Below are 140,211 nucleotides of genomic sequence, written 5' to 3' on the forward strand. Positions count from 1 at the left end.
TTGTGAGATTTGAAGTCAAAGTGGCAAATCTGGGGGAGACTATGTTGTCGGAACTGTATATATTAAAGAGAAACCCAACATAGGCCGCATTATGTAAGTCTCCCAAACTGAGCAAGTCCGAAGTTGTAAGTCAGATGTCACTTCAAACATAACCTCCACAGATGTCTAGTCTCCAAAGAAATTCGAGTTGTTCCTGGATGGGGACAGAGGTCTTGTGACCAACAGGCTTGCATTCACTCAGGCCCTCGTAAGCCCCACCAGTGCCCCCAGCCCCCTGGGACCCGGGACCCCCCGTGAGGCCGGGGATACCGTAGGCTTTAGAGTCACTGATATCGAATACTTGCTACCAGAAGCATGATCAGTTTGTGAGAAGTATTTCTTAAGGCAGCAGATCGAAAGACTTTGATCTGTGATTTGAGATGCCAGCGAAAGGGGACAAGAGCGGAAGGCACAAGAACAGAGCAGCTCTCGAGTGACTCCCGTGTTAGGGCTGTTCGTGGGCTCTAAGTCACCAAAATGGTTTTCTGTTTGTTCTGAGAGCCGCCTCACAGCCCTTGAGAGAAGAGCCGAATGGATGATGCTGGCAATTCACAGGCCCCATTTATTAGCACGTGTTGGTGAGACGGGGACAGGACACTGCCCCCTTCTACGGACTGTCACAGCAGGCCTCTCCCGGGAAAGAAGACCGCAAGTCCGGAAGGGCCAGAAGCCCCAGGAGCAGAGCTTCTGAACCTCAGCTACACGCTGAGTCACCGAGGGAGCTTTCTAAAAATACCGGTGTCTTGATTCCTCCCGCAGACAGTCACAGTCTCCCAGCTGGGGCTGAGTCCTGCTCGGAGGGACTTTTTCAGACGATACCAGGTGAGTCTAATGTGCCGCTCGCATCGAGAACCTCCGATCCGGATGAAAAGCCTGTTATCCTAATTTATAGCCAAGATTTATTAAGCCGTCTTGGCTTCAGCACGATTTTCCGAATCCTCACTGCTGGTGAAGCTAATCTGAGGAGAAGAGAAAGGTCATTCATAGCTGTTCTCCAAAAGCAAGAGTGAATAATCAAGCCCAGACTGAAGATTCTGGTTTAGATCCGGGCGGGGGGTGGGGGGAGGAGTGACCCAAAATACAAATAAGCAAGATCCCAGTGGTTTAGATAGAGCAGGGTCGGGCACCTGGGTGGCTCAGTGGGTTAAAGCCTCTGCCTTCGGCTCAGGTCATGATCTCAGGGTCCTGGGATTGAGCCCCACATCGGGTTCTCTGCTCAGTGGGGAGCCTGCTTCCCCCCCCCCCGCCTGCCTCTCTGCCTACTTGTGACCTCTCTCTGTCAAATAAATAAATAAAATCTTAAAAAAAACAATTTTAGATACAGCAGGGTCTGAAACCTGAGGAGGGCCCTTCCCTCCCCAAAGTTCTGCTGGGAGACTCTACACACTAATTTGCTTTCAGCTGTACGGGATGAATCATGACAGGGCTGGCAGGGAGTTTTTTAGCCATTCGTACCCCCTAGCATTTTGGAAACTCAGACAAATGTACGTAAATGAAACCTCAAATGCTACCTCCAAACACTGGGATGTTCTATACGGCCTGGGTTTGTTTCAAGTTGTTAAGGAAGACTGCCAACCGCGAGCAGCCTGAGAACACAAAGAGATCTACTTGGTGAACGTCTTCTCATTGTCGCGTCACACGGGGCAGAAACTGTGCTGTGTGCCTCTCTCTGGCTCTAAGGTACGTGAGAAGAAATCCAGATGAACGCAGTCAGCCTCGGCCTGGCCCGGCCTCCACAGAGCCAAAAAACTCATTAAACTCCTAGCAACAGGAGAAGGATGGAGGCTGAACTGGAGGAGTGTTCTTTTTTGGGTGCCACTATGAAACTCTGGGCCTCTCTTTACCGAAACTTTCAAATACTTCATTAGGAAAAGTGTAACAAGGACAACAGTTTTATAGTACAAACATTTTTGATAATATGAACTATCTTCCCTCACTAAGTTCAGTTTCTAAGGGAAGAAGAGTTTTTTTTCCTGTGGCAACTCTGTGGTTTTCCTTTTTTGAGGAGAATCCACAGGTAAGGCACAAAGAGATTTAAAAAAAAAAAAGTAAAGAATACAGAGATTCCAAGTTGGAAGAGGAGCAAAGAGGGAGGAAAATAAGAAGCTACAGGGACTAGTTATTTGAGGGGACTTGAGAAGGTTGGAAAGTGACAGTGGGAGAGATTTTCAGAGATCTCTCACCAGCAGTGTAAAGTTTATTAGAGAACAGCAGTAGGGAGAAGGAATATTTAATATGTTGGTAGGCATTAAAAATGCATTTTCTTAAAAAAAAATGCATTTTCTCTTTGGTTTTTCCCAAGAGACCAAGTAAAGCTGTAAATTACTCATCGTGAATGTTGGCTGCTGACCTAGATTTCTTTGGCTAGATACCTTGCAATAAATGGATCACATGAAGTCCCGGCAAATTAAAATTATTAGACTTGGAATTAACTATTAATATCAGGAGAAAGATTAGAGAGGCTATCACATTCATAAAACAAGAATTGGCTGTTAAGAAATAAACCAATTAAAGACTGGAAAATAAAAATTTGAATATCAAAAAACACTGGCTGAAGAACAAGTTTTTCTGAGGGATTTTCTCAGAACACAGTGCAAAAGGGGAACAAAAGAGGTAAAAATGTGAAAGAAAAGAGAACAAGGACAAATTTAGAAGTATCCGCATTGATGTAATGAAAATTCCAGAGTAGCTAAAGGGAATAGAGGGGAGGACATAACAAAAGAAATGAGATGAAAATGCCCCAGATGTGAGAAAGAGACACTGGATTTCAGATTTTATTTTTTTTTTATTTTTTTTTTTTAAAGATTTTATTTATTTATTTGACAGACAGAGGTTACAAGTAGACAGACAGGCAGAGAGAGAGGAAGGGAAGCAAGCTCCCTGCTGAGCAGAGAGCCCGATATGGGGCTCGATCCCAGGACCATGGGATCATGACCTGAGCCGAAGGCAGAGGCTTTAACCCACTGAGCCACCCAGGCGCCCCTGGATTTCAGATTTTAAAAGTCAGTTAAATGCCAAGGAAGATGATTTTTAAAATATTTATCTGGATTTTTTATGATGAAATATCAGAACACTGAGAATAAAGGGGAAAAAAAGTCCTTTAAATTCCCAAACAGGAAAAACGTACTGCCTTCAAAAGAACTAGAATAACATTGTTGTCAGATTCTCATCACGGCCTCTAAATACCATAAGGAAGGAAATAATACAGCTTCAACTCTCAAGAGTGAGAACAGAATAGACATATTCAGACATGCAAGGGCTCCAGGTTTACCTTCCCAAACCCTTTTCAGGAATTTAGAGGATGTGTTCCAGCATGCGACTGTGTAAGTCTAGAAAGAGAAAGACAAAATATTAAAGAAACAGTAAATATGACCAGGAAAACAAATAGAAATAATTCAAGAATAGGAGCTGCACAAAAAGACCTAGAGAGAAACCACACCCAGTTAAAACAGGGGAAGGAGGATCCCGGGGGGGGGGGGGGGGAATTGTGAATAAACCCAACCATCCAAATGCAGAATTAAAATAAAGAGCCCAAAAATGGCACTGCTGTGGTAAAATGACGGGTGAGGGACATTAAATATAAATTTAGAATTAACACTAAACTAGAAATTATGTTTATAGAATAGAATGCAAATTTCAAACACCTTAATGAAGTAAAAAAAAAAGTAACCCATAAAAAATGGACAGTATATTTTCTATTTTGGGCAAGAGTAAATTAACTTATTGTATACAAGCTCTTTCACAAAGTACGGCCAGAAACACCAGGCAAGACATTTTTCAAAATCTGTTGGAGGGTATCAGGGCCAATGCAATGAGGACTTGAGAGCCAAGATAAAACAGAGATGAGAAACATACAAAGATGAGACCAACAAGCACTGCTGACTTCTTTTCCCTTTGAGGCATTTACTGATTCTAAAAAAGCAGCTGAAAATCTGAAAAGCTTAGCAAATGCAATGACTCATAAACTGTGGAACTGAGCGGTGCTTCCAATAGTCTCAAAGGGATAGGGGGGAAATTAAAGAGTTTAGGGTCCACTAAGGAAGAGGGACACTGATAAATACTTCATGTTTTCAGCTGAAATCTCTGATGGACCATACATTAGGGATATGAATGAATCAGAAATGAGTAAGCCCTCAAAAAGACTTACTCCTAGATTCAAATCAGTTTAATCCCTGATTATATTAAGGAGAATTGTGTCCCTTTCAGCTTCTAGCCTGAAGCTAAAAAACAAACAAACAAACAAAAAAGCTATTCCATAAGAATTCACTACAGTGAATCAAGTTGTCTCTATAATTTTTCATACACAATGTCAAACATTCCATCAAACATTATTAGAGGGATTCTGGCCAAGATGGAGTAAGAGGATTGAATTTACCTTCCCATCTGAAACAACCAAAAGACGGGGAGAAAAAAAAAAGGAAAAACTAGGTTACAAGACATGATCTTTAAGCAACAAATGACAGTGATGGGGAGAACTGAGAGATAAAAAAGGTGACCCCTAGGACTGCCCCACATCACTACCTTGAGTTTTGAGCTCCCAGGGCAGGAAAGAATTCAGGCATAGCCTGGCAACCTCTCCAAGTTGAAGAGAAGGCGCTGAAGATCTAAGGAGATCAAAATGGTGGAATCTGCTGGAATGAGTTCCAGAGAGGAAAAAAAAACTGCAAAGACACAGAGAGAACTCCAACTATCTACAGAGGGCCCCCTGAGTATTCAGTGGAGTGCTAATCAGCACAAGCATGTTAGCAAGCTGCCCAAGGCCAGGGAAAAAAGTAAATGAAGAGGGAACAGTACTCAGGCTTACACAAGGCCAACAACACTGCCTGTTCCCACTAACCAGACTGGACAACTTCAAAATTCACAGGGAATTTGGCAGAGTACTCAGAAGAATCTTGGGTCAGTTGTGGAGATAATTAACCCTAGACTAAACACTGTTCTGGTCCTGTCTAACAGATCTTAAAAGCAAGATCTGAAAGGATCAAATTGTTTCCAAGTGACTTAACTGTGTCACAGAATAAGACTCAAGAGTGTTTACAGGAACACAGAATTATCCAGCATTCAACAAGGTAAAATTCATAATGTCTGGCGTCCAATTAAAAAATTACTAGGCATGCAAAGAGGCAGGAAAATGCAACCTAAAATGAGGTGGTAGGTGGGAATAAATCAATGAAACCAACCTAAAATGACACAGATGTGAGAATTAGTAAACAAGAACATTAAAAGAGTTATAACAGTATGTCATACGTTCAGAAAGTTAAGACATGGACGTTATATTAAAAAAAAAAAACAAATCAAGCTTCAAGAGATGAAAACTATAATGTCTGAAATGAAACTACACTGGATATTAATAACAGATTAGTAATAGCCAAAAAATTCCAAAAATGAAGGAAACTATAAATTCACAGATTTAAGAAGGTCAGTGACATGCAGTCGCATGCATGAGCGTGCGCACACATACACACACACACACACACACTAAACCATGAAGAAAACCATTACAAGACACATCTTAATCATATTGCTCAAAACCAGGGATAAAGAGAAAAATCTTAAAAGCATCCAGATAATCAAAAAACATGTTACACAGCATATTTCTCTTTGGAACGATGCAAGCAAGAAGACAGTGAAGAAACAACTTTAGTGTTTAGTAAGAGAATAAATGTCCACCTAGAATTCTGTGCCAAGTGAAAATCTTTCATAATGAAGGGAAATAAAGACTTTTTCAAATTTACAAAAGCTGAAAGAAGTCATCACACGGTGGGGAAAGGATAGTCTCTTCATAAACGATGTTGGGAAAATGGGATCTCAAAGAGATACCTGCATTCCCATGTTCACTTCAGCATTAGTCACAATAGTCAAGATACAGAAACAACCTAAATGCCTGTAATGAATTAATGGCTAAAGAAAATGTAGCATAAGGGGCGCCTGGGTGGCTCAGTGGGTTGAAGCCTCTGGCTTCGGCTCAGATCATGATCCCAGGGTCCTGGGATTAAGCCCTGAGTTGGGTTCTCTGCTCAGCGGGGAGCCTGCTTCCTCCTCTCTCTGCCTGCCTCTCTGCTTACTTGTGATCTTTGTCAAATAAATAAATAAAATCTTTTTTTTAAATGTAGCATAAGTATACACATGCACACATATATACACACGTATACACATACACACACACGCCGTATACACGCAAGCACTACAACATTATTCAGCCTTTGAGGGGGAAAAAAAAAAGGAAATTCTGCCATTTGCAACAATGTGGATGAACCTGGAGGACATTATGCTAAGTGAAATAAGCCAGACATGGAAAAACAAACACTGCATGATCTCACTTGTATGTGTAATCTAAAAAAGTTGAACTCATAAAATCAGAGAGTAGAATGGTGGTTGTCAGGGACTAAGAGGTGGAGGAAATAGGAAAATTTTGGTCATAGGGTACAAAGTTTCAGTTATATAGGATGAATAAGTTCTGAAGATATAATGTACAACATAGTGACTATAGTTAATAATACTGTACTGAATATTTGAAATTTGCTAAAATAGTAAATCTTAAGTGTTTTTACCGCACACACACACAAAAGGTAACTATGTGGGGCAATAGATATGTTAACTAGCCTGAATGTGGTAATCACTTCAGAGTATACATGTAGATCAAAACATTACATTTTACACCTTAAACATTTGTCAGTCATACCTCAATAAAGCTGGGGGGTGGAAAACAAAGAGAACAAAGAATAGATAGGATGAACAGAAAGCTAGCAAAAAGTGACAGATGTAAACCTAATCACATCAATATTCATATTAAATGTAAGTGGTCTAAACACCCCATTAGAAAGGAAGAGATTGTCAATTTAGATTATCAATAAGGACAACTTAACTATATGTTGCCTATAAGAAAGGGACCTTAATTATAAAGAAACTTGGTTAAAAATAAAATGATGGAAAAGATATACCATTCTAAAACTAATAAGAAAGCTGGAGTGGCTATGTAAATTTCAGACAAAGCCTATTTCACAGCAAAGACTATTATAAGCAATAAAGAAGAGTATTTCATAATGATAAAGGGGTGAATTAATCAAAACAGCATGAAAATCCTAAACATTTATGCATCTACTAACAGAACTCCAAAATACACGAAACAAAAACTAAAGAACTGCACAGAGAAAGACAAATCCACAACTGTAGTCAGAGATTTCACTATCCCTCTAAATAATTTATAATAGAAGTAGGCAGAAAATCAGGAAGGATATAGAAAATTTGAACAAAACTACCAAACACCTGGACCTAACTAACTGACACTTAAAGAATACTCCCCCAACAAGAACAGAGTACACATTCTTTTCAAATATTTGGTTACTAAATAACACACTTCTCTATAACTCACAGGTCAAAAAGGAAATTAGAAAGTAAACTGAACTAAATGAAAAAGAAAATAGAGCATTTCAAAATTTGTAAGATGACACTAAAGTAGTACTGAGATGGGAAATGTTTAGGACTAAATAACTAAATTAGAAAAGAAGAAGGACTCAAATCAATGACTTCAGCTTCCATCTAAAGAAACTAGAGGAAGAAGAGAAAATTAAACCCAAATTAATCAGAAGGAAGATGATACAAAGATCAGAGCAGAAATCAATGCAAAAAACCCCACAAAACCCAAGAAAATAAATGAAACCAAATGCTGCCCCTTGGAGAATTTTAATAAATCTGATAAACCTCTAACCAGATGGATTAGGGAAAAGAAGAAGAAATCATCGCAAGATATGGAAACCACAAACCAGCATGCGTCATGAACATAGCTACAAAAATTCTCACCATCCCTCAAACCAGCTTCTCCTCCCCATAGCTCTGCCAATAGTTGTGCATCACCCTTCGAGTCATCCTCAAAACCCATTTTCTACTTCTCTTGAACTCTGCTTCCACATGCAATCAATCAACTTGTCTTTAATTTTCCTTCTCCACTCACTGGTTTCAACGCTGCCTCCCTGCTTTCCCTTCCTACCATCCCTGCTGTAGCTCAGGTTCTTCCTATCTCACAACTGGGCTCTTGCCTCAGCCCTTGAATGGCATCCTCTTCTGGGTCCAGTCCGTGCAGAACATCTGCACACTGGTACAAACCGGATCGACCTTCCAGCAGCACCATCTTTGCTAACACCTTGAACTAAATGCCTTGTGTCAACAAGCACTAACCACAGTGTGTTATACATAATCAGCACTCAAACATTATTTGCCGGATGAAAAGAACAGTGAGTTTCTCAGGGTGGGGATCATGTTGTTTACCAATGGACAGTTGTGATCCAACATGGTGTACAGGGTAGCACTCAATAAATGTTTGATTGACTAAATAAACAGAAGGATGCCACTTGTCTACTCAGAAGTTTTCAAGGGCTCCCTCTCCCTATTGACTATTGATTCAAACTGCTTAGGCTGGCATTCAATACACTTCATAAAATATTTCTGTATTAACCAGGGCTCTTTATGTTTTGAAAGATTAAAAGTCCAATTCGGAAGAATTTACACATAAAAAAGGACATTTATTGGCTTGTATAACTAGAAAGCCCAAATATCAAGAACAGGATCAATTGAGCCAATGGGTTCACCATCCCAAGGTGTCTGAGGCAAGATCTCAGGGGGAAGCATGCACAAAGTTAAGAGGAAGCTGAAGAATCAGAGGTAATGGGGAGCAGTGGGGGAGTAACTGATAGGTGTTTGAGGCAGATCCAGGAGTCTGCAATCCAGGGCCCTGTGTGTGAACAGAGCAGGTCCATTTAAAGCAGCCTCAATGGGGGGCGCCTGGGTGGCTCGGTGGGTTAAAGCCTCTGCCTTCGGCTCGGGTCATGATCCTAGGGTCCTGGGATCGAGCCCTGCGTCGGGCTCTGTGCTCCGCGGGGAGCCTGCTTCCTCCTGTCTCTCTCTCTGCCTGCCTCTCTGCCTACCTGTGATCTCTGTCTGTTAGATAAATAAATAAAATCTTAAAAAAAAAAAAAAAAAAAAAGAGTCGAGTCGTTGCCTTGGCGTGAGGCGGACGTGGCCCGCTGCGCCCGCTCTTCGAGCCCCGACGCTCCCGCCCGCAGGATGGCCCACAAGCAGATCTACTACTCCGACAAGTACTTCGACGAGCACTACGAGTACCGGCATGTCATGTTACCCAGAGAACTTTCCAAACAAGTCCCGAAAACCCATCTGATGTCGGAAGAGGAGTGGAGGAGACTTGGCGTCCAACAGAGTCTAGGCTGGGTTCACTACATGATTCATGAGCCAGAACCACATATTCTTCTCTTTAGACGACCTCTTCCAAAAGAGCAACAAAAATGAAGTCTACCTGGGGATTGTCAATTAAGTCTTTTTCAAATTTAATGTATATGTGTATATAAGGGTAGTATTCAGTGAATACTTGAAAAATGTACAAATTGTTGATCCATACCTGTGCATGAGCTGTATTCTTCACAGCAACAGAGCTCAGTTAAATGCAACGGCAAGTAGGTTACTATAAGGTGTTTAAGATAAAATTTCTAGTTGGTTTTTCTCTTTAATATAAGTGCCTGTTTGACTTTACCTGTTACTTTTGTTAAATAAAGTTTGTATGTTGCATTAAAAAAAAAAAAAAAAAAGCAACCTCAGTGGGTAATGCCCTGGTGAGTGTTAAGGACTAAAGGCCAGGACCACTCAGCCTGGGTTGTGGGTGGAGGGAGGAGCTCAGTAATGCCCCCCAGGAATTTCTACCCAGTGAGAAAGACATTTTCACCTGATAATACCTCCCTTCCCACCCAAGTGAAAATTATTTCCTTCCTGTCAAAGAACATCAGGGTTGCTGATGGCCCTGAATAACTTACACATTCATATGCTTAATATCATGGCCCCGCCCCAGAGGATGGCTTCCTGTGCCTTTCACTGCAATGATTTCCTATTTGTTTCCCTTTGTCAGTAACATGGCATTTCCCCAAATTTCAGAAAACAGGAGTGATCCAGGGTTGATGCAAACAAGTCGTATCTTTTGGAACTGTGTGTGTCCCCAGGACCCAAGCCTACACCCTGGGGTTACAAACCCAAGGCAATAGAAGCACTGATGTTAGCTGTAAATATTCCAGGAATTTCTTTACGCATATGAAGGGGTACTGTAGTTCAAAAGAAAATTCTAAACAAAAACTTGGTAATGTGAATTCAACAATATATAAAAAGGAAAGGACTTCTACAAAAAAATCCAGAGCTAAAATAATACTTATTACTGAAAGACTGAAGGCTTTACCCCAAAGAGCAGAAAAAGGCAAGGATTTCTAATAAGGCCAGGAAAAGAAATTTCGTAAGATGGGAATGTAACAAGTAAAAACATGTCACAGATGACATGATTGTCTATGTAGAAAATCCCAGTGAATCAACAACGAAAAGCTCCTAGACCTAATAAGCAAATATATGGAAGTAGCAAGTTTCAAGGTCAAGATACAAAAGTCAATTGTATTTCTATATGATAATAATGAACAATTACTGGGAGCAGAAATTAAAAACCCAATATCACCACAACAATTCCCAAATTAAGTACTTAGGTATAAATCTAACAAAACACGTACAGGATATGGGTGCTAAAAATAACAAAATGCTAATAAAAGAAGGAGAGACATGCCATGTTCTTGGATTGAAAGACTCAGTAGAACTAAGATGGCAATTCTCATCAAATCGCTCTACAAATCTAATGCAACTCCAATCAAAATCCAGGCGAAATTTTTGAAGATAGAGACAAGCTTTTTCTAAAACTTATATGGAAATGCAAAGGAACTAGAATAGTCAGAACAATTTTGAAAAAAGTTGCAGGACACAGACTACCCAATGGTAGGACATACTATGAAGCTACAGTAATCAAGACAATGTGGTATTAGAGAGGGATAGACACATGGATCAATGGGGCAGAACTGACAGTCCAGAAAGAGAAGTACAGAAATATGGCAAATTGATTTTTGACAAAGCTGCAAAGTCAATTCAATGAAGAAAAGATAGTGTTTTCAACCAATGATGCTGGAACAAATGGAAATCCATATGCCAAAAAAAAAAAAAAAGAAGCACCTCAACTTAAACATCAAACCTTGTATAAAAATTCACTCAAAAAGGATCATAAATCGGGGTGCCTGGGTGGCTCAGTGGGTTAAGCCTCTGCCTTCAGCTCAGGTCATGATCTCAGGGTCCTGGGATCGAGCCCACATCGGGCTCTCTGCTCAGCAGGGAGCCTGCTTCCCCCTCCCTCTCTCTGCCTGCCTCTCTGCCTACTTGTGATCTCTCTCTCTGTCAAATAAATACATAAAAATATTTTTAAAAAATGGATCGTAGATCTATATCTCAATTGTAAAACAAGATGTAAAATAGAAAAATCTTGATCTAGGGTTAGAGTTCTTAGGTATGATGTCAGAAGCATAATCCATAAAAAGAAAAAAAATGAAATATTGGACTTTGTAAAAAATTTAAAACTTCTAATCTGCAAAAGATGATGTTAATACATCAAATAAAAAGATAAGCTATAGACCAGAAGAAAATATTTGAAAGTCACAAGCCCAACAAAGGCCTTATATCCAGAATATATAAAGAAACTCAGAACCCAAGAGAAATAAAAAACAACTCCTTTAAAAATGGGCAAAATGCATTAACTGACACTAAAACAAAGAGATATATGGGTAGTAGACACAGTGTAAAATTCCATTTCTTTTAAATGACCAGAATAGCAAATTTACAGAGAATGAAAGGAGCTTAGGGGTTGCCAGAGGCTGGAAGGAGGGCGGGCATTATGGAGTGACTGCTAGTAAGTATGGGATTTCTTCTGAAGTGATGAAATAGTTAAAACTTAGATCTTGGTGATGGTTGGGAACTCTTTGATGATACAGAAAGTATTGAATTGTACACTTTAAATGGGTAGATCTTAGAGACGTGAATTCTATCTCAATAAAAATGTTTTTTTAAAAAGTCAGTCAAACAGGGGCGCCTGGGTGGCTCAGTGGGTTAAAGCCTCTGCCTTCGGCTCAGGTCATGATCTCAGGGTCCTGGAATCGAGCCCCTGCTGGAGGCCCTAATGGAGCTCTCTGCTCAGGGTGGGGCTTTCTCCTCTCTTTCTGCCTGCCTCTCTACCTACTTGTGATCTCTGTCTGTCAAATAAATAAATGTAATCTTAAAAAAAAAAAAGAAAGTATCTCAATTTTACTTATTTATTTTTTATTTTATTTTTTTTTTAAAGATTTTATTTATTTATTTATTTGACAGAGATCACAAGCAGGCAGAGAGAGGAGGAAGCAGGCTCCCCGCCGAGCAGAGAGCCAGATGCGATGCGGGGTTTGATCCCAGGACCCTGAGATCATGACTCGAGCCGAAGGCAGAGGCTTTAACCCACTGAGCCACCCAGGCGCCCCTATTTTTTATTTTAAAAAAAATGTGTAAGTAATCTCTACACCCAAAATGGGGCTCAAACCCAACCCCAAGAGTCACACACCCCACCGACTGAGCCAGCCAGGGACCCCTCAAGTTCACTACTTTAAAACGAAGAACTGTTCCTCAAGAAACACAATAGAAAGAGCCTTAAGGCAAGTCACAGATCCCAGAGAAAATATGTGCAGGGATTGTTAAATATCAAGGACTAATACCAAGAATATGTAAAGGATGTTTATGAATCAACAAGGAGAAGGCAAACAAGCTAACAGAAAATGGACCAAAAAAACCCTATACAGCCATGTCACAAAAGAGGAAACACAAAGCATCAACAAACATGTGAGAAGATACTCAATATTATACATTGTTGGGATATGCTAATTAAAGCCTCAATGAACTAGTTCTTGTTTTTTTTTTTTTTAACACGCATAAAAGTGCCAAAACTAAAAAGTCTGAAAGTACTACGCTTTGGTGAGCGTGCATAACACCGAGAATTCTCACACGAGGCTGCCCATCTTCACCAAAACTGTATTTTCAGATTTTGCTGGTGAGCTGTGTAAATTGGTCCGGTTTGAAACAGAGCTTGGCTTTGCATGCGCAATTTGAATAAGTCATTGGCCCCGGTTATTTTCTCTCTCATTCTCACCGGCTTAACAAGACGTACAGCATTCCAGCAGAGAAGGGTGTGGGAACTCCGAGCCAGCACTGCCTATATGCTAAGCATTAAGTTAAGACCGTTTCACATGCTTCTTTAAAGTTGAGGCAAGGGGCGCCTGGGTGGCTCAGAGGGTTAAAGCCTCTGCCTTCGGCTGAGGTCATGATCTCAGGATCCTGGGATCGAGCCCCTCATCGGGCTTTCTGCTCGGCAGGGAGCCTGCTTCCTCCTCTCTCTCTGCCTGCCTCTCTGCCTACCTGTGATCTCTGTCTGTCAAATAAATAAATAAAATATTTTTTAAAATAAAAATAAAAAAATAAAGTTGAGTCGAAAGGGGTGCCCAGAATGCTGTTATTCTTTGACGAGAAACTTTCGGCTAAAGTTGCTTCTACTAAAGAAAAATATCCCAGGAGCACTCTTCCTCCATCGCGAGAAGCTACACATGGACAAATATTACTGTTCTCTGGCTTCTTTCTTCAAGAGACACTGGGTTTCAAACATTTCAATTTTTTGGTACAAGAGCGATCACACACTGAGGTGTGGGAATAAAGGGATTTTTCCTGTCGGTGCCATTGTAGGATGACGAGACAAATCCAGGAGACCTTGGCTGTGAATTATAGGAATGCCCAGAGTAGCAAAACACCGATCAGAGAAGTAATAAATACAAGCATGAGAAAATTTCCTCCAGCTGAATGGGGATTTGACTCGTCAGGAAGAAAGGTCTCAGCAAATAAGACCCAGACATGATCAGGACATACACACACATACACACAGGAGAGATCCTGGCAAACTTTCTAAATTCCAAAGATAAAGAAAAATAAATCCCATAACCTTCAGGCAACAAAAGAACAGGGAACATATTTAAAAAAAACCAAAAAACCAAAACAAACCACCACACCAGCATCAGACTTCTCAGAACACCGACGCTGGAAAACAGTGAGATATCTATGAACTGTCAAAGAAAAGGGACTGTGACCTGAAGCTGTGACCTCCCCCACTAAGATACCATTTGTCAAAGCAAAGGAGATATTTTGGGGGTAGTCGAGGCCTCAAGAAGAATATACACCCACACAGCAGACACGAGAGAGCACACATGAGCTATGCATCAGTCACACAACAGTCTCCTCGGCGCGCAGATGGCAAATGGGGAGAGATAAAATGACTAAGAAGCAGCCATGACAATAAATCCTGCAGTGCACACTTACATCTCAATCGATTATGATAACACGACTGAGGTCTGTAATAGAAGAGATAAGAAAAGACTGTTGAAATAGAAAACGTACCAGACAAAGCAGAATTCGGGACCCAATATGTTAAAGAGGACGAAAATGATGCTCTGTAAAAGGCACAATCATGAAGAAGTCACACATCTATGCAACAAAAATCTATCCAGACACCAAATATATAAAGCAAAACTTGAAACACAAGGAAACTGCCTAAAACACGCTTATGGGGAAAGATTTTAATATTTTTTCAAAAATTAAAAAATTTAGGGGCGCCTGGGGTGGCTCAGTGGATTAAGCCCCTGCCTTCAGTTTAGGTCATGATCTCAAGGTCCTGGAATCGAGCCCCACGTCCGGCTCTCTGCTCAGTGGGGAGCCTGCTCCCAGCCCCCGACCCCGCCTGCCTACTTGTGATCTCTCTCAAATAAATAAATAAAATCTAAAAAAATATTAAGTAGTCAAAAACTAGCAAGGACATAAAGGATTTGAAAATATCATCAAGAAGCTAAATTTTATTTATAAGTTTATACCAGATGCGGAAAAGTAAACATTATACTAATGTGTCTGTGTTTTATTTCCGAAAAACCTTATTGTGCCTCTCCCAAAAAGAAAACTTTAAACATTTCCCCCAAATGTGGAGGTTATACATGCCATACTTTAAACCCAAACCAATAAAACTAGAGATCAACACTTCAGAAATTAATAAAAACTTTCACTATTTAGAAGTTAAACACTATTGTAAAGAGGAAATCAAAACTCACATGTAGAACTATCTAGAAAATTATGAAAAAGAACAATTAATATGCGATGGGGCATAGCTAAAGTCATATACCGAATAAAATGCATAGCTTTCAAGGAGTTCATTTAGTCGGAAACAAAAATAAATGAAATATGAAACATAACACATTTCAGCTAGATAACAAAATAAATCAAAAGAAAATAGGAAAAGAAAACCAATAATAGTGCAAGAGGAAATTAAATAGAAAACCGAAACATATAAGGAATAAACAAAATTAAGAGCCATTTCTTTGATAATATCTATAAATAGCCAAACCTCTGAAAGCCTGCTTAAAGAAAAACAGAAGGGGCACCTGGCAGGCTCAGTCAGCGGAGTGTGTGACTCTTGATCTAGGGGTTGTGGCTTCAAGCCCCACGTTGGGTGTAAAGATTAGTTAAAAATAAAATCTTTTAAAAAACAGACAAAGCAAAATATACAACGTTCAGGATGCAACAGGAAATAAAACCCTTAGTGCAAGAGAATTAATCATAAGAATACTGTGTATATCTTTAGGGCAATAAATTAAAAATCTGGAAGACTAGCTCTCAACCTTAGCGATGCCTTATAATCACCTGCGTTTGCAAAGCTACTGATGCCTGAGCCCGCCCCAGAGGTTCTAATTTAATTGGTCAGGGCACGAGGAAGATCAAGGCTGGGCCACGTGATTCTCGTGTTCCCCCCAAATCTAGAACCACTAAATCCTTACAGGGCTTGAGCCATGTGCTCCGTGAACCAGCAGCATCAGCCTCTCCAGGGAGCTTGTAAGAAATGCAGAATCTAAGAAAAAAAAAAAAGAGAAAAACAAAATCAAACAAAAAGAAATGCAGAATCTTGGGCCCCAGACGTGCAGAATCAGGATGAGCATTTTCATGGCATCTCACAGGTGATGCGGACACACATTAACATATGAAATGTAGGGGCGCCTGGGTGGCTCAGTTGGTTAAGCCACTGCCTTCATGACTCAGGTCATGATCCTGGAGTCCTGGGGTCCAGTCCCATATTGGGCTTCTCCTGCTCTGCAGGGAACCTACTTCCCTCTCCTTCTGCCTGCCACTCCCCATGCTTGTGCTCCCATTCTCTCTCTCTGTCAAATAAATGAATAAAATCTTAAAAAAAGAAAAAAAAAACCATATGAGATGTACTGATTGAGAACACGGACAATTTCCAAGGGAAATAGAGACACGGAAATTTATTTGAGAAGAAAACCTGATGGATTAATTAATTAATTTAGTAATTAATATAGAAGAGATCAGAAAAGTAAAGACCTACCATTTGTTTGTTTTTGGTTTTGCTTATGTATTTATTTTTTCTTATTAACGTATAATGTATTATTTGTCCAAGGGGTACAGGAGAGCTACCATTTATAGAGACATCAGACCCAGGGTGCCTGGGTGACCCAGTGGGCTCACTGGGCGTCCAACTCTTGATTCCCACGCAGGTCCCGATCCCAGGGTTGTGAGGCTGAGAGCCCCAAGTCGGGCTCTGTGCTCAGTGGGGAGTCCACTGAGAGTCCCTCTCCCTCTGCCTCTGCCCCTCCGCCTGCTCACTCTCTCTGCCTCAAATAAATAAATAAATAAATAAATTTTTAAAAAATGATGACGATTTAAAGATTTATTTATTTATTTGACACAGAAAGAGAGAGACAGCGGCAGCGGAAACACAAGCAAGGGGAGTGGGAGAGGGAGAAGCGAGAGAGGGAGAAGCAGGCTCTCCACAGAGCAGGGAGCCAGATGCGGTGCTCGATCCCAGAACCCTGTGATCATGATCTGAGCCAAAGGCAGAAGCTTAACGACTGCGCCACCCAGGCGCCCCCCAAAATGGTGAACATTAAGAAAAAAAATAAGTATCAGACCCAAATTCTTTCACAGTTGAGTTCTAGCTAATCCTTAAAAATCAGATAATGCCTCCGGTTTTTAAACCCTTCTTGACTATAGAAAAGTTTCCAAGTTTATCTTACGCAGCTAGTGTTATTACATGAACATTCAAACCTAATGACAATAGTTCTAAACAAGAAAATGCCACAATTATGAACACAGATACAAAAATTCTAAATAAAGTACTAGCCAGTTTAAGCAACAGTATAAAGAACAACAAAAATCACATAAGTAAGGTATTTTCACCCTAGAAATTCGAGTACAGTTTAACTTTAAAAAACCCATCAATGTAATTCGGTGTACTTCGTGACATTAACAAATAAAAAGAGAAAAATCAAGTACTTATTATCAATAGGAGGCTAAAAGGTATGTGATATTATTAGCCTTTCCTAACAAAATCTCTAAGTCAAATAATAATGGAAAGCAACTAACCTTGGTAAATGCTTTCCAAAACCAACAACCAACTGTGTTACCAAAGGGATAACACAGAAATGTCTGCTACAATCTGAATTCTTCAGCATCATTTTAGAATTTCTAGCTAAGATAAGACGCAAAAAGGAAATAACTGACACATTTTTGTGGCAACTACGCACACAGAAATTCAAGAGACGACCAAAGCACAATTGGAATTGGGACGATAATGCGGTAAACCAGTTGGGTACATAAGAATATATATAAAAACTGGGGCACCTGGGTGGCTCAGTGGGTTAAGCCTCTGCCTTGGCTCAGGTCATGATCTCAGGGTCCTGGGATCGAGCCCCACGTCAGGCTCTCTGCTTGACGGGGAGCCTGCTTCCCCACCCCCTCTCTGCCTGCCCCTCTGCCTACTTGTGATCTTTCTCTCTGTCAAATAAATAAATAAAGTCTTTTAAAAAAATGAAAAAGAAGAATATATATAAGAACCAATAGTTTTTCTCTATACTCTAGCAGCCTCTAGGTAGCCAAAAAATTATAATGTACTTATGACAAATATGACCTATATGAAGAAAGCAGTAATGACTTATGAAAGAATGTAAAACAAAACCAGAATAAATGGAGGAACATGGACGTGAAGACAATATGATACACATATCAGGCTCAATTTAATATTGAAAATTCAAGCAATTTGGAGTAATAAAAAATCCCAATGAGTCTTCTAAGGGAAACCAGGTGAAATGATCTTACTGTTCCTATGAAAGAATAAATGTGGAAGAGACAGTGAAAAAGAAAAGGCCTTCCCTTTTGATACTAAAGTTCAGCACAGAGTACTGTGACTAAAACAATATGGCTTTGGCTTAAGAACAGCAAATAGATCACTGAAACAGAATGCGCTTCATAAACGAATCCAAAGTTAAATTATGAACTTGGTACATTAAAGTGTAATTTCAGTTCCTCACGATCAAGGATGACTTACCATACTAAGTGGCTCTCTATCCAAGTGAAAAAGGGAAACTGTAGGCCCTTTACCCAATAACATATACCAAAATAACTCTAACTGTATACAAATCCAAACAAAATCAAAACATCACAAGAAAATGTACGTGTGTATTTGTAGAAACGTGGGGTAGAAAAGGTCTTTGTAAGTAGGACAAGAAACGTTAGGAATCATAAAGGGGGAAAATAAACCTATCTGATTACACAAATATTACAAATTTTTATGTATCTAAAGAGAATGTAAACAGTAACAAGATAAACCATAGACTGAAAAACTGTGCAGCAAGTGTAGGCCAGATGGTCAAAGGACTAAAGAGAAAACTCAAAGGGCTCTTGGCTGCGGGAAAGTATTATTTAACCCCACCAGCAGGCAGGTCAAGGCAGACTGGAACAATGATGGCATACAGAAATATATATAATTTTATCTGCGATATTGGCCCAATATCACAGCCACTGTTTGGAAGACTGAGGGGAGTAGCTACAACCCTGAAAACCTCAACATCCAACAAATATCTCTTTAGTATCCACTACACGCCATGCTGTTCTAGGTGAACTGCAATGAACAGAACAGACAGGAACCCTGTGCTCCTGGAACTGACATTCCAACGAAAAAATAACTTGCTAATATCGAGTGACATTTTCAAAATAGCACATATCCTCTCACTTAGCAATCACATCATAGGGGAATCCATCCTACAGAAGTCGAAGCCCAAGTATGTGAGGATTATAGGCACAAGGACAATTATTTCAGTATTCCTGTAGTAGCAGGAAACTGGAAACAACCTAGATGTCCATTAAAAGGGGAATGGTTGACCAAATTATGGTGGGTTCAGTATCTGGAAAGTTATTCAGCTATCAGAATGAAACAGAGCTCCTTCTCCTGTCCCAGAGAGATGCACACGATATATTAAACGACTTGCAAAGATACATAATCAGACTTTGGTCAAAAAAACATGAAATCTCTGCCTCCCCTGTTTTCCCAGCTTCCTCATACTCTCTTTCCGTTATCTATCTTTGTACACGTTTGTATGAGTAAGGAGGGAAAACACACAGTCTGTTAATGATGATGACCACGAGGAGATGGCTGGCAGGAAGGTGAGCTCACGCTTGTCTTTTTTTTTTTTTTTTAAGATTTTATTTATTTATTTACTTAACAGACAGAGATCACAAGTAGGCAGAGAAGCAGGCAGAGAGAGAGGAGGAAGCAGGCTCCCTGCCGAGCAGAAAGCCCGATACAGGGCTTGATCCCAAGACTCTGGGATCATGACCTGAGCCAAAGGCAGAGGCTTTAACCCACTGAGCCACCCAGGCGCCCCTCAAGTTTGTCTTTATACTTATTTTGTATTGTACCACACTTGTTCCAATAACATGTATTTTGCACTAAAAAACCTAATAAAATTAAAACTCAGTTAAGATAATCTCAAAAAGATAGTATGTTCGTCCAGATAGGTCTCCTAAGGGAAGGGAAATGAAGCAAAAATGAACTATTGGGACTTCATCAAAATAAAAAGCTTCTGCACAGCGAAGGAAACAATCAACAAAGCTAAAAGGGAGCCTACGGAATAGAAGATATTTGCAAATAACGTATCTGATATAAAGGGTTACTATCCAAAGTATATAAAGACTTAATCAAACTCACACAAAAACCAAATAATCCAATTAAAAAATGGGCAGAAGACATGAACATTTTTCCAAAGAAGACATCCAGATGGCCAACAGACACATGAAAAGATGCTCAACATCATTCATCATGAGGGAAATGCAAATCAAAACTACAATGAGATCTCACCTCACACCTGGCAGGATGGCTGAAATCAACAACACAGGAACCAACAGGTGTTGGCGAGGATGTGGAGAAAGGGGAACCCTCTTGTACTGTTGGTGGGAAAGCAAGCTGGTATAGCCACTGTGAAGAACAGCATAGAGGTTCCTCAAAAAGTTGAAAATAGAGCTACCCTACGATCCAGCAATTGCACTACTAGGTATTTAGTCAAAGAACACAAAAACACTAATGCAAAGGGATACCTGCGTCCCAATGTTTATAGCAGGATTATTTATACAATAGCCAATGTATGGAAGCAACCCAAGTGTCCATCAACTGACGGATGGATAAAGGTGTGTGTGTGTGTGTAAAATAGAATATTATTCAGCCATAAAACGATGAACCCTTGCCATTTGCAATGACAGCCATGGAGCTAGAGAGTACTATGCTGAGTGAAATGAGTCAGTCAGAGAAAGACAAATACCATATGACTTCACTCATGTGGAATTTAAGAAACAAGCAAATGAGCAAAGGGGGAGGGAAAGAGAGACAAACCAAGAAACAGTCTTAACTCTAGGGAACACACTGATGGCTACCAGAGGGGTGGGGGATGGGGGAAACAGGTGATGGGGATTAGGGAGGGCACGTGTCATGATGAGCACCAGGTGATGTATGGAAGTGTTGTACTCCTGAAAGTAGCATCACACTGTATGTTAACTGGAATTTAAATAAAGCTTTTTAAAAAAGAAAAAAGAAGATAGTTTGTTCTAGGTAATGGGATTGAAAAGAGAAGACAGTTTACTTTCTTCTCAGTACCATTCTGAATTTTCCATATTCTCTCCAAAAAGAATGTGCATTAAAAAATTTTTAAAGACAACCGGTAGATAGGGAAATAGTTGATGCTTGAAATGAAAATTCCTTAACTTAGAACGGATGCTATGGTAACAAGACAGATAAAAGATTTACATGTACGGATGAAGACTGGAAGATGAACAAAGATGAACTCCTTGAATAAAGCAAATAGCATTGTGGGTGATCATTTTTCTAAATTTTGTTACAAAAATATGTAATAAAAGTAACTTGCAAAGTTATCAGCTTTAAATGTAAGTAAATTATTCCTTGAAAAGTTGTTTTTCTGAAGAAAAACTAAAGCATACCGTACCAGAAGAAACAGGAACTAAACCTTTTAATTTTTAATTTTTTAATTTTTTTTTTAAAGATTTTATTTATTTATTTGACAGAGAGATCACAAGCAGGCAGAGAGGCAGGCAGAGAGAGAGGAGGAAGCAGGCTCCCCGCTGAGCAGAGAGCCCGATGCGGGGCTCGATTCCAGGACTCCGAGATCATGACCTGAGCCGAAGGCAGCGGCTTAACCCACTGAGCCACCCAGGCGCCCCCTAATTTTTATTTTTTTAAAAATATTTTATTTATTTATTTGACAGAGAGAGAGAGAACACAAGCAGGGGGAATAGGAGTGGGAGAAGCAGGCTCCCCGCTGAGCAGGGAGCCCGATTCGGGACTCGATCCCAGGATCCTGGGATCATGACCCGAGCCAAAGGCAGACGCTTAACTACTGAGCCACCCAGGTGCCCCTAAACTTTTTTTTAAAAGATTTATTTGAGAGAGAGACCAGGGGTCAGGGGGCGGGGGGGAAGGTGCAGAGGCAGAGTCTTGAGCAGAGCCCGAGGTGGAACTTGATCTGACCCCGAGATCACCTGAGCCAAAACCAAGAGTCGGACGCTCAACCAACTGCACCATGCCGGCACCCCAGGAACTAAACCTTTAAAAGTCTGTCACAAACACCACCTCAAGGGGGGACAAATAGAAGTGAATTGCGGAAAAACAGCAAATATTTAAGGCTACAGTAAAAACCTCACGTTTTGTCATTGGGCTAATGGCAGGGGGCGACCCGGAATTGGATTTACCCTTACTATTTTACGAAGATGGCAGGAGGGAAGTCTTCTCCGCCTTCCCTGAGTCCTGGCCTGGGAGGGCCGGCAAGGACACCGCAGTCATTCTCTCCCACTTGCTCCATTTCTCTGGTGGGAGACCGAGTGGTCTCAATGGCTCAGAGGGACTTCGAGTGACTGGCTGCATCAGTCTAAGCCTCAACTAGGGGGAGAGAGATTTGGCTTCTGGGTCTCCCAATTCAACTTTACTAGAAGTCTCACATTCAACTGGTGGTTCCTGTCTATTTCCAATGTGGTTAGAACCCAAAGAGGAGAACGGGTGGAATTAGAACCCGCAAAACCCCAACGGATGCCTGTGCCATACCTCTCTCATTTCAAAGCAGCTCAGACAAAAAAAAAAATGGCTTCTGAATTTAAAGCCAAGCATGACCATACAGGAAAAGCAGAAACCTGCCTCTCTTAGAAGGCAAAATAACGTAGGTCTTGTTAACTATTCTGTTTTCATCAATGCGTTCGGATATTTCTGTGATAATTCACATCATGAAAGAAGAAATGCCATCTAAAATTCCTTCGCAGGTTTTCTGTAGCAAAGTATCACCACAGTGGCTTTACTCTTAGCAGCAGGTCACAAGGCCAAATCCTTTGTGCTCACCAATACCAGCAAAACAAGTAACACGAGCCCAAAGGAACGGGAAAATCTAAATAAGGTAATTCTTGACGTTGACCTCAAACTTGGCAAACTAAGAATTTCCCTCAGAAGTCATGAAAATGATTTTAAAGTCAGAGTTAGGAGCAGATGCTAGTGATATTTCCACTGATGCTGGAAATGCTAGAAATGAAGGGATCACATCACCCAGTTTATACTTTGTTGGGGGTTTATTAACTTTGTGACTTCTTAAAGCGCTTCACTTCCATGTGTCTGTGGGCGTATGTGTTTATGTGTGTGTTTGCATGTGTATGCCTTGTCTATAGCCAACACTCCACTAGGGTAACTTAAAACAAAATAGGAATTTATTTACAATAGCAAAGATGTCAAAAGTAACAGACACGATATATAACAAATCCAAGACTTATTTTATCAAAAAGGCAAACAATATATACACGAAAGAAAACAGAATCCAAAAGGGCAAACTTAATTTTGACTTGATCTGAAGAGCTGCGGAATGTGGCAAAATGATTTTTTAGATATGGATTACATAAGTAACGACAGGCCGATCAAAGACACTTTTCAGCTTTTCTCCTTTACTTGCTGAATCTTCCTCTGAATCCTATTAACCTCTGGGGAATGTAACTTAGAGGAGGCCATTCAAGACTGATGAAATACAGGCCACTTAATGTATACTAGAAAGGATACGCTTATTGTCTGGAGGGCTCACACTTTTAAAAAAGGTAAACCAAAGGTGTTAACTAAGTCCCATTTCACCCTCACAGCTTATTTCTGGGGTTGTGTATGTGTGTGTGTGAGAGAGAGAGAGAGAGAGAGAGAGAGAAAGATTTTGTCTACCACACAAAATGCTGTACCAGTGATCTTTTCGGTTCCCCTGGTGCTCTGAAACGGTTTCCCAAAACTGTGCGTGCGTCAGAAGCCCACGGAGGACATGTTAAGACACAGATCACCTTGGTCTTGTGCCCAGCTGCCCGATTCGGTGGGTGAGGCGTGCGACCAAGAATTTTTTTCTTTAACCAAGTTCCAGGGGATGCTGTGGCTGCCACTGTTGCAGACCACACTGTGAAAACCACTGCTCTAAAATATCACCCTCTGAACGTTTGGACCGGTGCCACTTTTCCTTCACGGACCGTAGCATTTGTGGGCAACCAAACTGTTAATACCGAGATTCCCAGAGAACAGAACCGGACCTTACCTGCCTGCCTGGGATCTGAGCTGTAAGATGCTGTCTACCAGGCATTCGGTTACAACGAAGGGTTTCTCACACGCTCCGCTTTGGTGTGGTTTATGGCTCTGGGCAGTGACACTCACCGTGTTCTCTTGACTGCTGACCCCAAGTTTTGATTATTTACTGTTTCAACTATTAGGCAAACACACACTTGCTCCTACATAGCTGAAGATCTGAGGATCTCATCTTTAAAAATCAAAGATGGCTCAGATCAAGGTTATTCTCTTTTGACTCCTGGTCACTTTTACTTAACTTCCGATTTTTCTAACTGTGGCCACTCTCTAGCGTGTTAGCGTCTATGAATGAAAGCCCTCCAAATGTGGCCACAGAGGTGTCACTCTAGTGCGGGGCTTCTGCTGTGGAGGTGGGGACAACACCCCATGATTAAGTGTGCTATGCAGTGATAACGAAATGAACCTTAAGTGGTTCTCAGAAACCATTACACATGGCAAATTCGTCTCAGGGGAACTGGAGATGCTAATAAAACAAATCCCCTATGAAGATAAAAGGGAAAAAAGGAACTTCAAGGACATGCTCATCAAAGGACTCATCCATCATCTCTTAGGTTCTCTGACATATTACTTGTAAATTTGCAGGGCTGAACTATGAGGAGTATTTGCATCAAGTCACAAAATTCAAAGCAATCAAGCATTTTGCAATTCACTGCTGCATAAAAGGAATTAAGAAATGGGGAAATGAAAATAATCCACTGTTTTTGATGTTTATTAGGTTTTACAAAAACTGTACATTTTTTTCCTTAAGAAAAAGCATTAACTTAGTACTGGTATCAAATAGACTAAACATCCATTAACAGGAAAATATTCTGATTTTTATTTTTGCACGTTATTCTCAAGTACACAATTACAATAATGTCACACATCCCTATATGATTTTCTTTTTATGTATTTTACTTTTTTTTTTTTACAAAGTGTACAGAGGGAGGGACATACAATATTTAATAGGATATTTCTACAGAACAATAACTTATATTATGTCCTTGTAAAAATCTGTACCTCTTTAAAACATTTAACTGAAACATCCATTTTTTTTTTAGCTTTGCTAATCAAAATTGTTTTAAGAATTAAAACTAGGTTGTAACTAATGTCAGTACATAACAGTGACTACAATTTCATTTTCTCTTTATACAGACAAATACATTTCATCATATTCACTTGACCAAACCCTTAAATACCTTTTAAAGGTTTCAATATTGTGCTTTAAAAAGAAAGTACACTGTGTATGATTCCAGACTATGTAAGAGAAATATAAAGTGTGTAGAGTGTTGTTCTTTATCTTTCAGTTTATTTAAAAAAATATAGTTAAATGACCAATTATTTATATTTTCTGTACTAATTTTACAGCATGTTTTAAAGTTAATAAATTTCCACTTTCATTTAAGTGTCTTCTTTTACATGATTTCTGGGGAAAAAAAAGAAGGGAGATTTTAAAGGTTCTCACAAAAAAACAGACAGAGCTTTCAAGGATAGTACTGCAGGGCAATGAATCACACAATTGTTTAAGTTATTAAAAAAAAAAAGAAAGAAAGAAAAGAAAAGCAGGTATGAGAGCCAAGAGGGCACAGGAGCTCCCACCAGGATAGGCCCATGCCTTGGCTTTAACTGGCATTCAGGTTGGAGTTCATACCAGCCTAAAGCACTTGATTTACAACTGGACGAAATCAACCTAGCACTTCAGAGGCTTGCCAACCACCAAATATTTAGATTTCTAACCCTATAAGTATACTTCTTGAATACAAGTATCAATGGCAAAGAGAAAGACGAAAGGTCAAGACCTAACAGCACAGAGGGGATGGAGCACCATAATGAAGTAGCAAGGCAACTATCAAGTGGGAAGAAAATTCTTAAAATCTCCTACGATGTGCCAGATACTCATATGCTGACAGCCAATTTAAAGGACCCCAAAAAGTGTTTTTCATTTTCCAAGATCCATCTTAACATAATCTAGTTCTCATTAGCCAAGTTCATTTTATGCGTTTCTGACTCTTGATTCAGAACCGCTTGTTTAACAAATGTCGGCTCTCAAAGAAAAACAAAACTGTGAAAGACTTGGTGACGTTCCAAATAAGGCCTCCGCTTTTCCTCATGCACTTAGACACACCTTTATCTTCTAACCAAAGCCAATTTGAGCATTCAGTTTTTAAAAGTTTGCTAACTGTAACTAAGAAGTAACAGGGCAGGCTGAACCTGCCAAGTTTGAGTCATGATCAGCACCCGACCTCTGGGACACGGAGCTGTGGTTTCCTTAATCCCCCTCACTGGGTGACGCAGGGTTCCCTCACGGGCTCGAGAGAGAACTGAGGGAGTTACATCCAGATACTCATTAGCTTTTCAGAAAAATATAAAGGCATGGAGCTGAAGTTGTATGAAAACATTCTATCTAGAAACATCTTAACGTCTATTTTTTTCAATTACCAAAGATATTTAAAAGAAAATACCTTTACTCTTTAAAAATACTAGTGTCCTTATTTTCCTTCTAATTCTTCACCTGAGTAGTCTCTCTGAAGAGCATGATTCACAAAATGCTCTCGTGCATCCCTGCATCGTTCATGTTATTGTAAATTTAATACTTTTCATTATAGATCTTAACTACTACTGGGGTTGTGTGTATAAATATGTAAAATAAGCAATACACACAGATACATGTTCTCTATATATGTGCATATATATAATTCAGGGTACATTTACATATATAAAGTCGCAAAAGATCCTACGAGCCACGAATTACCTCTAGGAGATTCCAAAATGCAGTCCTCGATAATCTCATTTGTAGCACACAACCATTCCAAGACAAAGCAGCACAGACGGAATAATCAAAATACAACAGCATCAAGTAAAATTTGTCAAGGAAGTTTTTCTAAAAGTTTGCTATGCTGACAAAAGATGTCAATACACCAAAGAAAGCCCCCAAAGAAGTATAGTTTGTCTGCTAAACAAAACGGAAAGGAACACGAACCCAGCCCCTGTTCTCTCCTCAGCGATGCCAGGGACACAAAAGCTCAAATGGAAACTTTCATTGTCATGTGGTCTGAAAATAGTAAGTAAGACGAGTAAATGACTTCCATGTTAGGATAATTAGAGCTGACTGTAAAAACCTCCCATTTATGTTAGTAGAGGTCTCTGACAATTTTATTGTGAGAAATTTATGGGGGGGGGGGGGGAACTGAGTCAACATGAGTCCTTTCAGAGTTACCAATCTAAAGTTACCTTAACTTTAAGTTAAATGGTCTTAGAAGAGTACCATCAAGGTAAGCAAGGTAAATATTTAAATAAATATAAAACTTCTAAGATAGAAAAATTCAGTATAGAATCAGGGATTATTTTATTAAAAGCAACTTACTTGTTGCTGCTTTCCCCCATTTATTAAACAAACTGAATAGAATTCAGAACACACTATTAAACAAAATGTAAAAAAAAAAAAAAAAAAAAAACAAAAAACAAAAAACGAAAAACCAACTCAACTAGAAGCAATAATTCTATTTGTACACGGCATAATCAATATACAGTATTGTATGTGAACGAGACCAATTGGCTCTAAAATGAAATTTCTGCTTCAAGGCCAACATCTCCACAAATGTCCGTAGCGGGATCGTTAGGGCAGGCCCACTTCTTTATGATGTCGCATTATGTGCTGGTTCTTTTCGGAAGGTCTGCGGAAGCCTTTCTTGCAGTACTCACACCGGTGAGGATAGTCTTTCGTGTGGATGGAGATGACGTGCCGTTTAAAGCCCGAGGCATCTGTAGTGCTATACTCACAGTACTCACACTGGTACACCTTCCTGCCACTGTGTGTCTTCATATGCTTTTTAAGCTCATTCTGTTGCCGAAATCCCTTTCTACATCTCTTACACCTAAACGGAAGATCTTTCGTGTGAACCGAGAGAATATGACGACTTAGGACAAATGGATCTGCGATCTTAAAGTCACAATGTCTACACTGGTGCATTTTTTTACCCTTGTGGGCAGCCACGTGTTTCTTGAGTTCGGAAGGCCTGTGAAAGCCTTTATCACACATGTCACACTTATGGGGGTAGTCCTTCGTGTGAACCGAAATTATGTGTCGTTTCAAATCGCTTGAGTTCGAGCTCTTGTGGTCGCAGTGCAAACACTGGTGTGTTTTGCTTTCCTGGTGGATAAGAGCATGTTGCTGCACCTCTTTGGTATCTGAGAAAGTCAGAAGGCAGATGTCACACTTGAATGGCATCTCTTTACTATGCTTCGTTTTTACATGTGTTTTCAAGTTAGAAGAGTCTGCGGACCTATACTCGCAGTACTGGCACTGGTACGGCTTCTCCCCGGTATGGATGCGCATGTGCTTTTTGAGCTCTGACGGGTGACGGAAACCTTTGCCGCACTCCACACAAATATGAGGAAAGTTCTTGCTGTGGACCGCCAAAAGGTGGCGATTCAACAACCCTTGTTCAGCTGTCTCATATTCACAGAATTTACACTTGTGCATTTTGTTGGCTCCTTTCTCCTTATGCACCATTTTGTGAGTAAACAAAGCCCCAGCATGAGAGAAATGCTTCCCACACTCATCGCATTCGATGGCCTTCTCTGCCTTGCTGGTCAGCTTGTGGCTCTCCAGGTGGTTGTGTAAACTTATCTTCTTGTTGGTAGTGTAATCACAGTCAGTACAGCGGTACTTCTTCTTGGTAAGGTGTTCAGGATGGTTTTTCATGTGCCTTTTCAAAAAACCTCTCGACTTAAATTTTTTCCCACAAATCATGCAAGGATAGACAGTCAAGGGATGTCCATCAGGGCCAATAATTATTGCTAGGAAAGGAAAAGAAAGGAGCATGAGTGATCAAACCAGGTTCCATTTGGGTTTCTGCAAGCATTTCAAGTGTGTGTTCAGAACGTTATTAGGCAAGCATTCCTACATTAAGCTATCTGCTACGTAACATTCCTTCTACCGTTTTTTCAATGTAAGACGCAGAGCAACCCTGTCATAAAGAGAACCCTGGTCTGAAAACTTCATTCAGTCTGGTGGTAACCAACCTCAGTCCCTCCAGTTTAAAAAAAATCAATCAATAAATACGTAACTTCTGCCAGCTAGTGATCAAAGCTCTATCAATTTAGAAATCGGCAGAAAATTCTTCATAAAAATCAAGTTTTGTAATCACAATTCCTGCTTTGGTTATTCCGAAAAACCTAATTTTGTGTCACTTGACAATAAAGCTTAAATCTATGAAAATTTTAATATGCAAATCACCATCCGCGAATAGACAGGAATAGGGTCAGGTAAACTGAGGTACTTGTCCTACTGCTCTGTAAATTAAGCCTGCCTTAAGGCAACATGATCCAATTCTTTGTGTTAATTTAGGTTTTAAAACAGTTAATGCTTGTAACATGTCTGAGGGATTTCTTCTCATTTCCACATAAAAACCACCCAAGTTTTGAATTTTGTTCCCCCATCCACGTTTGATCCATTCCCTGTTTCTTTTTATCCCAGGCAATCATTCATGAATATCACTGAATTCTTAAAATTATATTTTCAAATTCCACACACAAAAGCTACATGTGGTCTAGCAGCTAAAATGCCATCACAACACCTCTGTGGATACATACTAGAGTTTCATCTGAGAGCTCGCCAAGCACGCTGCGCTGTGGGACTTGTGTGCCCTCACCTGTTTGGTACTGCCTGGAATCAGGTCTTCTCCTTTTCTTTGGTTTTTGTTTAGCCAGTCTACCGAGCCCAGCAGACTCATCTATGTGCAAGAGGGCACTTGCAGTGCCATTCCGGGTTTCAATTCCATCAGAATTATTACCTAACAATGCGCATTAAAAAACAAAATCATACAGTATTATAAACTATAAAAAATTAGGGATGCTTTATTAACTATAACAATGAAAAGTAAGCCATGATACTCATGAATGACAGAAAGTCCCCATTCTAGGTAATGGGTTTTAGGACCGCATTTATTATAGTGAGACAGCAGGAAAGGCCTTGCTTCCAAATCTAAAAAACACATGTCAGCATTTTGTCCCATGAACTCCCGTGTCGTCTCCCCAAACTGTAAAGTCATGGGCCAGATACGATCAAGATGAAAAGGTTCAGCTTGAAAGCCTGTGTACTTCTTGCAGTACTTCCTTCTATGTAATACACACACAGAGGAAATTCCTGTTATAAATAAACACAGAGAGTAGACTTTATCATCTTAACTGTCCTCTTGTTCAAATCAAGTAACCCTTACAGGGTAGTGGTGTTTCCTATTTTGGACACCTAAGGCCACAGACACTGTTTTCAATCATGAAGTCCCACTTGTGAGCCAAGTCCGTCTGAAGAGCCGCCAAGGGACTTACCGTAAGCCGCTGCCCAGGCTATTGGCATGAAGGTTTTGATTTCATTGTCGTCGATCTGCTGCTCGTGCGCTGCAGCGGCTGCCGCCGCCGCCGCTGCATCCTCCTCCCCTACGATCACCTCCATATACACTTCATCAGCGATTTCCGCGACATCTAAGTAGGAAATTATATCAACTTTTGTGACCACGTTTACAGAGATCACAGGAAAGGCATTTTTATTTGAATTCAGGTAACAGACAAGTAGAAAGAAAGTTCAAGTGTTACACACCTAGAACTTTTACAGAGTCCTAAGCAGGCAACAAGTATTTGTTGAACGAATCATTTGTTTCTTGGCTTTCACCTTAACGTGTTTGTAAGGCAACATTCTATGCATCCACAAAGAGTTATTGGAGGCACTTGGGAGACTGCCCTTGGAGGCACACGGCAGCATAACAATCTCTACAATAATGCCACTTATTTTCCTTTGAATACTGACCGTATTTAAAAAGAGAGTTACAGAAACATAAGACTTTCTCCCACAAAAATGCCACCTACTTACTTAAATCTTCATCTTCTTGCTGAGAGTCGTTGACGGTCATATAAACCATCTTTTCCCTTGGCACACGAATACTGCTATTCTGATCAAGTAATTCAACTCCATGGTCATTCTCAGGCTCACTCTCCACAATGTCTACGGTGCCACCTATCAGGGAAGATGACAGCTCTGAGAATTTATCTGAAAACTTCATTTCCACCCGTTTGCCTTAGTATATTTCATATCCTTTTCCACAGCTGCGTGAAAATCCTTATTTAAAAGTTATCTTCAGACAAGATTTCAAAGGTCTGTAATCTCAACCAGCCAAAAGAAATCAGGTTGATGTGCCTGATCAGGATGCATAATATGGTGAAGATTTCCTCTTACCTAAGTCATCCTCTCCGGGGTCAGCTTTAAAAATGTACACCTTGATGACTTCAGGGCAAGTGCCATCCACCTTACAAGGATCAATTTCCGACTCTGCATCCATGGTCATTCCAGAGGAACCATCATGTTCTATTTTGCCAGCATCATCCACTGAAAAGGCAGGAAACACATTACAAATAACAATAGCAGATAGTTAAGTAAAATGTTGTGTTCTGGAAAGTCCTTTTTACAAATACCCTAACAGGATTCATACAAAATGGGATGATTTTATCTAGACCAGTAGACACATGGGGCATGGTGGGAAATGTGGCTGACTGCTAAGCCAAGTGGGGGAGTCATGGAGGCAGAGGGGTTCAGACTTGACAATGGTAGGTCAGAGGTTTCTCAGTCTGGTCAGGTGTCAATATCTCTTAGGGAACCAAAGAACACAGGCTCCAGCCCGCCAGCACCACAGAATTAGAATGTGTAGGGGTGAAGCCAGATATGTGGAGAGATTTAGAGATTCTGAGCAGAGACTTTTCAGGAGAGCAGTGAGAATGGCAGATCGCCATTTTGCTAACACCATGGTGACCTTTAGAGAAGAGGATGCCAAGGGATGGAGACATAAAGCAAGGATACCACTTGTGGGTCTACCGCAAAAATGCAGGTAACACCTCCCCACCCCCAAATGCAGGCAACAGAGGACAAGGCCTCAAATCAGGACAGAAGTAGGACGGATGGGGAAGAAGGCGGGACTGGAGCCCTGTCTCAGGGCTCATGGTAGGACTCAAGAGTGAAAACTGAATATAACAAAGGAGCCAAGAATAACTATGGGGTTTCTGATTTAGGTGTTCTCTCTTCCTACATGGCTAATTAATTTAAGGTCTGAAAGGTAACATCCCTAAAAGCTCTCAGGCTGGTGCCTGTCCCAATTCTTCTATATTCACAGCACCCTTTCCTTGCTTCTCTCCAAGTACACAGTTCACTGTACTGTCACTATCAGAGACTTTCCCCCATCTTCCCCACTGACAGAGCAGAACCTGTCACTTTACTCATCAGTCTTTAAAGACAAGAGTCTGGTGATAGCAGATGCTCAGAATGTGCATGAGCCAACAATTCAATGAATGAGACAGGAAGACGGTTGCTGGATATTTGAGTCTGAAACTGAAGGCCGACACACAGGTTTGGGAAACCTAGTAAGGCCCACGGTAATAATGCAGAGCACACCCAAGTCAAGGAGAAATGTCTGTACGGACTGTAATCACCTGGAAGTCACTGAGGCTCCTGGTGAAAAGCAGTGTAGTGAAGGCTACACACATATATATGTGGGGTCATATTAAAGTGGGGTGAGGATTCAATGGACGGTGTGCATTTCTTCAGAGAATCCAATTTTAAAATGGAGAACATAGGGGCAGTAACTAGAATGGGGCACAGGGTTAAGGACTTTTCTATTTAACTGATAAGAATACTTAAGCATATTCAGTCTGTGGGAGCAAATACAACAGAAGGGAAGAAGCTTAAGCGAGAGGACATGGGAAAACTTCCGGATCAAGATCTCAGAGGAAAAGGGGAAGATGAAATTAAGAGGCTAAGATGAAGAAATTCTCCTTACGCAGGGGGAGCAATGTGTTACCCTTCTGAGACTCGAGGTGGTAAACACGGATGCGAACACGGCCATGCCGCGTGAAGGGGGAAGGCTGTCACGCAGGGAGCTGGAGGAGTTGGTGGCTGGTGGCTTCAACCGTGGATATGAAAGTGGAGGCAAGGGCTTGGGTTACCAGGAGAAAATGGCAAACTGGGTGAAGAGCGTAAGAAGCTGGAGAAAATGAGCTGATCCAGGACAAGCTTCACAATATGCAGGTTCAGAGACCAGGTGGTTAAACTCTTTGTGGTTTGAAAAAACAAGAGAGGTTCCCTGAACTCTGCACATGACTAACTAAATTCAAGTATCTTGACCATGCTTTATAAAAATGGTTTATAAAATGCTTTATAAAAACTGGCATTAGGTCCTTATTTCTGGCCTGCTATGTACTTACCCTTTTTCAAAGCTAAATATTTTTAGGACATACCCAGCTGACTGAACCAAGGCTATTTTCTTAAAGGTAGCTCTGCAATTTCAAGGTGAGATAGAGATTACAAGGATGAAGAGCCCAGCACACTAGCTGCAGAGGCCTGCTTCAATCTGTTGTTACATATTCAGAAAACTCATCTCTGAATGTTAGATACTGTTGATGAAGCTTGCCCTTTTTGGACAAGGTTTGGCAAAACTGATTCTAACAGATAATGGAAAATCAAATGTCCTTGTGTTTACAAAGAACAAGGTCAGGCTGGCTGTTCTAGCATATGTTAGTTTGTTGGTACTAATAAGATGAAGCCTTTGATGACGGGAAAAATCTAGTCGTTTTGGAGCCTGCAAAATGTCACGTATTTATCTATAATTTAGAGCAAAAGACCTTTTTGCTTGCTTTCGTAAATATGTGGGGAAAACACATTTCAAATATACAGGCTCAAGCTATTCTATTATTAGACTAAAGTAGAATTCACCTCTGGGTTTTCACCTTGAGAATGTGCCCCACACTGAACTTATGAAATTACTCTGAATATGAAAAATTACAAAAGTGACTTTAAAAAAAAACCTACTTTGATGGTCCTGGTAAGTACTCAAAATTTCTCTGTGCTTTTAAAGCTATCATTAAAAATGAACTTCTAAAAACAGACAAAGAAGCCTTGGATAAAACTGAGTCATCATACGTATGATTTCCGCCCAAGTGCCTTCTCCTAATGTAGTGATGAAGGCCTAGAGCTCTGGAACAAGGCCTCTCCAAAATAGAAGAGCATAATTTCTGGAAATTAAGACTACTTCTAATAATGATCACCATTTGCATGGTATTTTGCTATTTCCTTAACATTTCTCTGTACTTTTATTTGATCTTTACCTTTTCCAGATAAAGAAATAAAGGCTCTGAGATGGTATGTGACTTGCCCAAAGTCAGTGAACCAATGAGTGAGGGATGGGAGAGAGAAAAGGTGTGCCTGTCTTTAGAACACAGACCTTTATTTTCATCTTCTGGTTTTTAAAAAAATGTATGATTACTGTATAAAATTTAGAATTAAAAAAATCACCAATAGTCCCACCAACCAGAGACTCCTTCACGATGTTAGTGAATTTTCTTCCCAGTTTTTCTATTTTTGTTGAAGTAAAATTGGCCTAACAGTTTCCTCAAGCCTTACATAATAATAATCTTTACAACTTATCCAGTATTATAAACTTCAAAACTGAGAAACCTCTGACTCACCCATGATCTCATTAGTAACAGCAAAACTATAGCAAAACATAGGCAGGACTTTATACTGCTTGAAGGGAGCTTCAGTAAATTCTCTTCGAAGACCAAAAATTGAGGGATACTTATTTGCAATGTTACAGATATAACGGTGTCTAAAAATATAGTTCATCAATATCTCAAAAAACCCAGTAGTTTCTGGAAGAGAAAAATTACTGGGGTGGGGGTGGGAAATACATCACTTCAAGTAAATTGGTTTTTTTGTTTTTAAAGAGAGAGCGAGTGTACAACCACCTGCGGCAGTGTTGGTGGGGGACGCCGGGGTGGGGGGGGAGCGGCAGAGGGAGAAGGAAAGCAAGAATCTTAAGCAGGCTTTATGCCCAGCACAGAGCCCAAGGCAGGGAACAGGACTCAGGGCTCAACCTCACAACCCTGAGAACAGGACCTAAGCCAAAATCAAGAGGCAGTTGCTTAACCGACTGAGCTACCCAGGCACCCGTCTTATTTCTTTACGTAGGCTCCACACATAGTGTGGAGGCCAACACAGGGTTTGAACTCACGATCCTAACATCAAGACCTGAGCTGAAATCAAGAGTTGGATGCTTAACTGAACCACCCAGGTGCCCTCAAGTAAACTGTTAAACGAACATTGATCTAATTAAAAGATCAGTAAAATTAAGCTGATGGAGAATCTATGTAACAAGGAAGGATGATGGTCATGATGGATAATGGTAACATTTACTGACCACATACCTCATGCCCAGCATGATGATAAGCCCTTAAAATGTAACCATTCACTCCTCATGAAAACCTTATGAAATAGGTAATACTGTTTGGTTACTTTCACTTAAGTTTCTAGACAAATTTTAGTATAATTTTTACCAAGACAGAAAAATGTATGATACTGGATTGCGATGGGATTGCATTTTGTACAAATTAACATCATAAAAATAAAAGATCTTTACCATTTATCTCTCTCTTCCTACATTTCCTACCAAATACCCCTAGACATAGGCCTCAGTCAGCTTTCCTAAAACAAAGATCCAGTTGCCTTACTCTCTGGCCCAGAATGGTACTCCATTTTCTACCAAATAAAATACAAATGGCACAGTCTAGCAATCTCTGACCAAAGTGCTTTCTGCTTTCAATCCTGTTTCCCCAATCAGGCCCTAGACTACCCGTGTGCCCTGAACTTAAATAATACATTTTTATTTCTATTCTTTTATGCTTCTTGTACTTGTATGTAATTTGTTGTAGAAATCATGCAGTTTACTGTTCAAGAAAAGTATTTTTTTTTTAAAGATTTTATTTTTATTTGAGAGAGAGAGCATGAGCAAGAGAGCACAAGCAGGGGGAAGAGCAGAGACAGAGGGAGAAGCAGGATCCCCACTCAGTAGGGAGCCCAACATGGGGTTCAATCTAAGGACCCTGGGATCATGACCTGAGCCGAAGGTAGCTGCTTAACCCAGTGAGTCACCTAGGCCTCCCCAAAGAGAAGTATTTTTAAAGTATAAAAGGAAATTAAAATGTGATCAAAATCCTACCACTTAGAACTATCAATTTATAGATCATTATTCAGACATATTTATATTTATAAATAAAAATGCATATTTATAAATATTATTTATACATTTTTATAAATTTGTAAATATTTATAAGTAAATATTATGCATATTTATAAATAAAAGAGTGAACAGATATTTTAATGAAAACTGGATAGTGTAATATGTCATTTTTAAACAAAAAATACTATGTTATCATTTACTTGAACTCAACTTGAATTACACAGTCAATCTCGTTCCCTTGCTCTCTGATCCCCTGCCCTCTCCCTCCTTTCATTCCATCATACTGGCTTGAGAGAACCACAGACTTGCCTAATTTCAATTCTCCTCTCTGCCTCTGTACCAGCGCCTGGGTGGTTACATCTGACCGGAAACACGCATGTACCCCGATGGTCCCATCTTAAGCCGTGACCCTAAACCTGAAGCAAACTGTTTCTGCTACTTTCTCTCTCTCTCTCATTTTCTAGTATCCTCTCTGCTCAAATCTCTAATTTCACCTCCCCATCCTCATTCCCAGTTGACAATCCTCTTACTTCACTGAGAACAAGTGAAACAATCGAAGATTCACCATCAGCTCTACTCACCGACCAGCAGCCAAACCCAGCCTATAACCAAGACAAATCACCTCCATTCCTAGCCTGCCCCCTCTTGACTGCTCCGGCATCTCTGCCCCTCTACTGGATCACTTTCATCAGCATATAAACAAACTATTCTTTCCCCTCTTTTATAACAAAACCTCTTTTCCCCATTTCTCCAATTGTTTTTCCGTATCTTCTAAACTCACTTCAACTGCACCCATGATTTCACCAACACTGTTCATCAAGGTTGCCCGTTCTCTACATTCCTTTGACTCTGATTCACCTTCCTCACTTGGCTTCCAGGATGTAAGCTCTTGGTTTCCTCCTCCCTCACCCGCCATGCGTCCTTAGTCCTTTGTCCTTAGTCCTTTGCAGGAGCGGCCTCTTAATGTTGCCAACCTCAGGCTTGGCTTTTGGTCTTGGTTTATTTACAATCACTCCTTTGGCAATGTCATTCAGTCATATAGCTTAAATCTCATCTCTATGCCAGTAACTCTCAATTTTGCATCTCCATTCTAGTCCTATTTCCCGAACTCAGATTCGTACATGTCTTTGAAGTCTATCAGGTATCTCAAAATTAAGTCTCTGCTCAAATGTCATCTCAGCAAACCCTGCCCACATCTGCAACCCCGAATCCTCCTTATACCTCTGTTTTCTTCCCAAGAAGGTATCACGTATATTACATCACTTATTTATGTCTGTGTACCTCTGCTACAACATAAGGGAGGGAAAAGCACTGGCAACTGTTTTGTTCAATGATGTATCCCAAGTGTCTATAATACACTCTGATATACAGAAAAGATTTAACATTCATTTCTTAAATATATGAATGCTAATCTTCAAGTAAATGCCAGACATTATGTTACTAGTTCTTAGACCTCTAAAGATGAAAAAATATATTACAAAAACATTTAGAGTCATATTTTGCTTATAATACATAAATCACTTTTTTTTTAAGGAGAGTGAGAGCGCATGCACAAGAGTGGGGGGGAGGGGCAGAGGGAGAGGGACAGAGAGAATCTCAAGCAGGCTCCATGCCCAGCACAGACCCTGATGTGGGGCTCAATCTCATGACCTGAGCCAAATCCAAGAGTTGGACACTTAACCAACTGAGCTACCCAGGCGCCCCACGAATCAATTTTAAGGCCAGTATCTACTGTCATCCTACTATGAAAGATATGGAAATGAACATATCAATACCCTCCCACCCACCCACCCCTTTTTTTTTGAGAGAGAAGGAGAGAACGCACCTGTAGGGGATGGGGGTCAGCAGAGGGAGATGGAGAATCTTAAGCAGGCTCCACGCTTAGCTTGGAGCCCAATGCTGGGCTCAATCTCATGACTGTGAGATCATGACCTAAGCCAAAATTGAGAGTGGGGCCCTCCCAGGTGCCCCTCCCTGTCCCAAATACTTTATAGTTACTTAAATATTAAAGGAATGTCAATGCTCACTACCAACTCTTTTATCAGTTTCTCCATTCTAGACTTCTTTATACTGAATGATCCCTTGGTTTGCTTAGATTACCAAATAGGGCTGACATGAAAATGTTAGTCTATGGCCCTCACTTGAAGAATACATTGGCTGGGTATAAAATTCTTTATTTTATTTTTATTTTATTTTATTTATTTAAGAGAGAAAGAGTGACAGAGAGCATGAGAGAGAAGAAGGTCAGAGGGAGAAGCAGACTCCCCATGGAGCTGGGAGCCCGATGTGGGGCTCAATCCCGGGACTTTGGGATCATGACCTGAGCTGAAGGCAGTCGCTCAACCAACTGAGCCACCCAGGCGCCCTGGGTATAAAATTCTTAAGTTACATTTTCTCAGAACTTTGAAGAGTTGTTCCACTCCCTTCAAACACTGAGTATTTCTGTGTGGATGTCCCTACAACTCTTTATCCTTAAATTTCACTAAACCTTACTATGATTATGACTTGCTGGTTTTATCATTCTATCAATTTCCTGAAACAAGAAAGATTTGATCTTTATTTCAGGAAAATTCAGTGAAAGATTCCAATCTTTATTTTTGGAAAATTTCTTCCACTATAAATATTTTTGTAGTTCATTGGTTGTTCCCTTCTTTGAGAACTCCCCTTATGTGTCTACCTCCTTTATCTGTCTCCTGTATCTAGCCTTCTTCTCCATAATCATTTTTGCACCTTTTTCTTCTTAACCATTTCATTTTTGTGATTTCCTAAAGCTGGATCCTCTGCCCATGCTTATTTACTGAGGCATATTTATTCTTATAGTTGCTTTTATGGTGGCTTTTATCTTGATTCTATTTTATTTTTCTCCTCAGCTTCTTTTTGAATTTTGTTAGTTTATTTTCTAGATGCCTCTACTGTCTTATAATATATTCTTTGAACTTCTGCATCTCCTCTTTGGCTTTTAAAAAAGATCACATTGGAAATGTTCTCTATCTCTATCTGCACTAGCTACATGTAGCTATTCAGCACTTGAAATGTGGTTGGTGCAACTTAGACAATAGACACCTAATTTTATTTTTCATTTAATTAAACTTAAATTTAACGAGCCACATGTGGCTAATGACTATCATAATGGAACACAGAGGTTCAGACAATTGTTGGGATATACTTACTCTGTTTCTTTCAGAGATTCTTCTTGCAATTAATATATTGTATTAATAAATAAAAATATTTCAGAAACCTGAAGATTCTTTAGATTCAAAGAACTCACCATTATTGAAAACACAGTGCAAGAAAAGACCTATACCCAGCTAAGCACAAATGTATGGTATTTCAGACCAGGAGGGATAAAAAGATCTTTAAAGCTTTCAGAATAAAAAGAAACACTTACAAAGGAATGAGAGTCAAGATGACATCAAGCTCCTAAACTGTAACACTAGATGCTAGGTGACATTGAAACACTGCAACACAAGTTCTCAAGGAAAATTCTCTTTAATCTAGAATTCTGTACTTAACCAAATTATCAATCCCATTTACGGGTAGAATAAAAATATTTTTAGTACACAATCTATACTCCTTAGGAAGTTATTTTAATATGTGGTCCAGTACAATAAGGGAGTAAATCAAGAAAGAAGATGGCAAGGGAATCCATAAAACAGTGGATTAATCTGGGGAAATAAGAGAAGGAAAATTTCAGAAAAATGTCTGTATTGCATTAAACCTAGAAAGCAACTACTTCAGAATGGAGCAGAAATGTAAAAAACTTCAACGGCAGTGGACCGGGGGGATGGACGCCCGGGTGGCTCAGTCGGTTAAGCGTCTGCCTTTGACTCAGGTCATGATCCCTGTGTCCTGGGATCCAGTCCCACATCGACCTCCCTGCTCAACAGGGAGTCTGCTTCTTCCTCTGCCTGCCGCCCCCCATACCTGTTTGTGTGCATGCACGCTCCGTCTCTCTCTCGCAAATAAATGAAATCTTTAAAAAAAGAAAAAAGCTTCAAGAGGGGAGTCACTGGGAAAAGGAGGACTCAAAGAAAAACCTACGTGGATGGAGAATTAAGTCAAACTTAAGGATAGATTTCTCAGAAAGCACAATTAAGAAGGAAAACTCATGCTACTTACATGGAATCAGTCTCAAGGACAAAGCTTAATTAAGCTTCAAGTCTATATAAACCATGACCAGTAAGTACCACAAGGAGAACATGGAGTTAGTCACTAAATCCCAGCCTTCCCGAACCAGAAGCTAGCCACCTAATAGATCTTAAAACAGGTTAATTTTGAAAGAAAAATAAAGATGATTTTACATCCTAAATAATTTATTTCAAGGGACAGTCTGAACACACAAATCTTTATTCTAAAGTTTTAACAAGATCCCTAAGTGTGAATGTTAGGATTAACATCATGGAGGGAAATCAGGCCTTTTCAGAAGACCCGACAGTCAATATTGCTATTGAAGAAAGAATTTGGTTCTCTGAACCAAAAACCTGTTCTAACTTACTCTGGTAAGCCCAATCATCTTACTACTACTTAATCATTTCAATCTTTAAACCTCTAAACCCAAAATCCAATCAAAAGAAAAATAACTACAGAGTAAAAACTTGGTATTATTTAATGTCTTAAGGTTTCCTGTGTAAGCAGGTAAAAATACCGAGGGACACCTGAATGGCTCAGTCAGTTAAGCGTTGGCCTTCGGCTCAGGTCATGATCCCAGGGTCCTGGAATCAAGTCCTGCATTGGGCTCCCTGCTCATTGTGGAGCCTGCTTCTCCCTCTGCCTGCTGCTCCCCCTGCTTGGGCTCGTTCTCTCTCTCACACAAATAAATAAAATCTTGAAAAAAAAAATAACCACAGATGGGCAGCTCCCCTTAAAAGGATACCTGAGCTCATGAGCAACTGTTATGTCCTAGACACTGCAGTCAGTGGTATCCCTCTATTTTATCATGATATCAATGACAACAGCTCCATGACTTAGGTGTTTTATCTCCACTTTACAGATTTGAAACCTGAGCACTTAAGACTAAGTAACTTGCCGGAAGCATTCTGCTGAGTAAGCAGATGTTCTAGCAGATAAATACATTTACAAGTTCACTTTTGGGCCTCCCTTTCTTAGCTTCCTCCTTAGGAATCCTCTTTCTGTGGTTAAAATTCCATCTTATTTTCATTATATAGCATATAAAAGATTTCAGAGGATTAGTTATAATCTATCCCCTTTACCTCTTGAAGCTTTCCTGGAGACATTCAAAGATTTAATGAAATTAGCGTATTCTACAGAAGGGGAATTAAAGGATCAGAGCCATTCAAGTGTCTGATCTAAGTTACAGTGATCTCTAGCATGATGTCAGAGACAGAACTTATGAAAAATATTTGCCAAATTGGTCTAAAACATAGCTAACCAAATCTAGTTAGCCAAGAATGGATTTCTTAATACTATAAATTCAGGGGAAAAAGAAAGGAACGACTATCACAATCCCACCCTGTGCCTGCCTTTAGCAAAGGATTCCCTGATCAGACAACAGGAAGGCCTTACGTGAAGCCAGTCCAGAGTTAGTGATGCCACTAACAGAGAGACTCCGTGTGGACAATAATGACTAGCCATTACCAACAGGCAGGCTCTGCCCTGCGTGCCTGCTGCATAGGATCTCTAATTCTCCCAACCAGTCCACAGGTCAGGTAGAAGGACTGTCATCTTACAAATAAAAAAACAAAGGCCAAAGAGAAACCAGTAAATTTGCTCGGAATCATACAGCTAATGACCAGCTGGGCTGGCATCCAAATGGAAAGCTGGCTGACTCTAACACTGTTGCCATACACTGAAGAATTTCTCGAAGCATGTTCTTTCTTTCCCTCTCTCCTCATTTCTCTCTCCCCTGCCCAGCCCCCATTATCCCACAAAGTAATCACAGATCTGTTCAAAGGGCAAGCTGTTGAACAATTTTGTCTAGGTCACAAGCAGATAAACAGTAAATATGAGTCACAAGGCTCATCTGAAGCTCCAACTGCTTCTAAGGCTTTCAAGATACAGACTTTTTACCCAATCTTATTTTTGGTGGGGAGAGGGGAGGACAACAATACATGTGCCTTACTTGACTGCTTCACTCTTGGTACAAATCCAACTGACATCCTCACTGAACATTAAACCGAAAATTCAGAGTGCCCACAATAAAGGCAATAATTTTAGACGGATTAACAGAAATCTTTTTGAATTTCATCAGAACAAGTTAAAGCTTATTCAATATGTCTTCCCTAAATAAGACTTTTCTCACATTTCAGAAACATTCCCATGAGGATATATATTTTTTAAACTCTAAAATTGTATACTGTGGTTTACTAAATGGTTAAGAAACAAAACTGACAGAGTAAATAAAAATAATGGTAAGATACAGAAACATCCAACAATCTGCCCACGAACAAAGGAATAAAACAAATGTTTTACCATGTCTCCCACACTAACAGTCCTGAGAATCAGTAAATAAACCATTAGATTGTATTAACCCTCAGAGTTTATGCATTAAACATAGAAGTTTGGATTTATTTCCTCATTCATTCCCAGAAGCACTTTCGTGGGGGGAGGTGCAGAGGGAGAGGGAGAATGAGAATCTTAAGCCCCAGCATAGGGCTCAATCTTAGAACCATGAGATCAGGACCTGAGCCACAATCAAGTTGGACACTTCACCAACTGAACCACCCAGGCGCTCCCCTCCCCCAGAACCATTTTTTTTTTTTAAAAGATTTTATTTATTTATTTGACAGACAGAGATCACAAGTAGGCAGAGAGGCAGGCAGAGAGAGACAAAATGAAGCAGGCTCCCCGCTGAGCAGGGAGCCCAACGTGGGGCTCAATCCCAGGACTCTGGGATCATGACTTGAGCCGAAGGCAGAGGCTTTAACCCACTGAGCCACCCAGGCGCTCCCCTCCCCCAGAACCATTTTTTATTAGCTATCCACTATGACCAAAAGTTGTGCTTAACTAGGAGCTAACATCAGACCATCTGGTCAGAACACCTAAACTGGAAGGCCAGGGGCACCACGTGGACGGACGCAAGCAGCAACCTTGTGGACGGATCTGCAGCGTGTCCAAACGTGCTCCTCCTCTGGTAATGGTTTCGCCATCTGCCCAGCCAGCCCCACAAGCCAGAAACCAGAAAGGGAGCTTTGAACTCCCCCTCTTCCTCAAGCCTAAATTTAATCCAAATTCTACTTCCTAAACATGTCATGAAGTAGTTTCTGCCAAACTCTACTGATAGAGCTATTTCAAACTATCATCAGTTTCTTACCTGAACTACTAAAATCTCCCATAATGCCCTTTTTGTTTCTGATTTTACTCTTACCTTGTGTGCTCTCAACACTGCCATGAGGATGATCTTTCCAAACCACCAGCCTAACCATGTTATTATTAATCTGCTTACAACCCTTTAACAGCTTCCCACATTGACAAGGTAAAATGGGCCTCTTAGTGCATTCAAGGGCCTTTATGATTTGGGCCCTGCCTATTTTGTCTATCTTATTTCTCACCATTTCTTCCATTTTCTTCGCCAAAGATATTATTTGCATGCCAACAAGTAAGTCTCTGAACACTCCAAGATCTTTCACATCTCCTTGCCTTTAAATAGGCCCTCCTCCCTCCTGCCATTCTTCCCGCCTTACCCACCCACTCATCTTTCAAATGAATTCACCTCAAATGATTTTTTTGAAGATGTGACCATGATATTGTTTCATTAAAAAAAAAATCCTTGTCCTTCAGATATATGTACTAAAATACCTATGAATAAAATGATGAATGGAATTTGCTCCAAAATAATTATGAGAGGGAAGGAAATGGTTAGGGGTAGAGATGAAATACAGAGATTCAGGTCTTCAGCCAAACTTCCACAGAACTCTGGTTTGTAATGCTTTCACAGCACGTAGCACACAGAAGTATACCAAAAATGCACACACCCCCCATTTTCGCCCTTAACGCTTCCAAAATACTTTGTATTTTCAGTTTTGTATCTTTTCACAACCAACTGTAATGACCTGTTTCTGTTTGTCTTCCCTCCAGGATTGTGTACTGGACTCTAAAAAGCCAGAGACTTGCACTGTTTATCTCTAACAGCTGCCAAGGTTCCTAGCTTATTGTGGCTGGTCAAGAAATGTTTCTGAATGAATGAAGTTGCAAGGAAAGTAAATATGGGCAAAAGTAAAAAATAACAGTTTATGTATGATTTCTTTTTCTCATTTAAACATAAATTTGAAAAAAATCTATTTTTTAGATAGAAAAACAATGGAATAGGATTTGGAGGCTGTCTTGATGGCTTCTGCTATGAGTTAAGTAAGAAAATGTTATTATTATTAAATTATTTCCTAACACTGCTGAAACTGGCTATTCAATAATACTGTAAATTGTTAAAATTTTTAAAATAATATAAATTTTAAGAACCAGTGAATTCTAGTTGCCTCCTCCACCCACCTATAAGCAGTATTTAAGCCAAACTCTACTGCTTTGTAGTAGGAGCTTTATACTCATATGTATATAAATACACATACACACACCAAGAAAGGCAATATGAGAGTAGAGGGCAGACACTGGAATAAAACACACTTGATTTCACATGCTCAATCTAATGCCAGCTGGATGTATAACTTTGGTTAAGTTACTTAAACTGATCCTGTTTCCCAGTATGTTAAGAAGAGTGATAACACCAACATTTATAAGACTGTGTAAAGAAAATAATATACACTAAGTTCTGGCACACAAATACTATTTATTGAAGGTTTACTCTTACCTATTTTTATTGTTACCAACTTGTTACAAATCTACAATCTTTCCTGGGATAAAACAGCTTAAATCAAAAAATTTTTTCTTAGTTGTCCATTTTGACTTGGTAACAATCAAACCACAAATATAGTCCTAAATATTTTCCCCTTGAAAAGTGACCTTTATTAACAACAAACCTGCAAACTGACTCAAGGGTCATTTAAAAAATAGGTCTGATGAACATGTTCCACACATTAGCACCTGAGCTCTTCCTGAAATACGAACTCAAATGGACTTAAATTATATGAATGCCACCAAACCAAAAGAGCTTAAGAAGCATTAGTTAAGAACTAACCAATCTAATGATTTATTATCACTCAGCTTTTATACAAGCAGTTACATACTGTAGAAAACAGTATTTCGAAATCAACTTTATCTTAGTGAAAACGTCTTTGGCCTTAGTGTATAAAACCAGCTAAATGGAGAGAAGACAGCTGTATTATTACTCCACACTCACTGTCATAACTTTTATTAAGCTTATAGTCTGAACAAAGTAAAAATTTCCAATTTTATAATCAACATGTTAAAAATTATGACATACTTTCATTTAACCAAACTAGTTTAAAGGGTTCTAAGTTTTAATTATTTGCTATAATTTTTCTTAATTTATCTATTTTAAAACTGCTTAAAATAACTGAGAGCACATATTTTATTAAAATGTATAGAAATGAAATGAAGCCATCATATAGGTTGACATTAGAAAAGAGGCTCTATGGCTAAGTGTTCAATTTTTGACCGGAAGGACCGCATGCTGCAGAGGTGTATTAGTTGTTTCCCCTGATGTTACTGTAAGACAGGCAAGCATGCCCAAAGCACCAGTGTTTTCCATAAGAACTTACAATGTCGCCATCACTTATTGTGTTACACCTTTTAAAACTGAATTATGCATTTTTGCCTGGACTTAAAAATTTAAACTTTAACATAGAGGGTATACTAAATTTTGCAAATTCACAAGGCACTCTTGACAGCATGGAACTAGTATAAGGATAGTATAAGGAACTAGTATAAGGAACAGAGTTAAAAGTCCAAAAAATAAACCCCTCACATTTACAGTCAATTGTTTTCAACAAGAGCGCCGAGAACATTCAATGGGGAAAGAATTGTTTTTTCAACAAATGGTGCTGGGACAACTGAATATCCACATGCCAAAGAATGAAATTAGCTCCTTATCTACCTCACATCATACACAAAAATAAACCCAAAATGGATCAAAGGCCTAAATGGAAGAACCAAAGCTAGAAAACTCTTAAAAGGAAACACAGGTGTAAATCTTCATAACCTTGGAAGAGGAAGCAGTTTCTTAAATATGAGACCAAAAGCACAGCAACAGAAAAATATATAAATTGGACTTTATCAAGATTTAAAGCTTTTGTACATCAAAGGACACTATCAAGGAAGTGGAGACTACACACAGAACAGGACAACATACCTGTAAATCATTTATCTTGTAAGGGACTTGTAACTAGAATACACAAAAAATTCTTTCAACTCAATAATAAAAAGGCAAGTAACTCAACTTAAAAATGAGCAAGGCATCTGAATACACATTTCTTCAAAGAATATATCCAAATGGCCAATAAGCACATGAAAAACTGCTTGACATCATTAACCATCACAGAAATGCAAATCAAAACCACAACAGAATATTGCTTCCTATCCACCAGGATGGCTAGGATTAAAAAAAAAAAAAAGACAGTATTCACAAGTGCTACAAAGGGTGTGGAGACACTGGAACCCTCGTACACGGCTGGTGGGAATGTAAAATGGTGTAGCCCCTTTGGAAAACACGCTGGCACTTCCTTAAAAGAGTAAACATAAGAGTTACCATATGACCCAGCAATTCCACATATGAAATGTATGTCCACAAAAACTTGAATACAAATGTTAAAATCATAGCTACAACAGCCAAAAAGTAGAAACAACTTACAAATGGACTAAAACATACACCCTGTACACCGAGAAAGATGGGAATAGTCTTTCCTTCATAAAAAGGAATGAAGCACTGACACCTGCTGCAACACAGATGAATGCTGAAAACATCCTGCTAAGTGAAAAGAGCCAGTCATAAAGATCACGTATTACAGGATTCCGTTTATAGGAAATATCCCTAACAGGCAAATCTATCCAGGCAGAAAGCAGATTAGGGGTTGCTTAGATCTGGAAGGGACAGAGAGGGCTGATGGGAGTGATAGCTAAAGGGTATGAAGTTTCTCCTTGGGGTAACTACAACTTACTAAAGTCTGATGATGGCTGCACAAGTGAGTGAACACACTAAACACCACTGAATTGCACACTTCCAATGGGCGAACAGTCTGGCATGTGTTACACGCTGTTACATGTGTCAAAGCTGTTACCAAAAAAAGTTTACTTCAACACTTAAGTTGAATCTAGGATTAGAAAGAATACCTAGCTCCTGTTCCTCTTCTAACTGTTCTAATTAAAAGACAGGGGACATGTCAACAAGATCGAAAGAGTGACTTCTCATTGCTCATGGTAATACCAGAGGCACCCAGAGAATACTTTGCTGCGCGCAGCTGTCGTAAGGCAGCGCCTGACTCACCATCACCAGATCTTCTCCAGCTTTCCCTATTGTACAAACTGATGTTGAACAAAATAGCATCTTGACTACATAGCTGCAAAGTGAAACTCCAGGAGGCTGAAGACCACTGCAAAGAAATCAGGGATGTCTGGCAGCTGTCTCAGATTAAAAGAGAACTAAAAAACAACTTGGTTAACACATGGATGACTCAAACATTCCACCTCAGAGACCCAGAAAGCTCTCTAAGTGCTCTAAAGCGGTACCACCGTATCTAGCCTAACCAGAACCAAGTGAGAACCAACAGCTTTTGGTAGGGAAGAAATGAATTATTAATACCTTCAATGTGGCACAATGCCTACAGACTTGCAGCTATAGCCTTCATATATTCAATTAATATTTATTTCACACTAACAGGCATAGGGTTTGATGAAGAAGATATATCAATGGCTAAGAGGCAGTGGGTACTTCCTATTTTCAAGACAACGACCATCAAATTCAGAAGCAATCATAACATCTAGACTGCAGAGATGGCATAAGGAGGTCATCCTGGCCTCAAAGGCAGCTCTAGTGTGACAAAGAACATTTGTGTCTATATACACCATCAGGACACTGTAAAGAATGAGGATTGCTACTCCGTCATCATTTTAGTTTTTTTAAAAGATTTTTATTTATTTATTTGACAGAAAGAGACACAGCGAGAGAGGGAACACAAACAGGGGAGTGGGAGAGGGGAAAGCAGGCTTCCCGCTGAGCAGGGAGCCCGATGCAGAGCTTGAACCCAGGACCCTGGGATCATGACCTGAGCCGAAGGCAGATGCTTAACGACTGAGCCACCCATGTACCCCTTTATCATCATTTTAAATGAGACCTTCAGAGGGAAGAAATCTGCCAGGATAGACACTTAAAGACTTTATTAAAAGCTGTTTATTAGGCTCTTAGATCTAATGACTTACTGAAATTTTTGAAGAGTATTTAGATGTCTGTTCATATTCTCTGACCAATGAGGTAAATAAATATCATAGGAATTAGATACTACTACTATCTCTCATCATTTTATGAAAAGCACTGAAGTTGACTGCTAGTAACAGCATCTCTGCATTCTCTATCATGGAGAAAATCAGACCTTAGTTCCCCTATATGCTTACCACAAAGCCTTTTTCAATCCTAAACTTCTGAAATCAATTTTGGTTTTAAGCTGAAATGCAGCACTGGGAGGCAGAAACAGGAGAAACGCTAATTCCAAAGCGTTCAACTGGTTTGTTCCAAAGCCAGTAGTAAATTAAATTTTTTAACATGATTATACTTTGAAAGGAAAAGGGATGATGGTATGGAATGGAGGAAAAATGAATGAAGTATCTGCAAAAGAACAACAGATACTACCAAAAGGCACCATCACCCCCTCCAAAGTCACCATCCCTAAACCCAACTTAAAAGCAATCAGGGGCACCTGGATGGCACAGCTGGCTAAGCGTCCAACTTTGGTTTCAGCTCAGGTCATTATTTCAAGGTCGTTAGATTAAGCCCTGTGTCGAGCTCCCGGCCTGGCATGGAGTCTGCTTGGGATTCTCTCTCCATCTCCCTCAGCCCCTCCACTCATGCTTTTTCTTTCTCTCCCTCTCTCTCTCCCAAAAATAAATAAATAGTGTTTTTAAAAAATTTTTTTAAATAAAAGTAATCAAACCTTTTCATTACAGTAATATAGGGGGATTAGGTAATGCATGCACGTGTGTGTGTGTGTGTGTTCGTGTGTTCTGTATTCTTTGAGCTTGGATGTGACATTCTATTTTAAAAGGAAAGGAATAGGGGCACCTGGGTGGGTCAGTCAGTCGGTTAAGCGGCCAACTCTTTGATTCTGGCTCAGGTCATGATCTCAGGGTCCTGGGACTGAGCCCCATATCAGGCTCTGTGCTCATCGGGGAGTATGCTTAAGAATTCTCTCTCTCCCTCTGCCCACCCCCCCCCACTCGCATACTCTCTTTATCTCTAAAGTAAATAAATCAATCTTTAAAATAAGAAAAGAAAAAACTATCACTGTACTATTAACTTATATACATATATAAAATATATAACAATACATAAGTTTGTATCCATCCTTATTTGCTTTTTTTTTTTTATTTATTTAAAAGATTTTATTTATTTATTTGACAGACAGAGATCACAAGTAGACAGAGAGACAGGCTCACTGCTAAGCAGAGAGCCCGATGCGGGGCTTGATCCCAGGACCCCGAGATCATGACCTGAGCCGAAGGCAGAGGCTTTAACCCACTGAGCCACCCAGGCGCCCCTTATTTGCTTTTTAAGGAACATTAAAATCTATATAAAATAGCAGAAACCCAGGGACCAAAAGAAAGAGGACTGTAAGATTTTTAATGAAAATTCTGTAAGTCTGGACTCTGTAATACAGTGTATTCTAGTATACTGGGGTCTCTGGGTGGCTCAGCCGGTTAAGCATCCGCCTTCAGCTCAGGTTGCGATCTCAGGGTCCTGGGATGAGCCCTGTGTCCAGCTCCCTGCTCAGTGGAGAGTCTGCTTCTCCCTCTGCCCTTTCCCCTGCTTGTGTGCTCTTTTTCTCTCTCTCAATAAATAAAATCTTAATAAAGAAACAAAGAATCTAGTATACTATGTCAACCCTTACTAAATCAACTTTTGGCGGGTTTTTTTTAATGACATTCCTGGAGGGCTGAACTTCCTAAAAGAGTAATGAAGAAGGCAAGAGGTAGTATGAAGCTACAGGTCAAACCAATGCTATACATCTTACTCCTTAGCAAACAAGCTCCAATGAAAAGGGAAGTTAAGGAGAACCAAGAGTGCTGTCTCCTAAATATTTCACCAGATCCTTTTTGCCCTTTGCCCTCATAAAGTACGATGAACCCAACTCCTTACTTTCTTCAGCCTTGCCTCTGGGTTGCCTGGTCTTACAACAGAAAATCTGGTAGTGGTGTTTTCAAAATGGTGTTTTCACACTGAATGGCACATCTGACATACAAACTAAAGACTCCCAATCTCAGCCAGCCCCTCAACGCGGCTAAATAATCTATCCTGTAAGTTCTTAAGCTTCCTGCCCGGGTCCCTCCCTTTAAAACTAAGGCTTTTCAACTCGTCACCTCTATTCTTCAGCTTTCCACCCAACCTCTGTACATCCCATATTGGCAGATGAATTTGCTGCACAAAGAAAATAGCTCTCAACATTTTAATTTATTTATTTAAATTATTTTTAAAATTTATTTACTTGTCAGAGAGAGCGAGCAGAGAGAGTGGTAGGCAGAGGGAGAAGCAGGCTCACCACTGAGCAAGGAACCCAATGCAGGACTCAGTCCCAGGACCCTGGGATCGTGACCTGAGTGGAAGGCAGATGCCCAACTGACTGTGCCACCCACGCATCCCTTTATTTACCTTTTTAAAAGATTTTATTTTTAAGTAATCTCTACACCCACTGTGGGGCTCAAACTCACAACCCTGAGATTAAGAGCTACATGATTTATTTAAAAAAAAAAAAAAAAAAAAAAAAAAAGTTATATGCTTTACCAACTGAGCCAGCCAGGCACCTGCTCCCAATATTCTAAAGCTCCTTTTAACTGCCTCTGTCTCAGAGAAGGTAGTCCCTCTTCCTCTCTAGGCCTCACCCAGCAGCCCTCCATGGCTGCCCTGGACCTCATTCCCTCCCCCTTCTCTGGAATTCTCTGGAATTGCTCCATCTGGTAACCCCTGGTAACCCTTCCCTTATCTTTAGTCTCTTTATCCAATGGTTTGTGTCCTGCACATATAAGACAACACATATGCTCAACACACTTTCACTATCCAGCCAAACATCAAAAGCTATACTGTTGCCTCTTCTGTCCCTTCCCAGACCAAAATGGCCATTTATACAAATCGCTTCACCTACTTCACTTCCACCAACTTCTCAATCCATTACCATTCAGCTCTTCTATCTCCTCTCCATTGCCCTATGCTGTATTGAAACTATTTTATTATTTTTTTTTAAAGATTTTATTTATTTATTTCACACAGAGAGATCACAAATAGGCAGAGAGGCAGGCAGAGAGAGAGAGAAAGAGAGAGAGGAGGAGGCAGGTTCTCCGTTGAGCAGAGAGCCCGATGCGGGACTCGATCCCAGGACCCTGAGATCATGACCTGAGCCGAAGGCAGCGGCTTAACCCACTGAGCCACCCAGGCGCCCGAAACTATTTTAATTAAGATACAAATGACCTTCGAATTGCTCAACGGAACAGGTCCACTATCTCCTTTCAGTGATGACATTCTAGAAATTCTTTTCATCTTTAACAGTATTAAAAAGGTCTAAAGATTTTTCTCCTCCACTTCCCAAAACCTCCTGATTTTCATGCGCTCTTCTCCATATACTTATTGAGTATCTAAAGGACCCATACTTGTCACTTGGCAAGCACTCTCTGAGGAACCACCACCCATTTCCACACGAGATACTATCTGTATTTTATTGTCCCAAATTTCTTCCTCTAGCCACAAACCCTCTCAAAAGCAGCAAATTCCAGAGGCACCTGGGTAGCTCAGTGGGTTAAAGCCTCTGCCTTCAGCTCAAGTCATAACCTCAGGATCCTGGGATAGAGCCCCGAATCGGGCTCCCTGCTCAGCGCGGAGCCTGCTTCCCCCTCTCTCTCTGCCTGCCTCTCTGCCTACTTGTGATCTCTCTGTCAAATAAAAAAATAACATCTTAAAAAAAAAAAAAGCAGCAAATTCCTATTAGCAACTGCTTAGAAAAAACATCCATTAGATTGACCCCAGTGAGCAACTCTAACTTCTAATAGGTCCTAAATCATGTTCTCTGTACCAAATCTCCACCTCTCAGGTAACAACATGCCTAGCACCCAATTCCCCAAGGCAGAAATCTTAGGCTCCTCCATGAATTTTTTTCTCCCTCAGCTCCCCACCCCTATTTATATCTGTCACCAAATCCCATTCATTTTACTTCCTGAACTCTTGAATCTAGTTCCCCCTTTCGTCCCCATTCCTATGAAGGCACTTAGGATCTTCTTTATCTCATAAATAAACCATTTCAACTAACCTCTACCACTAGTCTCTCCCTCATCTATTCTTATTCTGTATCACTATCAAAATTATCTTGCTAAAATAAACTCAAACTTCAAATGGCTATCGTATTTTTCCCTGTGAGATTGGCAGAAACTAAAAAGGAAAATAATACCGTGCTGGTCAGTTGTGTAGGGAAATGGATCTTCTCATAAACCTGGTGGGGGAGTTATTCTTAGGCAGAATATTAAGGCAATATCATCAGACTTATAAATGTGTATACCCTCTGATCTAGCAATTGTTTCAAGAAATTTGTTCTAATGAATTCACCAAGAAGTACCCAAAGATATACAAGTACCTCCTAAAGTTCCCATCATTCCCAGCAAAGGCCAGGACTTTTTTTTTTTTTTTTTTTCTTTTTAAACATACTACACAATTTGCCTGGAATGTCTCCCAACTCATGCCCTTCTTCACCTGGTAAAAACTAGAACTCATCCTTGAGCTCAGGTCAGCAACTCCATCTTGTCTCCACAGCAACTTGGTCATGTCTCTGCATCACAGTGCAACCTCTCTTTCTCTCCTGCAATAGGCTGTGAGCTCTCTAGCAACAATGGTTTTATGTATTTATCACCTATCCATATCTGCACTACTTACAACAATGTCTAACACAGAGTAGGGAAACCAAACACATGTGTTCAATGAAGGCGTTTTCTTCCTCTTCACACAAAGAATTCTCGATTTCCAAAATCGGGAGCTTTTAAAAGGTATTTCCTAAAATGCTGGTGGACTCCAACATATGTTATGTGAAATTCCTCTATTGTAACAGGTATTCAAGCAAAGCAAACAGTCTTGTGAATTTATATAAGCAAATAGTCTGTGAGTCTTTGACGTTTAGTTCCTAAAGGCACCAGAATCCCCATACTGGGTCAGGACTGTGGTCTATCCAATTGAGGATTTTATCTTTGAAAGTGGTACCAAGAAACAGGTTGTAAAAAGACACAGCTATCCTTCCAGACGTTAAGTTAAAAATGTTCAAGTGTGTTCCAAAACACCTTACTTTCTTCAATAACCTACTATGAGTCCATCATACTTGAAATCATGTTTTGGAATCATTTAAAGTTTCAATACTATGCCAGAGCTCTTTTCCATGCTGTTATAGAAATAGCATTTCACATGTAAGCAGAGTAAGTACGTAAGTAGTACATAAGTAGCACTGTGCATCCATATACAAGAATGTTAGTTTGGTTATACACTTTTTTCCAAGTTGAACTCCTTTTTAGTTTCAAGAGGATTCCTAATTCTAATAAAGGCTCATAACAGCCTAATCACATCCTTCATGATTTCAGAAAGTTCAGTTCTACTCCTTTCCATCTTTGTCTTTCTAGACTGAAGAAATCTCATCTTTCTATTGTGTCCTTATAGAGAAACGCCTCTTTACTCTGCACCATTTCACTTTTCTTAATTTTGGGTTATCTTATAGGCTCCAAACTGAAACAATGCAGGTAGATCTATGAGATTTACTTTAATTTTATAGAAGTCAAGAAAAATTTCACCCCTGATGTAAGTTAGGAAAGACAGCCTTCAAAAATACCTTTGACAATCACGGTACCCCAAGACTTACAGGAAATCATAAGGTAGTCCTCACAGTTGCTTTTGTCATCATCTTGCTGGTCCACAGGGATCCCATTGGCATCTATGACTGCTTCAGAGGCACAATCTGCTACCAGTACTTCTTCTGAAACGACGTCCGTTGTCAGAGGGTCGGTGACAATTTCTGCTTCCACTACACTGTCATGAACCACGTGTTCAACATGTCCAACATCGGACACGTGTATGGATTCACTCGTCAAGACGTGTTCTGGCATAGACATTGAGGCTGAAGTAATGTCGGAAGCTAAAACATCATCTGGGACTGTGCAATGTGCTAAAGAAACTTCTTCAGTTACATCTGAGTCCAGCACTTGCTCAGGAATAATGACCGTTTCAGACACATCTGCTTCTTCCATGATATCGGGGCACTGAACATCTTCTATAACAACATCCTCAATAACATCCTGGATCACGACTGAGTCTGGGTCATCAGGAACAAAGTTATGCACAGTTATGTCTGAATCCACAACATCTGAAACAAAAACAGTTTCTTGTACTTCCACAACAATTTGATCACCGTCCATGTGTGCAGCATCAGCTCCTTAAAAAAAAAAAAATTAAAATCACAAATTACACGTAGGTGTGCATGACTACCTCAAATAATGTAGAAACTATTTAATTCCTACCAGTAAAACAGATTAGCTCCTCAGTTTTCTCAAACACTAACACAGATCAAAGAGGGAATCTATTTTTGAATCATACCAGAAAAATAAATTTTTAATACAAGAACTTTTACTCTCATCCCAAATCAATTGACACATAAGGAAATACAGAAAAACAAGGCACCCGAGACAGTCTCACACACACACGCACAGAAAATCATCAAAGTAAAATTCTAGGCTCACTAAAGTTAATCCCATATGCAAAGGTACTTAAGGGATGATTATAAAAATAAGTAATGCAAGTTCAGGTGACAAATACACCATTTTCCTTCATTATATGTGTTTTCATTTCTTTTTCATTCTTGTTCCATCTCTTTCTCCTCAGCTCATATTTTTTCATCTTTCTACCTCTCCCATGTATCTCTTTTGTTTTCACCGCTTCCATTTTTATCCCTTTCTCCCCCTTTGTTCTAGAACAGTAGCTCACCAATACCCTCCATTTATGACTGTGGAAATTTAGAAATTATCTTCTGAATCTAGGATATAAAAGGATCAGGGCATAAATGAAAAGAGGGCTAGAAGGCCACAGTTACAGAGAAAAGACAACTGGCTAAGGAGTCTCTGTGGACAGATGAGATGCATAAAAGTGCAGCTGCTCTGGAGTGGTGGAGGCCAAGGTTAGTTGGAATGGTGCCTGCCCCAACTTCACCAGGGTATTCGGTCTCCGCCCAGCCTCCTCCTGTCCCCCCATAACCCAATCCCCCAGGCAGCTCCTCAAAATATAAGAAACCTTATTCTAGTCCACTCTGCAATTAAGGAATAAAGGTAGAGGGTTGAATCAATTGAAGCCCCGCTGAGATTAAATGACTTCACCAAGATCACACAGTTCGCACAATTATGGTGCTCCGTAAATATTAATCTGAACGAATGCCACAAATGGGAATCAAAATCAAATATCCATGCCAAAAACATAGGATAAAAGAAAACAAATCCAGTATCTTGGATCCTGGTCTAGAGAAAAGCAAAGTTTTATAAAAGTCTTAACCTAAAATGCTATTCTGTTGATTGGTGCTTCTGGAAGTGACTCAAACCAGGCTGAGTCCAAGCAGCTGCTTAACTCAACGATTGTGTGTCACTGGCCAGGTCCTCAGAGACATATGGCTTTGTTTAACAAAGAATTACTAACAAGGGCCAAAAAAAAAAAATCATTAAAAAGATGTAGGAAATCTTACAGCCAGTTAATATCCATTTTAATCACATCTTCAAATAATACAGAGTATGTCTGCTTTAATTTCTATAGAACTTCCACAAAATGCTTTATACTCATTTATCTTCCATATTCTCAATATTAACATCAGCAAAAGATCATTGTAATCTCCATTTCAGACATGAAGATGAGAGCATTTGGTGGCAAGAAGACTGGTTACAAAATCTAAATCAGAGAATACAGTTTGAACACTTGTTCGTTTTGTGACCTTGGGCAAGTCATTTAACCTCTGAGTTTCGGTTTCCTCATCAGTCAAATGAGGACAGTAGTATCTGCCATGCATACCTCACAGGACTGTTGTGATGATCAAATGGGAATGTATGGGAAGTATTCTGAAAAACTGTAATGAGAGGTTTCATTATTATTAGGACATGAAAATGGAGGCCCTGACAGATTAAGTGACTTGCTCAAAGATAAACAAACACCATTAAGTGTTAACAATCAGGGCTGAAATGCAACAGCCCTTCAATCTACCACTTAGCCAATGACCCAGGCTCACTTGTGGCAAGATTAAGCTGCTAAATAGTGTGTGTTTTTCTCCAAAGAGCTTAGTCTCTCTTTCAAGCACATTAATTCTACTTCATGTTCTAATGAAGAGAGAATTATACCTTTGCATTTATCATTATCAAACTGAAGTTACCAAATGTAAGTTAAAAGACTATTCTAAGTTGTTAAGAAAAATATATACACCCCCACTGGATTTAGAGATTAAAGAGGATTGAAGGAAAAATTAAAATTTAAAATTATTAATATTTAACTTCCTGATAAAGTGAACCACTATTTCTTTAATATACTGCAATATGATCATTTTAAGTCCAGTGGAAAACCAGTCAACGTTTTATTTATAAGGGTGGCTAGCTAGTGGGATAAAAAACCATTTTACATTATAAAACCTAACATAATCACTGTACAATGCTATACAACTGTAATCATGGGTGACCTGAAACTGTAAATACATTTTTTCCCCTATTTTTAGAACTTCATGAATTTAATCGTCCTTGTAGTTTGGAGAGTGAGGTAAGACTCCATCTTCCTGAAGCAGAGGGCTCCTTTTGTCACCTTGCGAGAGACATGGTTATGAAAGTAGGACAGGGTCAGAACATGAAGGGCCTGGGGCTTATATTTTACCTTCAGGGTAATGGAAAACAGAGAAATGATACAATCCACATGTTATTTTTTGATCAGTATTCTAATTGGTGGGCTGGACAAAAGAGACTAAGGGTAAGGAAAAGAATTTAAAAGTTACTAAAGACTAAGAATGAGACAACAGAGAAGGTCTATGGGGGAGGAAGTCAAATGAAAAGATGTAAGCAAGGAACATTTTCAAAAGGAGAAATAACCGGACTCAGCACTGTAAATCAGCAAGATGTGAGTAACTGAAGGGAGCACCCGCGTTTTGATACTGCTGCTATTATGGAGAAGAACACGAATGCTGGTTGTGAGGGAAACACATTTTTAAGGATAGGAATAATGATGTGCTCATTTTAACAAATGTAGGCGTGACAGGATAAAAATATACCTAAGTGTGAGTATCAATGTGAGAGTCCAGCAATTTGTCCACTTGATAGCCAACTCCAAATCTGGTAGTTGGGAAGCACAACAACCCAAGTTATACCTGTTGCATCAAAAAATGAGTTTGGCTCTTGTGGTTGTAATTCAAGTCCATCTTCATCCATGGCCTTTAATTCTCATCAGTCACAGTTCCTAAATCAGAAAAAAAAAAGTAAACCAAGCATTACTTTTTTAATATCATGTATTAAAAATCTCATCATGACATTTACATTTCTGAAACATTCGAAATTACATGAGAGATGAACACCTATCAAAAATTTATCTGGGACGCCTGAGTGGCTCAGTGGGTTAAGCCTCTGCCTTCGGCTCAGGTCATGATCCCAGGGTCCTGGGATCGAGCCCCACATTGGGCTCTCTGCTCGGCGGGGAGCCTGCTTCCTCCTCTCTCTCTCTGCCTGCCTCTCTGCCTACTTGTGATCTCTGTCTGTCAAATAAAAAAATAAAATCTTTAAAAAAAATTTTTTTTTTTTATCTACCTAGGGATGCCTGGGGGCTCAGTCAGTTAAGTGTCTGCCTTCAGGTCATGATCCTGGGGTCCTGGGATGGAGTCCCACATTGGGCTCCCTGCTGAGCAGAAAGAGCTTCTCCCTCTGCCTGCCGCTCCCCCTGCTTGTGTGCGAGCGCGCGCTCTCTCTCTCTCTCTAGCAACTAAATAAAATCCTTTTAAAGAAATTTATCTACCTAAATTAAAGAGAACTTAACTGATGTCCAATGACATATGGGAATCTAGATGACAAGGGAAGGGAGATAAACCAAACAAGTCAAATATGCTTAGCTTTTTTTTTTTTTTAAGATTTTATTTATTTATTTGAGAAAGAGCACATGCAGGGGGAGTGGCAGGCAGAGGGAGAGAGACTCCCCACTGAGCAGGGAGCCCAATGTGGAGGCTGATCCCAGAATCCAGAGATCATGACTCAACCTGAAGGCAGACACTTAACTGACTGAGCCATCCAGTTGTCCCTACGCCTAGCTTTTTAACTGAGATAGTGCTTTCACACATCACGTATACACATCTTGATGAATTTTTTTAAAGATTTATTTATTTTAGAGAGAGAAAGAGACAACATGGGGAAGGCAGAGACAGAATCTCAAACCGACTCCCCCACTGAGTGCAGAGCCCAAAGCAGGGCTTGATCTTATAACCCAGAGATCATGACCTGAGCTGAAATCAAGAGTTGGATGCTTAACCAACTGGGCCACCCAGGTGCCCCACATCTTGATCAATTCTGACACAGGCATAAACCTGTATAATCACTAACCTACCCAGATCAGGATCCAGAACATTTCCAGCACCCAAGCACTCTTGTCTCCTCTCAGTCCGTATACCCCATATTCCCAAAACAATAATCAGTTTTATTAAAGTTCAATTTAATCACACTCTACAGCTTACTGGAGGGAAATTTCTCCACAATTTCCCTATTACTTCTCTAAATCTAATGTAGTCTGCTATCTTCCAACCAATACATTAAACACCTGTAAAAATTCAAAATGCTAACTGCAGTAAAAACACCCCTCGGGGGTGCCTGGGTGGCTCAGTGGGCTAAGCCTCTGCCTTCAGCTCAGGTCATGATCCCAGGGTCCTGGGATCGACCCTCCATCTGGCTCTCTGCTCAGCGGGGAGCCTGCCTCCCCCTCTCTCTGCCTGCCTCTCTTCCTACTTGTGATCTCTGTCAAATAAATAAAATCTTAAAAACAAACAAACAAACAAACAAAAACACCCCTCGGGCATTCTGCCTAAGTTACGCTGTCCCCTCTTAACTGACCCTCCAATCTAGAGAAGTAAATTCCCACAGTGTACTTATGCTCTCCAGGCCACATTTGACTGGCACTAGGTAAAAAAAAAAAAAAGTAAACACAAGTTCATCTGTGAGCATAATAAAATCAAAGTCTTATCCCTGAGAATCTGAAACCACCACTACCAACCCTGGCTGTAACACAGGACATGAGGAAGGCCATTTTCCAACTTCAGGTTAGATTAGTGAGACAGTTTTACATATAAAAAAATAAAAAAAGAATCCAGGGAATGCCTGGAGAAATAAAGTAGAGGGAGCAGGGAGGGGAGGTTTACCAAAAACTTTTTAGCTCCTGGTTCTAGACCTTTCTGAAACCCAGCTATAGAACCTTACTTGCCTTGGGTTTTTACACGACAACCCAATGACCTTAATGCTCCCTTTTTTCTACTTAAGCCCAAATTTACAAAAACAAAAAAACTTGGGGCGCCTAAGTAGCTCAGTCGATTGAGCAGCGGACTCTTGGTTTCTACTCAGGTCATGATCTTGGGGTTGTGGGATCAAGCCCTGCACTGGGCTCCTCTGCACTTAGCAGGGAAGTCAGCGGGAGGATTCCCTCTCCCTCTGCCCCTCTCACTGTTCACGCACAGACACTCTCACTCTCTCTAAAATAAGTAAATCTTTAAAAAACGAAAATCTTGGGGCGCCTGGGTGGCTCAGTGGGTTAAGCCGCTGCCTTCGGCTCAGGTCATGATCCCAGGTCCTGGGTTCAAGCCCCACATCGGGCTCTCTGCTCAGCAGGGAGCCTGCTTCCTCCTCTCTCTCTGCCTGCCACTCTGCCTACTTGTGATTTCTCTCTGTCAAATAAATAAATAAAATCTTAAAAAAAAAAAAAAAACGAAAATCTTAACTAATTAAATACTACACATTTAATACTAATTACTAATAAAGGATTGTGGTTTATTCATGTTGTAAATACTGCATAAACCTCCTCCCTCATTGGTTTCCTTATCTACTTTCTCACTTTCTAATCCAGCCTAAATGGTACTATTTAGATGCATTTTTCTTTTACATTTATCATTTTTTGCTGGTGATATAAGTACTGAATGCCTCTTACTAAAATTTCAAATAACAGAAAGTACAAAACTTTTCAAGTTTATTATTTTAGTAATCTCTATAGCCAACACGGGGCTCAAACTCACAACCCCCAGATTATGAGTCCCACACTGTGAATGAGCCAGCCAGGTGCCCCAAGAGTCATTTTTCTAAAGATTCACTTAGATGATGTCATTCTTCTGTTGAAAAATATTTAATGGCTTCCTGCTGCTTCCAAATAAAGTTCACACTCCTGCCATCTTCTGAATTCCAGCCCCAAACTATCTTTCCATCATTCTCTCCCCTACCTTCCCTTCAACCACCTCCACCCACGACTGCAGGAACACACTTCAGCCAAACAAAAATGTCCCATGTCCCCACTAAGATCCCAGCTCTACACTGAGCTCAGGGTTGTCTCTACCTGGAACTCCTTTCCCTTATTAACTCTGATTAGACCTTTTCCCCAAATCCCCTCAAAAACACACACACACACACACCTGAAAATAATCTCTCCTTCCTCTGAATTTCTACACTTTTATCCTTTTACTCTGATTTTACTTGTTGCAATATTTATTTTTATATATCTTATTTTCAGATGTTAAACTTACATATAAATAGTTCTTAAACATCCATTAAAAACTGAAATAACATTAATATAATAAATGATTTTCAACATGTCATCTCTGAGACATATTCATTTTCAAGGAAGGACCTGTTTTGTGTTATTTATTCAAACGCTTTGAATTAAAAGGAACAAAAAATTTTCAACTATGAAAAATGGAAAATATACACACTCTAAATAAGTTTCAACTGCTTTCTCCGCATTAAAATCACCTCTGGCAGGGCATCTGGGTGGTTCAGTTGGTCCTGGGTCCTGGTATCAAACCCCCTGTCAGGCTTCCTGCTCAGTGGGAAGTCTGCTTCTCCCTCTCCCTCTGGCCCCCCCACTCGTGTTCTATCGCTTTCTCAAAAATAAATTCTTTAGAAAATAAAAATAAATCAATATAATAAAATCATCTCTGACCATAATGTTTTCTATTCCCCCCCCCTTAAAAGTGTAATTCCAAAATGATAAACAGTAAATTAATCTTCTAAACATAATGCCATACTACTTTCCAAAATTAAGCCAATTAAGAGGCCAATAAATAGGATTGTTAGGGTATTAAGGTCCTCTCTCCAGTTTCCCTACAAAACCCAATCCCATCAGCTCTAAGAATTCTCAACCCGCACACTAAAAATTCTTTTGCTGGGTATTCATCCTTCTTGGCTTTTCTATTTGACAGATAATCACTCCCCTGGATTCCAGAATTCTCTCCTTCTCTCATTTCTCTTCCCACCTTGCCAACTGCTGGTTACTCTGCCTCCCCACTCCTTACTGCAGCCTTGCCCCAAAAGATCAGCCCTCTTTTATTCTTTTTATTCCACGGTTTCAACTGCCATGTACACAAAGATGAGTCCCCAAGTCCACATACTCGGGGTAGCCCTAACACTTACTTCCACCAGACTGCCTGCGGAACATTTTCATCAGGACAGAACCCTGCTTTCTCCTGACATGACCACTATGGCCTTTTCCTTCTTCCCTGCTTAAATTCAATCAGGTTGTCAGGCCTTCTCCGTTTCTTCTCCACAACTTCTCAGGAATCTGTCCCTCTCTATTCCCAGCGTCACCGCTTACTCTGAGCTTCCTATTTCCTGATTCCCACCGCCCACCCCCACCGTGCCCCGCCCCCGCCCCCGCCCCGAACGCCGGATGAAAATAGCCTCTCCACTGGCCTTTCTGCCACTCCCACAACAAATGACGAGGAAGCAGTTCCGTGTGAGGGCTGGGGCCAAGTCCTGAGGAGGCGGTCCTGCAAGTCACATCTGCTGCACACTGATCCTCCCAAGCACCGCTTTGACCAGGGCGCTCCCTTGCTCAGAAAGCTTGCAGTTCCCCAACATGCCAGCTGCTCGAAAATATTAACCCCAGCTATCACAACAGACTTATTAGCCATTATTCCCATCATTTTACATCCTATCCATTTATTTTCTAACAGATATACTGGCCCAAGTGGTGGATATCCACTCACCTTATTTTTGACATAGGTGAGCAGTAATTATTAATAATTATTAACAATCTTGACTGATTATTTTTCATTCTGTTTTGTCATTACAAAATTCACATCAGGAAAAAACATGTTTTGTACCCTCAAGCGGAGAGGACTATCCTTCAACTTTGTAACCCCTGTGTGGTTAGAAGTAATTCTGATAATCAGAATGAAACCAATGTTCTTGGAACAGAAACTACTTAGAAGAGTTCTCAGGATTAGGAAAAACTAAGAGTGGGGAAATGTGCACTAATAACATAACGGAAATTGCCCCTGCCATTGCTGCATAAACCAAGCCCAGAGTTGCATCTGGAGGCAAGTAAGCAGAATGGTTCAGAGAACCAATACTCTTAATCATTTAGGTGAACACATACTAACATTTTGTCTGATTACCAAATGTCCCCAAAAATACTTCTGTGACCCCACTCTCACCTCAAGGTCAATAAAACAGTCCCTTCCCACTTGCAAAAATCATGATCCTAACCATGATGTGGAAGGATTCACAAGAGAAAAACACAGTTTTAAGGGAAATAATGGGTTGAGCAAAACTCAAAAAATTCACAAAAACTTTCTTCCATTCTTTAAAATAAAGCAGTAAAAATACCATACCAAGTTAACAGGTATAGCAAGGGCATTTATCTATCTTAAATTAGGGTAAAGAATATATTTCCATCTTGGATCTCTTGATGCCTAGACACTGTAATGATCTCCCTTCTTGAGCAAGTTAACAGGGTTCTTACATATTCACTTTGCTTTCTGCAGCTATTACACATACAAGAATTACTTTTCTGCTTTTGGCCTCCCAAAAACTCACTGCCTTTTAATTTTATGGCTCAACCCTAGTTCCTCTCCCTAAGTCAAACTCAGAGAACCAAACTGTACTATACACAGCAAATGGAATTGCTCAAGCTGCAGGAAAGGCAAAAAGGAGATCTGTTTCTAAGAGAACTCTTCTTCCTTTCTCTTAAGTAAACTCTACCCCAAAATGGGGCTCGAACTTGAGACCCTGAGATCAAGTCACATACTCTGAGATTTTTCTTAGAGCAAAAGTGGAACTGGTGAAAATTTACATTTAAAGCCTAATTAATATCTTCCCTCTTAAGCTACGTTTCTCTCCAATTTTTACCCCACGTTGTTCGATGTTGGCCATTATTTCTTCAGATACCTAATGGAATTTTATTTCACTTTTCTTACCAATTCAGCCCTTAAATTAAGTTTGCCTCTAAGCTAGCCACTCTTAAATTCGTCAAGTCCTCTTTATTTTCACTGCTACCTCTCTACAAAGCTCTGGTTTCTTACATCTAGAACCCAATGGGGCCTTTCCAATTAAAAGACTTGAGCCCTTCTGGGGGGCACTGAGCTGGCTCAGTCTTAACATGTGGGAGTCTTGATCACAGGGTCATGAGTTCAAGCCCAGTGTTGGGCATAGAGATCGCTTAAAAACAAAAAACAAAAAACAAACAAAAAAGACCTGAGCCCTTCCTGAACTCAAGGAATTTTCTTCTGTTGTTTTTATATTTCCTCCCATCTTCTCTGTTCCTTCATATTAGAATTTCTATTATATGATGTAAGGACTCCTAAATCTAGCCTCCATGTTGCTTTTTCTTTCATATTTTCTTTCAACTACATTCTAAAAACCCCTAAACTCTTTTCTCTAAGCTAGCTAATTTGATCTTTACTCCGTCAACTGAGTTTTTAGGTCATATTTTAATATCAAAATAGACTTAGCGTCTTTTCACAGCAATCTTTTCTTTTTTCTTTTTTTTCGTGGATACAGTATCTTCCCAAATATCTCTGGAGATCTGAAGTTAACTCTATATTCTAAATTAAACTGTCTCCTCTGCTGTCTCATTATTTGTTTAGATTTGGTGCCTCTTTCAGACTGCTGATTTTCCTCAAAAGCATGATTCTTCTAGATTGTCAATTAATATCTGTAGATGAAGGTCAAGACTAAAGTTACATTCTGAGAATTGGATTGTATTTCCTCAGCTCAAGGGAGAATCCCTATATGCCTAGCAATGAATCTAAATTATGACCACATTGAGAGCTCTATAGTCTAGAAGGATGAGGCCAAGGGAGAGAAAAGAACCATGTAAATAAACAGCCAGGCTTTCCTTTAATGAGGGATAAGCATCCCATCTTCCAGGTACGGGAGGTCCAATAACCCTCAGATTAACTACAAACTACCTAAAGCACTGTCCCTTTCTCCCCACAGTACCCACATTGGAATTTCCTATGGACAATCTGTAAATCAGAGTGTTGAATTTCTGGCATTATCTCAGGAGGAAAACCACATGAGAAGACATCTATACTCATAGGTAAATGATTGAGCTTTCCATATCTTTAATTAACTGGCTGTGACCACGGCTTGCTCTTTCAGACATCCCTGCTTCTGAGATTAGGAATAATGCCCAATGAAATTTCTGGATGGTCCTTCCAACTTTTTGAAAAAGGCTACAGGTTCACTAAGCTCCCTCTGGTACTGCCATTTTTTGATTCCCAATTACTTTATTCAACCAGAAATTTGTCATATTCTGGATGACAAGTGGCATACCTATCAGATTTTTTTAATTTCTCTGCATTTTTCTGCTTCTTCAATATGATTTTCAAAGGGGGAAAAAAAAGTAAAATGTGTGTGTTCTCTAGTCTATCTTGAATTTGAAATCATTATGAATTTGCATGAGATAAATAAAACATGAAAATATATAAAAACAGTAAAACTATGAGACAGAAAGAAAAAATTAGTAGTAGTGGCAAGTTACAACTCTTACCAACACTTGACAGATCAAATACTCAAAAACTAAGGAAAGAGGGGCACCTGGGTGGCACAGTCAGTTAAGCATCCAACTGTTGGTTTCAGCTCAGGTCATGATCTCAGGGTCGTGACATCAAGCCAGCCCCGCCTTGGGCTCCACCCTCAGTTCAGACTCTGCTTGGGGTTCTCTCTCCCCCCTCTCCCTCTGCCTCTCACCCTGCTCTCCTGTGAGTGCTCTAAAATAAATAAAATCTTGAAAAAAAAAAAAAAAAACTAAGGAAAGAGACGTATATAATTAATAATATTAATCTAATAGCTTTATTTCAAATTCCATTCCTGAAGAATAATATATTTTATTTTCAAACAACCTTGCCCACCCTCTGTGACAAGAGGAGGAAAAGAAATGCTTGCTGCTGTGAATACCGGAATCCCATCCTTCCTTGTCCTACTCGTAACTTTTGTAAACTTGCTCAAAATTTCAATGCCAAGCTTTTGTTACAGATTAGTTTTTTCCATAGAACCAAACTGAGCCAATCAATAACTTCACTGTTTTGTTTAAAGTCTAAGAGTTTGAACTCGCAAAATCTATTAAAATCTGGTTCTAAAATGACAAGTCTTCTTAATGCCTTATTTTTTCCAAAGCCCTTATTCATGCTCAGACTTAGAGCTGCCAAAGGACCCTCAGAACCTAGATGCACTGATGTGCCGTCAACACCAAGCACTGGAGTTTTTAAATGCCTCGAAGTCTGTAGCTTGAGGTTAGGAAATGCATATCCTTTCTAACTAGTTTTTCATATGTAAAGCATATGAAAATATTGCTATTTAATTCACTTAATAATTTGTCAATCCAGGTTCATTACACAACAATCTACCGTAGGGGGGGGTAGAAGGATGGACAAAATGGAAGGGATGTAAAAGGTACAAACTTTTAGTTATAAATTAAGTAAGATAGGTAAAATGTACAGAATAGGGAATTCAGTTAATAATCTGTAAAAACTTTGTACAGTGACAGATAGTAGCTAAATTTATCATGGTGATTACTTCATAAGGTATATAAATGTTGAGCAACTACATTTTAATATCTGAATATACTGTACCACATATACTATATAATAATATATAATACATTGAAACTAGTAGCACTGTATGTCAACTACACTTCAGTTAAAAAAATAATGTATAAAAACTCACTTTGGATCACTCTTCTTGATTTTGTCCTGAAAAATAATTTTTAAATAGTTTATTAGTCTTTATTGAGATTTTGAAAAGAAATCCTACTCACATATTTCCTCTAATGAAGTATTCTGCCTTTAGTTGCAGGTGTACTGGAGTGGGAAAATGTCAAACACTTGATGTGACCGAAGGATAAAAACAGTTTCCTGGGGCGCCTGAGTGGCTCAGTGGGTTAAGCTGCTGCCTTCGGCTCAGGTCATGATCTCAGGGTCCTGGGATCGAGTCCCGCATCAGGCTCTCTGCTCAGCAGGGAGCCTGCTTCCCTCCCTCTCTCTCTGCCTGCCTCTTTGTCTACTTGTGATCTCTCTCGGTCAAATAAATAAATAAAATCTTAAAAAAAAAAACAAAACAAAACAGTTTCCTGACTAATATGAACTGGAGATTAATTTAAACTACACTGTACATGAAATAGTTAATTGAAATAAACTGCATGTGGAGGGGCGGCATTTTTAAAAGGTCAATCTCTGTTAAATACAGTACATGATGAAGAAAGACTGTTATTATTAGAAACTGTGTTCCTCCCCTTTTCCTTTTTCTTGTACTTGCCATCTTTCCCAAAACTGGGCATTTAATTCATCTCTTGAACTGATTATTCCCATAGTTAACTAAGTACTTTTCTTATCAAATTCCTTCTTAATGAGTAATGTCTCCTATATTTGAAAATCTTTCTGATAATGCATTAGAATTTGGGTGGTCTTTTTTTTTTTTTTAAAGATTAAAGCATTCTTGTTTTCATGTTACTTCATTCAAGCTAGTGCTTTCCTTAGTTTTCTGGCAACTAGTTATATAAACCATGTATTACAGATTTAGAGTTCTTAAACTATTTTAAATATTCTTAAACTATGAAACGTCTTAAAATTACTGTCTTGCCAAATCACCAACACAATAACTTAACTAATACTGACCCTACTTTTTCCCTTACCTACATGACCACATGCTGCTTATTATGGCTTTTCCTAAATACAGGACTTTGGGTTTACAAGGTTCTACTGACACTCACAATGTTCTCTGTATGTGTTAAACACTGGCAAAAAATATAATGCCAGGCTTTTCAACAACTATAACAAAAAAGAAATTTTTTAGGATTTTCTTTCTTTGGCAGAGACAGAGAGAACAAGTGGGGGTGGGGGGTAGCAGGGAGAGGCAGGCTCTCCCCTGAGCAGGGAACCTGATGTGGGGTTCCATCCCAGGACCCTGGGATCATGACCTAAACCGAAGGCAAATGCTTCACCAACTAAGTCACCCAGGTGCCCCATAACAAAATTTGTAAATTCACAGTTGCAGAATCATGGAATGTTTTTACATTGATTTTTTGCTAAAGCAATTAGTAGTATGTTTTGTACCTATAACTTGTTAAATCCTTTCATAATTAAAAAGAGAAAAAAAAAAAGACCAGGCTAGACACCACAGGGACTGGTTTGCAACACACCTGCTTTCTCCTCTTTTTCTTTTTTTTATAAACCCTGTGTTGAGGGATCACCTGCTTCTTATATGACTAACAGTGGCATGCTCCACTGAGTATCAGCTCCAGGTTAAGTATCAGCAGCATTAATTCCACCATCATTCTCTGGGGCAAAGTTAGGGAGCCCGTCAATTTATACCTCACCAAAAGAATCCAAACCTGGCTCTTTTCAGGAGTTTGGGGAGATAGCAAAATACTACTAAATAATAATCTAAAATGGGGGGGGGGCAGAGACTGAGAGAAAGCACAAACATATAATCTGAAATGATAAACACACAAAAAAATTTTAAATCTTTTAAGAAAATAGCCTATAATTCTGTGTTAGCACATTAATGAGAAATGTGTAAAGCATTATTAATTCATTAAAGGAAAACCCAATCACCATGAAATTGTGGGGAAAATTTTTTGAATAAAGGAGAAAGTGCCAGAACAGAGGAGAAAAGCTTTCTCTTTCTTTTACAAAATTTTGCCTTTTTAAAAAAACCTAACTAAAATAATGTAATCAAACCACAAACTTGATTAATTATGAATCCAAAGTGAAATGTTTGCAAATGTGATCCACCATGTAAAAAATATGTACACACAGACACACACAGACCTTGACAAACTATGGTTATTCCGGAATTCAAGGATGGAGCCAAATAATGGTCCAAATTAATGGGTCAAAAAAGGAAAATCCTAATACTCAATAGATGCCAAAAAAGTTGAAATTCAACATCTATTTCTGTTATATGCCGTTTTTAGCAGTATTCTCTCCAGGTTTGGGCAGGGTCATAATTTAACAATTAGTCAGGATGTCTCCTTTTTTGTCCGCTTTTCATTTCCCATACTCTGGAACATCTACCTTTTATTTAAAACAAACTACTCAGGAGGCGCCAGGGTAGCTCAGTGGGTTATGTATCTGCCTTCTCCTTGGGTCTTGAGATCAGGCCCCACATCCCCACATGGGGTTCCCTGGCTTGGCGAGGAGTCTGCTTCTCCTTCTCCCTCTGCCTATCCCCCTGCTCCCGCTCACTTGTGGAATAAATCTTAAAAAAAAAAAAATATATATATATATATATTTTTTTTAAAGATTTTATTTATTTATTTGACAGAGATCACAAGTAGGCAGAGAGGCAGGAAGAGAGAGAGGAGGAAGCAGGCTCCCCATCAAGCAGAGAGACTGATGCGGGGCTCGATCCCAGAACCCCGAGATCACGACCCGAGCCGAAGGCAGAGGCTTAACCCACTGAGCCACCCAGGTGCCCCTTAAAAAATATATTAAAAAAAAAAAAAAACCACCCTGTTACACTGTAATATAAAGATTTTTTTTAAAGGTTTTGTTTTTAAGTAATCTCTGTACCCAACATGGTGCTCAAACTCATAATCCCAAGATCAAGAGTCACATGCTGTACCTACTGAGCCAGCCAGGTAGCCCAGAAAGGTTATTTTCGTAACAGTTAAAAAATACAACAGGAGTAGAGTGCCCGGGTTGCTCAGTCCGTTAAACATTTGACTTTGGCTCAGGTCATAATCTCAGGGTACTGGGACTGAGCCCATGGAAGAGAGCCCACATCACCCCACCTTGGGCTCCAGGTTCTGTGCTCAGCAGGGAGTCTGCTTGTCCCTCTATCCCTCCCCCAACTCATGCTCACTTGTGCACATGAGGTCTCTCTCTCAAATAAATAAAATCTTAAAAAAAAAAACACAACAGGAATGAAACACAAATACATGCTACAACATGGATTATCCTTGGAAAGAATATGCTAAGTGACAGAAGCCAGAAACAAAAGATCATGTATTAAATGTCAAGAATAGGCAAATACATACAGATAGAAAGTAGATTAGTGGTTGTGAGGGGTGGGAGTTAGTGACAATGATTGCTAATGGACACAGGGTTCCTTTTGGGGGTAATAAAATGCCCTAAAATTAGTGGTGATGGTTGCACAACTCTGAATTTACTACAAACCACTGAATTGTACATTTTTAAAGGGTGAATTTTATAACAATTTTATAAATTATAAAAAACACAAGTATAAGCAAATCTTAAACTAGTGCATGTTACACAACATGTTTTTGGACAGGAGAATGATGTATGAACTTATAACAAAAAAAAGACATCGATTCAATTAAGGTAAAACATTCAAAGTATTCCTTCTAAAGTCAATGAAAACAAGGACACCCTGGGGTGCCTGGGTAGCTCAGTCCCTTAAGTAACGGACTCATAATTTTGCCTCAGGTTATGATCTCAGAGTCATGAGTCTGAGCCCAGCACAGAGCTCAGCACTGGGCATGCAGCCTGCTTAAGATCATCTATCTCCCGCTCCCTCTGTCCCTCCCCAACAACTCCCTAACACTCTCTCAAAAGACAAGTACACCCAATAACAGTATTATTAAGATTACATGAGAATTTATAGCCAATGTAATTAGGTAAGATAAATACGATGCAAACCACAATTATTTAAAAGAAGTTATACTTATTTATATATGATCTAACTATGCAGTCCAAAGGAATCAAATGAAAAACTACCATCAGTATCGTTTTATAGTGTGATGGTACAAAATTAACAGACTTGAAGACAAAAGTTTTTTTACATAACACATCTAAATCCCATTGATAAAAATACTTGAAAACTCTGTGATTAAAAAACACAAATATATAGATAAATTAATCTTGCTCTTCAAACCCACAACTATATAGTCAATTAATCTTTGACAAAGTGGGAAAGAATATGCAATGGGAAAAAAGTCTCTCTAATAAATGGGCTTGGGAAAATTGGACAGTTACATGCAAAAGAATGAAAACTGGACCACTTTCTTACACCACACACAAAAATAAATTCAAAATGGATGAAAGACTTAAATGTGAGAAATTAAAACATTAAGATCCTAGAAGAAAACACAAGCAAATAACTTCTTCGACATAGGCAACAGCAACTTCTTTCTAGATACGTCTCCTGAGGCAAGGGAAACAATAGCAAAAATAAACTGTTGGGACCTGATCAAAATAAAAAGCTCCTGCATTGCAAAGGAAACAATCAACAAAGCTAAAAGGCAAACTACAGAATGGGAGAAGACATCTGCAAATAACATGTCTCATAAAGGGTATCTAAAATATATAAAGAATTTATAAACCTCAACACCCAAAACAGAAATAATCCAATTAAATAATGGGCAGAAGACACAAAGAGACACTTTTCCAAAGAAAACATACAGATGGAGAATAGACACATCAAAAGATTCTCAACATCACTGATCATCAGGAAAAATATAAATCAAAACTACAATGAGTTATCACCTCACATCTGTCAGAATGGATAAAATCAACAACAGAAGAAACAACAGGTAATGGTGCAGATGTGGAGAAAGGGGAACCCTCTTTGCACTGTTGGTGGGAATACAAACTGGTACAGCCACGGTGGAAAACAGTATGGAGGTTTCTCAAAAAGTTAAAAATAGAACTATGCTATGATCTGGCAATTGCAATAGGTATTTACCCAAATACAAAAATTCTAATTCAAAGGCATACATGCATTCCAATGTTTATAGCAGCATTATCTACAATAGCCAAATTTTGAAACAGCCCAAGTGTCCATCAACTGATGAATGGATGTGGTATATATACACAATGGAATATTACTCAGCCATAAAAAAGAATGACATCTTGTCATTTGCAATGACACGGATAGAGCTAGAGTACTGTGCTATGCGAAATAGGTCAGAGAAAGACAAATACCATTTTACTCATATGTGGAATTTAAGAAATAAAAAAAAAGCAAAGGGGGAGAGGCAAACAAAGAAACAGATGTAAAAAAAAAAAAAAAAGATTTATGTACGTATGTATGTATTTATTTATTTTGAGAGAAAGAGCCCAAAGGAGCACGGAGCATGGGCAGGAGGGAGGGCGTGGGCGCAGGGCACAGAGGGAGAAGGAGAGAATCCCAAGTAGACTTCCTGCTGCGTGGAGCCTGACGTGGGTCTTAATCTCACAACCCTTAGATCATGACCTGAGCCAAAACCAAGAGTCGGACACCCAAATGATTCAGGCACCCACGTGCCCCAAGAAACAGACTCTTAACTATAGAGAAAAAACTGACGGTTACCAGACAGGAGGTGGGTGGGGGGATGGGTTAAATAAGTATTGAGGAGCATGCAGTGTTCTTGCTGTGATGAGCACCAGGTGTTATATGGAAGTGCTGAATCACCATATAGTACATATGAAACTATTATTACACTGCATGTTACCTAACTGGAATTTGAATAAAAACTTTTAAAAAAGTCTTGTTCTTCAATATGTTGAAGAGTATCAATTCTCCCTTAATTAACCTCTATATTCAATCAAAATCCCAATACACTTTTGTTGTAAATCAGCTGACCTTCTATATGTAGGTCTTCTTTCAGACTGTTCTATTCTACTGATCAATCTGGCTTTGTGCCTGCTGTTTTAATCACTCTAACTTTATAATGAGGTTTGATATACAGTACTGTAAGTCTTCCAACTTTTTTTCAAGATTGCCTTCCCTATTCCAGGCCCTTTGCATTTCCATATAAATTTGAGAATTGATCCAAAAAAAAAAGAAGTCCTGTTGGGGTTTTGCTTGGCATTGCATCGAATCCCTACATATCGCAACTGACCTGTTCGTAATGCTGATACTTCCAGTCCACGGATGTTGTATCTCTCCCCACTAACTTAGTTGTTCTTCTACTTCTCAGTAAAGCTTTTACTAAAGGTCTTAGTTATGTTTTTACTTACATTCCGGTTAACACATAGTGCAATATTAGTTTCAGGTACACAATACAGTCATTCAACATTTCCATACAACACCAGGTACTCATCACAAGTGGACTCCTTAATCCCCATCACCTGTTTAGCTTGTCCCTGCCACCCACCTCCCCTCTGGTAACTATCAATTTACTGTCTACAGTTAAGACTCTATTTCTTGGTTTGCCTCTATTCCCCCTCTGCACCTTTGCTTCTTAAAATTCTATGTACGAGTGAAATCATATAGTATTTGTCTTTCTCTGACTTATTTCACTTAGCTTAATACTCTCTAGCTCTATCCATGTCGTTGCAAATGACAAGATGTCATTCTTTTTGATGGCTGAGTAATAAGTACTGGCTCTTAAATTTGATTTTCATTGTTTGTTGTCAGTATAGAGAAATATGGTTAATTTTTACATATCAACACTAACAACTATAATGCAATAATATAGAAATAAATGTCACAGAGACAAGAGAAAAAAAATCCCATAGATTTAAAAACAAAGTTCTAAATAATTCACTGGGCAATAGGAAAGTTATGAAAATCACAATATATTTAGAACTAAATAAAAATGAATGCATGTCAAAATCACAGCATCTAGTCATAGTTACAGAAAATTTATAGTTTTAAGGGCATATTAAGAGCAGAGATTAAGTATTAATAAGCTAAACCTTCAAATTAAATTTTTTAAAATATCAGAATAAATGCAAATAAAGTAGAAGGAAAGAAATATTACTCATATATCAGTAGGAACAGAAAGGATCAATAAAAGTGCTATTTGGAAAGCCTTAATAATATAGACAAGTTACTGGTAGTATTGGTCAGAAAAAAACCAAATTAATTTAATTAATATTTTAAAGTCATTATAGAAGCCTGTATTTTATACCAGTATATTTGAAATTTTATATTCTTCTAAAATATTGTTCCTTTTGTGTAACAAGAAACAAGAAAAGCCAAAAAGACTTATCATGAAACTATATCAAAAACCAAATCACAAAAAACACCAGTTTCAAAAGATGAATTCTAACTTTGAAGAAACAGAGCATCTCCATTAAATAATTTGTTTCAAAATACAACCCATCTTATGAAGTTAGCATAAGCTTGCTATGGAAACAAAACTAAGACTACACCAAAAAGGAAAAGTACTTGGCAATAACAAAGGAATGCAAATAACCAGGGCATCCAAACACAGTTTAAAACAGAAAATCTAGGGATGTCTGGGTGGCTCAGTTGGTTAAGGGTCTGACTCTTGATCTCAGCTCAGGTCTTGATCTCAGGGTCTTGAGTTCAAGCCCTGTGGTGGGCTCCACACTGGGCATGGAGCCTACACTAAAAAAAATATATTAATGCAATTCATCATACCAACAGATGCAGCAAAAGCACTAAAAAAAAAAAAAAAAAATCAATTGTTCAAGACGAAAATTCTAAAATGATCAATAGAAAATAAATAATATCTATTCCCTCCCCAAAAAACCCCACTACAGCATGATATGCAATGACAAAATATTAGAAGCACTCCATTAAAGTACCTAGAGAAGGATGCCTGATACCAGTGCTTCCATTCAACACTGTGCTAAATGCATTAGTCAATGCAGTTTCAGAAAAAAATAATGAAACAGGGTGCAAAATCTAATGGTAAATAAGAAGTAAAACCTCCACTAATCACACTCAACTACTTAGAAAATACAAAATTATAAACTATTATCTGCACGTTTCATTCAATCTAAAGATACTACCAACTATAAAATACACCGTTGTTTTACATACAACTACGAAAAAACACTGCCAATTAAACCAATGCCATACTTTTTTATCTAGAATTTTCATTTTAGATTGAGACCATTCTTTCAGACTTATACATATTTTATCATATCTTGCACATATACAGAAAGAAAAATAAAAGCAAAACTTTCCCATATAACTTTCCTAAAACTTCACATTCAAGGTCCTACTATGGATTGCTTTTTTCTACTCAAAGCTATTCAATCTTTCTTAACAAATATTGTCCTCAGCCAACAGGAGTTTTGGGGACACAGCATTTCTTAAGATGCTCCATTATTATCTGTGGGATTTTCTTTCCAGTCAGACATTCACTTCACAATTTTTTCTGCCTTCGGTTGTAGTGTCTGGCATGAAATAACAACACAACAATGTACATGCTCATTTAAGTAATGACAAAACAAAGTGTTGACCAAGTGTGTGCAAGTGTATGCAATGAGAACTACATCATGACTGCTGCCTGAATGACAGTGATTATAAGGTGACCTACCGAAAACCTATTTTGATTTTATAAATTCTAAAATACGGGGGGGGGGGGGGGTGCACATCTCAGAATCTATGAAATACACATAAGAGCAAAGATCAGCAAGGTTACAGGATTAATATACCTAAGTCCATAGCATTCCCCTTGCATTAGCAGTAACTAAATTAAAAATAACTAATAATAAAATCCTATTCACAACAAAAATTGCATAGTATCTAGCAAAAAAGCAAAAGTTGTGCAAGAGCTTTATGAAAAGCAGCAGAGCATGCGCAGATTCAAATTCCAGCTCCACTACTTAGCATGTATCTATGTGTCTATATATTTATTCTGTAAATTTGATGCAAATACAATAAAAGTCCAAGTTTTTCATAGACATTGACAAACTGACACCTCCCCCCCAAAAGAAAATAGCTTTAAAAGTTTTGAAGAGAAAGAACATATTATTAAAAGAAAAAGAAGATTTAGTTATAAAGCTATCACTTTTAAGTCAGAGTGGTACAGAGTCAAACAGGCCAATGCAATCAGAAGACAGAAACTAGAAACAGATGTGTATACATGAGAATACAATAAACCTCAGGAGTTTCATTATAAATCAGTGCAGAGAATGGCTGAATTACTCGATGAATCCATATTAAAAAAATAAAAGTAGATCCCCACATCATACAACAGAGAAAAAATTTCAGATGAATTAATGACCCAAATATTAAAAAGTATCAGTATGACCTTGGGGTAAAGGAAGAACTTCCTGCATATATAAAAAGACATAAGCCATCAATGAAAAAAAACTGAGAAAACTGGCTACCTTCACATTAAAAAATCCTACACAAACAAGCTAAAAGATAAACCACAGGCTAGGAAATGGTATTTTCAGTATGTATAATTACAAATCATTAGTATTCAGAATATAAAAAGAATACCCATCAACCAATGAGAAAAAGAAACAACCCAACAGAAAAATGGACCCAAAAGTAAAAATAAGCAAGTCACAGAAAATTCAAATGGTCAATAAATACACAGGGGGAAAAAAGCTCAACCTCAATAGTAATCTAAGAAATGCAAAGTGAAAACAGCAATGAGATACAATTTATACTCAACAGATTGGAAAAAATTGCAAAAGCTAATCTTTTGGCAGTAGTCTCCAGAAATAGAAGCTCATACGCAGCTGGTGGGAGTGTCAAATGGAACACAATTTGATGATTCGGCACTTCCCAGTAAAGTCGACAAACTCACACTCTTGAATGTAGCAATTCTACATCTATAATCTCAAGAGAGAAGAACACCGTGTAAGGATGTTCACAGCAGCACTGTTTGAAATAGCACAAAACTACAAACAACATAATGGCCCCTTCGAAGAATAGATAAATAAACCACAGTATATTTATATATTGAAATACAAGTATAATGAACTAGATCAGTAGTTTTCAAACTTCTTGGTCTCAGGTCCCCCTTACATTTTTAAAAATTGAGGACCCCAAACAGTTTTTCTTTATGTGTATTCTATCTATAGATACTTACATTAGAAATCAAATCTGAGACATTTAAAAATATTAATTCATTAAAAACAAGCCAACTGTACATAAACACTTATTTTAAAATAATTTTTCAAAACAAAAAAATAAGTCAAGAGAGTATTATTTTACATTTCTTCAAATCTCTTTTTAAAGATAGGCTTGAGAGAGGACAGCTGGATTCCCATAAATGCTTCTGTGTTCAACCTATTATGACATCACGTATCATGTAGCCTCTGTACAGCACTCACACAGAGCACACAAGAATGCGGCGAAAAGAATTTTCTGGATCCCTGGGAATTCCCAGAGCACACTCTGAGAACTCCTGAACTAGATCCACATATAAAATGAAAAAACCTCAAAAACACAATTTTAAGTGAAAAAAATACATGAGATGACACATATAGTATACCATTTATGTAAAGTTAAAACATAAAAACCAATACCTGATAATGGTTTTGGTACATATATATTAGGACAATTGTTATTTCTTGCAAAGAAAAGACAGGAATGGGCTGGGGGGGGGGCACTCTTTAAATGGATCTGTGAAATTTTCTTTCTTTAAACAAACAAAAAAAGTTATGAAGCAAATATGTAATAAACTATTAAGTTCTGGGTGATCCTTGCTTTTCAGGAGTTCTGAAATATTCCACAATTTAAAAATTTAAAATATATTTTTAAAAATCCTATACCTATGTCTCACTGAATTTTCCTTAAAATGTGCCTCCTCTGAATAAAATATAGTTATGATACCTGGATTTTTAAAGATTTGAGGCGCCTGGGTGGCTCAGTAGGTTGAGCATCTGCCTTTGGCTCATGTCACAATCCAGGGGCCTGGGATCAGCCCCACATCGGGCTCCCTTGCCTCCCCCTCCCCCTACTCGTGTTCGCTCGCTCTCTCTTGCAAATAAATAAAAATACTCAAAAAAAAAAAAAAAGATTTATTTATTTTAGAGAGAAAGCACACCCTAGCAGGACGAGCACGGGGAGAGGGAGAGAGAATCTCAAGCAGACCCCACACTGAGCACGGAGTCCAATGCAGGGATCGATCCCAAGACCACGAGACCATGACCCGAGCCAAAACCAAGAGTCGGACAATTAACTGATTATGCCACCTAGGCACCCTGAGATACCTGGGTTTTTACTGTAGAAAGTTGTTTGGAGGGGCGCCTGGGTGGCTCAGTGGGGTAAGCTTCTGCCTTCGGCTCGAGTCATGATCTCGGGGTCCTGGGATCGAGCCCCACAACGGGCTCTCTGCTCAGCAGGGAGCCTGCTTCCTCCTCTCTCTCTGCCTGCTTCTCTGCCTACTTGTGATCTCTGTCAAGTGAATAAATAAAATCTTTAAAAAAAAAAAAGTTGTTTGGAAAAATAATTTGAAAAAAAAAAAAAGAAAAAAAGAAAAGAAAAATAAAAATTTGACAGGAGTAAGAACTGATTAGCCATAATGACCCCAAAAAGTTAAGCAGTGAAGGTGGGGATTACCCAGCTCATGTAGTGTGCCTTAATATGTATACTTCTTGGTCAAAGGACACACAAATTAGATGCTTTAATACCTGAAAACTAATCAACTACAAAAAGTTTTCTATAACCAATAACTGAGATCATTGTTTTCAGAGACAATGACCATGTGCCAGGTACTGCTCGAGGATAATAAAAGAGAACCTGTCTCTACAATCAGAGTTCAGAAAAGACGACAAAAATATAAACACACAGTTAAAAATATAATAGGTCAAATGCTAAATTAAAGTTGCCCACACTGATATGAGACAAAGAATGAGCCTGGAAAAACAACAGTGCCAATAACAAAAAGAAAGTGAGACAGCAAGATTTGTTTGAGGGACTCTGAGGTAAAAAACAAATAAGAAAAAAGACTATAACTAGTACTGGACATCTACAATATACCAGATAAATTTGGTTTCAGCCATGTTGAGACAGTAACACACCTGGGCAGAGATGGTTAGTAGGCAACTGGAAATGCTAGATGAGAAACTAGAAGAGGGTGGGCATGGTAAAGGGACATTCAAACCAAGGGAGAAGACTCAAGAAAAAGGACAGAGAATTGACCTTGAGGGAAATCCCATGACAGAAGACGGAGAAGGCACAGAAAATTTCTGAAACAAAGAACACTTATTCGATACATCCAATGACATCTTCTGAAAGTTTCCCAATTTCGGAAATGGTAGATTCAGGAGTAAGTGCAATGAAAAGAAATAAAAGTATTGGTGAAGGGAACGAGAAGACAAGTGAGGTTTTTTAAGATGAGCAAACCTAGGAGTGTTTCTAAGGAGGGGGAAAGGCACCAGCATAGGGGCAACGATACAAGCAGCAGAATCATTGAAAGAGCCTCGTAGGCGGAATGGTTGTGGGTCTGAAGGAGGCCAATTCTTTCAGCAGCGAAAGAACTGGAGGAAAGCCTAGGTAGAGAGAGAGGAAGAGTATACAGGGGAAAGGAAGGAAACGCAAATGCTTAGATCAGATTGTTGTCTATCTTTCTGGTTTAAGAGATTAGGTAATTCTGTGAGGCTGAGGGGTTTCAAGGACAGGTGGAGGAGTTTGAGAGTCAAAAAATAGACTGGAATCGCCAGTGTACACAAACACAAATAACACAAGCAAGGTCATCAATGACAATTACGAGTCCCGATGGGGTTAGAGAGGAAGCATTTACAAAGAGCAATGTGGGGGGACAAAATTTTTTTTAATGCACTGTGGGCATGTTTTGTTAAAAAAAAGGAAACTTGAACCTATCCGAAATATACGCATAAGTTAAGAACACCTCATTTATCCAAAATGGTTGGGTAGTAAAGTGTTACACCAGTTTTCCAGATCATCAAGGTCTACCCTTTCAGGCAAAAACATTTTATACTTAATGGTATCCGACAGAAATCCTTCTGAACTACACATGATCTGTCTTCTTGACTACACAAGTTGAATCAATGTTAACCACCTACTCCTGCTGTACTGTGTGCGCAGCTAGACAGTGCTCTTTTTTACAGCTCTTCTATGTCATTCCCAGCTGTCAAGATAGAAAGCAACTGGTTCTTCTAAGTTTATGTTTATCCTTACCACCTCAACAACCACAGCCCCCTTGCTTAGCAACTTGCTTCTAGTCAGCCTCCTACAATGCGGTGTTCTCCAACTTTTCTAAACCATGGCCCCTTATGATAAACATGAGAATCTTCAGTTCCCTTCTGTCCTCTTATGGAGCATCAGTGCTCTGACTCCTTGCGGTCCAGGAAAATGGAAAAACTGAAAACAACTTCCTAGTGAATACTTACGCTACCTATAGATTTAGATCAAAGGATTCTAGGAAACACATTCCCCACACGTCCCTCTAAGACAGTCAAGTATTAATCAAAACATGAGCGAGTTTAGCTTAGCAAATAGCCTTAGTCCCCTCTCAAACAAAAGGGTAGTTACTCTCACCAGGTTTAAGAACAGGGATTGCCAAAGGCCATCTGAAGGCTGCTGCCTTTTTAGTAATCTTTCTTCTAACTTTTCAAACTGACTTCTTAAAAAATCACCATGAAAATACTTACAGGTTCATTGCTCATCTTCCTAAGTAACCCAGAGCGCTACGGCTGCAATTTTCAACCACAGTAAATGAAAAGTTAGAAACCTCTCACTCTTTGTTTACTACAGAAATTACACCTCAGAACTAAACGTTATTTGGAGAAGTTAGTACAAACCAATCACTGAAAAAATAGCAGAATCGGCTTAACTTCCAAACAGTTTTGATAATCATTCAGGCAGTGAAAACACTGATCCACTTGCTACTCTCATTATTTCTCAACCCTGAAACTTTTCCTAGGTCCAATGGAACTGATAAGTAAACATAAACCCCAGCTCAGGTGTATCGCCATCCTTCTACGTGAGAGCTTCCCTGGGCAGCCCGATCATATAAGCCCCCCCCCCAACACCCCCCACCTGGCAAGCAAGCTCTTCCATCTTTTCTAGCCAGGATTCCCACCACCCTCCTGCCTTCCCCATCGACTCCTGCCAAACTACAAATACTTGCTTCTTGTTTTTAGCTTTTTTTTTCCCCCACATACTAATTTGTAAAGAAGCTTCACCCTTGAAATGTCCTTTCCCCAGCCCCCCACCTCTGCTTAACAAATTTCTACCCATCCTTAAGTAACCTCAAAATGTCACCTACTTCAGAAACCCTTTCCTCATGCTCCAAATAGAAACTCTGCCTTCCTCTGCTACCCCAATAATTGGTTGTACCTTTCCCGCAGCACTTGAGCGCAATCCACCACGTCTCCTCCGTCTCTGAACAACGAACTTCTCGCAGCCACCGTCTGCGTTACAAGAACCTTTCTAATCTTTCTTATCAGCCAGCGCAGTGCATCAGTAACACTGGGTTCCAAGTTTGCGGGGGAGTTGTACAGTATGCAATCAAAAAGTCCTTTAAGGGACAGAATGCCACCTAAGAATTTTTCAAATCAAATAAACTAAAAATCATGGCAAGCAGAGGAACAATACTGCAACACTAAGAAAATAAAACTTTCTGCCCGTCTTATTCCTCAAAAAAAAAAAAAAAAAGTTAATACCAACAGATCACTAATAGCTTAAACGGACCTTTTCAAGAAAGTTGTTTTCAAATAAATGAGTTGAAAAGACTCCTTTAAAAATTTATTCATTTTCGTGCTGTGCAAATTACACTTTTCCCCCTGTTGGATAAAGGAGTGATGAGAACTTCTTTCCTATCGAATTTTATTTTTATTTCTTTATTCAGGTACTAGAGAAAGCAGTGAGTATTGGAAAACCGCGTCAAGGGCACCATAACAGCCACGTACGACGCTGAGTAAAAATACAATGTCGTGGGGTTCCATTTGCCGTAGTGAACCCAGATGCCTGGGCTGCCACCCGGGAGTCCCGGCAGCCCTCGGGTTGCTACAGGAGCGGGAGAAAGGCACGCAGCCAGGGACGCTGAGGGACGAGATGGCCGCCTGCGGCAGCTCAGTTAAAATGCAGCGGAAGCAGCAGCCAGTCACGGGGCTGCGGGAGGGAGGGCAGCAAGGTGGCGCTGCCGCCGAGCGCCTAGAGCCTGAGCGCCCATCATGGCGGCAAGGGCAATGGCCGCTGTGGGGAGCGAGCACGCCCCCTCCGCGCGCACACGCTGCCGTGCCGAGCCTCGGGGGCCCGTCACCGGAGCCGCCGCCGCCGCCGCCGCCGCCGTCGCCCGCTCTCCGACCCCCCCTCACGGGCTGTAGCGGAATTTTCTCTTCAGACGCCGCCTTCAAGATGGCGGCTCCCCCTCCCGACAACCCCCTCAATCGTCCCCTGCAGCAGGCGCCGAGCCGCCGCCATCTTGTCCCCCGTCCCTCCCCCCCCCCCCTCGCCGATATTTACATAGCGAAAATCGGCCCGGCCGGCCTGCGGCCTTCACCTCACGCCTGCAGCCTTCGCCTCCTTGCCAGGCCTCGCCCCCGCGCGGTGCCCCGGGCAGGCCGCGGCTCCGACCCGACGCCCCTCCGCCGCCTCCCAGGCCACCGGGCGACCCTCCCCCAACCCCCGCCCGTTCACGGAGCGCGCCTCCGCCGCCGCTCGGGGCAGCCGGGCTCCTCCCCGGGCCTAACTGCGGCCTCCTCGGGGCCTGCTCGGCGCCACGCGCCGCACCGCCCGGCCTAGCGCGGAAGGGCGCCTCGCGGGCCGCCGACCAGGCCGGGACCAGGCCGCTGTGGGCGCGCTAGGCCCCACGGCCGCGGCGGCGCCCGGAACTCACCGGACGGGCGTGCGGGCGGTCGGCGACGGTGCCGGGTGCTGCAGGCCGGCCTTTCTCTGGAGCACTGGGCCGGGCTCCGGCTGGTGGGGCGGGCGGAGGGAGGGAGGAGGGGCCGAGCTCGGAGCTGACAAAAAGCGGCCCAGCTCCCCGGCACGGGCCCGCCGTCAGCACGTCACGTCACCGCCCGGGAGAGAGACCCAGGAAAATGCGGAAGGGTAGATAGGCCCCCTCCTCCGCCCGGTGTGTCCCCCCGGCGCCCCGGGTTGGCGCCGCTCACGCTCCGCGACCGGGGAGCCCAGTGGCCTCGCTGCGGCGGGGTCTCCGGCGGCCGGAGTCTCCGTGACAGCGCCCCCCTTCTTTCCACCTCCTCCGCGCTCCCGCCCGCCGCCGCCGCCGCTACACACGCGCCGCTGCCGCCGCCTCGGCCGTAAAGACCGCGCCGGGCCGCGGTCCTTCGACCCCTTGGAGAGGCGGGCGGCCCGCACCCGACTCGGCCTGGCCGCCCCCCCCCGCCCGTCTCCCGTGGGCCTCGGCTGCCCCCCGGGCCCTCCCCGGAGACCTACCGCCTCTCCGTGCCGGTCTTGGCCGAGGCGCCTGCTCGAGTTGTTTGCAGGGCCTCAGACCCCCGCCCGCAGTAAATGTGTTTTCTTCATCCCTGTGGCTGGAGAAGATAAATTTAGCAATCCCCGCCGTCCCCTGCCTTGGCTTTAAAAAAAAAAAAAAAAAAAAAATCTGAAATAAAATGAAAAAAGGCTTGCCAGTCTAAATGGATGTGTGGGCACGAGGAGGGGGAGAAGGGTTATCCTACAGCTACTACCAAATCGTTTAATTTTTTTTTTAACAAGCATTCAGTCAGAGGACCTGATTTTATTAGTTTGCAGGATACAAAGATGAGGAAAAGCGTTACCTTTTCAAACTGGTTTCGCACATTGCAATGAACAGGAATTTTTAATGTATATTTTCTGTATATCTATTTCAGAGTTTGGGAGCCTATGAAACCTAAGCCTTGTGTAATTGTTTTATAAATAATGAGTTTTTCAGTCTTTAGAGAGGTAGCAGAATTGAGTATAGTTGGTTTATTTTACAAACTAAAACAAGCCTTTTAAAGTTTAAAAATATTTAAGAGCAAAAAAATATGTATTTGATAAACAAGCATTTATGAACTCCAAAAATGCATATTTGCATTTCCATTAAATTTTCATGCTTTCCATACTGAACTTGGGACCCAAACTATGTTTACAAGCTACTAGTTAAACGTTAAGCAATGTAATCCTTATATTAATCCAGAATCTGACGTTTTATTTCTTCAGTTCACTAAATGTTAAAAAGAGATTTTTAAACAGTAACGAACACAAAGGTTATAAAGCAAATAGCATACCGGTGTGAAGTCTCTTCAAATACAGAGGCCATATATTTAGGTTCCCATCATAACTTTAAAACTCCCATAATGCAAGTTGTCCTTTCCCTCAGAAATTCTACAATTATAAAATGCTTTCAAGAAGGAAAAACAAAGGTATAATAACCAGAAATCTCTGAAGACATACTGGAGGGTAATTTTCCTCTCCAGGCTTTACCTTTGGTTTTTTGCAAGAGATTAAGTTTCCTTTCAAAAATGGTGAATGACAACATGTCTTCACCATTTCTAGAAAATTGCATTAGGTTGTGAGACAGACTGTATTCACAAAAAGGTAAATAAAACTAATACTTGTTTGGGGCGCCTGGTTGGCTCAGTGGGTTAAATCCTCTGCCTTCAGCTCGGGTCATGATCCCAGGATCCTGGGATTGAGCCCCACATCCGGCTCTCCGCTTGGTGGGGAGTCTGCTTCCCCCCCCCCTCTCTCTGCCTGTCTCTCTGCCTACTTGTGATCTCTCTCTCTGTCAAATAAATAATAAAATCTTTAAAAAAAAAACCTAATACTTGTTCAAGTAAAATATGGGAAATAGCTTGTGTGTGCATACTAATAACTTCAAAAACTGATAACCAGTGTTTTAAGTACTTTCCAAGGGCCTCCATTTTAATGCTATGGTATGTCAAGAATGGGGCCTCATCACCATGTAGCTACAAGCAGCATGAATACAAAAACCTAACGTCAGCATTCTTGTTAGTTCTTCCATAATTACCATCAAATACTTCTAAGTACACCAATATAAAGCACTTCAGAAAACAATATCGGGGATCATAAAAGAAAAAGATGTTTCCTCAATTTAGAAGTCCAGAAGTAGTTTAGGTCTTTAGATTTTTCAAAAGCCGTTTACCATTACTTTTCATACATAAGAGACTATTAACTTTGTTGGGAAACAAGGAAACAATGCCCTGGTTCTATTAATTATATTAGATAAAACTTTTTTGCGGTACAACAAATACTCTATAGCTGATTGTACAGACAAGCTCAACTATAAGTTGTCAAGAAAGGGAAAGTAATTTGTACTTTAAATCCATTTATGGAAGGCCATAAACAACAGTGTATGATGATCATTTTACTAGCAGTACACTCAATATAAAATACTCATGATAAAGGAACAAAGAAAGTATAAGCAACAGAGATCAGAAATTGTTCAATCTTATAGTAACACACAAAACAGAGTTTATGAAAATATTCACACTAGGACCTGGAGGACACCTAAGATCAATGAAAGCATTTGGTAACCAAGCGGTGAGTGATTAAGGACCTGACACCTTACACTGAACGACAGCCTATCTTGCATTGCTGCTTTTGTTCAATGTTTTGGTATTTGGGACCTATAGAATTCTGGGCACAGAGAGTAAAAAGATGTGGTGCTTGCCCTTGGGGAACTGCAAATAAGGAGGCTGTGTGTGGCAGAATAAAAACATTCTTAAGTGCTTTCATTTTCTCGCTTAAATAAGCACACAGTAAAAGAAAATTTTATTTAGGTACATGGAGAGCGGGATATTTCAGAGGCATATGCTGTGAATACAGAATAGATATTTTCAATGCAGTCAAATGGATTTTGGTTATGTGCTAAAATTTATTTGTTCCTTCAGAGCTGTTAATGTATATCAGATAGTTAAAAGCTTCTACTCAAGGTTTTGACAGTGTTTTAATAACTTAACTAAAATCCCTGACATGTTTATAGGTCCTTGAGCCAGAAATAATACCAGGCCTTTCAATCACTTTTCCAGAGAAAGATTAGTCAGAAAAGAAGCTGTTAGGAAAAAAAGAAAGAAAGAAAAGAAAAGAACAACAAGAAGAAAAGAAGCTGTTGATTTTCATTCCACGTCACTGACTGATGGAAATCCAAATGGGAAACAGTAAATTATTGCCTTAAAAACAGAGACCTTCTTGAATAAAGTTGTGGTAATTCATTATTTTATATCCGTAAGATTGAAAATTATTCACTTTCCTCTAGAAAGGCCCTAGTTTTATTGAACTAAGCATGCCCTATAAAAATGAACCATTTATCTGATACTTGATACTTAAGTTATACTTAACATGAGCAAGTTGCATCATGTTGGAATTCAGCTGGCTATAATTAACGTCAAGTAAGAATTTTTAATCTGAGTCTTTAAGCCACACACCCTCCCCAAGGGAAATAATTTTTAAATAAACAGTGACTGACAATTAGGTGATTTTCAAACAGTATTTTTTCACACAAGTCATTAGTTGAATAAGACATTGTTTAGTTCCTGAAAGTCACCAATAGCCAAATTCTCATGGATTATAAATCACAGAACACAGCAAACAAATTCCTCCGCTAAAAAGGTGAAAATCGATATGTGAGGCCTAGAAACAATGACCTGCCAGGTCCCCAGCCTTGGGCCTCTATGTACAATTTTCCACTAAAGGAACCAGGGTTTCTGGAAGAAATGACAGATTCCTGGGCTGGGGCAGAAAAGTACATAGCAAATCAGGAATATCTCCTCATAACAGAAAGCAAGAAAAGAAAATGTCAAAGCTTACTAGGAGTATGTCAGAGAGTCTCAGCGACCAGTTTATAGAGGCTCTAGTTGGCTAAAGATGAAAAAATTTGGATGTCAAAGGATTAACTGCTGTGGAATGAAACACATCAAGTATGTTTGTGAGTTTATAATGAGACTTTTAAAAATGATCTATTGCACAGCTTTGTGAATATACTAGAGTCTGGTAAATCGTACAATTTAAAAGAGTGAATTTTATAGCATGTGTATTATATTTTGAATTTAAAAAAAAATGATCACCTTTGCAGAATGGTAGAGAACCAAATTATTGTTTTGAAAACTAGTAAAAGGAAAGATGAAGCACTGATCCTGTATGATATGTTCCTCAGGCTAGACAAACAGCTGATGGGGTGATTTTCTTTTAATAATTCTACAAATACATGAAGAAGACTTGATGGAATTAGAATAGAACCATTTTGCAACCCCAAGTGAATTAATAGATCTAGGCAATGAATAGAAATGGCTGCTAACCAGAACGACAACTAGACATATACCTCGTGACAAAAGTACACAGAGCCATCAACTAAAAAAATCAAACCTGAACCTGATCAACTCTTTAGCTCTAACTGCCAATTTACAGGAAATACAGGGAACAGAGAAACATATCGACGAACCACAGGGATGCAATCAACAAAATTCAGATGGTGGGAAACACTATAGGACCTGCTTTCTTCAACAAATAAACTATACCAAAAAATTTGAAGGGAAACCAATAGATAAGAAAAGACTTAAAAGACATTATTAATAAAACGCACTGTATGAACTTTATTTTGATCTTGATTCAAACAAACAAGTGTAAAAAAAAAGTAAGACAGAGAAATGTGAACACCGAATTGTTGTCAACATGAACTGGATATAAACAATTTATTGTCAATTTGGTTTAGGTGTAATGATGATGTGATTAAATCTTTTTTTTTAAGATTTTATTTATTTATGTGACAGACAGAGATCACAAGTAGGCAGAGAGGCAGGCAGAGAGAGAGGGTGGAAGCAGGCTCCCCGCTGAGCAGAGAACCCGATGAGGGGCTTGATCCCAGGACCCTGAGATCATGACCTGAGCTGAAGGCAGAGGCTTAACCCACTGAGCCACCCAGATGCCCCTGATGTGATTAAATCTTAAAAAGATACCTTATCTTTTAGAGATACGTTATCAAAATGTTTTTGATAAAATGATATACTACTGATGAAAGACCTATACTCTGAAAGCTGTAAGACACTGATTAAAGAAACTGAAGATGACACAAACAAATGGAAAGATATATTGTACTTATGGATTGGAAGAGTTAATATTGTTAAAATGTTGATACTACCCAAAGCAATCTACAGATTCAATGCATTCTCAATCAAAATACCAATAGCATTTTTCAGAGAACAGAAAAAATAATCCTAAAATTTGTATGGAACAACAAAATATCCTGAGTAGCCAAACCAATTTTGAAAAGAACAAACCTGGAGGTATCATAATCCCAGATTTCAGACTGTACTACAAAACTAAAGTAATCAAAATAGTATAGTACTGGCACCAAAAAAAGACACATAGATTAATGGAACAGGATAGAGAGCTCAGAAATAAACCGTGCTTACATGGTCAATTAATCTAAGATAAAGGAGGCAAGCACATAAAAGCACAATAAATAATGGGAAAAAGACAATCTCTTCAATAAATGGTGTTGGGAAAACTAGACAGCTACATGCGAAAGAATGAAACTGGACCACTTTTTTATGCCATATACAAAAATAAACTCAAAATGGACCAAAGACTTAAATGTAAGACCTAAACCAATAAAACTCTTAAAAGAAAATATAGGCAATAATCTCTTCGACATTAGCCGAAGCAACATATTTATAGATAATATTTCCTGAGGTAAGGGAAACAAAATAAAAAATAAACTATTGGGACTACAACAAAATAAAAAGATTTTGCACAGCAAAAGAAACTTTCAACAAGTCAAAAAGGCATCCAAATGAATAGAAGAAGAAATTTGCAAATGATATATCTGATAAAAGGTTCTTATCCAAACTATATAAAGAACTCATATAAACTCAACACCAACAAAATAAACAATCCCATTAAAAAACGAACAGAGAACCTGAACAAACATTTTCCCAAAGACTTATAGATGGCCAACAGCCACATGAAAAGATGCTCCACATTACTAATCATCAGAGAAATGCAAATCAAAACCACAATGAGATACCTTATTTCTATCAGAATGGCTAGTACCCAAAAGACAAAAAACAACAAATGTTGGCAAGGACGTGAAAAAAGGGGAACCCTTTTGTGCCCTGTTGGTGTGACTGTGAATTAGTGCAACCCCTGTAACAGAGAGTATGGAGGTTGCTCAAAAAATTAAAAATAGAAATCCCATATGATCCAGTAATACCACTTTTAAGTATTTACCTAAAGGAAATAAAAACACTAATTTGAAAAGATATATGCACCTCTATGTTTATTGCAGCATTATTTTTTTATTTAATGTTTTAACATTTTGTTTATTTATTTTAAGTAAGCTCTACACCCAATATGGGGACGCGAACTCGCGACCCTGAGATCAAGAGTCACATGCTCTGCTGATTGAGCCAGTCAGGAGCCCCTGCAGCATTATTTATAATAGTCAAGGTATGGAAGCAACCTAAGTGTCCACTGATAGATGAAAGTATAAAGAAGATGCAGGAGATAGATAGAGTATGTATCTATTATGGAATATTACTCAGCCATAAAAAATAATGAGATTTTTGCCATTGCAGCAACAGGGATGGGACCTAGAGGGTATTGTGTTAAGTGAAATAAGTCAGACAGAGAGAAATAAATACCACATGATTTCACTTACAGGCGGAATCTAAAAAACAAAAGAAATGAACAAACAAAAAACAAAAAGAGACTCTTAAGTAACAGAGAACAAACTGGTAGTTGCCAGAAAGAAAGTGGGTGGGGGCATGGGCATAGTAGGTGAAGGGGATTAAGAGGTAAAACTTCCAGTTATAAAATAAATAAGTCACAGAGATGAAAAGTACAACACAGGGGATATAGTCAATAATACTGTAATAACACGACAAGGTGACAGGTGCAGACTACGTTTACTGTGGTGATGAGCACTTCGTAATGTATAGAACTGCTGAAACACTACGTTGTACACCTAAAACTAGTGTAATACTGTATGTCGACTATACTTCATAAAGAGAATGATATGCTATCAGAGATGACCTTCAAAATAATGAGGGAGGTTGAGGGAAGCACGGAGGTTGAGGGTGAAGTGGGTGGGGGATATAAATGAAACAGAATTGGCCATGAAAGGACAAATATTGATTCTGGACGATGGGCACGTTGGGGTTGGATGCGTTATTTTCATTGTGTATATATTTGAAATTTTCCATAGCAAGTTTAAAAAACAAACAAAAATAAACATACGAAGAAAAAATTACCTTTACATTTCACAGAATCTTTGGAGTGGGGCAAGAATTACAGATATTCGATTGCCTCCCTTCTCACTTTCCTCTGAACAATATAATAGAACTTATTTTAAAAAGAATTAGCATAATTAAAAATGGAATAAATAAAACTAGACCACTTATGATTAAGAAAACAGCAATGGTTTTCAAACTTGCAAGGGAATATCTTGCTAAAGATGCAGACTGCTGGCTCTCACTTCCGAGAAATTCTAATTTTTAGTAGCTAGGCGCTAGAGCTAAGGAATCTGCAGTTTAACCAGGGGCCCAGGTGATACATAGACAACCGGGCCACACGGCAATACACTTTAAGAAACATTAGTACAGGGGCGCCTGGGTGGCTCAGTGGGTTAAGCCGCTGCCTTCGGCTCAGGTTGTGATCCCGGGGTCCTGGGATCGAGTCCCGCATCGGGCTCTCTGCTCAGCAGGGAGCCTGCTTTGCTTCCCTTCCTCTCTCTCTGCCTGCTTGTGATCTCTCTCTGTCAAATAAATAAATAAAATCTTAAAAAAAAAAAAAAAGAAACATTAGTACACCCCGGTAAATGCCTCTTTGCCCACATTTATAAGAGTTTCTCTTGGAGTATAAAGAAGTAAAATTGCTGGAAAAGGCATTGTTGGATATGGCACATTTTCAATATTACTCTCCAAAATGACTATGCTAACATATATTCCTTCCAGCAGAAGAAGAGAATTCCCAAATCCTCATTTCTTGGCTAACTCTTGATGTGCTCATACTTTTTAACTTTTGCCAAGAACATAACTAACTACCTTACAGAATGATCTTTCAGTTAGCAACATTTGCTAAAGCAGCTCTTGAAAAATCTGCCACATTTTGAACAAAGACTCCTTTTTCACGACATAATGACTTTTCACCTCAAAATACATTAAATAAATATGACAAAAGAAGTGATAATTCAACATTACAGTTGAAAGCAAAATATTCTCACCGATTACAGAATATAAGAATTTCTCATCAGAGAATCTCATATGGAGCAAGTCTGAATTGTGCTCTATGTTTACATGAACCACAAATGTTTTTTGCTTGTTTTTGCACACAGACATAAAGCAAATAGAAACAAACACCCCAAATTGAGAACAAAACAGGAAGGAGCGGCTGGCAGAAATTCGTAATTCTTGAAAAGGTGAAGGAAGCCAAGGACACAGCAGGAATCTGACCAAGTGAAATTCAGGTTTCAGGTGTGAGTTGTGCCTGTAAGACTCAGGTGGCCGACAGTGCAGTCCCCACTCGACGGTGAAGACACGACGTCGAGGAAAATTCACATGAAAATGAAGTGAGAGGTCGAGTCAGAGCCTGGCACGAGGTGGTCTGGTGAGGAGTCTGGGACGCTCTTCTCTGTTAAGAATGACGCCGTGAGCAGCCACAACCGATGGATTCGTTGTACAAGGGCTACAGGGCTGTGAGCTGGGCTCTTGGAGCAGAGCTTCTGGAACTTCATGTGCACACAACCCCCGCCCCCCACCCCCCGCCCCCCGGGGGTGCTGTGAACAGGCTCTTCTGCGGCAGCAGCGGGGCCAGGACGGCCCGAGACTCTGCATTTCCAACCAGCTCCCGGGCCAGGCCTTGGCGCCGAGCAGCGGGGGTTCCCGGGATCCCCGGGCCGCGCGGGGGCTCCTCCCGCGGGCCTGGCTTCCAGCCGGTGGCCCGCGAGCCACGCAGCACACGCACGCAGCCGCCCGCGCTGCAGCTAGAAGGACGGTGGCAGCGGGAAGGGGCCGGAACCCACGGCCTGCGCCGCCGGGCGGGGGGCAGCCGGGGGCTCAGAGTCCTTTATTCCCCCGGAGCCTCACACGTGGCCCAGGGGGGCTGGGGGAAGGACAGGGGGGCAACCGCGGGGGAGGGGAGGACCGGCCCCCGCGTCCGCGCCCCCGGGGACCCAACCTGCTTAGGTGGAGGAGAGGGACGGCGGCCGCGGAGATCGGATGGCCGGCGCCGAGCCGGACAGCTACCCGCTGCTCCCAGCCCAGAGAGGCGCTCAGGAAGGAGCTTCCGCAGAAAAGGTTTCGAAGCTTGAGGCACATCTCTACCTGCAGACCGGAAGAGCTCCCCGCACCTCGGGGAGAATTACCTCCCTACGCACCGACACAGCTGGGCGACAGTTTCGAACGAGCACTCTCCACAGCAGAAAGCCCTGCAGTCGTGACGACAGGAGAAAACCCGTCCATTCTTGAGGGCTCCCCTTGTGCTCTGCACGCTACTTAGTGCTGCCCGTGAGTGCTCTCATCTGAAGCTCACGGCGCTCCAGCTCCAGGGAAAGCCATGGTGCAGGCCTTGGGCTTGACTGCGTTCAGGAACTCCATCGATGTGGCCAGGCCGCCTTTGCCCTCCAGCTGCCTCAGCTCTCTTCCATCCCATGCTGTAGCAGACGGCCTCCTTCCACATGGGCACACGCAGCTCCGCGCTCACATCATCGCAGCCCAGTCCCCCCGGAAGAAAGAGAGTCTCTCTTCTGGGCACAGTGGCCCCTAGCCTTCTTGTCCTGCTCCTCCGGCCGTGGAACCTCTGCCTGTGAGCAAGCTGGAGCAGGACAGATCATGTCCCTGTACTGCAGCCTGCTGCTCATGCAGTAGAACTTCTGTCCCACGGTGGAGGCTGGACAGGAATGGGACCTCCAGTCCTCTGCCTTGAACCTACCTGGGTATAGCTTCTGCAGCCCAGAGTTGGGGTGTTGAGAGATGCTGATGGCCTGCCCTTCCTTGAGTGAAACCATAGCCCTAGACTGGGAGCGGGGAGGAAATGGAATCCATCAGACTCAGCTGTGAAGTGGGAAGCAGTTCATGGCTCAAATGTCACAGACTCCCATTTAAGTAACAAGTTCATGGTTCTTACTAAGGTTTACTAGTAGATTTTCTTGGATAAATGTTTCTCTATTTGCTGTATGTTCTTGGGACAATCCCAGAAACTTTAAATGGTTGGGTTTTTTAAATAATTTTCGTCAGTTAAATGGTTGTTTCACTGGGGAGGATGTCTACCGACCTTACCCCACCATTTTGGAAGTCCATATTTCAATCAGGGTTTGTTTTTTTTTTAAAGGTGAAAAATAAGTTTGTTTGATAGTATTATAAACTCATGATTCAAAAACATACTCCACGTGTTTCAATCCACTGCAATTATTCTTAATGATGTTCAAATTATCCCAACTGGGACTAGGGGAAACTTCTCTATGTTGGCTCCTAAGTCCTTTTGGCATGTTCTTAGCAGTTGTTGAAAGCTTTCTTGCTGTTAAAATACTGTGTACATTCTACTTGCTTCAGCAGTACAAATACTAAAATTGGAATGATACAGAGATTAGCATGGTCCCTGTGCAAGGATGACATAGATTTGTACAGCGTTCCATATTTTTAGATGCCATATGATTTCACTCATGTGTAAGTCTTAAGAAATGAAAGAAATGAACAAGGAAAAAAAGAGACAAGCCAAAAACCAGCCTTTTAACAATAGAGAACATACTGATGGCTACTAGAGGGGAGGTGTGAAGGGACATGGGTTAAATAGGTGAAGGGGATTAAGGGTACACTTATCTTGATAAGTACTCAGTAATGTACAGAAATTTAAAAAATAAGGAAACATTAAAGATAGAATAAAAAGGGATGCCTGCGTGGCCCAGTCGGTTAAGTGTCCGACTGAGTTTTGGCTCAGGTGGTGATCTCAGAGCCGTGAGATCAAGCCCCAGGTTGGGTTTCACGCTCAGCATGGAGTCTGCTTGAGATTCTCTCTGCTCCTTCTGCTCATGCTCTCTCTTTCTCTCAAATAAATCTTTTTTAAAAAAAGAAAGCATAAAAAATGGGACATGAATAATAAAAAATGTATTAGTCATCATGATAAATATATTGGAATCCACACCCCTATTAAAAATTAAGATTCAAAAGGAAAACAATTAAGATTCACAGGGGTGCCTGGCTGACAAAGTTGGTAGAGCATGTGACTCTTGGTCTTGGGGTTATAAGTTGAACCCCTGCATGGGGTGTAGAAATTACTTAAAAATAAAATCTTGGGGTGCCTGGGTGGCTCAGTGGGTTAAGCCTCTGCCTTCGGCTCAGGTCATGATCTCAGGGCCCTTCCCCCTCCCTCTCTCTGCCTGACTCTCTGCCTACTTGTGATCTCTGTCAAATAAATAAATAAAATCTTTTAAAAAATAAAATCTTAAAAAATATAAAAATTAGGATTCACAAATTGGATTAAGAATTCTATTTTAGGGGTGCCTGGGTGGCTCAGTGGGTTAAAGCCTCTGCCTTCGGCTCGGGTCGTGATCCAGGGAGCCCGCTTCCTCCTCTCTCTCTGCCTGCCTCTCTGCCTACTTGTGATTTCTGTCTGTCAAATAAATAAATCTTAAAAAAAAAAAAAGAAAAAAAAGAATTCTATTTTATGTTATTTAAATGAAACACAAAATGAATCAAAAAGATTAATGTAAAAGAAGAGGAAATACACAAAAGAAATGCAAATGAAAAGAAATCAAAGATGAGGGGCACCTGGGTGGCTCAGTGGGTTAAAGCCTCTGCCTTCAGCTCAGGTCATGGTCCCAGGGTCCTGGAATTGAGCCCCGCATCGGGCTTTCTGCTCCGCAGGGAGCCTGCTTCCTCCTCTCTCTCTGCCTGCCTCTCTGCTTACTTGTGATCTCTCTCTCTCTGTCAAATAAATAAATAATCTTTTAAAAAAAAAGGAAATCAAAGATGAAAAAAACATTAGTACAATTTGACATTTAAAAAATGACATTGGAATTTATAAAGCCAAAATATGAAGAAGGATATAATATCACTTAATACAATTAATAAGTCTTCCTTAACAGCTTCCTGGAAAGAAACAGGTATTGAATACTAGATAATATGCTGGGTTTTTAAAAAAAAATTGTATTTATTTACTTGACAGAGAGATGGAGAGAGAGAGAGAGAGCACAAGTGGGCAGAGTGGCAGGGAGAGGGAGAAGCAGGCTTTTCTCCGAGCGGGGAGCCCAAGGCCGGGCTCGATCCCAGGACCCTGGGATCATGACCTGAGCTGAAGGCAGCTGCTTAACCGACTGAGCCACCTAGGTGCCCCAATAATATACTATTTTTTTTCCCTAGTGTCATGTAGCATTTACAAAAACTGAATATATAGCTCTACTAACAGTGGCATGTAAGTAGGGTTCCAATGCTAAAGAAAACACACAGGACCCAAGAGGACATGGCTTACAAATGTAGTCTATTATAGGAAAAGGACATGCTATAGAAACAGCACAAAAGTCAGAATATACATCACAGCATATCATTCATAGCAGAGGTCTGGAGAGGCCAGGTGCAGGCTCCTATTGTCCTCTTCTTCTGGTCCTAATAGATGTTCTGCACTCATCTTATATCTTCCCTGCCCCAACCCTAGAATCAGCCATTTCTTTAAGGAGCCCTGGTTCCGTTTATTGAAGAATGATATTTAGGAACACAGATCTGGGTGCTAGGTGTGCTCATTGCTGCTGGGGTAACATGGCTTCTAGACCATTTCAGAAGCCAGAGCCAGAAAATATATCTAAGTATACTACCCTAGGTATATATATATATGTCTATATTTCTGTATATATCTACCAACTAGACTTGGTACATACACTTACGTACAGTTCTTTTTATTGTTAGCCTTACAATATCTAGTCAAAACACCATTTTTTTTCTTTTTTTAAATTGAAGTATAGTTGACATACAACATTTTTTAGTTACAGGTGTACAACATAAAATTCAATATTTGTACATAATGCAAAATGATTACCCCAATAAGTCCAGTTAACATCTACCACCATATACCCATTTCTTGTAATGAGAACTTAAAAGACTTCCTGTCTTAGCAACATTCAAATATGCAATATAGTATTTATTAACTATAGTCACCATGCTGCACATGATATCCCCATGACTTATTTATTTTATAACTGGAAGTTTGCACTTTTTGACTCCCTTCACCCATTTTACCCACATTTCACCCCTATCCTTTGGCTACCACCAATCTATTCTCTGTGTCTATAAACTTAAAAACAGTGTTTCAAAGTTATTTAGCATTTCCCCTTGCCCTCTTTAGTGAAGTTATGCCCTACAATTTTAATACAATTAGACTCTTTTGTCCCAGGCTGCATTCCATCCTAGGCTCACTGACAATCAGATGGATTTTTAAAAATTTGCAAACAGTAAAGTTCATTCTTGGTGGTGTTAATAGTCTATGGATTTTTGACAACTGTAGAGTCATATATAGCCACCCTGCCCTGGTACAGCCCATGATGTACTCGACCCTTCCCTCTCTCACACTCCCTGGTAACCACTGCTCTGCTTTCCATCCTGTAGTAGACTGAATAATGACCTGAAAAAATATGCAAGTCCTAATCCCTCCAACCTGTGAATGTTACATTACATGGCAAAAGGGACTTTGCAGATGTGATTAAGAATTTCGTGATGGGGAGATTATCCTGGATTATCCAGGTGAGTCCTAAATGTAATCACAAAGGTCCTTAAAGGAGAGCAGCAAGACAGTCAAAGGAGGTAGTAGGAGACATAAGGATGGAAGCAAGAGGTTGGAGTGATGTGAGGAAGGGGATACAAGCTAAGTAATACAGGCAGCCTCCAGAAACCAGAAAAGTCACAGAAATGCATTCTCCCTTAGAGCCTCCTGAAGGAACCGGTCCTGTAGCACCTTGACTTTAGCCTAGTGAAACAATTTTTTTACTTCTGGCCACCAGAACTGTAAGAAAATAAATCTGTGTTGTTGTCAGCCACCAATTTTGTATTATTTTTTTTTTACAGCAACAGTAGGAAACTAATACATCCCCCTATAGTTTCACCTTTTCCAGAATGTCCTATGAATGGCACTATACAATACTTTCGGGTCTTAGAACCTGGCTTCCTTCACTTAGCAAAATGCATTTACAATCCATCCATGTTGATGTTATATATATTTCACCACTAAGAAAAGAGATTCATTCATGTCGAGTGAATCAGTAGATTTTTTCCTTCTTATCACTGACTAGTACTCCACTGTATGCATGTGACAGTTTGTTATCCATTCACCTGTTGAAGGACATCTGGTAGTTTCTGATGAATAGAGCAGCTATGAACATTTGCATACAAGTTTGTGTGTGCACACAAATTTTCCATTAACTTAGCTATTAAAGAAACTCATAGGTATTCAGAGCTTTTAGGACATGAGGATGGCAATTTAAATATCATGACCAGGGAAACACATTATTAAGTAATACAAACAAAAAGACGGGTGCCTGGGTGGCTCAGTTGGTTAAGCCACTGCCTTCGGCTCAGGTTGTGATCCTGGAGTCCTCAGATCGAGCCCCACATCAGGCTCCCTGCTCGTCGGGGAGTCTGCTTCTCCCTCTAACCCTCTCCCCTCTCATGCTCTCTCTCACTCTCTTTCTCTCAAATAAATAAATAAAATATTTTAAAAAAAAAGAATTACAGGCTTTTTAAGGCCAAAGTTACATTCACAGAACAAGCCAGAAGTTTTGAGTTCCAGATATCTTACAAGGCCTCTTTGTTAGTAATAACATTTTCAAGGACATATTAAGAAACCAGAAAATTGTCTTATTCTGTTGCTGAGATTTCTTATACTGGCAGTTAGGACAGCCTGTGGTTTTCCAGACCAAATGCTGAAATTCCATTATTTAGAAATGAAAGAATTAAAGACAGATCTAGGAAGATTAACACTTACGATGGAAAGGAAAAGGGCAAAATAGAATTATAAACAATTGGAATATTTGCATGGAATGTTATCCATCCTACAGTGTTAACAGCAAAAACTGACAATATCTGAATTTCTGATTTATTATATTGACAATCCATTTGCCTCCAGTCCTTAGTACTGTTGCCATGAAACTTTTTCAAATAATTTCATGAAGTCATTAAAACGTACCTGTTTTTTCCAACAAATATGCTGTGACACCTCTGTCAGGGGAGTTTTGCCTGAATGAAACAAAAAATAAGTCATTCAGGGACGCCTGGGTGGCTCAGTTGGTTAAGCAGCTGCCTTCGGCTCAGGTCGTGATCCCAGCATCCTGGGATCAAGTCCCACATCGGGCTCCTTGCTCGTCAGGGAGCCTGCTTCTCCCTCTGCCTCTGCCTGCCATTCTGTCTGCCTGTGCTCGCTCTCTCTCCCCCTCTCTCTCTCTGACAAATAAATAAATAAAATCTTTAAAAAAATAAATAAAAAAAAATAAAAATAAAAATAAATAAGTCATTCAAACATAAAAGTCACAAAATTTTTCTCTAAGGGACCCAAACTACACAGGAATAATTCGGAGATGTACCCATCAATGCAAAATCAGGTACAAGTCACATACTATCCAAAAGGTTTATAGAACTAACTGAAAAATGTTTAATAAGTATTTGCTGGGGTTTGAGAATTTTTTTGCTCCTGCTTACATGCTAACAAATTAGCCTGTGACCATTTCCTGGATGCCAGCAGCATGGTAAGCAGTATATTTGTGTGGGTTCCCCCCTACCCAAGTCCCACAGGGGCCATGCAAAGGGACCAACGGGACAAACTGTGTGTTTCATGTACTTTTGCATTACAGCCAAGGAACACTGGCCTTGTGGGAATTCACATCTTTTAGAGCAAGCCTCCTATTTGTTCAGAAGGAGATAATCACTTCATCCTTCAAGGCAGCTCCCTACAAACAAAGCCCTGGGAAAGGGCTCAGGTAAAGAGCGGTCTAGGTCTCGTGTTCCAGGCACATGGAAGAACAGGCAGTGTGGCTCTGGGCTGCGACGGACAGCATCTTCCAACAACAGCATGCCCAGAGAGAAAACAGGCTATCTATCCTTCCACATGAAGCGGACAATAAGAGGTCCTGCCCAAAGTTTTGCTCCAGGAATATTTTCCTTCACCACCATCTTTCAGGAGCTAGAATACAACTATTTTTAAGCTGGTGCCAACAAACCGTGCTTAGGTAACCATGCCTGTGCTTTTTCTCTGTTAACCAATCATAGAGAACTCTCTGGGAAGTCATAAATGTGGGTTAAGGGAGATGTAAATCAGTAAAAGCCAGTACCATGGGAGTTTAAAACATCGCTTCATGCACTTTACTTGTGCCTTCTGACCAGTTTGGACTCAGTCATGTATGTACAGTGTTACCATTTTCTACTGGAATACTGTTGTCACATCCAGTTTTAGTGTTTCCATGGATCAGATGACACTCACTTCCTAATGGTCATTTCAAGCAGCACATCTTACTCTTTCACCTTCCAGATTTCCATTTAGTGAAACTATCCAGAAGCTGGAGGGCAAAGAAAACAATTGATACGGCCCCTTCCCATGGCACAGAGCAGGTAGAGAGGGTGGAGTGAATCTGGAAGGGCAAATGGAAGATATCTAGCCCAGCCCATAAATGGCATTGATGTCACTGGCACGATTTTCTAAAACATTAAGCCATTCTTGGGAAAGTTCCAAACGAAACAGCACGCTCCTTTCAATTTACACAGTAGTTCCGTTCCTGGAAAATTCCAGGATATTAAAACCATGCAAAAAATACTGAGTTATGCTCACTTCAGCAGCAATATACTAAAGTTGAAATTATACAGAGAAGATTAGCATGGCCCCTGCACTACTGGAATGACAAGCAAATTTGTAAAAAAGCATTCCATATTTTCAAAAATAAATTTTAGAAAGAGAAAAAAGTACATTTAGTTTATATGCAAAATGAAGTCAGGTTTAGGTTCAGATAATTACAAATAAGTTTTTCATACACATGAATGCCTACGAGGGGGTTGAAAATTACATAAGATGTAGGAAAATTCATCCTTGTAAGAAAGTCACATGCATTGAAGGACATGTGACATTCTTGGCTTCTGCCCAACTAACTAATCCCCAGCCAGCGGGTTCCTATCAATCACTGCAACAACCATAGTAGCCCCACGTGTTTTCAAAGCATACCCTTGGATGGTACTGCCCCTTGTGATACTCTACTAAGGTGAAACATTCATCCTTGTAGAATTTGAGTTTCATATTTCATCCACTTAGCATCTGGAGGCAACACTCAACAGAAGAAATTACTTCTCAATTTATGGATTCTTGTTCAATCCAACATACAAAAGTCTCTCACCCAGTTACCAAACACTTGCTGCCATTTCTGGCGATGTATACTTGTGAATTTAAATTCTCTGATTTTGTATAAATACAAAGTAAGAAAATAACTGAACATGCAGCTCAAACTTCACATGGAGCCAGATTAAAGTTTATAAATAACCACATTTCATATCACCTGTACGAAACTATAACTTTTTTTACTTTTAACTAATATATTTTAAGTAATACATCCATATTATATAAAAATACTAAATATAAAATATAAATAAAATATATATAAAATACATAAAAACAAAATATATTTAAAAATATAAACAAAAGTAAAGAATAAAAACATCACTTTCTATAGTAGACAGAATAATGGCTCCCCTCAGATATGTCCACGACCTGATTTCCTGGAACCTGTGAATGTTACCTTACATGGCAAAGGGGACTTTGCAGATGTGACTAAGTGAAGGTTCTTGAAATGGGTAGATTATCCTGGATTATCCAAGTGGGCCCAATATAATCACAGGAGTCCTTAGGAAAGGGAAACAGGAGGGTCAGAAGACAGAGAGAGTGATGTGACAATAAGAACATATATTGGAGTAATGCAACCAGAGTCAAGGAATTAAGGCAGCCTCAGCTTCAAAAAACGGAAGACACAAGCAATGGATTTTCTCTTAGAACTTCCAAAAGGGGGGCGCCTGGGTGGCTCAGTGGGTGGCTCAGTGGGTTAAGCCGCTGCCTTCGGCTCAGGTCATGATCTCAGGGTCCTGGGATCGAGCCCCGCATCGGGCTCTCTGCTCAGCAGGGAGCCTGCTTCCTCCTCTCTCTCTGCCTGCCTCTCTGCCTGCTTATGATCTCTGTCTGTCAAATAGATAAATAAATAAAATCTTTAAAAAAAAAAAAAAAAGAACTTCCAAAAGGAACCAACCCTGAAGATGCTTTGATTTTAGTTGCATAAGCCTCTTCCTATTTCTGACCTTTAAAACTGTAAGAGAACAAATTGGTGTTGTTTTAGGGCATTACATTTGTGGTAATTTGTTACAACAACAATAGGAAGCTCATAAACATTCCTGCCCCTGCCCCCACTGAGATATCCACCATTGTTAACACCTTGGTACCTGTACTTCGAGATCTTTTCCTATACCGTTATATGTGTCTGTGCATGTGTGTGTATTTCTTACAAAAATGAATTACGGTTGGATCACATGCTATTTTATAACCTGCTTTTTTAAGTCTATAAACTCCATATGTCCATTTCATCAAATCTCTAGACTACATTAAAAATTTCCCAAATGACACAAAATGCCCTTAACAGTTGTTTGGTCCATAACACGATCTGTTTGAGGACCACACATAGCATCTGATTTTTAGGTCCCTTTTGTTACGATGTTGACTATTAAAGAGACGGTTCTACAGTTGCTTTGAAGAATGTGCCACCTTTTCGTTCATTTAGTTTCTACCTCTGGTGCTTTTTAGTTTGTCCTCTTATCCCTGTATTTGCTGTAACATTTTTCCTAAACACTTTTGGCTAGAATTCTCTGTAGGTGATGGGCATTCAGGACGAATCATATCAGAAAACATGTAATATATGGTTAATCCATTAATGATGTTAAGACTGACCAATGGATTGCCTAATCATTCCATTTTACAGTTATATTTTTGCCCTGAAACTAGGAAGTGACCATTGTTCTTTATTTTATTTTATTTTATTTTTTTAAAGATTTTATTTATTTATTTGACAGATAGAGATCACAAGTAGGCAGAGAGGCAGGCAGAGAGAGAGGGGGAGGCAGGCTCCCTGCTGAGCAGAGAGCCTGATGTGGGGCTCGATCCCAGGACCTTGGGATCATGACCTGAGCCAAAGGCAGAGGCTTAACCCACTGAGCCACCCAGGCGCCCCCATTGTTCTTTTTGCATTTTAAAAATATCCAGTTCCACGGTGCTTGGCTGGTTCAGTTGGTAGAATATGTGACTTTTGATGTTGGGGATGTGAGTTCAAGTCCTACACTAGGTATAGAGATTACTTAAAAATAAAAGCTGTTTTAAAAAAATCCAGTTCCCATTAACCAGTTTAATACCTATAGGTATGGTGTTATGATCATTATAAGTATCACGGTAATTTCATTCAAGATTGTGATACTTTTCAAAATCTATCATCTCTTCTACATTTACTAATTAGCATTCACCTGTGAAGTAGATCTTTCCTTCATTTCGGGAGATATTTGGTTACATGAAATACAAATTCTACCGGAAAGGCAGGATAAAATGCCTTTTTTTTTTTTTTACCATTAATTACCAATTTTCTTTTTTTAAAGATTTATTTATTTTGACAGAGAGAGACAGCGAGAGAGGGAACATAAACAGAGGGAGTGGGAGAAGGAAAAGCAGGCTTCCCATCAAGCAAGGAGCCCAATGCAGGGCTCGATCCCAGGACCCCAGGATCATGACCTGAGCCCAAGGCAGACACTTAACAACTGAGCTACCAAGGTGCCCCATAATTACCAATTTTCATAGTAAGTAGTTGATTCAACAGCTTTCTCAAATGGTATCTTTTTAAGTCCATCTGTTTGAACTCATTGTCACCATAGTCTTTATAATGCTCTAAATGTCATGACAATGGCCAGTGGAACGTAACCCCAGTAATCTTTAAAAACTTCATTTATTTCTAGCACAACAAAATATCCCTGGCTTTCCTTGTATTTTCCCTGTTCCAGCCTTGGTATAAGCTATTTCTCCAAAAGGCCCAGTTGCACTTTAATGGGGAATGGTTTTCAGAGACCACAACCCTGAGCACTCAGGGGCATTCATCATAACTGAGGTGACACTGCTTTTAAGCCATTTCAATGGATAGAGCTATAAAAATATACATATTGAGGCAGATAGGCCCTAGGGTGGCCCCCATGATCCTTACCTCCTGGTGTTCATGTCCCTGTGCGCTCCCCTCCTGAAAGTGGAAGGAATCATGACATGCTTCTAGTCAGTAGTGTATGGCAAAGACAACAGGATGCATATGTATGTATGACTGATGCCAGTCTTAGTAGGAGAGTATCTCTCTTGCTAGCTCTAAAGAAGCCAGCTGCCAGGCTATGAACCACTTACGGAGAGAGCCACTTGAAAAAGAACTAAGGGCAGCCTCTGGCTAAAAGCCAGCAAGAAAATGAGACCCTCAGTCCAGCAGCCTGCAAGGAATGAAAAACTGCCAATAACGACAGCGCTTGGGAACAGAAGCGAGCACAGCCTTGAATGACACATTGATTGAACCTCTGTGAGTCCCTAAAGCAGAGCATTTAGCTAAGCCATGCCCAGACTCCCGACCCATAGAAAATGTGAAATAATAAATGTGTCCTGTATTAAGACTCTAACTTTGTGGTAATATTATGTAGCAATTAGATAACTAATACACTATTTAATCATGGGCATATATGAATTTTTAAATTCAGTTTTAACATTACAGTGTTTTTCTTAATTTCTCAGAATTTTATATTAATAGTCCCATTGAAATAATGGGACTGTTGATCCTAGCCCCTGGAGGACTGCACACCAAATGGTGAACAAAAAACTGAAAATGAGGGATCTCTTCTTTCTGTTTTTCCATTCTTCCTTTCTTTGAATGACAGCATTTATTCATTCATATTTTTTTCATTTACAGCCTTGCTCATTTAAGTAAACTAAGTCTAGGAAATCACTTTATAATAATTTTAGCCCTAAAATTCCTTAAATTGTTATTGTGAAGTATAACATTTCCTATTAATATAGTACTCCATGGTTTAAAACTAATTTTTTTTCATGTCAAAGTTTCTCTAATAAATTTTGGAATGGAGTTCAATTAACAGAAGTTTAGACACAATTATCACACAAATTACTGCTTTTCACTAACTATGCTTATTTCCCTGAACAAGGCACATCTATGCTTTTTAAATGTTTTTTTGAGAAGAATACATGGTTTCCTTCACATTTTTAAGAAACATATGAAATAGAAATTCAAAGTCCAAGCTCTGGACAACCACTTATGGTGAACAAAGATGTCCCTAATTAAAATAACTACTTCCTTCTTTTAATATTTAGTAACGAACATTTATCTAATTTTTTAAATTATATAAATAAATCTATATTTCTATTATTTATGGCAAAAAGTTAAATGTTTTCAAATATCCACAGGGAGTAATGTCATTAATATTGATAAAAGAAAAAAATACTTAGATTCACTTTGAATACTAATCTATTACTTTCAGGTTTAGCACAAGATGTTATAGAACAAATAATTCAGCCAGACAAAAACCATTTCTCAAAAGTACTACTTCCAGTAACAATTTCTCTTTTGAATGAGACTTGACAATAAATATTGTGATGTTTCTTACGATCACCCTGCTCATGAGTCAACAAGTATACTATAATGTTTTTTATAGAAGGCAGCAAGGCTGGCCTTACAGAAGCTTGAGGACAATGGGTAGGTTCTCTTGACCAAAATTATCATATCCACTAAAAAAGAAATTAAATTATTTAATTCAAAGACTTTTCTGGCACAGCTTCACACATTCTTTAAAACTCTGTTCCATGTCATGAAACTCTTTTTTCTAGATTAGTAAAGTATTAAAGAGATTGAAGGAATCTTGAGAAATGGGTCTAGGTTTTATTTCTTTCTCTGTCCTCGGGTCTAGTATAAAACCTGGCATATTAACTCAATTAATGTTAAATAAGTGAATGAGTAATTGGAGGAAGGAAGGAAAGGGTGTGAAGGATCCAGTGAGATGGCCTTAGTGCCTTTAAGTTACTGTGAAATATATTTAAATGTTTTTAAATGAATAAAGAAATACAAAATTATGAAAAACTGAAAAAAGTTAACCAAAACCTTAGCGAAAGCTGCAGATTTCCATGAATCAATGAAAGAAATAGGTATTAATAGGAGAATCCCCAAAAGATGGGAAAGTAGGATTCTCAGCTCCCCTCTTCCCACAGATACAACAAAGCCATAAATACATATAATGCAACTCACTCTGAAAATCACCTGAAGTTTGGAAGAACAGATCTTCCATAGCTAAAGACAAAAAAAGAAGACCACATCAAGAAGAGTAGGAGGGGCAGAGATACAACTGAGAATCAGATATCTGACATGGTGACCCACAAGAGCGAGAGACATTACAGACACAGAAGTTATCTCTGAGGAGCAAGGGACCAAGCCCCACATTGGGTACCTCCAGCCCTGGGGACCTGCACTGGGAATATGAGCCCCCATAATGTCTGACTTTGAAAATCAGCAGGGCTTACCTCTGTGAGAGTTAGAAGACTATAGGAAACTGAGTCTCCACTCTTAAAGAGCCAGTACACTGTAACACTTGGTCAAGACCCAGCAAGGATGCAACGTTTGACAAGCACATGGGTTATACATAAAGATTTATTTTAGGAGGTGTTTTGGTCATGTTTTGGAGGAGAAAGGATCTTTAGGAAATTTCTCTGGAAATGGAAGTTTTGGGAGGCACTATTTATCTTACCCTCCTTCAGTGTAGCTAGCAAGACGCTTTTGGGAGCCAGTTCTGACACTCTCCACCTACCTTGCAAACACCTATTACCCCACCATGGCATTCACCTGCAGACCTGCCATGACAGGTGCCTCTCCAAGGCAACTTCTGTCCTTCCATATCTGGTGGGCACCCCCAGCTGGGACTGGAATCCCCCCAAAGCAGCTACCAGCCAACTACACCTGGCAGGCAGCCCTGGTGGTACTCCACCCCTCCAAAATGACTCGTGCCCTGAGAAATCAGAGAGGGGGTGTCAGTCCTGCCCACTAGCACAATCATAGCAGTTGTAGCCTGGTTCTGGTAACCAGGGGAGACTGGATTAGTGGGCCCTACAGGACAACTTCTAAATAAGGCCACTACCTTCAAGACTAGGAGACATAGCTGACCTACTTACTCAATACATAGAAACAAACACAAAGAGTGAGACAAAATGAGGAGAGAGAGGAATATTTTCCAAACAAAAGAACAAGACAAAAATCTCAGAAAAACAGCTAAATAAAATAGAGATAAGCAAGCTACGTTATAAAGTGTTCAAAGTAATGGTCATAAAGATATTCACTGGGCTTGACAGAAGAGTGAGAGCTTCAAAAAAGTGATAGGAAATATAAAATAGAACCAATCAAAACTGAAGAATATAATAACTGAAATGAAAAACACACTAGAGGGAATCAACAGCAGATTACGGTATGCAGAGGAACAGATCAGTGCTCTGGAAGATAAGGCAATGGAAATCATCCAAGCTGAATAGCAAAAAGAAGTAATTTTGAAAAATGATGCCACCTGGTTGGCTCAGTCAGTTAAGCATCTGACTTTGGCTCAGGTCACGATCTCAGGGTCCTGGGATTGATCCCCCTCCACTTTGAGTCAGGGTCTGCTCTCAGCAGGGTGTTTGCTTGTCCTTCTCCTTCTGCCCCTTCCCCAGCTTGTGCTCGCAATCTCTCTGTCTCAAATAAAAAAGTAAAATCTTTTTAAAAAATGATGATAGATTAAGGGATCTCTACAACATCATCAAGTGTACTAACATTCACATTACAGGGGCCCCAGAAGACGAGAGATACAGAGGTAAAAAAATTATTTGAAGAAATAATAGCTGAATAATTCCCTAACCCGGGAAAGGAAACAGACCTCCAGGTCCAGGAAGCACAGAAAACCCCAAACAAGATGAACCCGAGGAGGTCCACACCAAGACACACAATTAATATCTCAAAAATTAAAGATAATCTCAAAAACAGCAAGAAAAAAGCAAATAGTTATGTACAAGAAAACCCTATAGGGTTACCAGCTGATTTTTTTCAGCAGAAACTTTGTAGGCCAAAAGGGAGGGGCATGATATATTCGAAGTCCTAAAAGGCAAAAAACATACAACCAGCAAGGTTATCATTCAGAAATGAAGGAGAGATCAAGAGTTTCCTAGATAAGTAAAAGTTAAAGGAGTTCATCACCATTAAACTGGCCTTACAAGAAACGTTAAAGCAGAAAAGGCCAGGGGTGCCTGAGGGGCTCAGTCGGTTAAGTGTCTACCCTCAGCTCAGGTCATGATCTTAGGGTCCTGGGATCAAGCCCTGCATTAGGCTCCCTGATCAATGGGGAGCCTGTTTCTTCCTCTTCCTCTGTCGCTCCCCTGCTTGTGCTCTCTCACTCACTCTCTCTCAAATAAATAAATATTTTAAAAATTTAAAAAAGAGAAGAAAAGAAAAGGCCATAACTAGAAGTGATAGACTAATGAAAAAACAAAATTTCACCTAAAAGCAAATAGATAGTAAAGGTAGTAGATCAATCAGTTATAAAGGTAATGTAAAGGTTAAAAGACAAAATAAGTACAATCAATTCTACCTACAAAAATTGTTAAAGATAGACATCATATGACATCATATGACATCATATACCTAAAATGTGGATGGGGGAGTAGAAATGCAGTGCTTTTAGAATGTGTTCAAATTTTGGGCGCCTGGGTGGCTCAGTGGGTTAAGCCGCTGCCTTCGGCTCAGGTCATGATCTCAGGGTCCTGGGATCAAGTCCCACATCGGGCTCTCTGCTCGGCAGGAAGCCTGCTTCCCTCTCTCTCTCTCTCTCTCTCTCTGCCTGCCTCTCCGTCTACTTGTGATCTCTCTCTCTGTCAAATTTAAAAAAAAAAAAAAAAGAATGTGTTCAAATTTAAGCAGCCATCCACCTAATACAGATTGCTATATACATAGGATGTTATATATGAATCTCATAGAGCCACAGATCAAAAACCTATAATACACAAAAAATAAAGAGAAAGGAATCCAAGCATAATACTAAAGAAAGTTACATAGTCATAAGGGAAGTGAACAAGAGAAGAAGAATAGAGAACTACAAAACAACCAGAAAACAATTAACAAAAGGTCAGTAAGTACATTTCTATCAATAATTACTTTAAATGTAAGTGGACTAAATGATGCCATTAAAAGACAGAGAGTGACTGAATGGATAAAAATAACAACAACAACAACAACAAGACCCACATATATATATATGCTGCCTACAAGAAACTCACTTCAGACTTAAAGAGACATACAGACTGAAAGTGAAGGGATGGAAAAACATATTCCATGCAAATGAAGGCAAAAAAAAAAAAAAAAAGGCTGGGGCAGAAATGCTTAAATCAGGCAAAATAGACATTAAAACAGAATGTAACAAGAGACAAAGAAGGTTATTACATACTGATAAAGGGATCAATCCAACAAGAGGCTAACAATTGTAAATATCTATACACACAACACAGGACCACCTAAGTACATAAAGAAAATATTAACAGATACAAAGGGAGAAACTGACAGTAATACAATAACAGTGGGGACTTTAACATTGCACTTACACCAATGGATAGATCATCCAGGGAGAAAATCAGTAAGTAAACAGTGGCTTTGAATGACATATCAGACCAGATAGACTTAAGAAATATATTACAGAACATTCCATCCCAAAACAACAGAATTCACATTCTTTTCAAGTGCACATAGAACATTTTCCAGGATAGATTACATATTAGGCCACAAAATAAGTTTCAATAAATTTAAGAAAAATGAAATCATATCAAGCATCTTTTCCAACTACAATGCTATGAAACTAGAAATCAATTACAAGAAGAAAATTGGAAAAAATACAAACATATGGAGGCTAAACAACACGGAACTTAACAACCAATGGGTCAATGAAAGAAATAAAAGAATACCTGGAGACAAATGAAAACAAAAGCACAATGGTTCAAAATCTCTGGGACATAGCAAAAGCAGTTCTAACAGAGTTTATAGCCATAAGCAAGAAACAAGAAAAATGTTAAATACACACTCTAACTTTACACCTAAAGGAATTAGAAAAAGAGGAACAAACAAAGCCTAAAGTTGATAGAAGAAAATAATAAAGATCAGAGTGGAAATAAATGAAATAGAAATTTTAAAAAAGCAAATCAATGAAATTAAGACCTGGTTCTTTGAAAAGATAAACAAAATTGATAAACCCTTAGCCAGACTCAAGAAAAAAGAGAGGGGACTCAAATAAATCAAACCAGAAAAGAAAAAGTTACAACAGATACTACAGAAATACAAAGGATTATAACAGACTACTATGAAAAATTATATACTAACAAATTGAACAACCTAGAAGAAATAGATGAATTCCTAGAAACATACAATCTTCCGAGACTGAATCAGGAAGAAATAGAAAAATCTAAACAGACTGATTATTAGTAACAAAATTGGATTAATAATCAGAAAACTCCCAACAAACAAAAGTTCAGGACCAGAAGGATTCACAGGTGAATTCTATAAAATGTTTAAAGAAGAATTAATATCTATCCTTCTCAAACTATTCTAAAAAAACAGAAGAAAGGGGGCGCCTGGGTGGCTCAGTGGGTTAAAGCCTCTGCCTTCGGCTCAGGTCATGATCTCAGGGTCCTGGGATCGAGCCCTGCATCGGGTTCTCTGCTCTGCGGGGAGCCTGCCTCCCCCCCCCTCTCTGCCTGCCTCTCTGCCTACTTGTGATCTCTGTCTGTCAAATAAATAAATAAAATCTTACAAAAAAGAGAATAAAATGCCTAGGAATGAATTTAACCAAAGAGGCGAGAGACCACCATTACTATTTAACATAGTACTGGAAGTCTTAGCCTCAGCAATCAGACAACAAAAAGAAATAAAGGCATACATATTGGCAAGAAAGAAGTCAAACTTTCACTCTTTGCAGACCACCTGTACTCTATGTAGAAAACCCTAAAGACTCCACCAAAAAAAGTGGCAGAACTAATACATGAATTCGTCAAAGGCACGGGATATAAAATCAACATAGAGAAATCTGTTGCATTTCTGGACACCAATAATGAAGCAAGTGAAAAAGAAATGAATCAGTCCCATTTACAATGCACCAAAAACTGTAAGATACCTAGGAATAAACTTAACCAAAGAGGTAAATGATCTGTATCTTGTAAACTATGAAACACTTATGAAAGAAACTGAAGAGGACACAAAGAAATGAAAAAACATTCCATGTTCATGGGTTGGAAGCACAAACATTGTTAAAACATCTATACTACCCAAAGCAATCTACATATTTAATGCAATCCCTATCAAAATACCAATAGCATTGTTCACAGAGCTAGAAAAAACAATCCTAAAATTTGTATGGAACCACAAAATAGCCAAAACAACCCTAAAAAGGAAAAGCAAAAGCAAAGCTAGAGGCATCACTATTCCAGACTTTGAGCTATATTATAAAGCTATAGTCATTAAGACAGTATGGTACAGGCACAAAACAGACATAGAGATCAATGGAACAGAACAGAAAACCCAGAAATGGACCCAACTACGTGGTCAACTAATCTTCAACAAAACAGGAAAGAATATCCAATGGAAAAATGACAGTCTCTTCAACAAATGACGTTGGGAAAACTGGGCAGCAACATGCAGAAGAAGGAAATGACCATTTTCTTACACCATACACAAAAATAAATTCAAAATGGATGAAAGACCTAAATGTGAGACAGGAAACCATCGAAATCCTAGAGGAGAGCAGAGCCAGCAGCTTCTTTGACTTCAGCCATGGCAACTTCTCACTCAACATGGCTCTGGAGGCAAGGGAAACAAAAGCAAAAATGAACTATTGGGACTTCATCAAAATAAAAAGTTTCTGCACAGCGAAGGAAATAATCAACACAACTAAAAGGCAGCCTATGGAACGGGAGAAGATATTTGCAAATGACAGAACTGATAAAGGGTTAGTATCCAAAATTTACAAATAACTTATCAAACTCAACACCCAAAAAACAAATAATCCAGTTAAGGAATGGCAGAAGACATGAATAGACATTTTCCCAAAGAAGACTTCCAGATGGCTAACAGACACAAGAAAGATAAGATCATTTATCATCAGGGAAATACAAATCAAAACCACAATGAGATACCACCTCACACCTGTCAGAACAGCTAAAAGTAACAACAAAAGAAACAACAGGTGTTCGCAAGGATATGACAAAAAGGGGAATGCAAACTGGTGCAGCCACTCTGAAAAATGATATGGAGGTTTCTCAAAAAGTTAAAAATGGGACTACCCTACAACCCAGCAATTGTACCACTAGGTATTTACCCAAAGGATACAAAAATATAGATTCGAAGTGGTACATGTATTCTGATGTTGATAGCAGCATTATGAACAACAGCCAAACTAGGAAAAGACCCCAAATGTCCACTGACTGATGAATGGATAAAGAAGATTTGGTGTGTGTGTGTGTATACACACACATATGTATATATTAGAATATTACTCAGCCATCAAAAAGAATGAAATCTTGCCATTTGCAATGAGGTGGATGGAGCTAGAGTGTATTATGCTAAGTGAAATAAGTCAGTCAGAGAAGACAAATACCATAGGATTTCATTCATATGTGGAGTTTAAGAAACAGAACAGATGAACATATGGTTGGTGAGGGGAGAGGGAAACAAACCATAAGAGACTTAAGGACAGATAACAAACTGAGGGTTGATGGAGGGAGAAGAGTGGGGGATGGGTTAGATGGGTGATGGGTATTAAGGAGGGCACTTGTTATGATGAGTACTGGGTGTTGTATGTAAGTGATGAACCACTGAATTCTACTCCTGAAATAAATATTGCACTGTATGTAAACTAACTAGAATTTATAACTTTTTAAAAAGATTTTATTTATTTATTTGACAGAGAGAGATCACAAGTAGGCAGAGAGGCAGGCAGAGAGAGAGGGGAAAGCAGCCTCCCCACCAAGCAGAGAGCCCGATGCAGGCTTCGGGGCCTGCGCTCATGATCCAAGCCAAAGGCAAAGGTTTACTAACCCACTGAGCCACCCAGGCGCCCCTAGAATTTAAATAAAAATTGAAAAAAAAAAAAAAAACAGAGAGGTAGAAGACCTATACAGTGAAAACTATAAGATACTGATGAAAGGAATTGAAGATGACACAAACAATGGAAAGATATATCATGCTCATGGGTTAGAAGAATTAATATGTCCATACTACCCAAAGCAATCTATAGATTCAGTGCAATCCTAGCAAAATAACCGCATTTTTCATAAAACTAGAACAAATAATCCTAAAATTAAAATGGAACCACCAAAGACTGTGGCTAGCCAACGAAAGCTTGAGAAAGAATAACAAAGCAGGAGGTATCACAATCTCAGGATTAAACTACACTACAAAGCTATAGTAATCAAAATGGTATGGTATTGGCACAAAAAAGGACACATAGATAAATAGAAGAGGATAGAGAGCCCAAAAGTAAACTCACACTTATATTGTTAATTAATTTATGACAAAGGAAGCAAGCATATAAAATGGGGAAAAGACAACCTCTTTAATAAATGGTGTGGAAAACTGTATAGCTACTTGCAAAAGAATGAAAGTAGACCACTCTTTTATACCCTACACAAAATAGACTCAAAATGGATTAAAGACCTAAATTTGAGCTCTGAAACCATAAAACTCCTAAAGAAAATATAGACAGTAAGCTCTTCTATATCGGCCTTAGCAATAATTTTTTTTAATCTATCTCTGCAAGCAAGGGAAACAATAGCAAAAATAAATCACTGGGACTACATCAACCCAAAAAAAATTTTTTTAAGATTTTTTAACTGTTTTAAGTAATCTCTACACTCAATATGGAGCTCAAACTTAAAACCTCAAGATCAAGAGTCGAATGTTCTACCAACTAAGCCAGTCAGGCACCCCAAACTAAAAAACTTTTGCACAGTGAAGGAAACCATCAACAAAATGGAAAGGCAACCTACTGAGTGGGATAAGATATTTATAAATGATATATCTGGTAAGAGGTTAATAACCAAAATATATGAAGAACTTGTACAACTCAGCATCAAAAAACCCCCCAAAAATCTAATAAAAAATGGACAGAGCAAGTGAATAGACACTTTCCCAAAGAAGACATACAGAGGGATGCCTGGGTGGCTCAGTCGGTTAAGCAGCTGCCTTCGGCTTGGGTCATGATCCCAGAGTCCTGGGATTGAGTCCCAAGTTGGGCTCCTTGCTTGACAGGGAGCCTGCTTCTCCCTCTGCCTCTGCCTGCTACTGTGACTGCCTGTGCTCACTCTCTCATTTTCTCTCTCTCTCTCTGTCAAATAAGTAAATAAATAAAATCTTTAAAAAAAAGAAGACATACAGAGAGCCAAAAGACACAAGAAAACATGTTCCAGATCACTAATCATTAGGGAAATGCAAATCAAAATGAAAATGAGATATCACCTCACACCACTCAGAATGGCTAAAATCAAAAAGAAAAGAATTAAATGTTGGTGAAAATGTAGAGAAAAGGGGACCCTCATGCACTGTTGGTGGGAATGTAAATTGGTGCAACCATTGCGGCAACAGTGTGGAGGTCCCTCAAAAAATTAAAAATAGAAATACCATATAATTCAGTAATTCCACTTGGGGGTATTTATGCAAAGAAAAAGAAAACATTAACCTGAAAAGATGTATGTACCCCTGTGTTTATTGCAGCATTTAAAAAAACATTTCTTAAATATATTTATTTATTTATTTGACAGACAGAGATCACATGTAGGCAGAGAGGCAGGAAGAGAGAGAGGAGGAAGCAGCCCCCTGCTGAGCAGAGAGCCCGATGCGGGGCTCGATGCGGGGCTCGATCCCAGGACCCTGGGATCATGACCTGAGCCAAAGGCAGAGGCTTTAACCCACTGAGCCATCCAGGTGCCCTGCAGCATTATTTATAATAGTCAATATATGGAAGCGACTTTAGTGTCCAACAATAGATGAATGGATCAAGAAGACATAGTATACATATACAATGGATATGTATTATATCCATATTTATTACCCAGCCATGAAAAGGAATGAAAACTTGCCACTCACCACAACATGAATGGACCTAGAAGGTATTATGCTAAGTGAAATAAGTCATACAGAGAAAGACAAATACTATGATTTCACCTATAACTGAAATCTAAAAAACAAAGCCAGAAAGATTCATAAATACAAAGAACAAACTGCTGGTCGCCAAAGGGAAGGGCTGGGAGGATGGGTGAATTAGTGCAGGGGATTAAGAGGTGCAAACTTACAATTATAAAATAAATAAGTCATGGAGATGAAAAGTACAGCCTGAGAAATAGAGTCAATAATAGTGTAATAACTTAGTATGTCAACAGACGGTAACTATAGTTATTGTGGTGAGCATTTTGTAATACTTATGTGTTAAATCAAGATATAGTACACTTGAAACAAAAATATATTGTATGTCAACTGTACTTCTATTAAAAATAAAAATTAATAATAGTAATAATAATTTTTTAAAATCCAATAAATGCATATTAATAGGCTATAAACCCAGAAATGAGGAGTATGTGGATAGCAGGTACAACCCCTACTTTAAGTTTTGGAATCCATGTCATTTTGTCTAACAAGGGGATTGGGGCACCTGGGTGGCTCGGTTGGTTAAGCATCTGCCTTCAACTTAGGTCATGATCTTGGGGTTCTGGGATCGAGGCCCACATCAGGCTCCCTGCTCTGGGGAGTTTGCTTCTCCCTCTCCCTCTGTCCCTCATCCCACTCATCCACACATGGAGGATCTTTGTCTCTCTCTCTCTCTCTCTGTCTCTGTCTCTCTCTCTCAAATAAATAAAATGTTTTTACAAAAAGGGTAGGGGGCAGTGGAATTAGTCTGCCCTTAGAGAGCTATGGCACAGACCTCACAATCTGCCAGGCTTTGGCCAAAGGGCAACCTCAAGTCAAAATAAACAGCAATTGCCTTGAAGTAATAGGGACAATACTGCCCTCTATGGAGTACTTTGGAAGTTTGTGCACTTTTTTGGACATGCTGGAGTGAAACTGCAAAACATCAGTGATAAAGGGAGTCTTTAAGGCCACAAGAAAAAAAGGCACTACCACTAAAAAATGAAAATTAGACTGTCATCGGACTTTGCATCAACAGTCAACAACTGATACCAAAAGACAGTGGGGGGGCACCTGGATGGCTCAGTGGGTTAAAGCCTCTGCCTTCGGCTCAGGTCATGATCCTAGGGTCCTGGGATCGAGCCCCGCATCGGGCTCTCTGCTCAGCAGGGAGCTTGCTTCCTCTCTGCCTGCCTCTCTGCCTGCTTGTGATCTCTGTCAAATAAATAAATAAATAATTCTTTAAAAAAAAGTTACAAAAGACAGTGGAATAATATTTTCCAGTGAAAAAGAGAAATTATTAGCAACATAGAATTTTATACCCAGGTTAAATTACCATTCTAGAGTAAAACAAAATAGGGACATTAACGGAAAGAAAAGTAGTTTCCCACTCACAGATCTTATGAAAAGAAATACTGTGTTTTAAAATTTTTAATTCCAGTATAGTTAACATACAGTGTTACATTAGTTTCAGGTGTACATTATAGTGATTCCACACTTCCATGCATTGCCCAGTGCTCATCATGATAAGTTTACTCTTAATCCCCATCACCTATTTCCCCCATCCCCCAACTGCCACTCTTCTGGTAACCATCAGTTTGTTCTCTATACTTAAGAGTCTGCTTTTGGGGGGTGCCTGGGTGGCTCAGTGGATTAAGCCCCTGCCTTCGGCTCAGGTCATGATCTCAGGTTCCTGGGATCGAGCCCCACATCTGCCTCAGCATCCCTGCTGAGCAGAGAGCCTGCTTCCCCCTCTCTCTCTGCCTGACTCTCTGCCTACTTGTGATCTCTCTCTCTCTCTGTCAAATAAATAAATAAAATCTTTAAAAAAAAAAAGAGTCTGCTTTTGGGGTTGTCTTTTTGCTTTGTACCTTTGTATTGTTTCTTAAATTTGACATATGACTGAAATCATATAGTATTTGTCCTCTCTGACTTATTTAACTTAGTGTTTTATGCTCTAGAAAAGAAATGTAATTATCAAGAAAGATATCACCCCTGGGACGCCTGGGTGGCTCAGTTGGTTAAGCAGCTGCCTTCGGCTCAGATCATGATCCCAGCGTCCTGGGATCGAGTCCCACATCGGGCTCCTTGCTTGGCGGGGAGCCTGCTTCTCCCTCTGCCTCTGCCTGCCATTCTGTCTGCCTGTGCTCGCTCGCTCTCCTCTCTCTCTGACAAATAAATAAAATCTTAAAAAAAAAAAAAAAGATATCACCCCTATTTCCCAGTCTCAGTGAAAGAGTTGAAGCCTAACTTTGATAAGCACCAATTAGCAAGTACAGCCAACCTCATCACATAGACCAACCTTCCCCTAATGTCCGCCAGTACTTTTGCACTAGCTCACCTCAATGCTTAAATTTTAGAGGTGAGTTCAATCTCTCCCCCATTGCAATAGTTTGTTTTATTTTTAAAGATTATTTTAAGAAAAAAAAAGATTATTTATTTGTTTGAGAGAGAGCATGCAACTCAGCGGGGGGAGGGACAGAAGGAGAGGGAGAGAAAGAATCTCAAGCAGACTCCCTACTGAGCATAGAGTCTGATGCAGAGCTCAGTCTCACAACCTTGAGTTCACGACCTGAGCCAAAATCAAGAGTCAGATATTCAACTGACTGAGGCACCCAGGTGCCCTTGCAGTAGTTTTGAATAGTTTTCCTTGACTTTTCAACTGGTCTGGTGCAATTTCTCTTTTACAAAAACCGTTCAAAATGTTGCTATTAGAATGAGTACATTTTATTTTATTATTTTTTTTAAGATTTTATTTATTTATTTGACAGAGAGAAATCACAAGTAGGCAGAGAGGCAGGCAGAGAGAGAGGAGGAAGCAGGCTCCCTGCTGAGCAGAAAGCCCGATGTGGGGCTCGAACCCAGGACCTGGGATCATGACCTGAGCCGAAGGCAGCGGCTTAACCCACTGAGCCACCCAGGCGCCCCGAGAATGAGTACATTTTAAAGAAGAGAACTGAAGAAGACGATCCTTTAATTCCGTGTATGAACCAGCACAAATCCCAAGCTCACCTCTGATGAGCATGCATGGGACAGACCCAAAGCAATGTAGCAAACAAAGACTTTGAGAACTGAACAGTGATATAAAACACCATTCAAACTAGCCCCTGAGTAGACAGTATGTGGGATAAGCCCAAAGTATCAGAGCAAAGGCTTTGAAAAGGGAACTGATATTGGGACTAATGCATACAGAAGGTGAGCTAGGAATTTATAGTCTGAACCCAACCAGTTTGATGGCCTACCTGCTTTTTTTTTTTTTTAAGATTTTATTTATTTATTTGACAGACAGAGATCACAAGTAGGCAGAGAGGCAGGCAGAGAGAGAGGAAGGGAAGCAGGTTCCCTGCTGAGCAGAGAGCCCGATGTGGGGCTCGATCCCAGGACCCTGGGATCATGACCTGAGCCGAAGGCAGCGGCTTTAACCCACTGAGCCACCCAGGCGCCCCGGCCTACCTGCTTTTTAATAAATCACATCCGCCAGAGGACTTTATGACAGGACTCAGATTCTTACAACATAAGATTTTAAATATCCAGTATAGAATCCAAAATTACTTGACATACAAAGAATCAAGAAAATGTGACTAATTCCCAAGGGAAAAGACATTCAACAGATGCCAAACCCAAGATGACTCAGCTACTGAAATTTATAGACAAAGACTTTAAGGCTGCTATAATTACACCCTGTGAGTTAAACATACCCTTTAAGTGAAAAGATACTTCTAAGCAGAGTAAAAAGAAACTATAAAAAAAAAAGCAAATGGGAGATTTTAGAGGATAAAACTATAATATATGAAATAAAAAATTCACTAGAGGAGCTCAATAGCAGGAGTATACATGTAACATGTATGTATAATGTATCAAAAGCCATCATTTTATATGATACATAACCATATATGGTAGGAAAATATGAGGATTATGAGGACTGCAGTCACAACTCCTACTTTAAAATTTTGGAATCCATGTCATTTTGTCTCTAGAAAGGGGATTAGTCTAGCCTTGAAGATCATGAGAAGCTGGAGATCTACACCCCAGCTCTCACAACACAGCTGGTCTCTGGCCAAACAGCAAGCTTACTCAAAAGAGATGGCAAAAGTCTCTGAAGTGTTATGGTGTAAAAGAAACAACAGTGCCCTCTAGGGAGCATATTGGAAGTTCGTGTGTGTACTTTTTTGGAACACATTGGAATGGAACTGCAAATTACCAAAGATAAAGAGAATATACATACAAAGGAAAGCAGGGAGAATGGGAGAGAGTAAGGATTTGTCTAATGTGATTGTAGGGGATGGAAAATTTAAAATCCTCAGGGCAGGCCAGTGGGCTGGAAACCCAGGGAAAAACTGATGTTGCAGTCTTGAGTCTAAAGGAAGTCTGGAAGCAGAATTATTTCTTCCTCACAGCAGGTCAATCTTTTTTCTTAAGCCCTATAATGATTAAATAAGGCATACCTACATTGTAGAAGATCTTCAAAGTCTACTGATTCACATGCTAATCACATCTAAAAAATACCTTCAGGGCAATATATAGTCCACTGTTTGATCAAACACTAGGTATCATAACCTAAGCCAAGTTGACACAGGAAAGTAACCATCACAGATGACAGAGAAAGAAGACTGTAAGCTTGAAGACAGATCAATGGAAATTATCCAATCTAAAGAATAGAAATAAAAGAGAGTGAATAAATTTTTTTAAAGATTTTATTTATTTGACAGAGAGAAACACAGAGAGGGAACACAAGCAGAGGGAATGGGAGAAGGAGAGGCAGGCTTCCCACCTAGCAGGGAGCCTGATGCGGGGCTCGAACCCAGGACCCTGGGATCATGACCTGAGCCGAAGGCAGACGCTTAACAACTGAGCCACCCAGGTGCCCCGAGAGTGAATAAATTTAACAGAACCTCAGGTCTTTGAAAAAATATGAAAACATCAACCATTTGTGCCATTAGAGTCCCAGGAAAGCAGAGAGTAGAGCAGAAAAAAAATTTGAAGAAATCATGACTGCAAATTTTCCAAATTTGGAGAAAGATATATCTCTATAGTCAAGATCAGCAAACTCAAAACAAGATAAGCTCACCAAGAAGAAAAATTTGTTCATTCTTCTCAATTACATATGATGCAATAATAAAAAATGACCAGACATAAGTGACAGTTTCAATAAATATTAAAAAAATCAGTATTAAACAGACCTCAGTCTCTGATAGAAAAGAATAAAAATATTTTTTAAAAAATAAATGTTTAGCCAATTATACTTCAGTAAAGCTGAAAAATGTTTAGAACAATAAAATGCAAGGCACCTGGATGGTTCAGTTGGCTAAGCGTCTGCCTTTGCCTCAGGTCATGATCTTGGGGTCCTGGGATCAAGCCCTGCACTGGGCTCCCTGCTCAGTGGAGAGTCTGCTTCTCCATCTCCCTCTACCTCTGCATCTCCCCCCACCTCCACACCACCACCGCTCATGCTCTCTCTCACTCTCTCAAATAAATAAAATCTTTAAAAAGAAAAAGAAAAGAACAGGGATGCCTGGGTGGCTCAGTCAGTTAAGCTGCTGCCTTCGGCTCAGGTCATGATCCCAGGGTTCTGGGATCGAGTCCCGCATCAGGTTCCTTGTTTAGCAGGGAGCCTGCTTCTCTCTGCCTCTGCCTGCCACTCTGCCTGCTTGTGCTCTCTTTCTCCCTCTTTCTCTCTGACAAATAAATAAATAAATAAAATCTTTAAAAAAAAAGAACAATAAAAATGCTACTAAACTGGGGCGCCTGGGTGGCTCAGTGGGTTAAGCCGCTGCCTTCGGCTCAGGCCATGATCTCAGAGTCCTGGGATCGAGCCCGGCATTGGGCTCTCTGCTCAGCAGGGAGCCTGCTTCCTCCTCTCTCTCTGCCTGCCTCTCTGCCTGCTTGTGATCTCTCTGTCAAATAAATAAATAAAATCTTTAAAAAAAAATGCTACTAAACTTATGGGTTTAAGAGCAAATCATGATTATTATTTTTTTTTTTGCAAATCATGATTTTGCAAAGGATTCTTAAATATGATACCCAAAGCACCAGCAACAAAAGAAAACAGATATACTGGATTTCATCAAAATGAAAAACTCTTGGGCTTCAAAAGACACCATCGAGAAAGTGCACAGAAGACCCACAGAGTGGGAGAACACATTTGCCAACCATAAATCCAATAAGAGATTTGTATTTAGAATATACAAAAAATTCTTACACCACAATAATAGAAAGATAAACCAACTGTAAAAATGAGTAAAGGATCTGAATACACGTTTCTCCAAGGAAGATGTACAAATAGCCAGTAAGTATATGAAACAATATTCAGCACCATTAGCCATCAGGAAAATGCAAATCAAAAGGATAATGAGATACCACTTCACACACACTAGGATGACTAGAATCAAAAAGTCATAATAAGCAACAGGAATTGTCACTGATTACTGATGAAAATGCAAAATGTACAGCCACTTTGGAAAACAGTTTGGTAGTTTCATACAAAACTAAACGTACTCTCTTACCTTACGATCTTACAATCACTGTCCTTGGTATTTACTCGAATGAATTGAAAAGTTATGTCCACACAAAAATCTGCACACAGATGTTTATTACAGCTTTATTTTTAACCACCAGAATTAGAAACAATCAAACTGTTTTTTTTTCTGAAAAACAAATGGTGGTACATTCATAAATGGAATATTATTCAGTGGTAAAAATAAATGAGCTATCAAGCCAGAAAGACCCTGAGGGACTTTAAATGCATATCATTGAGTGAAAGAAGCCAACCTGAAAAAGCTACATATAGTATGATTCCAACGGTATGACATTCTGGGGAAGGCAAAACTATGGAGACAGTAAAAAAGAATAGTGGTTGTCAGGAGTTTAATAGCAGGAAGAAAGAAAGATATGAGTAGGTAGAGCAAGGGGACTTTTAGGGCATTGAAAATATTTTGTATGATAGTGTAATGGTGAATATATGTAATTATACAACTATCAAAGCCCAGAGAAGGTACAACACAAAGAGTCAATCCTAATGTAAATCATGAACTCTAGTTTAAAAAAGAACACACACCTGTTGTAGAGTAAACAATATCAGCTAAAAAAGAACATAGCCAAAGGAGAAAAAAAAAGCCATAGCAACAGGTGTTGGTGAGATGTGGAGAAACAGGACCCTAACATATTGCTGGTGGGAATTAAAATGATACAGCCACTTTGAAACACAGTCTGGCATTTGATTAAATGATTAAATATAAAGTTAACATAAGATCCAGTAATTCTCCTCTTCGATATATACTGAAGAGAAATGAAACATATGTCCACACAAAAACTTGCACACAAATGTTTATAACAGCATTATTCACAGTAACCAAAAGGTGGAAACATAAATGTCCATCAATGAACAAATGAATAAACAAAATGTGGTCTATCCATACAATATTTTTCAGCAATAAAGAGGAATGAAGTATTAATAGATGCTACAACATTAATGAACCTTGAAAGCATGCTAAATAAAAAAAGCCAAGTGCAAAAGGCCATATGTTGTATGATTCCATATCTATTAAATGTTTAAAATAGGCAAATCCATAGAGACACGAATCAGGTTAATGCTTGCCAGGGGCTGGGGTTGGAAATGACTGCTTAATGGGTATGGGGGTTTCAGGTTTTGGAATTAGATGGGGAGATGGTTGCACAACTTTATGAATAAACTAAAACCCACTGAATGGGGCACCTGGGTGGCTCAGTGGGTTAAAGCCTCTGCTTTCAGCTCGGGTCATGATCCCAGGGTCCTGGGATCGAGCCCCACATCGGACTCTCTGCTCAGTGGGGAGCCTGCTTCCTCCTCTCTCTCTGCCTATCTCTCAGCCTACTTGTGATCTCTGTCAAATAAATAAATAAAATCTTAAAAAAAAAAACCCACTGAATCATGTATGTTAAATTGGTGAGCTTAACAATATATGAATTATACCTCAATAAAAAATAAAGTAAACAACATCCTGAGGTTCAAGAAACAGATGGGCCCAGCAGCTGCTTCTGGGCCTGAGTAAAAAAAAAAATGTTGCAAAAACAAAGATAGGAAAGATTGAAAATAAATGAGTTACATACATATTCAGTTCAGGACTCTAAGGTGAAAAAGGTAAACCCAAAAGAGGTAGAAATACAGGTGTTAAAATAGAGCACATAAATTAGTGACAGAAACAAAACAAAACAATAATCAACAAAACCAAAATGGTGTTCCCTGACAAAACTATTAAAACAGAAAAAAACTCCACCAAGTCTGTTAGAAAAATAAAGGAAAAAAGAGAGAGCATGAGAGAGAGAGAGAGAGAAAGCAAGAGAGACAGAGAAAGAGAACATTAGAAACAGAAAAGAAAATATAATAAACAATAAGAGCAGAAATTTTTAATAACATGTGAGAATACTATAAACAACTTTATTCCAGGACATCTGAAAACTAAGAACACATGGAAAGATTTCAAGTGAAGTACAAATTACCAAAATAGGAACTGACAATCAAATGTTGCTCATGATAAAAAAAAAAAAGTCCATTGTCTACTAAAGAGTTTGATCAAGTCTTGCAAAGAAAGATAATCTTTCTTTATTAAACAATATCTTTCAAAAAATAGAAGAAGTGTAAAAGTTACTCAGCCCATTTTAGGGGCTAATATAAACTTCAAACAAACTCACTAAGTAGTAAAAGAAAGTAACATTTTAGATCAATCTCACTTATTAATATGCATGCAGATCTTCTAAATAAAATAATAACCCTAACTTAAGCAGGGTATTAAAAAAGAATAATGTGATACAACCAAGTAGGACTTTCTGAAGAATGCACCGAGTTCAACATCAGAAAATCTAGCAATCTAACATTTTATAGATTAAAGGAAAAACTATAATCGTCACACAAGATACAGAAAAGATGATGATCGCTTATTCATTATTTAAAACAAGACAAAAGAGTAAAACCCTTAAGATAATTAGACTTAAAGGGAAACTGATCCATTAAAAAAAAAACACATTGAGGAGGCAAGACTTTCAGGGAAAATGGAAGACAAATTATGTCCCTAAAAAGTAACTATAAATTTGGATAAAAGTGACAAAAACAACCATATCAGTGTTCTAGAAATCAACTGAGGTGAGGAGAGAGAGAACACAAACTACCACTACCAGGAATGAAACAGGACATAGTATGGAAATAGTAAGGATAGAAATAGTAAGGATAATAGTAAGATAATAAAGGAAATAGTAAGGATAATAAAGGAATACTACAAACAACTCTACACATGAAAACTTGAAAACTAAGATGAAATACACCAATTCTTTAAAAAACACAAACTCCCTTGGGGCGCCTGGGTGGCTCAGTGGGTTAAAGCCTCTGCCCTTGGCTCAAGTCAGGATCCCAGGGTCCTGGGATCGAGCCCCGCATCGAGCCCCGCATCGGGCTCTCTGCTCAGCAGGGAGCCTGCTTCCTCCTCTCTCTCTCTCTGCCTGCTTCTCTGCCTACTTGTGATCTCTGTCTGTCAAATAAATAAGTAAAATCTTTAAAAAACACAAACTCCCACAATGCATCCAATACGAAATACATAATTTGAATAGCCCTCTAACTCTTAAGGAAATTGAATTTTTATTTTTAAAAATTCTCCCAAAAAGAAATCTCCAGGTCCACAAGGCTTCCAGTGGAGAATTACAATCTTTTCCAGAAAACAGAAGAGGGAACACTTCCCAATTCATTTTGAAGCTAGCATTTCCCTGACTAAAACCAGAGGCAATAGAAAAAATGAAAATTACAGCCAATATCCCTAGTGAATGTAAAATGCTTAGCAAATACAATTCAGCAGTATGTAAAAAGAATTAGTAAAAAGAATTCCAGTATTTATATATGTATGTGTGTGTGTGTGTGTGTGTGTATTACAGCCTACAACTCAGTAACAAAAGGCAAACAACCCACTTTAAAAATGAGCAAAGACTGGAATAGACCTTTCTCCCAAGAAGATATATGGATGGCCAACAAGCACATGAGAAGATTCTCAACATCATCAATCATTATGGACTTGCAGATCAAAACCACAATGAGATACCACTTTACACCCATTTGGATGGCCATAACAACATCAACAAAATGTAAAATATAAGTATTGACAAAGATATGAAGAAACTGGAACCCTTATGTATTCCTGGTGGGAATGTAAAATGGCATAGCTACTTTGCAGTCAAATGCTCTTACCACTGAGCTATACCCCCTGGCTTAGCTACTTTGGAAAAGAGTTTGGCAGTTCCTCAAAAAGTTAAAACACTGTGGGGCACCTGCATGGCTCAGTAGGTTAAGCATCTGATTCTTAATTTTGGCTCAGGTTGTGATCTCAGGGTTGTGAGATTGAGCCCCATGTCAGGCTCTGCGCTGGGCATGGAGCCTGCTTATTTTCTTTCTCCCTCTCCCTCTTCCGCTCCCCATTCTCTCTCCACTTCCTCTCTTAAAAAAAAATTTTTTTTTAAGTTAAAACACTGAATTGCCGTATGACCCACTAATTCCACTTCTAGGTATATACACAAAATAATTGAAAACAGGTGCTTAAACCAAAACTTGTATGTTCACAATCGCGAAAAAAAAGAGGAAACGACGCAAATGTCTAGCAACAGATGAATGCATAAACAAAATATGGCATATTATTTAGTCATAGAAAGGAAAGAAGCACTGACACATGCTATGACATGGATGAACCTTGAAAACATTATGCTAAGTGAAAGAAACCAGACACAAAAGGCCACACAGTGTATAATTCCATTTATATGAAATATGCAGAATTGGCAAATCCAAAGAAACAAAAAACAGATTAGTGGTTGACAGGGGCTGAGGGGAATGGGAATGTGGAATGATTGCTTAATGAGTATGAGGTTCCCTTTTGGAGTGATGAAAATGTTCTGGAATTAGTGGTTATGGTTGCACAACACTGTGAATGTACTTAGTGACAATTGTACATTTTCAAAAGGCTAAAGTGGTCAATTTTATGCTATGTGTATTTTACCACAATAAATTTTTCTTAAAAGAATCATACGCCAGGACCAAATGAGGTTTTTTCCTCTGGATAAAAATCTAGTTAAATATTCAAAACTCCCATCGACTAGCTAAAGAAGAAAAAAAAATCACATAATCATATCAAACTGATGCAGATAAAGCATTTGACGAAATTCAACACCCATCCCCAATAAAAACTCTCAGAAAACTAGGGATAGAAGGTTATTTTAACTTGATTTTTTAAATCTGTAAGAAAAAGATGCCTGGGTGGTTCCATCAGTTAAGCATCTGCCTTCTACTCAGGTCATGATCCTGGGGTCCTGGGATTGAGCCTCACGTCAGGCTCCCTGCTCAGCACGGAGTCTGCTTCTCCCTCTCCTCCCCCATTTGTGCTCTCTCTCGCTATCTCTGTCTCTCTCAAATAAATAAAATCTTTTTTTTAAAAGATTTATTTATTTATTTATTTGACAGAGATCACAAGGAGGCTGAGAGGCAGGCAGAGAGAGGGGAGGGGGGAAGCAGGCTCCCTGCGGAGCAGAGAGCCTGATGCGGGGCTTGATCCCAGGACCCCGGGATCATGACCCAAAGCGAAGGCAGAGGCTTTAACCCACTGAGCCACCCAGGTGCCCCTCAAATAAATAAAATCTTTTTAAAAAATAGTAGTTTTCTACAGAAAAACTTTATAGCCAACATTATACTTGTTGGTGAAAGACTACTTTCCTCCTAAAAACAGGAACAAGGCAATGATGTCTACTCTTATCACCTTATTAAACATAGTAGGGGACGGGCACCTGGGTGGCTCAGTCATCAAGCGTCTGCCTTTGGCTCCGGTCATGATCCCAGAGTCCTGGGATCAAGCCACGAATCAGGCTCCCTGCTCAGCAGGAAGCCTGTTCTCCCTCTCCCACTCCCCCTGCTTCTGTTCCCTTTCTTGCTGTGTCTCTGTCAAATAAATAAATAAATAAAATATTCAAAAAATAATAATAAACATGGTAGTGGATGTCATAGCCAGTGAAACAAGGCAAAAAAAAAAAAAAAGGAAATAAAAGGTATCTTGATTGGAAAAAAAGAAATAAAACTGTCCCTAATTTTGGATGAAATGAATGTGTACGTAAAAAATCCATAAAAGAACTAGAACTACTATGTTATTTCAGCAAGGTTGCAGGATATAAGATAAACATATGCAATCGACTGTGTGAACACAAGGACAAATTTTATCGTTCCAATTTTAGTATATGTGCTGCTGAAGCGAGCATGAGGACATCAAATTTTAAAATACAATACCATTTACTATCAGTCAAAAAAAGAGAAATACTTAAATGTAAATCTAACAAAACACGTATAGGACTTATTTGCTAGAAACTCCAAAACAATGATGAAAGAAATACAAGAATTTCTAAATAAATGGAGAGATATTCTGTGCTCATTAACTGGAAGACTCAACATAAAAAGATATCAATTCTCCTCCAATTCAAATACAGGTTTAATCAAATTCCTATCAAAATCCCAGCAATATTTTTTACAGATATAGATAAGCTTATCCTAAAATTTATATGGAAAGAAAAAGGAACTAGATTTGTTAAAGTAATTTTGAAAAAAAAAGTAAATCAGATTATATGATATTTGCAGGGAAATCTATATAGGTTAATGAAGAGATTAGAGAACCCAGAAACAGACTCACACAAATATGCCCAACTGACTTCTGACAAAGGTGCAAAAAGTAATTCAATGGAGGAAGGAGAGACTTTCTGTCAAATGGTGCTGGGTCAATTGAATATTCATAGGCCAAAAAATGATTCGTTTATATAATATTCTTGAAATGACACAATTATGGAAATGGAGAACAGATTGGCAGTTGCTAGGGGTTAAGGACTGAGGGGAAGTGAGGGTGAGGGGTGGGCAGGAGGAAAGCAGGTGTAGCTATATGAGGGCAACACAAGGGATCCTTGGTGATGGGAAAGTCCTGTATCTTGACTGTATCAATGTCAGTATCTTGGTTGTGACATGCTACTATAGTTTTATAAGATATTACTAGTGGGGGACACTGCATAAAGGACACATGGGATTTCTGTGTGTCATTTCCTAGGAATGACAGCGTGTGAATTCACAATTATCTCATAATAAAAGTTTAATTTTGCAATGCCTGGGTGGTGAAGTTGGTTAAGCATTCGACTCTTGGTTTCAGCTCAGGTCATGATCTCAGGATTGAGATCAAGCCCCACACGGGGCTCTGTGCTCAGCACAGATCTGCTTGGGACTTTCTCTCCCTCTCCTCCTGCCTCTCCCCTCTTGCTTGTGCTCTCTGTAATAAATAAATAATTCTTTTAAAAATTTTTTAGAAGATTTTTATTTATTTATGTGACAGAGCGAGAGAGCACAAGCAGGCAGAGCAGCAGAGGGAGAGGGAGAAGCAGGCTTCCACTGAGCAGGGAGACTGATGCGGGGCTCAATCCCAGGACCCTGGGATCATGACCTGAGCCAAAGGCAGTCGCCCAACCAACTGACCCACCCAGGCGCCCTTAAATAAATCTTTCTCAAAAAAGTTTAGTTTTGGGATGCTTTGGTGGATCAGCCGATTAAGTGTTAAGTGTCTGCCTTTGCCTCAGGTTATGATCCCAGGGTCCTGGGATCAAGTCCTGCATTGGGCTCCTTGCTCAGCTGGGAGCCTGCTTCTCCCTCTGCCTGCTACTCCCCCTGCTTGTGCACACTCTCTCTGACAAATAAATAAAATCTTAAAAAAAACAATAAAATGAAAATTTAAAAGTTTAATTTTAAAAACAGGGTGGGGGGCGCCTGGGTGGCTCAGTGGGTTAAGCCTCTGCCTTAGGCTCAGGTCATGATCCCAGGGTCCTGGGATCGAGCCCCGCATCGGGCTCTCTGCTCAGCACTGAGTCTCCTTCCTCCTCTCTCTGCCTGCCTCTCTGCCTACTTGTGATCTCTCTCTCTCTCTGTCAAATAAATAAAATCTTTAAAAAAAATAAAAATAAAAAAATAAAAATAAATAAAAACAGGGTGGGACGGGCGCCTGGGTGGCTCAGCCAGTTAAGCATCTGACTCTAGCTTTGGCTCATGCCATGATCCCAGGGTCACGAGATTGAGCCCTACTCAGGCTCAGCAGAGAGTCCGCTTGAAATTCTCTTTCCCTCCCTCTCTGCCCTTCCTTCTGTGCATGGGCGCACTCTCTCTCTTTCCCAAATAAATCAGTAAGTAAAATCATTTAAAAATTAAAAAAAAAAAAACCGGATGGGATACAGAGAAAATGGTGCATGGAGGGAAATGTGTAGCTTTAAATATTTATATAAGAAAAGAAGATTAAAAAATCAATAACCTACACTTCTACTTTAAGAAACTAGAAAAAGAAGAGAAAACTATACCCAAAGCAAGTAAAAGAAATAATAAAAATTAGAACTGAAATCAATGGAACAGAAAACAGAAAAACAATAGAGAAAATCAAAGAAAGTAAAAGTTGGTTCTTTGAAAAGATCAATAAAACGGACAAGTCTTTAGCTGGATTGACCATAAAGAAAAAAAGAGAGAAAGAGAGAGGGAGAGAGAGAGGGAGGTTACAAATAACCAAAATCAGGAATGAAAGAGAAGACATTACTACCCATGCTACAGAAATTAAAAGGATTAGAAGGGATTATATGAACAATTTTATGCCCACACATTAGATAACTTAGATGGAAATGGACAAATTCCTGAAAAGTCAGAAATTATAAAAATTAAGCCAATAAGCAACAGAAAATCTGAATATATCTATAACAAGAAATTGAACTAGTATTTTAACATCTTCCCCAAAAGAATAGCTCAGGTCCAGGTGGCTTCATTCATAAACTGGTAAAGTCTATCAAACACTTAAAGAAATATTACCAATCCTTCACAAATCTTTCAGAAAATAAAGTAAGATAGAACACTGCGCAAATAATTCTCTGAGACTAGTATTACCTCATACCACTACCAGACAAAGCCAACACAAGAAAACTAAACATAAATATCCTTGGAATCCTTAACAAAGTATAAACTAACTGAATTAAGCAATATATTAAAAAGGATCATATGCTATGATTTATCCTGGGAATACAGGGTTGATATAACATCCCCCAAATCAATTAATGTAATATACTGTGTTTATAAAGAATAAATGAAAAAAAAAACCCATGTTCATTTCTAAAGATGCAGAAAAAAATGTTTCACAAAATCCATCACCCACCCATGATAAAAACTCTCAACAAACAAGGAACTGAGGGGGACTTACTCAACCTAAAAATCCCGAAGTTAACATCATACTTCATAGTAATAGACTGAATGCTTTCTTAAAATTAGGAACAAAACAAAGATGTCTGTTATTGCCACTTCTAGTCTCCACTGTTCTGGAGGTTTTTATCCAGTATAATAAAGAATAGAAAAGTTAAAAGCAACCAAATTAGAAAGCAAAATGTAAAACTGTCTTTATTTGCAGGTGACATGATCTTATATATAGAAAATACCAAGGAATTCACACACAGAAGAATGACTAGAAGCAATAAATTAGTTTGTCAAGGCCATAGGACATAAGACCAATATATGAAAATCAACTACACTTTTATATAGGAGCAACAAACAATCCAAAACTAAAATTAAGAAAACAATTCTATTCACAGTAGCATCAAAAATAACTAATTAGAAAAAAATTAACAAAAAAGGGTAAGATTTATACACTGAAAACTAACATTACTGAAAGAAATTAAAGAAAATCTAAATAAATGCAAAGACATTCCATATTTATGAACTGGAAGAATCAATATTGTCAAAAGGTAATTCCCTCCACACTGCATTTACAAATACAATTTCTATCAAAATTTCAGTAGGCTTTTTTGGGGAAATCGACAAGCTGAACCTAAAACTTATATGGAAATTCAAAGGACTTTAGAATAGTCAAAACAATTTTGAGGAAAAAAAAGTTGGAATATTTTGTTTCCCTATTTAAAAGTACTGTAAAGCCACAGTAATCAAGACAGTGTGGCATAAAGATCAATAGAAAAGAATTCAATACATTAATTTTCACACTTGTGACAGCTGATTTTCAAGAAAAGTGCCAAGACAGGGGTGGTGCCTGGGTGGCCCAGTCACTTAGGCATCTGCCTTCAGCTCAGGTCATGATCTCAAGGTCCTGGGATCAACCCCCACGTCTGGATTCCTGCTTCCAGGAATCTTTTGGGGAAGATTTTAAAATACTAGTTCAATTTCTTGTTATAGCTATATTCCAGCCTACTTCTCCCTCTCTCTTTGCCCCCGCAACTTGTGCTCTTTCACTCTTTCTGTCAAATAAATAAATGAAAACTTTTTTAAAAATAAATGAAATCTTAAAAAAAAAAAAGTGCCAGCACAATTCACTGGAAAAAGGATAGTCTTTTCAACAAATGGTTTGGGACAAGTGGATATCGATATAGGAAAAAAAAATTAGGCCTTTACCTACTCCATAAAAATTAACTAAAAAAATACAACCCAAAAACCCAATAATCCAATTCAAAAACAGGCAGAAGGCATGAATAGACATTTCTCCAAAGAAGATAAATGGCCAACAGACACATGAAAAGATGCTCAACATCATTCATCATCAGAGAAATGCAAATCAAAGCCACAATGAACTATCACCTCACACCGGTCAGAAGAGGTAAATCAAAAACACAAGAAACAAGTTTTGGCGATAATGTGGAGAAGAAGGAACCCTCCCGCACTGTTGGTGGGAAGGCAAAATTGTGCAGCCACTCTGGAAAACAGTATGGAGGTTTCTTAAAAAGCTAGAAGTAGAACTACCCTACCACCCAGTAATCGTACTACTGGATACTTACCCAAAAAATACAAAAACACTAATTTAAAGGGATACATGCATCCTTATGTTTATTGCAGCATTATTTACAATAGCCAAATTATGGAAGCAGTCCAAGTGTCCACTGATAGATGAGTGGATAAAGATGTGGTGTATATACAAAATGGAATATTATTCAGCCAGAAAAAAAGAATGAAATCTTACCATTTGCAACACAGATGGAGCTAGACAGTTTTATGCTACACGAAATAAGGTAAGGAAAGACAAATACCATATGATTTCACTCATATACGGAATAAGAAACAAAACAAATGAGCAAAGGGAAAGAGGGAGAGAGAGGCAAACCAAAAAAGGTTTGAGAACAAACTGATAGCTATCAGAGGGGAGATGGGTGGGGGGAATGGGTGAAACAGGTGAAGGGGATTAAGGAGAGCACTTGTGATGAGCACTGGGTGATGTATGGAAGTGTCGAATCACTCTACTATATACCTGAAACTAATATTATACCATATGTTAACTATACAGGAATTAAAATTTTAAAAAATAAAAATAAAAGTTTCTGGAACAAAAATATTAACTCAAAATAGATCATAGGTCTAAATGTAGGAGCTAAAACTATACAACTTCTAGAACAAAGGAGAAAATCTTTGTGACCCTGGAATAGGCAGAGTTCTGGGACAGAACACCAAAAGCATAATCCATAAACAAGAAAAAAGATAGATTGGACTTTACCATAAAGATTGCATTTCAAAAGATATCACTGAGAAAATAAAAACACAAGCCACATAACAGGAGAAAGTATCTGCAAATCATCTATCTGATAAGAGGCTTAGACTGAGAATATATAAAGAACTCCTACAACTCAGTAATAGAACAAATAACCCAGTTAAAAAATGGGTAAAAAACTTGAATACCATTTCACCAAAGAAATATGGTTAATAAGCATGTGAAAAGATGCTCAACATCATTAGTCATTAGGAAAATGCAAATTAAAACCATATGAGATAGCCCTCTATATCCACTAAAATGACTGTTATAAAAAGAGACAGTACCAAGTGTTGAGAAGGATGTGGAAAAACTGGAACCCTCCCACATTGTTGACGGGAATATAAAATGGTACAGCCCCTTTGGAAAACAGGTAGAAGGTTCTTAAAAAGTGGAACATAGGGGCGCCTGGGCGGCTCAGTGGGTTAAGCCGCTGCCTTCGGCTCAGGTCATGATCTCAGGGTCCTGGGATCGAGTCCCGCATCGGGCTCTCTGCTCAGCAGGGAGCCTGCTTCCTCCTCTCTCTCTCTGCCTGCCTCTCTGTCTACTTGTGATCTCTCTCTGTCAAATAAATAAATAAAATCTTTAAAAAAAAAAAAGTGGAACATAGGCTTATTGTACAACCAAACATTCATTCCACTCCTAGGAATCTACTTGAGAGAAATGAAAACGTGCTACACAAACCCGAATGCTAATGTTCACAGCACCATTATTCTTAGTAGCCAAAAAGTGGAAATAATCCAAATGTCCGTCAACTGGTGAATGGATAAACAAAACGTGGTGTACCTTTACAGATTATTATTCAGCAATAAAAACAAACCATTGATACACGTTACAACATGGATGAATCTCAAAAACATCTTATGTGGAAGAATTCAGTTGGTGAAAGACTACATATTGTAGGGGCAAGAAGGACTTTTCTGGAGTGATGGGAATGTCCGATATCTTATTTGGGCTGATAGATACACGGGTATACAGAATAACTACAACTCATCAAACTGAACACACAAGATTTGTGCATTTTGCTGAATGCAGAGTATATCTAAATAAATGAGTAACACCTTGTTTGATTCTGCTGTTAAAGTCCCAAGTGGGAGCCTTCAGTATTTATATTAGAAATGAGAAAGGCAGAAAGGAAATTAAGCACTTAGTAAAACAAAACAAAACAAAACAAAAAAAGACAATAAAGCCAAAGAAAGTAAAATAAAGAAAATAATAAATGTATGAAATCAATGAAATAAAAACAAGAGACTCAGAAAGCCAAGAAATGGTCTTTTGAAAAAAAAAAAAAAGAAAGGCTATGAATCATAACAGTAGTTGATGAGAAACTTTAAGACAAAAGACTGAATTAGTGCAAAAGACTGTTGAAGGAGTTTGAGAATACAAACCACCGGGCTAATGGGTTTTCTTGCAGTTTTACAATCCTTTTGGAGAAAGTTAAAGTTTATTCTCAAGGAATAAAGGTCTTGAGTTCCAACTATATTCAGTATCTTGCCATCCCTAAAATGTGTTCCTGGTTAGGCGAAAATCCTGCTGTGACATTCTTGACATACATATTATCTATAAAGGATTTATTGTTGACTCTTTTGGAGTATGATACTTAAAGTTATGATTCCTGGTAAATTTTTATACATTCGTTGTGAGAATTACTCACTGTATGCTTGTAATAGGAAATAATATTTATTAATATTTATTGTAGGAATATAGATAGTAATAAATATACCAGTACGACAGTGATCAACTTGAATGTGTAACTTTACTACTGTGTAAGTGGCATGAATTCACTTGCTGGCCTTGGCTTTCTCCCCATAAACTTGTTAGAGAAAATGACCCTGTGATTCTAAGAGTCAACGCTAACGCTGACATAGAGCTTATTCTTTTGACATTCATTCTTTCTGCTGAAGGGAACAACGACCAATAGTGCATTATGAATTCTCAAAGCACTTTAAGTTAAAGACATTACTTCCTCTCAAAGGTTTTCATGAAACATGTAGGACCAATAGTTTCACCTTTAATTTTAACCAGGGCTGAATCAAGGGTGGCTTATAGTTTTATTACAGTTTTCATAATAGAGTAAATGTACCACCAAATGTATTTAATCACTCCCTTCTAACATTTAGGTGTCTTACAACTGTTGCCATAATAAACAGTGCTGGAATAAACATTCTATGTAGATCTTTGTGAACATGAGCAGATACTTGTTTAAGATGCATTCCCAAATAAGGAATTCTGGGTCAAAAGCTGAGATATTTTAAATCTGGATAGATATAATCAAACTGTCCTCTTCAAAAAACATTCCAGTTTATACTTCCCACCAATAATGTATCCTCACCAACACTGACTGCTATAAATCTTTTCAATTATTGCCAATTTTTTTGAGTATAGGTGACACAATTTTCGCAAATTTTAATCAGTGAAAATGAATCACATTGTTTACACGTTTCTTATTACTCGATAGGCTCAGCACTTTACAAACGTGTATTGGGTATTATATTATTTCTTGTATATAAATTTAGCCCATACACATTTGCAAGATGGACTTCCCCTGTTGTTAAAAGCTTTAGTCAGACATACTGTTCAACAGCAGTGCTCTAACCCCCAGAATGCAATGTTATTTCCCTGAAGCCCAGTATTTGTGAACATTCTCTTAAATGAAAGCATTAAGTATTTGTCTAAGTTCTTCCTCAACGGTGACACAATCCCAGAGTATAAAAGTACACTGGCCCAGGGAGCACCTGAGTGGCTCAGTTGGTTAAGCCTCTGACTTGGTTTTGGCTCAGGTCATGATCTTAGGGTCATGAGGTTGAGGTCCACATCAAGGCCTGCACCGGGCTCCAAGCTCAACACGAAGTCTACTTCAGATTCTCTTTTTCCCTCTGCCCCTCCCCCTGTACTCACATGCTTTAAAATAAACAAATCTTAAAAAGAACAAAAAAAAGGTACAATGGCTCAGGACAATACTCATTTTCTCTGATTCAGCAAGAACTGACCTTACAAGGAAGTCACTAGCAGCAGTACGGCCCCTCCCTGTTAAGTCTGAGGCATGGAGAAAACTCCATGGAGATGTCACATCTGCTCCTGCCTGCAGGATCACTTGACTGCCACTAACAAAGGTCTTCGCCCAAGTCAAATCAGCATGCTCCTGAGTCAACACCACCTCTCTTCCTGTCTTTAGTTCACTGAAAGGGATGCAATAAATATTTTGTCCCATTTCTGTTTTTTATCTTATTGATTTGTTTTAGGAATATTAATCTTTCACATGTCATGTAAGTCTTAAGTATTTTCTCTCAATCTATCATCTTTTACGTATGTGATATCTTCGGCCCTGTTCTGAACTTTTTAGATATTAGATCTGCCAACCTCTCCTTTATGATTTTTGGGTTTGTTTTGCATTCCTCACCCAAATTATTAAACTAGTCTCTTTTTCTTTGTTCCAAATTTTCTCTCAATAAAATGAAACCTTAAATAAGACTTTTTTTTTTTTTTAAGATTTTATCTATTTACTTGAGACAGAGATCATGAGAGGGGAGGAGAGTGAGAAGCAGGCTCCTCACTGAGCAAGGAATCCAACACAGGACTTGATCCCAGGACCATGACCTGAGCCAAAGGCAGATGCTTAATCGACTGAGCCACCCAGGAACCCGCTAAATAAGACTTTAAATAAAAGATCTTTTACCTCCAAATGGCTAGCCATTTGGACTTAAAAAGTCTCTCCTTTTCTTCACAGACGTAAAATGCAGCCTATACCATTTATTATTAAATATTTTAAAATTAATTTTATTTTTTATAAACATATATTTTTATCCCCAGGGGTACAGGTCTGTGAATCACCAGGTTTACACACTTCACAGCACTCACCATAGCACATACCCTCCCCAGTGTCCATAATCCCACCCCCATCCCAACCCCCCCCATCAACCCTCAGTTTGTTTTGTGAGATTAAGAGTCACTTATGGTTTGTCTCCCTCCCAATCCCATCTTGTTTCATTTACTCTTCTCCTACCCCCTTAACCCCCCATGTTGCATCTCCTATCCCTCATATCAGGGAGATCATATGATAGTTGTCTTTCTCCGATTGACTTATTTCGCTAAGCATGATACCCTCTAGTTCCATCCACATCGTCGCAAATGGCAAGATTTCATTTCTTTTGATGGCTGCATAGTATTCCATTGTGTATATATACCACATCTTCTTTATCCATTCGTCTGTTGATGGACATCTAGGTTCTTTCCATAGTTTGGCTATTGTAGACATTGCTGCTATAAACATTCGGGTGCACGTGCCCCTTCGGATCACTACGTTTGTATCTTTAGGGTAAATACCCAGCAGTGCAATTGCTGGGTCATAGGGTAGTTCTATTTTCAACATTTTGAGGAACCTCCATGCTGTTTTCCAGAGTGGTTGCAAACTCATTTTATGAGGCCAGCATTACCCTGATCCCAAAACCAGACAAGGATCCCATCAAAAAAGAGAACTACAGACCAATATCCTTGATGAACACAGATGCAAAAATTCTCGCCAAAATACTAGCCAATAGGATTCAACAGTACATTAAAAGGATTATTCACCACGACCAAGTGGGATTTATTCCAGGGCTGCAAGGTTGGTTCAACATCCGCAAATCAATCAATGTGATACAACACATTAATAAAAGAAAGAACAAGAACCATATGATACTCTCCACAGATGCTGAAAAAGCATTTGACAAAGTACAGCATCCCTTCCTGATCAAAACTCTTCAAAGTGTAGGGATAGACGGCACATACCTCAATATTATCAAAGCCATCTATGAAAAACCCACTGCAAATATCATTCTCAATGGAGAAAAACTGAAAGCTTTTCCACTAAGGTCAGGAACACGGCAGGGATGTCCGTTATCACTACTGCTATTCAACATAGTACTAGAAGTCCTAGCCTCAGCAATCAGACAACAAAAGGAAATTAAAGGCATCCAAATCGGCAAAGAAGAAGTCAAACTATCACTCTTTGCAGATGATATGATACTATATGTGGAAAACCCAAAAGACTCCACTCCAAAACTGCTAGAACTTGTACAGGAATTCCGTAAAGTGTCAGGATATAAAATCAATGCACAGAAATCAGTTGCATGGGCGCCTGGGTGGCTCAGTGGGTTAAGCCGCTGCCTTCGGCTCAGGTCATGATCTCAGGGTCCTGGGATCGAGTCCCGCATCGGGCTCTCTGCTCAGCAGGGAGCCTGCTTCCTCCTCTCTCTCTGCCTGCCTCTCTGCCTGCTTGTGATCTCTCTGTCAAATAAATAAATAAAATCTTTAAAAAAAAAAAAAAAGAAAGAAAAAGAAAGCCAAAGTTGGTGGCATCACAATTCTGGACTATTATTAAATTTTTATATATGGTTATAATGTTTGTTCCAATGATCTATTTCTGCATCAATACCATACTTCTTATATTGTGGCTTTCCGTAATCTAAAACATGGTGAGTCGACTCTCCCATAATTCTTTTCCAAAAGTTTACTAGTCTTGTGAATTTACTTTTCCAAATCTTTATCAGCTGGACAAGTTCTTTTAAGTTTTATTGAAACTTATTCAGATTGCACTGAATTTATAGCAAAAAAAAAAAAAAAAAAATGGCAGGGGCGCCTGGGTGGCTCAGTGGGTTAAAGCCTCTGCCTTCGGCTCAGGTCATGATCCCAGGGTCCTGGGATCGAGCCCCACATCAGGCTCTCTGCTCCGCGGGAAGCCTGCTTCCTCCTCTCTCTCTCTGCCTGCCTCTCTGCCTACTTATGGTCTCTGTCAAATAAATAAATAAAATCTTTTTTTAAAAAATGGCAGCCACCTATACAATATTGAGTATTCCCATATAAGAATATTGCCTGTTTTTCATTTCTATCTCGTTTTTTGACCTTCAATAAATGTTTTATTCATACAGATCTTGCATACTCCTATTAAATTTATACGTGGACAGTTTACACCCACTGCATTTTCTGATCTGTGGGGGGGGCTGTAATCTAATTAATAAGTTATTTAATAAACTAATCATTTTTGCATGTTTACCTTGAATCCCTTCATCTCACTGAACACTCTTAGCAGTTCATGCTTTTCAGCTCCTGGGTAGTATTTTCTAGATAATCTTATATCTTGTAAATAATGTTCTGTTGCTTCCATTCCCAATATCTGTATCTCATTTGCTAAGCCCCAGAGAATACTGTTGTAGAACTGAAGTGGTAGCTGACATTCTTGACTTGTTGCAGACCTTAATGAGAATACAGAGAAACAATCACATGAATTCCAGTGTTTTGCAACTACTAACTGCTTTCCACCCTGAATTTCACTCTAGTTACTTCATTAACTTCACAACTCCACGTTTTTACCCAATGCAAACTTTTTATCCCACCTATAGAATCTTGGAAAGGTGTTATTTATTGTGCTCCAATATCTCATCATTCAAAACCATGATTCTGATGGTTCTCTACCAAGCACATGAAACAAGTTAAGTTCCCTTCTCCACATTACTGACATTTAAAAAGTCGTTGTGGACTATTTTAAATACATCTTCAAGGTATGCTTTTCTTTTTCAACCTAACTTTCATGTGTACACAAGAATGCATTATTCTTTTAATATAATTTTGCTGGAATTTACTATTTTTTTAAAAGATTTTATTTATTTATTTGACAGAGAGTTAGAGAGAGCACAAGTAAATAGGCAGAGCGGCAGGCAGAGGGAGAGGGAGAAGCACTCTCCACTGAGCGGAGAGCCCGATGCGGGGCTCGATCCCAGGACCCTGGGATCACGACCTGAGCCGAAGGCAGCCACTTAACCTACTGAGCCACCCAGGCGCCCCTGGAATTTACTATTTTAGCATGGATTTTGTAACTTGGTGAGAATACGTTTCAGTGATTTTGGTTTTTTGCTTTTGGTAGTATTCTCTCCAAGTTTGGCAGCAGGGATAGAACTTTGAACAATGAGTTATGAGGTCTCTCTTTTTGTCTTTTCATTTCCTATATTCGGAAACAGCTTAAACAGAAATTACCTAATCTTTGAAATTTGGCAGAATGTATATTGTTTGTGGAAACTTCTGCAGAGGTAATGTTTTTTTTTTCCAAAATTTGATTTATTAATCTGACAGTGTTCAAGAGAGCAAGAGTGAGAGAGAATGAGTGGGAGGAGTGGCAGAGGTAGAAAGACTCTCCACTGAAAAAAAGCTGGATCCAGGACTCGATCCTAAGACCCCGGGATCATGACCTGAGCTGAAGGCCGACGCTTAACCGACTGAGCCACCCAGGCATCCTTGCAGGGGTCATTTTTTAGTAAGCCAAGTTTCTTGATTATAAGTACTAAGGGTACCGGCTTCATTTTTTATAATTCCTTAAAAATTAATGTTATTTCTAGAAAAGCATCCATTTCAATGAATGCTCCACCATATTAAATTTTTCTAGAAATAGGACTTCAGAAGTTTTATTAAGAGTGCAGCTATAGGGGGCACCTGGGTGGCTCAGTGGGTTAAAGCCTCTGCCTTCGGCTCAGGTCATGATTCCAGGGTCCTGGGATTGATCCCCACATCGGGTTCTCTGCTCAGCGGGGAGGCTGCTTCCCCCCTCTCTGCCTGCCTCTCTTCCTACTTGTGGTCTCTGTCAAATAAAAACAAAATCTTAAGAGTGAAGCTATATGCACTCTTATCAAAGAAAATTCTTTTTCCTCTGCAAAACCCAAACACACACACACACACACACACACACACACACACACACACATACACACACACCATTTTTGGAGGTCATGTAACAGAGAGAACTTTCTATGGCAGCCTGGAAATCATTTGCATGTCAGAGCTAGATTGCTCTCATAACCCCCATTTCTGTGACTTTAAAACTTATCATACAGTGGTACACAAAGCATTCTCTTACAAAAAGAGTAACATTGGCTGTGTTGACAAGAGACTGCAGTGGGGCAAGTGTGGAAGCACAGAAGAGTTATGTGTGCACTGCTGTTGTAGGTGATAGCCCACGGTGGTGTCAACTCTATCGTTAACAGTAGAAGGGATGAGAACTGGTCAGAGTCCAAAAAATCTTGACAGGTGAGTCAAGAGGAAGTACCCATACAATGTACTTTCATCAGTAACACTGCATTACAGGCAGATTCTCAACCAGGTACAGCTGTTGCTAAGAATCAATGCACTGACTTCAAGTTTTAAGAAAATCAGGCCCACAGTTTTCATGTTTGTATATACCTATTTACATTAAACATAGTGCTTCATAAATCTGTTGAAATTCATGTAGATGCTGGAAATAGATAAGACTTTTGTTTTCAATTCTGACATGAGATTACTTAAGATAAATTTAGTCAACTACTAAAACTCTGGGTCTTGTTATCCCTGAACTACTGGTGGAAGGGGCTTACAAAACAAAGGGAACATGCTAAATATAAAATTAATGTCTGGATTAGGACCTTGCTTTATTTAAATGTCCTTCATGCTACAACACAACCCTTCAAAGTCAATCAAGTATGCAACATCATATGCTTCTTCAAAACTTATAAATTTAAGTAATAATTCATAGCCACACCTTCTAACTTTCTACAGGACAGTTTCAATTCCTAAAAAGGCTTATTATTAGACTGTGGCATCAAGTCCCACATTAAATGCAATTTAAGAAAAGCAACTAGAGACTATTATCAGACTGTGTTATCAGACTACCAAAACTCAGTAAATTTTGTGTTATTTGATACATCTACTTCTCAGCTCTCTATACTCACTTCTTAACACTGGGGAATTTTTTAAAATATCAATGCCAGGGCTCCATCCCTACTCAATTGAATCAGAATCTCTTCAGGTCACCTTTTTCTTTTTTTTCCCTTTTTTTAAAGGTTCTCCAGAAAATGTAATGTCAGCTAGAATTGGGACCTACCGCTTTAAGAGAATCTTACAAAGTAAAAAAATAAATAAAAATAAAGCAGGGGCGCCTGGGTGGCTTAGCTGGTCAAGCATCTGCCTTCAGCTTGGGTCATGACCTCAGGGTGGGATCAAGCCTCATGTCAGGCTCCCTGCTCAGTGGAGTCTGCTTCTTCCTCTGCCTCTGCCCCTCCACCCTACTCGTGCTCTCTCTTGAATGAATAAATAAAATCTAAAAAAAAAAAAAAAACAAAAAACAAAAAACAAAAAACCCAAAATAAAAAATAAAGCAGAAGACAAGAAAAATGTAAAATGGAGAGTAAGGTAAAAATCAAAAGGCACACCCTTTGCTTTCTAACATCACTGACCTCTTGAAAGATCCAAAGGTTACTAATATTAGAATCTACATTATAACCATATCAATGAAGCAGT

At 39.4% G+C, this 140,211-nt stretch overlaps 2 protein-coding genes, 1 long non-coding RNA gene and 2 other non-coding genes across 9 annotated transcripts; 3 read left to right on the top strand and 2 right to left on the bottom strand.

The window, feature by feature from the left end:
- Positions 1–9,059: 9,059 nt before the first annotated feature.
- On the top strand, positions 9,060–9,612 carry LOC125091804 (cyclin-dependent kinases regulatory subunit 2). Its single transcript, XM_047715796.1, has one exon. It carries the CDS (start codon positions 9,097–9,099, stop codon positions 9,334–9,336), a length of 240 nt encoding a protein of 79 aa, XP_047571752.1. The 5' UTR covers positions 9,060–9,096; the 3' UTR covers positions 9,337–9,612.
- Positions 9,613–24,635: 15,023 nt separating this feature from the next.
- ZFX (zinc finger protein X-linked) lies at positions 24,636–82,633 on the bottom strand. Of its 5 annotated transcripts, XM_047715279.1 has the most exons (9): positions 82,001–82,454; positions 80,500–80,680; positions 57,444–57,532; positions 53,931–54,500; positions 31,155–31,304; positions 30,792–30,935; positions 30,254–30,406; positions 29,578–29,718; positions 24,636–28,723 (listed from the first exon to the last, which is right to left on the bottom strand). In XM_047715279.1, the coding sequence occupies exons 3-9, from the start codon at positions 57,502–57,504 to the stop codon at positions 27,540–27,542; spliced, it is 2,403 nt and encodes an 800-aa protein (XP_047571235.1). In that variant the 5' UTR covers positions 57,505–57,532; positions 80,500–80,680; positions 82,001–82,454; the 3' UTR covers positions 24,636–27,539. The 5 variants fall into 5 exon arrangements, with proteins under 5 accessions (XP_047571235.1, XP_047571236.1, XP_047571234.1 ...); XM_047715280.1 differs by lacking the exons at positions 80,500–80,680; positions 82,001–82,454 and adding an exon at positions 82,564–82,633; XM_047715278.1 differs by lacking the exon at positions 80,500–80,680 and having other exon boundaries at positions 82,001–82,453.
- A 10,011-nt stretch (positions 82,634–92,644) lies between these two features.
- Positions 92,645–92,746, top strand: LOC125092514 (U6 spliceosomal RNA). Its single transcript, XR_007124974.1, has one exon. It is a non-coding gene; the product is annotated as a U6 spliceosomal RNA (small nuclear RNA).
- Positions 92,747–98,897: 6,151 nt separating this feature from the next.
- LOC125092503 (U6 spliceosomal RNA) lies at positions 98,898–99,006 on the top strand. Its single transcript, XR_007124965.1, has one exon. It is a non-coding gene; the product is annotated as a U6 spliceosomal RNA (small nuclear RNA).
- Positions 99,007–133,343: 34,337 nt separating this feature from the next.
- LOC125092313 (uncharacterized) lies at positions 133,344–137,531 on the bottom strand. Its single transcript, XR_007124871.1, has 2 exons — positions 136,946–137,531; positions 133,344–134,093 (listed from the first exon to the last, which is right to left on the bottom strand). It is a non-coding gene; the product is annotated as an uncharacterized LOC125092313 (long non-coding RNA).
- Between the last annotated feature and the right edge of the window lie 2,680 nt (positions 137,532–140,211).

This window comes from Lutra lutra, chromosome X, assembly GCF_902655055.1.
Source record: "Lutra lutra chromosome X, mLutLut1.2, whole genome shotgun sequence".
NCBI lineage: Eukaryota > Metazoa > Chordata > Mammalia > Carnivora > Mustelidae > Lutra > Lutra lutra.

Coding starts and splice junctions, on each gene's coding strand:
- LOC125091804 (XM_047715796.1), top strand. CDS start 9,097: ATGGCCCACAAGCAGATCTACTACTCCGACAAGTACTTCGACGAGCAC.
- ZFX (XM_047715280.1), bottom strand. CDS start 57,504: ATGGATGAAGATGGACTTGAATTACAACCACAAGAGCCAAACTCATTT. Junction 30,407..30,791: donor GCAAGAAGATGAAGATTTAA/GTAAGTAGGTGG, acceptor TTTCCTACTTAG/ATGTCGCGGAAATCGCTGAT. Junction 29,719..30,253: donor AGCCTGGGCAGCGGCTTACG/GTAAGTCCCTTG, acceptor GCGCATTGTTAG/GTAATAATTCTGATGGAATT.